General features: G+C 37.3%; 7 protein-coding genes and 1 non-coding gene across 9 annotated transcripts; 2 read left to right on the top strand and 6 right to left on the bottom strand.

Moving 5' to 3' along the window:
- The first annotated feature begins 3525 nt into the window (after positions 1-3525).
- LOC138892124 (uncharacterized) lies at positions 3526-4438 on the top strand. Its single transcript, XM_070175819.1, has 3 exons — positions 3526-3658; positions 3711-3947; positions 4101-4438. The coding sequence occupies exons 1-3, from the start codon at positions 3526-3528 to the stop codon at positions 4436-4438; spliced, it is 708 nt and encodes a 235-aa protein (XP_070031920.1).
- A 12060-nt stretch (positions 4439-16498) lies between these two features.
- LOC117280669 (U1 spliceosomal RNA) lies at positions 16499-16653 on the bottom strand. Its single transcript, XR_004511231.1, has one exon. It is a non-coding gene; the product is annotated as a U1 spliceosomal RNA (small nuclear RNA).
- A 26435-nt stretch (positions 16654-43088) lies between these two features.
- On the bottom strand, positions 43089-50196 carry LOC104112744 (proteasome subunit beta type-6). The gene is made up of 8 exons (XM_009622755.4): positions 49892-50196; positions 49704-49780; positions 47031-47086; positions 46521-46593; positions 46161-46272; positions 44771-44844; positions 44111-44185; positions 43089-43419 (listed from the first exon to the last, which is right to left on the bottom strand). The coding sequence occupies exons 1-8, from the start codon at positions 49995-49997 to the stop codon at positions 43288-43290; spliced, it is 705 nt and encodes a 234-aa protein (XP_009621050.1). The 5' UTR covers positions 49998-50196; the 3' UTR covers positions 43089-43287.
- An 18113-nt stretch (positions 50197-68309) lies between these two features.
- On the bottom strand, positions 68310-69392 carry LOC138892123 (uncharacterized). The gene has a single exon (XM_070175818.1). The coding sequence runs from the start codon at positions 69390-69392 to the stop codon at positions 68310-68312; it is 1083 nt and encodes a 360-aa protein (XP_070031919.1).
- Positions 69393-69413: 21 nt separating this feature from the next.
- Positions 69414-70702, bottom strand: LOC138892122 (uncharacterized). The gene is made up of 3 exons (XM_070175817.1): positions 70267-70702; positions 69948-70191; positions 69414-69717 (listed from the first exon to the last, which is right to left on the bottom strand). Exons 1-3 carry the CDS (start codon positions 70700-70702, stop codon positions 69414-69416), a joined length of 984 nt encoding a protein of 327 aa, XP_070031918.1.
- A 14555-nt stretch (positions 70703-85257) lies between these two features.
- On the top strand, positions 85258-104413 carry LOC104112745 (DExH-box ATP-dependent RNA helicase DExH10-like). Of its 2 annotated transcripts, XM_070174796.1 has the most exons (16): positions 85262-86369; positions 86880-87194; positions 87300-87404; positions 87520-87588; positions 87777-87944; positions 88024-88095; positions 88175-88291; positions 89790-90014; positions 90102-90260; positions 91161-91250; positions 91389-91481; positions 97241-97394; positions 97882-98030; positions 98105-98200; positions 103695-103787; positions 104024-104413. In XM_070174796.1, exons 1-16 carry the CDS (start codon positions 85389-85391, stop codon positions 104132-104134), a joined length of 2997 nt encoding a protein of 998 aa, XP_070030897.1. In that variant the 5' UTR covers positions 85262-85388; the 3' UTR covers positions 104135-104413. The 2 variants fall into 2 exon arrangements, with proteins under 2 accessions (XP_070030898.1, XP_070030897.1); XM_070174797.1 differs by lacking the exons at positions 97882-98030; positions 98105-98200; positions 103695-103787; positions 104024-104413 and adding an exon at positions 92589-92682 and having other exon boundaries at positions 85258-86369; positions 97241-97391.
- A 19-nt stretch (positions 104414-104432) lies between these two features.
- On the bottom strand, positions 104433-106298 carry LOC104110622 (cytochrome P450 CYP73A100-like). The gene is made up of 2 exons (XM_009620147.4): positions 105386-106298; positions 104433-105291 (listed from the first exon to the last, which is right to left on the bottom strand). Exons 1-2 carry the CDS (start codon positions 106249-106251, stop codon positions 104553-104555), a joined length of 1605 nt encoding a protein of 534 aa, XP_009618442.1. The 5' UTR covers positions 106252-106298; the 3' UTR covers positions 104433-104552.
- Positions 106299-123404: 17106 nt separating this feature from the next.
- Positions 123405-124740, bottom strand: LOC138892121 (uncharacterized). Its single transcript, XM_070175816.1, has 3 exons — positions 124616-124740; positions 123915-124008; positions 123405-123647 (listed from the first exon to the last, which is right to left on the bottom strand). The coding sequence occupies exons 1-3, from the start codon at positions 124738-124740 to the stop codon at positions 123405-123407; spliced, it is 462 nt and encodes a 153-aa protein (XP_070031917.1).
- Positions 124741-140008: the final 15268 nt, after the last annotated feature.

Genomic DNA, 140008 nt, shown 5'->3' with positions numbered 1-140008 from the left:
GCTCCCGAAAGAAGAACTAATCATGGCCGAAACAACAGATCGTTGCAAGACAAAGAGGTATCGGGGACCCGGAATTCCACTTATCCCAGGTTGTCAGATTACAATCTCAACATCAGCATTATGGAGCTGGTATCAGCGATGAAGAATATCACAGAGGCACGATTCCCAAGGCCAGTCAAATCCGACCCTAGCTTGAGGGATCCTAACTTATTGTGCGAGTATCATTGGACTCATGGCCACAAAACTGGGGACTGCCGACATCTGCACGAGGAGGTGGCAACGCTTTTGAAGAACGACCATCTCAGGGAGTTCTTGAGCGACCGAGCCAAGAACAATTACGGCCGCAGCCGGGACAACGCAGAACCCTTGAAGATAGGGGAAGACACTCCTCGGTTAACCAACATGATTTTTTGAGGAAATGAAATCAATAGTTTAACCTTCTCGATAGTCAAGAAGACAAAAGTATCGGTTACCCATAGCAAGAGACTCTGGGAAGTTGCCGAAGACGACATCACCTTCACAGAGGAAGACTCTGACGGACTTATTCTGATGCCTAATGACGCCCTGGTAATTTCTCTTAGTTTTCTATCTTTCAAGATTAAACGTGTTTTGATTGACCCAGAAAGCTCAACCAACATTATTCAATGGAGAGTGCTGGAATAAGCCAAATTAACCGGAGGCATCATTCCGGCAAGAAAGCTCCTCGCCGGGTTCAACTTGGAAAGTATGACAACCCGAAGAGAGATCCTGCTGCACACGAATGTCGAATGGATCACGAAGACCACCCTATTTGAAGTAGTGGATGACGACACGGCTATAACATAATTCTTGGCAGACCATGGTTGCATGAGATGAAGATCGTACCATCAACAAATTTTCAACTACTGAAATTCCTGACCCCAGAGGGAATCAAGCAAAAAAGAGGAGATCACCTAGCAGCGAGATAAATGAATGAGTGTTAATTTCCAGCAATAAAGAGAAGGAGACCAGCAAATAACAATTATAAGAATCGACGCCTGCTCATGAGCCGAGTGAAGATGATAAAGGCAAGGAGTCGTCGGAATGCCACCAGGTACCGAGATACTCTCAGGTACCAAAAGAGACAGACACAACCAAGTTCACGACAGAAGAACTCGAACAAGTGGCTTTGTTTGAGGAATTCTTGGAGAGAAAATTTTACTTGGGAACAGGGCTCAATCTCGAACTCAGGTCAAGATTTATTAATTTTCTTAAAGCTAGTTTTGATTGTTTTACATGGTCGCACTCGGATATGACAGGTATCCCGCAAGAGGTGGTTGTGCATAGTTAAGCCTGGACCCAAACATCCCTCCGGTAAGGCAAAAGAAACGCTCGATAGTCAAGGTCAGAAACAAGATTGTTAAGGAAGATGTAACTTAACTACTTGACATCGGTTCGATCCAGGAGGCAAAGTATCTCGAATGATAAGCAAATATAGTTGTAGTTCCGAAAAATATAAAAAGTTTCAAATGTGCGTAGATTATAATGACTTGAATAAGGTGTGCCCTAAAGACTCGTTCCCACTGCCAAACATCGATCAAATAATCGATGCAATGTCATGTGAGAGTTAATGAGTTTCCGCGATGCCTATTCCGGGTACAATCAAATTAAGATAAACCCAAAAGATCAGGAAAAAAACTTCATTCATAACAAACTTTGGTATATATTATTATAATGTGATGCCTTTTGGGTTTAACAACGCGAGAGCCACTTATCAGAGGCTCGTGAACAAGATGTTCGAGAAACAAATAGGTAAAATAATAAAAGTATACAAAGATGAAATGTTTGTCAAGTATTTGAATGCAAGTGATCACTTAAAACACCTCCAAGAAACCTTTGATATCCTGAGGAAGCACAACATGAAGCTTAGCCCGAAAAAATATGCGTTCAAGGTTGGCTCCGGTAAGTTCTTAGGTTTCTTAGTTTCACAAAAGAGGATCGAGGTAAATCCCAATAAGATCAAAGTCATCGACGACATCCCGATAAGATCAAAGCCATCGAGGACATCCCAAACCAGCTGATAAGTGTAAAAGAAGTCCAAAGGCTAACCGAAAAATTGCCGCTCCAAGCATGTTCATCTCTCCATCCTCGAAAAAATGCCATCACTTCTACTCTATTATGAAGAAGAAGAAGAAGAAGAAGAAGAAGAAGAAGAAGAAGAAGAAGAAGAAGAAGAAGAAGAACAGTTTCGAATGGACTCCAGAATGTCAATAGGCCTTAAAAGACCAGGTACGCTATCTATCAATCCCCCTCCCCCCTCCATTAAGGTCAGGTGAAGGTGAACAACTGTTAATATACTTAGTAGTCTCAGAGCTAGCGGTAAGTGTTGTTCTAGTATTGGAGGATGAAAGTATACAATTTCTTGTCTATTATGTTAGCAAAATTTTGTCTGGAGCAGAGACTCATTATTTGCACCTCAAAAAACTAGCCCTAGCTCTCGTAGTCGCCTCTCGAATGCTTATGCCTTATTTTCAATGCCACCCAATAGCCATTTTGAAAACCTTCCCTTTGCAAAATGTTCTTCACAAGCCTGAATTGTCAGGCCGGTTGGATAAATGGGGCGGTCAAAATCAGCGAGTTCGATATTGAATATAAGCTCGGGACTGCAATCAAATCGCAAGTTTTGGTCGACTTTGTGGTCGATTTCAGTCTCGGTTTATTATCCATTGGCTACTTAAGAAGTGGTGATGGTGTCAGAAACAACATCAGTAATTTGGACCTTGTTCACGGATAGAGCCTCCAATGTGAAACGGTCCAATGCTAAAGAAGCGGTGATGGTGGTCCTAATCACGCCTTTGGGGGAGAACTTGAGGCGGGATATGAAAACTATTCCTTTAACTAACAATGAAGCGAGTATGAGGCTTTGATTGTAGGACTCGAACTGGCCTAGAGACTTGGCTCTGAGGTCATAGAGATCAAATGTGATTCCCAGCTGGTAGTGAACCAAGTATATGGGATTTTTGACACAAAGAAAGAACGCATGCAACAATATGTGATTAAATTTCAAACTTTCCTTGCATGATTCAGGGAGTGGTCGATCACACATATCCCGATAGATGAGAACATAGAAGCAGATACATTGGCCAATTTGGGGTCATCCACGGAGATGAAAGGATCTGACTCTGGTACAGTCGTTCAACTTATGCATTCGGTATTGGATGTAGACGACAATTATGAAGTAAATACAACAAACCTAGTCTAGAACTAGAGGAATGAGTTCATCGATTATCTTTGGCATGGTAAGCTGCCCGAAGTCTCGAAGGCATCTCGGGCAATACGCACCAAAGTGGCTCGCTACAGCCTCTTGGGAAGACAATTATACAAGAGATTATTTCAAGGCCCGTTGGCCGGATGTTTAGGAGCCTCGGAGCCAGACTACGTAATGAGAGAGGTCAATGAAGGAATTTGTGGGAACCACTCCGGCGCAAATTCGTTAGTGCTAAAACTGGTTAGGGCAGGATAATACTGGACCCGGATGGAACAAGACGCAAAGGCATTCGTTCAAAAATGCGACAAGAGTCAACGCCATGCACAATTGGTGCACCAACTGGCAGAACTCTTGCATTCAGTAGTATCCCCATGGCCATTCATGAAATGGGGGATGGATATAGTCGGGTCATTGTCGCCAGGTCTCGGAAAGGTAAGATTCCGTTTAATTTTAACCAATTACTTCACTAAATGGTTTGAAGCAGGTCCTAACCAGAAGATAGGTGAGCGCGAAGTGGCCGACTTCCTGTGGGAAAACATAATTTTCCGGTTTGGAATACCAAATGAGATTGTCATAGGCTCCAAAGTCATAAAGTTTCTTGAAGACCTGAAAATCAAAAGGATTACATCTTCGCCATACCATCTGAGCGCTTATGGACAGGCGGAATCGACCAACAATGTGATCATTCAAAAACTCAAAAAGAGGTTAGAAACAGCTAAAGGCAAGTGGCATGAAGAGTTACGTGGCGTGCTATAGGCGTACTGGACGACGACAAAATCAAGTACGGGGGAGACACTCTTCTCTCTCGTATACGGTGCAGAAGCTCTGATCCCGATGGAAGTAGGAGAACCAACCTTACGGTTCTTCTGAACAGACGAAGAAGCAAATAATAAGGCATTGCTGGTAAAGCTGGAATTACTTGATGAACGTAGGCACTTGGCATATATAAGAATGATGGTGCATAAGCAGAGGATAAAAAGGTTCTATAACTGGAGGGACAATCTCCGCTACTTTAAAGTAGGAGACTTGATTTTGAGGAAAGTAACCCATAACACTAGAGAAATCAACATCGGGAAGCTGAGTCCGGCGTGGGAAGGCCCCTATCGGGTTTTGGCTGTAACCGGTAAAGGATCATACGAGATGGAAAATCAAGATGGAGTCAAATTGCCTAGCAACTGGAATGTGACTCACCTCAAAAGGTACTATTGCTGATGGATCCTGTCTATACTGAAAGTATGTGCTGCACTCATTTTCCTTCGACCAGTTTTTGTCCCAAAAGGGTTTTTCTGGTAAGGTTTTTAATGAGGCAGCAACGGAAAGTATACTACAAAGGAAATACCATCAACAAAGTTAAGACCTTTAAATTACAAGGCACTGAAAAAATAAGCCACAATGGGATGGTTAGATAATCTTTGGCTCGATGGAAAAGTTCATAACGAGAAACAAAGCCTGCCATCGAACCAAAGATTATTCAACCCTTCACGAGTGTTTTTCCTCAAAGGAGCAAGACTTCCATTGTTCCAATTCGCATACATCGCATTCGAACACTAGGGGGAATAGTATGAGAATACGACAACATGATTACCATGAAAACCGGGACTGCGAGACCCGGGAATAATAATATCTCATGGGGACCGGGGACTGCACGGCCAACCCTGTAGAAATAAGTTGTATAAGTTAGCCACATGTATTGGCAATTTCTTTTTTCAACAAGCAGATGCTTATGTACTTTCGAAGATAGAAGGAATAAAATGAAGTCCTTTTATTTTTATCTTGTTTCTTGTCCAAATGATGAATTGATTTTATCATTTGAAAGTTAACTAAAAACTTCAAATGCTTGTGCCGGAATGAACATGAGACATCCTCTTCAAGAGCACCGTAAATATAAGAAGGCCCTCTTTTATGAAATAATCATAGTAAAGGGTTGGTTCCAGAAGAATTTATGCCAGAACCCAAAAGTTATTGGAAGAAAATACACCCGAATACTTACCTAATTCGACGCAAAAAGAATGAACTTTGGGCAATACTTAAACAAAAAAAGTCTTCTTTATTTATCAAACATGCAAAACGGCATAAGTTCAAAATACAAAGGGAAGACATCAAAAGAAAAAAGGAAAAAGCTAAACTTCATCGCCACCGGAACTCGAGGGAAGAGAGGAATCTATGCCCTCCCCCTAGAGAAGTAGGTGGATCTGTCGCTGGTGTAGGATCTTGGCCTTCATCATCATTCTCTTCAAGTTCCGCCTTGATTCTTGAATACTTGGAACCATTACTCGAAGAGTTAGTTGTATCAGGCTTAGCCGGGAGATGTTCACGAGCAGTAAAATCCAGCGCTCGGGCTTTGGCGATTTCAGCGTTAATATCAATGACGCCCGCTTTGGCTTCCTCCAAGGTTTTTCTCTCATATGATGCATAGAGTATGTCTTTTGAAAGACGATGGAATCCCCTTGGTGTTGGAGGTTTGCCTTAAGTCTATCAACCTCGGCCAAAAGGCCATCCATCTCAGATCTTGTGGTGCCAATGCTAAGATCAAGATCACGGATTGTAGATATATGAACCCGTTTTTGCTCCATGATCTTCTTATACCTCTTTTCCATCCGGGCGCGCTTTTCCTCGACAGCAACATCCTCTTCGGATTTGGAGTTCAAAGTTGCCTCCAAATTATTCACTCGTTAAATGGAGGCAAACTCGCCCCCAGCATCAGCAAGCAGAGTATCTTGGACCTTAACCTATTTAGCCTTAGCTTTTTGAAACTGTACATTTAGCTGAGAGGCTTCTTGGATAAGGGCCATCACTTCCTTCTCGCTTTGCTGCAACCGACCCTCAAGCTCACTCGCCCCAACAGCCTTTGCCTCCGGCACCGGGAGGCGAGCAGCGATTTGGTCCCTCTCGACCAACAGCTGATCTGGCTCGGACATAAGTCCCTTTTTATAAAGGATCAATCTCTAAAGGCCCTCAGAAGTAAGGAAGTTGGCTTACACAACGTATATCAAAGTCAGAAACCCTATTATAATAGATGAATAAAAAAAAAAGTAGTGAGAGAACAAGTACGGCATCGCTGCCGCATTGTGCATGACATTATTCAGCATACACTCCCCTGAAAAGAAGTGTATTTTCTTCTCATCCTTTTTTCTGAAACCAGCGGCTTTAGATAGTTCGCAAGCTCCACCATCCTAGACAGTAGATGGCACTTCTTTGAAATCGAGAGAGTGACACTTCTCCTCCCTTAGGGATCTGGAGGAGGGGTGAGTAGTTGTCCCCCAAATTCAGGTAGTTAGGGGACTAGGGAAGAGAGACATCCTCTTCTCAGGCATTTACTGCCGGCGGGGTAGGTGCAGTGGATGCGGAAGGAGAAGGTGCATCTAGTGTAGAGGGGCATGAAGTTGTTGGTGTTGTAGGTTGAGAAGCAACTGCAACATAGGGTATGCTAATTATTGGTTGCTCATCAATCAAAGGCAGAAAAGGCTCGGTCTCCGACCTCATAGGACCAGGAGCAACAACTGGGACCGGGAAGTGAGTATCGACATTTTCTACTATCTCCATTTTCCCAAAAGCGCTCGAACCCCGCCTTCGGTTGGGGTTCTAAGCTCTCCAGATTGAGTATTTTGTTGAGTTGATGAAGATCGTTGTCTACGTTGAAGGGAAGCCTATTCATCACTAGCTTCCCATCATCATCAATGACCATAGTGGCTTCAGACGGCTCAGGCGCGTCCTTCTTTATTTTCTTATTTTTATCCCCAGTCGAGGCAGAACGTTGCCTTTAAGATTTCTTGTTCTCTAGCTGGAGACTCTTAGAAAAAGCATCTACACTAGAGGCAGATCCGAGGGCACCGCTCCGAGTGAGAGCCTCATGCAACAACCTCGCAGCCTCCGCGGGATCGACCAAAACCTCGACTTCGGGGTAGGTAACAGAACCCTGTAGGAGTCCTGAGTCAAACAAAAAGGTATGGTTAGCAAGTTTTCTTATGTGCCTACAAAGGCAGAAAGTAGAAAGAATCAGTTTACCATGGTTCTTGGCCTTTCACCCGTATTTGGGGGGCAGCTCCTTCCACTGACGGGTCTCTAGCGTAGTAATATCCAGAATCTTATGAACCCATTGGTCCATGCCTTCAACCCTTGGTGTGTCTACCGAGTAGCTGAAATAACGGAAGCAACATGGTTAGCAATGATAGGGAACAACCTTTTTACAGAGAAAGATATAGATTACAAACATACGTGAACGACTTCATGATTCGGGAAAAGATGGAGTTGTAGCAGGGATGATATCCCCGGTTGCAATGATGACAAATCATTTCACCCACCCACGATCATTGTCATCATCCATGCTGGTAAGAAGATGATTGTGGCCACGCTTGCTGAAGTTTATTATTCCCCTATGGGAGATTTTAGGAGTGTAGAGGTTCATCATATGTGTCAAGGTTAGGGTTTTTTCCGTCTCCATGAACAACCGGTGCAAACAAGCCACAGTTTGCCATATAGAAGAGACTATTTGTGCCAAGCAGACCTGGTACCGATGGCATAGCTCCAAGATCACGGGGTCAAGTCCCCCGCTCAAAGAAAACGGGCCCAAAGTGAAGGGGTACGTATTGACATACGTAAAACTTTTCTTGGTGAAGGTAACTCCCTCCACCAGGTCAGGGGCAATGATGTTTAGGTCATGGCAGTTACAATCTTCCTTTACATGGAAGTCATTAACGGTGTTCAAGTGCTTGGGTATTATGGTGCTTGCCGTAGGGGGATCAACATCAACCTCTTTATCTTTGCTTCTCTTCGGGCCTTCACCGAAGAGAAGACTAGAGTTCTTAAAAGATTTAGTGAAAGAAGCTATAATAGCAAGAAGATGATAGAGTTTTTTGAAGAAAATCGGAGAGAGATGAAAGCGGAAGGAAGTTAAGTGCAAAGAGGATAAAAGAGCTTATGAAAACTTTTAGAAGTGAAGGAGGTAAAATGAGGCATATAAGTAAAGATATAGACGGCTAAAATCGTAGTCATGATTACCTCAAGAACAATCGTGGGGCAACACGTGTTTGGGGTATTAAATGCGAGGAGACATGCATCTTATCAAGCGTCAGAGACTGCTCAGAAAAGTTTTAGAAAATTTTCTGCCAAAAAAGAAAACTTCACCAACCTCCCGATGACACAAAGATGTGCCACCAGAAAGAAAAGGGATTATCTGTATAAGGTAAAATTGGTTTATATTAAATGATCGAATGATTGCGTGACACGTGGAACTGAAGACAAACGGAAGATGAATCGAGTAAGAATCGAGACCGGGGATAACGACTGCAGTTAGTGTCGGATAGATCCCAAATGAAGCATAATCATCGGGAGCAAAATGAATGTTTGTCACCAGATGACATTTAATGAAGAATATTTCCTAGTATTAAATAAGCAGCCGTTGCAAAGAATTTTGGCATTCATGGCCTGCCGTTACACCTTCATCAATGGCCCCCTTTATTGTCATTTAAGAAGGGCTTGATCCTAGGATCTTGTTTCCTAGGTATAGCTATAAATAGTGGCATCAACAATCATTATAAAGGACATGAAATTTTTGAAAAAACTTATGCTACATTCTATTCTCAAGCTAAATAATACAACTTTACTTTTTGCTTTATATTGTATTATTTATGTTCTCGGAGTCATCGCTTCCGGAGTCAGACCTGCCATTTTTTTTGATTTTTATGCTGTCTTATCTTTAATCTTATTTATTTATCATTTTTTGGATCAAATCGGTTCGCTTGTCTATAAACCACGTAACAAATTCAATTATACCGTTTTACGGGTAAACAATAACATATTTTCATAGTAAAAGAAATGTCCAGCATATTGTAAGAATTTAAAAATCCTGTGTTAATTTTTGTTGTATAATTCAACAAACTATACAAACACGCAATTTTCACGACCCAATTATGTATAAACGAAATAGCCTCTCGAAGTCCGCAAAAGTTTCTTGTTGGTACAATAATTATGCACAGTAAACTTTGTCATTGGCACTAAAATTTACTGGCCAAAACATTGTAAAATATAGGTGAATTTCTACTGGGAATAATGCACTTCAAGCTTGAACTTTTGTGGTTGTAGACCATCACCATCACCATCAGTCTATCACTTTCTTTCTGACCTTATTGCCCTCATTAGCAATGACAATGACAAGTAAATTCATAAGAAAAATAAAAGTATTGATTACAGAATAAAATGTCGCAAGAGAATTTGGGGTTTATGTAGTACTCTTGTTATTATGTACATTGAAAGCGAAAACGGCAAATGGCCAAAAATACCTTTTTACTTTCGAAAATGGTCTAAGAATACTTCTCGTTATACTATTGGGTTATTTATATCCCTGAAGTTATACTTTGGGTTCAAATATACCCCTCATTTAAACAGAGGGACACGTGTCATCGTCTTGTTGGTCAATTCTAAATATCTCCTAATTAATTAAAAAGACCCATTATCCATACCCAATTTTTTTTTTTTTTTTTTGTAAAAAACTGGAAAAAAACTAATATTTTTTTTTACTAGAAACTGAAAAAACGAAAATATTTTTTTTTCAGTTTTTACAAAAAAACTGCTTTAGAAAAAACTAAAAAATATTTTCTAAAACAATATTTTTGTAAAAACTGAAAAACAAAAGCTGAAAATTAATTTTCTAAAGCAATTTTTTTTGTAAAAACTGGAAGCATTTTTTTTTTCACTTTTTACAAAAACAACTGCTTTAAAAAAAACTGACAAAATATTTTTTAAAATAATATTTTTGTAAAAACTGAAAAAAAAAAAAAAGCTGAAAATCAATTTTCTAAAGCAATATTTTTGTAAAAACTGAAAAAACAAATATTTTCTTTTTTTTTCAGTTTTTAGTTAAAAATATTTCAGTTTTTTTTTTCAGTTTTTAATTACTTTAGAAAATTGCTTTTCAGTTTTATTTTCAGTTTTTACAGAAATATTATTTTAGAAAATATTTTTCAATTTTTTTAAAGCAGTATTTTTGTAAAAACTGGAAAAAAATATTTTCATTTTTTTTCAGTTTTTAGTATATTTTTTTTTTAGCTTTTTCAGTTTTTACAAAAAAAAATAATTATTTTTCGGGTATGGATAATGAGTCTTTTTAATTAATTAGGAGATATTTAGAATTGACTAACATGACGATGACATATGTCCCTCCGTTTAAATGAGGGGTATAATTGAACCCAAAATATGACTGCAGGAGTATAGATAACCCAATAGTATAACGATGAATATTTTTAGACCATTTTCGAAAGTAGAAAAGTATATTTGGCCCTTTGCCGAAACGAAAAACCTTAAAAGTAACAAATAAGAAAGGAGGACGTATATTATTTTTCATTTATATAATTATCATTTTTCAGCAAAGAAATATATGTCCTCCTCCTCTTCTTCTTCTTTTTTCCGGTCTTTACTGCTTACTGTGATTCTTTCGGTACTAAAAAACAAATTCAAAATTAAATTTTTGAGTTTAAAACTACGCAGTGAAAATTTGGAAGATTCCTTAATAAAAACGTCTTCTATGAATCAATCGAATTAAAAGATATTCCTTTAACATAGATCATCTAAAGAATCTTGAAGACCCACTAAAGTATGAAGAGCAGGGTCTTTCATAAAAGTCCATTCATATCTTGAAAGCATATTTCTTCTATATAGGAAATCTTTTCTTGTCCAATCAAAAATAATTTTATTATTTTGACTCAGAGCGAATAATTTTGGAGAAAAAATTTGGGGAAGTGCACAAATAACCATTTTTAAGACTCCTATTTAAAGAATACTTAAAGTAAAATTTAGCAGCCTCAAAATCAACCGTTAAATTTAAAGTTTCAATTGAAGGTCTGAAGTTTCGGTCTTCAATCCGTCGAATTTGAAATTAATTTATGCCAAAGTCTAACTTCACATCTCATGTCTGAAGTTTGAATGCAAGTCAAATTTAGATCTTCAATCCGAATTTAGGCTCGGGGTCTAATTTAGGCTCGGGGTCTTAAGAAGAAGAAACATCATTAACATAAATGGTCTGATGTTTGATAAAACTAAATAAACTTTAAATGTTTTTTAGTAGCTAGACTTTTTTGTAATAAGGATGTTCAAAGCGGCTACGTGGTGCCATTTTCTATGTAAAAAATTGACTATGATGGATTAGTTTTATTAGGTCCACTTGCATGGCAATATGTTAGGAATATTTGATAAATAAACACTGGCTTCCTCGAACTAGCCATTTGCAAGTATTTAGGATTTCCTTATGTTACAAGTTACAACTCACAGAACCACCTACACATTTCTATATTAATATGTGCTATTTATGATTACTTTTGCTTGATAACCTCTTTTTTTTTTTTTCATAAATAGAATAAAATATTCTCTGTCTTATATCAATCATAGGATTAATAATGATGGTAAAATTTTCCTTAAGAATGAGGTCAATTCTGTGTGACCTCCCATCGTTCATCACATTCCTTGCTTTTCGCAAGAACCGCTCCTCAGAGAAGTCACTCTTGGAGCTATTCCCCGGTGTTATGTCTTCTTTCTCTTTACTCTGGGAATGAATATCAAAATTTATCCACCTTATAATTATTTGTGTGCCACAAATTTAGGATTAATCATGATGGTAAATTTTGCTATAGTTATAAACTGTCTGAGTCATCACAAATATAGTCATAGTAATTAGTTGGACTCCATTCAATAAATATAAGTTATTATATATCAAATACAGAGTCAATTAAGTGAGTAACTATGGTATCTGAAGTTATAATAGGAAATTTGCTTTTATTTTGAAAAAAAGGATTCTAGCAATAATTAATTAATGTATCAAAATTCTCTTTAGTGGGGAACAATTTAGTTGATTTCATATCTAAAATGCACTACATTTTTTTTTTCTTTCAACAAAATCTAAAATGCACCACTCAAGTTTTTAAAAATTTAGACTTAAATATCCCTAAACATGATGTTTCAGTAAAGTTCAAATCACGACAAACATTTGACATGTGCAGAGACATGTTCATTACTTGGCAGGCGCAAAGCAATGAAAGAGTCTCTTAACTATACACTTAAGTATCATTACCCATCTTAAATTCCTTTTTTATCTTCTCTAATTTTGGTGCATTAAGGAAAACACCAAAATCCAAATGTTGGATCCACACCTCGAAGTGATGTTAACAGCTCTAAACTTCTTTTCGTGCATTTTGGACCTCTTTTCTTGTTTATTTTACTACGTATTAATTTTGTAATTTCCTACTTGATTCTCAAGTATATTTTCCGTATCAAAACAACGATTTTCAGGTTTCGTCAACTTCTTGTTTTTTTCTTTTTAACTTTGCTGATAACGTCGCAAGACGTCAAAATATCAATGTAAGCATTTAGATTGGATGTATCAAGGGTGTCAAATGGGCGGGTCAGAGCTGATTTTGGCCGGGTCAAAATGGACTGAGTCAATAAATGGGTTGGTCAATGACTCGCCCAAAAATTAATTGGGCTTAGATGAGTTGGGTCAACATGTGCTAAAATTTGGATTATAGTCCAACCCGCACAATTCTTACCAAGCTTTAATTAGTGTGTGTTATTTTCTTATGAATTATTTAATTATATCAAATAAGATTTATTTTTTCTTTTGTTATGGTCATATATAAACATATCGAACAAAAAAAATATTTTAAAGATATTTTAGCAAAGTTATTCATGGATTAATTTGGGCTAAAAATCAACTTAATTTTAGATAAGTTGAGATGTGCTGGGTCAAGATGAATTGAATTTAATAAATGGGCGGGTCAATAACCAACTGGCGAGTTAAATGAGTTTAGGCTCAAATTGCCACCCCTATATGTTTCATAATGTATTATTGGTTATATGGTTTACTTGTCTAAATTTTATAGTAGAATTTTGAAGAATAATAATTTTATTTAGAGGTAAGAATTTATATTTGAAATTTGCAAAAATAAATAAAAAAATCGAACAACAACAATAACAATAACAAATTCAGTGTATTCTCATAAATGGGGTTTGGGGAGAGTAGTGTGTATGCAGACCTTACTCCTACCTTATAGAGATAGAGAGGTTGTTTTCAATAGACCTTTGGCTCAAGGAACAATGGAGATAAAGCAACAAGTAGCAAACAATAGTAACAACAATGCATTATGGTAACGGGCGCAAATGACACAACATGTAATAATAAAAAACTATAAATAAGGAAATACAAAAATAGTCGTCGTACTACTGATAAGCCTAGGAGGAATACACTACTATCTGTTAACCTACAACCCTAATCCTCGACCTCCACACCTTTCTATCGTGGGTCATATCCTCGGTGAGTTGGAGCAATGACATGTCCCGCCTAACTACCTCTCCCCAATACTTCTTAGGCCTACCCCTTCCCTTCCTCAGACTCGTCATGGACAATCTCTCACACCTCCTGATCGGAGCATCTATGTCTTTCCTCTTCACGTGCCCGAACCATCTCACCCTCGATTCTCGCAACTTGTCCTCCACAGATGCCACTCCTACCTTGTCCCTAATAAGCAATAACTTCATTCCTAATCATGTCCTTCCTGGTATGTCCACACATCCATCTCAACATCCTCATTTTCGCTACTTTCATCTTCTAGACATGGAACTTCTTGACGGGCCAGCACTCAGCCACATACAACATAGCTAGTCTAATCACCATTCTGTAGAACTTGCCCTTTAAGTCCATGTGGCATATTCTTATCACACAAAACCCATGAGGCTAGTCTCCATCTCATCCACCCCGCTCCAATACGATGAGTAACATCCTCGCCAATCTCCCCGTTGCCTTGTATAATAGACCCAAGATACTTGAAACTATCTCTTTTGGGGACGACGTGAGTACCATTCTTCACTTACACTCCTTCTCCATACATCCCATCAATGAAATTGCACTCCAAGTATTCAGTTTTTGACCTACTCAACTTGAAACCCTTAGACACCAGCATCTGTCTCCAAACTTCCAACCTAGCGTTAAATCCGTCTCGCGTCTCGTCAACCAGAACTATGTCATCAGTGGATAGCACACACTATGTCACCTCTCATTATATTTGTCGCGTCAACACCTCTAATGCTAAGGCAAATAAAAACGGGTTAAGAGCCGATCCCTGATGCAACCTCATCTCCACTGAAAAATGATCTGAGTCTCTCGCAGTCCTCACCTGAGTCTTCCTCCCTCGTATATGTCCTTAATCACCTTAATGTACGCCACCGGGATACCACTAGCCTCCATAAAATCTCCATAGGACCTCTCTCGGAATTTTATCGTAGGCCTTCTCTAGGTCTATTAATACCATATGCAAGTCTTTCTTCCTCTCCCTATACTGCTCCACCAATCTTCTCATAAGGTGAATGGCTTCTGTAGTAGACCGTCTCGGCATAAATCCGAACTGGTTCTCGAAAATAGTAACACAACGTCGCACCCTCCTCTCCACCACCTTCTCCCAAATTTTTGTAGTATGATTCAATAGCTTGATACCCTATAGTTATTGCAGTCCTGAATATCACCTTTGTTGTTATACAACGGGATAATCAAACTCCACTGCCATTCTTTGGACATCTTCCTCGTCCTGAAAATGACATTAAAAAAACCAGTAAGCCACTCCAAGCCTATCCGACCCACTTCCTTTTAAAATTCCACTAGGATCTCACCAGGCCCAGTTTTCTTATCCATGCTCATCTTCCGCATTGCCCCCTCAACCTCCTCGCTCATAATACACCTACAAAACCCAAAATTTCTCTGACTCTCTGAGTTTTCCAACTCACCTAGCACGATGTTCATGTCTTATTCCTCATTCAAGAATGTATGTAAGTACTCCTGCCGTCTACACCTGATACACGCATCTTCCACCTGAACCTTAACATCTTCGTCTTTGATGCACTGCACTTGGTTCAGGTCCCGAGCCTTCCTCTCCCTAATCTTGACTAACCTGTACAACTTTTTGTTGCCTATTTTGCCCCAAAGATCCTCAAACAATCGCTCAAAAGCTGCAGTCTTAGCCGCCGTGACTGCCAATTTTGCTTATTTCCTTGCCTTCTTATAACCCTCCCTACATGCCCTCTTCTCCTCCTCATATGTGTTCCTCACTAGCTTCATATATGCCGCTTTCTTAGCTTTCACTTTTTCTTGGACCTCCTAATTCCACCATCACTCCCCTTTGTGGCCTCTCGAATAAACCTTCGTTACCCCTAAAACTTCTCTAGCAGCTTCCCTAATGCACTTCGTTGTCGTGATCTTCATACTACTCGCGTCCCCACTACTTGTCCAGGCCCCCATGGCCAACAACTTCTCCCCCTACTCCTGAGCATTTGACTTAGTCAAGGCTCCCCACTTAATCTTAGGTTGGCCATACACCACTCTCTTCTTTCTTACTTTCTTGACAATCAAGTCCATTACCAAGAACTTATGTTGCGTCGACAGACAATAACCTTGATATCAGAGCTAAGGCCCCTATCACCCCTCCTAAGGAGAAGGTAATAAATCTGAATCCTAGCTACCTTACTCCGGAAAGTGACCAAGTGTTCCTCCCTCTTCTGGAAACATGAATTAGCTAACACCATGTCAAAAGCTTTAGCAAAATCCAACAATGAGGTACCGCCCTCATTCCTAACTCCGAAATCGAACCCGCCATGCACCTCGGCATAACTCCAAACAGCCACCCCAATATGGCCATTAAAATTACCCCCTATGACGAGCTTCTAGGAGTGTGGAATACCATGCACAACCTCATCCAAATCATCCCAGAAGCACATTTTGACCTCCTCGCCCAGGCCTACCTGCGGTGCATAAGCCCTAATCACGTTAAAAGTGACTCCACCAACCACTAGTTTAATAGTCATTACCCTATCATTCACCCTCCTAACATCCACCACAATCTCCCTGAGATCCTTATCAACTAAAATACCTACCTCGTTCTTACCCGTAGCTCCTCCTGAATATCATAGCTTAAACCTGTTAACATCTCGAGCCTTTGTACCCTTCCATCTAGTCTCCCGGACACATGTTATATTAATCTCCCTCTTTTGAAGAATCCTTCCTAATTCTATAGACATACTCATCGGTGTCCCTATGTTCCAGGACCCCACTCTCAGCCTACTAGATTCCTTACCCTCTTGCCATCCTTGCCCCCTGGCCCACCCGAGGACATGACCCTACTCTACCATCATCCCGGCTAGCCACTGAGAAGGGATTTTGCATTTACCAGCTTACTGAAGAGATTATTAATAGTAGTATTCGAATAATTATTATCGAGTTTTGACCAGGCAATATTTTTTTCAATAGGAGTCATGCGAACGCAGGCTTCCACTACCACAAATTATAATGTAGGCACTTGGGTCGACCTTAGGCTGGCATCCCTCCAAAATGCAATGGAAGTCACCAGTCCTAGTCATGGTTTTTATTGATCGCCCATTGACCACGTCCGGGTAAGTATTGACCACTCAATTGAATTAGAAAAAAATAGTTCAAATCAAGGTTCGAGGTGGTTGTTTTCCCCACCTTAACTAATAATTTTTTTAATGCGTTGTTATCATCCATAGAAAAGATATCTCCACTTAATGAGAAAGGAATTTGTTACAGAAAATGGGAACTCAGCTCGAGCTATTAAAGGGAGTTCATGCTGACGTGAAATCATATGCAACCTTGGTTGTTCTTTTCCGGGCCGAAACTATAGCACCCCTCGTTTGGGGAGGCTACGAGGTTATTCTTTGGTCATATTTTTTTAAAATATGTTATAAATATCTTAAATTATAAATTTTTTCGTTTATAATATTTTTATGTAGTTTTTAATTATGTAAATTTTATTTTAAAAATTTAAAGAATTTATTTTTATTTTACGATCAAAATAAAGAACTTTAACACGCGTACTTCAAATCGTGCCACTTAAAGTGGAACGAAGGAATTCAACAACTTTTACTTAAATCTTGTATTTATATTAAAAAATATCAAAATATGTATAGATATTTAAATAAAAATCAAGTAACTAAAACATGAGTTTGATGACAAATTTAAAATTAGGCGAACTTTAAATTCTGACTTTTTTAATAATACATATAATGGAATATGGACGGCGGATGTTGCTTCCCGTAAAGTACCTTGGTCGGTGTGTGAATAGACTAGAAAAAGGGAACTTTGAAAGGAAAAAATGGTTATATACATTACTCGTTGAATAATGTGATTTTCACATTTTGTGCGACTAGTGATTTTTCTATACAACTACTTGGACAATTGGGCTTCTTAAGCAGAGAGCGTAAACTATTATGATAAATGAAATTATAATATGAGGGATCTTACCCTTCGTCCGTGTTAAGTTAAATGCCTCGTTTAACACCCATGATCTTTAAAAAAAAGTGTAAACTACATAAGTGTGCATAATTTAGTAATCACGCAAAAGATGGGACTTACAAGATGAAAAAAATACAAGACGAAAACCAATGGGGTGTTTGATTTAAAATGAAAATAAACCAGAATATGTGTATATGAATGTAACAACTTACCTTAATCCAAAAGCGATGTTGTTGGCTCTCGACTTAAGTCAAATGTGTCACGTCCTTAGTTTTCAACTAAGCGCACGTGCGGCACTTGACAACTTGCTCACGTTCTTGCTATGCCACATTAATCTTACTACACTAAAGATCGCTAAGGGAATGTTAGAACACAGGAGAATTGCCAAAAAAACTTTTGTATTAGAGAAAACTTGATTGTTTTGCTTGATGTTGAGTTACAAATGAACGCCCCTATTTATACTAATCACATAGGGGCTAGTGTGTAAATAATAATTGTTTCACAAGTCCTTCCATATTTACAAATAAGTACACCCTCTATAATTTTCTACATGACTAGAACATTCCAAGGCTTTTCAAAAGAGTCTTCCTACCAAGTCCATAAGTATCTAGAGCTTTCCCAAGGAAATTCTCCATAGTTCTAGAATATTCTACCACGAGCTAGTCCCTAACTTATGTAACCCTTCCATATGGCAAAAATATATGCAATGTGGTACCTACATGGTATGATGATGTAGCGGGTCATGACACTCTCCCCCACCCATTAGCCATGATGCTCTATGGAGCGGTTCACCTTCCCATGTCACAAGGTACTGGTCACCTTTCTTCTTGCCCCGTTTGTACTTTGGACGACTAGCAATGATGACCTCGATCATCTGTTCATCGGATGTCTCTCCTTGCTCTTGGCCTGAATCTCCCCATGACTCAACCAAGTCTAGTGGCTTCTGAAACATCGGGTCCATGCTTCCACTCCCAATTTGGTTGTCCTCCGTGGTCATAGCCTTGTTAGAAAACTTAGCCCCTCTTCTTGGTACATCGTCCAAGTCTGATAGCGTGCCATCACTTTGTAACTCGTCATCCTCTTCAACAATTTCCGTCCAACTTTTCTTGTTGCCACCATGCTCTATTTGCATGGTGCCAAGATAGGCTTTGGAATCCCCCACTTTCGGCTTAGATTCCAAGTGCATCCCCCCAATACAGGCGGTCCCTCCTGCGTTACCCTTGTGTGCTTGAGCAAAGTTCTCGATCATTGTTGCAAGCCTCCCCAGATCGGGCATTCACTTGCCCGATGTGATCCTTTACAAAAGTAGTACCCTCCATTAGGCATGGACTTGCTACCGTCTTCCGGCCCCTTGCCGTTTCTCTTGGACCCCTGTCCATTATGGGATGGCCCCTTGCCATTGCCCTTGTATATCTCGGCTATGCCTTTCCCGTTGTCCTTGTCATGATTTCCCTCATCCCTCACGGCGTTGCCTTCTTTGGACTTGGCAGGCTCCATCTTGAAGTCAACGAGCGACACGGCTACCACTATAGTCTCGTCCACGTTGGCTACTTGATGTCTTCTTAACTCCTGCTTTGCCCAATTTTGCAACCCATCTATGAAGTAGAAGAGGGAATCTCCCTCGGACAATGACGGATTAGCAGTATTTAGGCAGTGAACTCGCGCACATACTCCCGAATTATGGTCGTTTGTGAGAGCTCCCTTAGCTTCCGCCTAGCCTCGTACACCACATTCGTCGGGTAGAATTGCTTCTTCAACTCCTTCTTGAACTGCTCCCACGTCTCAGTCTTGCATATCCCCTTCTCCATGTCAGCGCACTTTCGACGCCACCATAGGCAACCTCGGTCAAGTACATTGAGGCATTGCGTACCTTAACAACTTCGTCATCCTCCTTAACTACCTCAAAGTACTTGTCTATCTAAAGTAAGTCGCCCACCTTGCGTGCGCCCCGTGCACTTCCATACTCATTCTGCTTAAGGACCTTTTTGCTTAGGGACCTTCATATTTGTCCCTTTTGCAAGTACCACGCCCTTGGTAATCCTGACCATGGTTCCCTACAAAGCTTCCTTCTAGCAATCTCTTGTATTCTTTCTAACATTCCTTTAGTCATAACCTTTGCTCTGATACCACGTTGCCACGTCCTTAGTCTTCAACTAATCGCACGTGCAACACTTGACAACTTGCTCACGTTCTTGCTATTCCAAGTCAGTCTTACTACACTAAAGATCGCTAAGGGAATGTTAGAACACAGGAGAATTGCCAAAGAAAACTTTTGTATTAGAGAGAACTTGATCGTTTTGCTTGATGTTGAGTTACAAATGAATGCCCCTATTTATACTAATCACCTAGGGGCTAGTGTATAAATAATAATTGTTCCACAAGTCCTTTCATATTTACAAATAAGTACACCCTCTAGAATTTTCTACATGACTAGAATATTTCAAGGCTTTCCAAAAGAGTCTTCCTACCAAGTCCATAAGTATCTAGAGCGAAAATTCTCCATAGTTCTAGAATATTCCACCATGAGCTAGTCCTTAACTTATGTAACCCTTCCATATGGCAAAAATATATGCCAAGTGACACCTACGTGGTATGATGATATGGCGGACCATGACAAATGGCTATAAAATGCTATCATTTGGGCCTAATGTTTATTTACCCAAGTACCCATCATTTCTCTCTTGTTTTATCAAAATATGAAATTTACCTAGGAAATTCTCTCGTTAGCCGTCGCCTTAAAAAACTTAGCATCCTCGTTAAGGCTTGTTCATCAATATTCAAGTTTGTACACGGAGTAGTTGAAATTTCGTACTGCGCAAAGCTCATGGTTAGTATTGTCTTCTTTATTCAAATAACCTCACATATTTATCCTTTGGGTTACATCACATTTAGCGCAAAGGTTGCATACCACATAAATTTACATACCTAGGGATTTACAATATAATTAACCGCCTACCACCATCTCTAGCAATTAAAAAGGGCGGGACTGGTCGGTTATATATGCGTATAGTTACCGTATAATTTTATCGCATTATGTTGTTTTGCATTTACTTGTTATTTGGATTTTATTTTTTCTGAATTACATAAAAGACTCAGCAATTGGCTGAAATTATTTATCTATATATTATTAATTATTAAAAGGAGAGGGAAAAGCCATTTCCTTAAGCCAAGTGGCAGCCTAGAAAAAAACACATGGCATAAGTAGTTAATAATTAGTTATTGGTTATTATTTTTGAATTTAAATATTTATAAAATAAAATATTTTATAATACAAAACGAAAATTAAAAAAAAATTATCCATGCAAATGTAGTCTGGGGAGGGTAAACGTACATATGATTAGTCCATTTATCCTCTTTAGCCTTTAGCGTCAAACTTGCAACATATCCTCCCCTATTTTATGTAAACTTTTAGTATCTGATATGCTTTTAAGAATTCATCTTTATTGTAACATTTTGGTTGTGTTTTTCGCATCGAGATGACAATTCAGGAAGTGTGAAGTCATACATCAATCGAAAAACAACAACTTTGGTTGAGGAAGACAGAAACTATACAAGTTTATCCAAAGTTTGATCTTTGATCAATACATGAATTCAATTGTTAGATGAAGTTTCTAGCCAAAGAGCCAAGGCAGAGAAAGCACACAATTTCATGAAAGTTGGTGTGAAAAGTGAGACCAATTGCAATTGCTTATATTCATATTCCATAGAAAGGATGGAGTTCAACGAGAATCACAACTAAAAAACTGTCAAAAAGCGTCCAAAAAAACCGACCAAAATCGGTCGGAATCGAACAAACATCGACCGATTACCGACCGATTTCAATTCATCGAAAAAAGAATGATCGCAATAGGGTAGCGACTGCAGTCGGTCGATATTACCGACCGAAATCGATCAGTATTCGTCAACGCACTTTGACTAAATTATCTGACAAAAAATAACCATACCGACCGACTTCGGTTGGTAGTTTTGAAAATAATTTTAAATTATTTTTAAATTAGCGACCGAAGTCGGTCGGAAAATTAATTATTATTATTTTTTAAAATTGTTCAATTCCGACCGATTTCGGTCGGAATGTTTAAAATATTTAAAATGATAAAATTAAAAATTCTGACCGCAGTAGGTCAGAATTGTTAAAATATTTAATATTTAAATTCAACAATTCCGACCGAAGTCGATCGATAACTTTGAATTTCTGGGAATTTCTGCCAATTCAAAATTTCTTTGTTTTTTAAAATAATTTTTATTTTTCTTTTTGAAAATAAAAAGTTTATTTATTCATAAAGTATTATTGAGAATAATAGAATAAAATAAAAAATAAAAAATATATATCTTCTATTATATTATAAAAAGAAAGTAGCATACAAAAATTTAAATAAAGTAATATGCTAATAAAAGTGTCTATTAACAATACAATAATACTAAATATTGGATAATATAATAAATAAAAATACCGAACAAGCCTATTATTAGATGCCTATATAAGTCTCATTAATTTAATAAGATTTTATTCATTAAAATTCAGATAATATTATTGAGAACAATAGGATAAAATTTAAAATAAAAAAAATATTTCAAGAGTAATAAAATATATATCTTCTATTATATTATAAAAAGAAAGTAGTAGACAAAAATATTAAATAAAATAATATACTAATAAAAATTTCTATTAACAATGTAAAAATACTATTGAGAATAATAGAATAAAATATAAAATCAATATATATATATATATATATATATATATATATATATATATCTTCTATTATATTATAGAAAGAAAGTAGCATAGAAAAATTTAAATAAAATAATATGCTAATAAAAGTTTCCACTAAAAAGCAATAATACTAAATATTGGATAATATAATAAAGAAAAATACCGAAAAAGCCTATTATTCGATGCCTATATAAGTCTCATTAATTTAATAAAATATTTATTCATTAAAATTCAGATAATATTATTGAGAACAATAGGATAAAATTTAAAATAAAAAAAATATTTCAAGAGTAATAAAATATATATCTTCTATTATATTATAAAAAGAAAGAAGTAGACAAAAATATTAAACAAAGTAATATGCTAATAAACATTTCTATTAACAATGTAAAAATACTAAATATTGGAAAAGTATAATAAAGAAAAATATAGAATAAAAAACTTATTCAATGACTATACAAGTCTCTTTAATTTAATTGAGATTTTATTCATTAAAATTCAGACAATATTATTGAGAACATTAGAATAAAATTTAAAATAAAAAAATATTTCAATGTTAATTTAAAATATAAAAATAATTTAAAATAATTTCAACATTAATTTAAAACATTAATTTAACATTAATTTAAAACATTAATTTAACATTAATTTAAAACATTAATTTTAAAAAATAATTTAATAATTTCGAGTATTAATTTAAAATAATATAAAAATTTATATCAACATTAAAACATCACACATTGATCTATATTATATTAAAGGATATACATGAATAATGATATTAAAAAAGAAAAAAGTTAATGAAGGCCACATGAAAACGTGAAATACTATGTATTAGGTAACGTAATAACATTAATTAAAACTTCAAAAATATTCAATATTAAAAATGAAAAGGAAAGATGATTTGAACTTGAGATTATATTAAAATTATGGTAAAAATGATCAAACTATGGATAGGACCACAAAATTAAAGTTTTACTAGAAAATAAAAATAACAATTGGATAAAAAATTAAAATTTTAAGAATACAAAATAAATGTCTCATGTAGGTAATTTAGTAACAAAAATAAAAGTTAAATTTGTATCCTGAAATTAAAAGAGAAAGAAAATTTAATTACATGTGATATAAAAATAATTATAAGAAAATACAATAGATTTAAAATATACTAATTAAAAAGCTTATGTATTAATATTTTAGACTAATTAAAAGTTATAACTTAAAATAAAATGTGATACTACATATTTTGATTATATTATAAAATATTAATATAAAAAACTAATTACAATTTCATAATTGGGGTAAAAATATATAAAGAGAAAAATATAGATAGTGTGAGAATATTTAAACTTTGAATTAGTTTAAGGATATGTATATTAATAATTAAATAATTAAATAATACTCAAAAATATTATTAATAGATTTAAATGCTGAAAGAGCTCTGAGTAATAGGATAAAAGTATAAAAATACATTTAATATTAGGAAAAAAAAAATATATATATATATATATATATATATATATATATATATATATATATATATATATATATATATATATATATATATATATATATGTATATATATATGTATATGTATATGTGTGTGTGTTGTGTGTGTGTTGTGTGTGTGTGGTTATCAAAATGGTAATAAGCAAGATATTAAGTCAATTGGTAAGCTAATAAAAGATCACATAAAAATATAACAATATTAAGTAATGAATAATGCAGCAACTATAAACAAAGATTAAATAAATAAAAAAATTAGTGAAAATGTGGAAGGATAAGACTTATTCGACTTCGAGGTAAAATATACCTCTTAATCGAGTCGGGCTGACCCGTTTACAATCCGGTTCAGCCGGGTACTGTAGCGTGGGGGGCGGGCTGGGACGGGTTGGGCGGGGATCGAGTTTCAAACGAAAAGTTTTTTGATACCGGTGCACCGGAACCCGCTACAGCCCGGTTCAGTCTAAATTTTATCGTTTTTTTTTTTTACCATTGCCAACGGTCAAATTCAAATGTGACTGTTGGCCAACGGCCCTTTTTTTGCAGAAATGGCCATTTCGCCCTACCCCTTAAGAAAATAGCCCCCCACCCCTAGTATTTGATAAATTATAATTTTAACCTTTTAAAAACTATAAATAGCCCCCCTTCTTCTTCATTTTTCCTCGCAATTCACTCTCTTACTACTCTAATTCTTTCTTGATATTATTGATTATTGTTCTTAAATACTCAATTACTTATTATTTCAAGTTTCATCAAATATTTAATTTAGCTATTATAAAATTATTATTATCAAATATCAAGTATTCAAGTTAAGTGTGGTATCAACTATCAAGTATCGATCTATCAATTGAAGTTTGGTTTTTGATATCAAATTCAGTGCGGCATCCGGAATCCCGGTACACTCGTTCTATATCTTTCTCTTCTTTGGTGTACATTTATTTTATTATTTACAATTATTAATTTAATTTACATAATGAATATATTTAGTGCAGCCAAAAAAGCGTGCACTAGTAGGGGTGGTAGTAAGAAAACTTCCAAAAGATCAAGAGGCGGTGCTTGTTCTTCTAGTAGCTTTACACATATTTCTGAAAGTTCACGTGAAAATTTAAATGTAGATTATGAGGGACTTCAAGAAAATTATGGTATAAATGATGATTTAGATGATATTCCATTTTCATCACCTGATAATCTTGAAACACCACCAGCTACACCTGGTAATGCTAGTCAAACTCAAAATATTAGGGGTGAAAGTCGTGGTAATACAAGTAGGCCTCCCTTCCCTATTAAGAAGAATCGAAGATTAAGAAGTAAGTGTTGGAATTTTTTTGACAGACTAAAAGAAGATAAAAATTATGTAAGATGTAGAATTTGTAAGGATATTTATAAACATGAGACCGATAAGGGAGGGGGAACGGGTCAACTTCGTAGGCACATGGTAGACAATCACCCTCTTGATTGGGGAGTAGATGAGGAAGATGGGCAACAAAAACTTAACCTGGGTACTGGAGGGTTAATGGGTAAATACGATATTACGAAAGATCAGGAAGAATTAGCTAAAATGATTGTTTTAGGTTGTTTACCTTTTAGTTTTGCTGCTTCACCATATCTTGTTACTTATATTCAAAGAATTTATAACCCTTTGTTTAAAGGTATTCCTAGAAGTACTTGTACAGCTGATATCTTTAGACTTTTTGGACAATATCAGACATATATACGTTATTTGTTCGCTAGTCTTTCTTGTAGAATTTCTCTTACTTCTGATATTGGTCGTGCTGTAAATGGTAATGATTACTTGACTGTTACATGTCATTGGATAGATGGTAATTTTTGTACGCAAAAATATATTATTGCTTTTAAATATGATGAAGATCAAAGTCATACTGGTGCATTTATAAGTAATACTATCCATGAAGTTGCTATATTTTATAATCTTGCAGAAAAAGTTTTGTGTGTGTCATTTGATAATGCTTCTAACAACAATGCTGCTATTACAATATTAAAATTGCATCTACACCCACCACTTCCTGAAATATTTTATGTTAGATGTGCATGTCATATTTATAATTTGATTGTGAAGAGTGGCCTTGAATTATTTAGAGATGATATCACTTTAGTTAGAAGAGTTGTTGGTGTAATTCAAGGAAATAATAGAAGCGCTAGATTGAATGTATTTAAAGAAAAATGTGTACACTATGGACTAAAACCAAGACTCATGCCTGAAGAAATAGTTACTAGGTGGAATTATACTTATTTATTCTTAAAATGTTGTTATAAATATAGAATGCCTATAACTGAAGTTGCTAATTCTCATTGTATCGATCCTAGCCGTTTGTTAACATCTAGAACTTGGGATATCATTGAAGATGTTGTAAAGTTTTTACAAAATTTTTATGTGGCTACACTTGTGTTTTCTGGAGCTTATTATCCTACTATTGCAAATGGTTTAGTTCATATTGCTGAGATTTCTCTTTTACTACAAATTTGAAGAAGAAAGAAGGATATACTTCTGTTGTTGAATCTATGCTAGATAAGTTTAAAAAATATTTTTACCCAATTCCCCATATTTACCTAATTGGTGCTATTTTAAACCCTTCTATCAAAATGACCACTTGTCGCCAACTAATAACTGCTTTATATTCTTATATGGATATTGGACCAACTAAAACACCTGATATTGATACTTGTATTTCTGATCTACACAAATATTTAGAAATATTATATAATTATTATGCTAACATTGTTGATGCTTCTTCTGCTGTAGATGCAAATATTCCTTCAAGTTCAGTTTCAACATCTGGGACCAGTGCTTTGGATGATAATGATGATGTTGAAGATTATTTGATTTGGTCTACAATAGGGGAGCATCAACAAACCAGTAGTAGGAATATTGATGAACTTCAATTCTACTTGCAAAAGTCAGCAGAGCCCCGCATAAAGGAATTTCTATCACTGGGTTGGTGGAGGAGCAACTCAAATCAATTTTTTGTTCTTTCGGCCATGGCTCGAGACGTGCTAAATGTGCTGATTTTACCAGTCGCATCAGAGAGCGCATTTAGCCAAGCAAGGCAGCAACTAGGAGATACCCGTCATTCATTGGGTAGCAACGCTTTGAAAATTCTAGTGTGCTTCAGAGATTGGATAAGATCAGAACGACGAAATCAAGGGCATGACGAGGTAGATGAAGCAGAGGACCAAGAAATTGGAGATATAATGGTTTATGGTTCTGATTCAACCAATGCTGGAAACCAAGAACCTCATGTTGACATAGATGAACTCACAAAAATAATGCAAAGTATGTGATGTACTATTTCATTTTTTTTATAATTGTTGTAAATTTTTAATTTACAAGTTCAAAAATAACAAAATCAAAAAAGAACTTGCAACTTAATTTGAAGTATTATATATTATTCAATAAAAATATCAAATGAAAGTCTTCGGAGCTTGATCCTTACATATTGCCTATTGGTCTTATTAAATAATTTTTTGTAGCCACTTACTTTCAAATTTTAATTTTAAAATTATAAAATTCAAATTTAAAATTTAAAATTTTAAACTTCAAAGTTTAATTCTAAGCCTTAAAAGTTTGCATACACTTAAATATCAATAACATTGAATAAGAAAAAAAAATTATTTTAAAAAAAATAAAAAAAATCCAAGGCCACTAACAACCCGCTAACAGCCCGCTAAGCCCGAACTCGGACGGACAAAAAAAATTCCGAAAAAGTACAGCCCACTAACAGCCCGCAACGCTAAACGGACGGGCTAATTTTTTTTGTGTACAGCCCGTCCCAGCCCGCCCGTTAAACACCCATAGTCTGCGCATCGCGTGGCTACTAATACTAATATTATTAAAAAGAGAGGAAAAAACCCTCTCCTTAAGCAAAGTGGCAGCCTAGAAAAAGTCACATGACATAAGTAGTTAATAATTAGTTATTTAGTTAATAATGAGTTATTAATTATTATTTTTGAATTTAAATATCTATAAAAAATAAAATAAAATATTTTATAATAAAAAATGAAAATTAAAAATTGTCTATTCAAATTGGAGAGTAGTTTCAAGTTGGAGTTTTTAAATTATTTTAAAATAAAAAACTAAAATTATAAAAATAAAAAACTGCCATTTCAAAACTTCTTTGATTTTTAAAATAATTTTTCTTTTTCTTTTTAAAAATAAAAAGCTTATTTATTCAGAAAATATTATTGATAATAATAGAGTAAAATATAAAATAATATATATATATATATATCTCTATTATAATATAAATATAAAGTAGCATACAAAAATTTAAATAAAGTAATATGCTAATAAAAGTTTCTATTAACAATGCAATAATACTAAATATTGGATAATATTAAAGAAAAATACCGAACAAGCCAATTATTCGATGCGTATATAAGTCTCATTAGTTTAATAAAGATTTTATTCATTAAAATTCAGATAATATTATTGAGAACAATAGGATAAAATTTAAAATAAAAACAACATTTCAAGAGTAATAAAATATATATATTCTATTATATTATTAAAATAATTAGTAGACAAAAATATTAAACAAAGTGATATGCTAATAAAAATTTCTATTAACAATGTAAAAATACTAAATATTGGATAAGTATAATAAAGAAAAATATAGAACAAAAAAGTTATTCAATGACTATACAAGTCTGCTTAATTTAATAGCGATTTTATTCACTAAAATTTCCACAATATTATTGAGAATATTAGAATAAAATTTAAAATAAAAAAATATTTCAAGAGTATTAAAATATATATCTTCTATTATATTAAAAAATAGTAATAGACGAAAATATTAAACAAAGTTATATGCTAATAAAAATTTCTATTAACAATGCAATTATATTAAATATAATAAAGAAAAATACATAACAAAAAAGTTATTCGATAACTAGATAAGTCCCTTTTATTTAATAGATATTTTATTCATTAAAATTCAGATAACATTGTTGTCAACAACAGAGTAAAATTTAAAATAAAAAATATTCAAGATTAATAAAAGCATATATATCTTCTCTTACATTACAAAAATAAAGCGAACAAACAAAAATATTAAACAAAGTAATATGCTAATAAAAATTTCTATTAACAAATCTCTAAATACTAAACATTAGATAATAGAATAAAGAAAAATATAGAACAAAAAGTTATTCAATGACTATATAAGTCCTTTTAATTCAATAGAGATTTTATTATTGGATATATCATATTGACAAATAAGATGACAATTGAAATTTATTAAAACAATACGATCTAATATGTTGAAATAAGCCCGATCATAATTTAATTTAATTAATATTTTTTTAATATTGATCGCGCATCAGGGGAGTACGACTACTGGTTAATACTTAAAATGATGACTTCATGCATCCAAATTGTACTTTGTTTGGCGTAAGGTCAAGCTTTTATACATAAGAGAACAAAAAGAAAAAAAATAAAAGCTAGAACTATCGCATTCTCAATTGCCAAGGAGTTTATTAATAATCCTTACCGTTGTGGCCCCACCAAATTGGTATCTTTTTGCTAACTAATTTCAGCTGTCTCCTAATTTGCAGGATCTAAATTATCGTTTAAGTTGTTATCTTTGCCAACTACTTGTCCAGCTTCAACAATTATTCATAGTTTTTAAAATATATATTTGTAAGTTCATAAACTTTAAAGCATTATTGTCACCAATTACATGGTTGTTTGGACAAGATTTGGGGAAAAATATTTTTAAATTATTTATTTTTTAAAGTTTATGGAAGTTGAAAATGTATTTGAATAGTTGTAGCTTCTTCTTCTTCTAAAAGATTTGTGAGTATTTCTGAGTGAAAAAAAAATTATCGGATAAAAAAAGCTCCCCGACAATTTAACATTTCAAAATATTTTCAAACTTGTTGCAAATAATATATATATATATATCAAAATTATTTTAACATTTATAGAGATTTATAACCAAAGGTTGTGTGATGCATAAGATTCATTGACCCTTAATTATAGGTTTTGGGGTCAAACTCTGGTAATGAAAAAAAATCTGATATGGAGCACTTCCCCTTTAATAGGAGTTACGTGATGCAAACACAAATTAGTCACGGCTCTAAAGCAGATATAGGACATCCGGATGGAAAACAAGAAAATCAAACAAATATAAAAAATTTAACGAAAAAAATTCTGGTATAAAGCGCTTCCATTTTAATAAGACTTAAGTAATGCAAACGCAAATTAGTCAGAGCTCTAAAGCAGATATCATACCAAATGAAAAAACAAAAAAATCAAACAAATATAGAAAAAATTTAACCCTTTTACACTAAAATTTTTCCATATATAGTTTATGCTAAGCATTTTGTCGTTCTCTTCATATGATTTTGTAATCAAGTCGACACTTTTAACGGTTGAACTTTTCTCTTATTAGTAATTGTCACTTCACTAACTTACTTTAGTAAGAAAAACACCAAAATGAACGCTATAAGGATGGGATATATAAAACATTACCAATTTACAATACAGAAGGCAACAACTTCATCTAAATGATCTGACGAATACTACTTGTTTCAAGAAAATTACTGAAGCAATTCGAACATTTCAGATTTGGAATAATAGTATCATCCGGTGGCGGGGCAGAATTTTCGGGATCAAAAAAAAAAAAGTTAAAAAATTAAAAGAGACACTAGCTAATAGGAATTGAACTACCGACCTCACAAAAGTTTTGAATCTCCTTAATCATTGATCTATGCTTTTGGGTTGTCTTAAAAAAATTCAAAATATAATATATAGCGGTACAAAACGAAAATTGTTTTATATATATAGTGTAATTTTTCGGCGAAAGGTGTTCGGGTGAACCCCTTCCGCCCCTAAATCTGCCCCTGGTATCATCCAATGTAAATTGATAAAAATATAACAAATTCAAACTATTAGAAACTTTATTAATCTCAAACCAACTCAAAAGTAAACTTTATATCTTTCTTTGATGAGCCTCATTTCATATGCTTGATTGCTGGAAATATATTTGTAGTAAACCAAAAAATAATTAGTACCCCAAACCAGAGTCACATGCAACTGTAGGAAATCGACCTGGCAGTAACATTATTTCACAGAAAAAAATAATTGCTTTATAAAAGAATTATTTGACGAACATGGTTTAGGTACATTTTTTTTATTTTTTTTGAAGAAATAAAGTCAATATAAAGATGCAATCTTTTTTTTCTTTTGGTCCACAAAGATGCAATCTTTAATTAGATTAAAGCATACCTCAACACATCATTAAACAATAAACCTAATGTTATTTATTTAATTATTTGTCGTGGTCATGTAACTGAATTCTCACGGGTTAGCCATATTTGTTCATGATTCTCAGATCATTATGAAATGATTTCTTTATTTTTGTCATGTGCATTTGAATCCGCCAAATTAAACAAAGTTCCTGTAAAAAAAAAACACTAAAAAAAATTGATATTTCATTTTGCTACCTGTTGGTTCTTCCTAGAGGAAACTATCGTATTCCATTTAATAATCATGGTTTTAATTAGGTGTTATTTACTGGCATTATCGTCAATGACTAGAGTTTTTATTAAAAATCAAGTATGAACGAAGGGTAAATTTTCACTTTGTTGTTGGAATTTCCTCAATAAATGACTCATGAAAATTTGAAAATGTATGAGGACAAAAGTGCATATATTAAAAAGAAATATATATTAAATAATTAAAAAGAAAATTAACCTACACAACTCAAGTCACAAATTAAAACAAAAAACAACTATTTTAAAAAAAAAATTAGTTTCTCACCCGGTGTCTAGTATCCACTTTTGGGTCACTCCAATCTGGATTCGAGCCGTGAAGTCTCTCTTTATAGGGTAAATGTTTTCCTACCATAGGCTACTTCATACTCAAGGCTCCCGGGGCTTTTAATTATAAGGATGAATAAATATTTATCATTTACCACAACCCGTAGGAGAAGTACATATCAAAGATTAGATTAAGAATAGCACGTCAAAAGAACTGTTGGACATAGACAATATTCTCATTTTTTTTTAACTAAGCCATTAATTAGGTGACTTGAAATAGGTAATAGTTGTACAATTTATCCCTATCATTTTGTTGGATTGTTAAGCAGCAAAGTGAACAAGCTTGTCCCTAGATTACAATACAAGATTAAAACTTCATTCTATTAATTTATTCTAGCTGCTATTAACACTTAATTCGTTATTTTTACTAGGTTGCTCCATGTCATGCATATGAGCTCGAAAAGTTAATCAATGATATGTTTAATAAATTTAAAATGTGAAAATGCAGTATCTTGTTGTGGTTTCTATATAGATTCTGAAGTCCAATTCAAATGAAATATTGATAATTTTCCAATTTCATTTAATAAATTCGTTACCGTGACACTCAACCAGCAAAGAATAATTAGGCCTACAACCAAGAATTAAGCTCCCGTTTGATCATAGATTTTGGCTTTATTTTCTAAAAAAAAATAAAATTGAAAATATTGTTTGTTTATGAGATATGATCATGTTTTGAAAAAAAAAAATTAAAATCCCCAAAAACTGGTTTACAACTTGTTTGGATGGTTGTTAGATGTCGTTTTATAATGTATCGTATTGTATTGTACTGTAATGTATTGTATCGTTTGATGAATACAATGTTTGGATAGATTGTGTCGTTTACCGCCGTTTCATGATGCCACGCACCAAAAACATGAAGAATAAACTTGCAACATTACTAAGAAAAAATAGGACACGAAGTAAACTTATTATATAAAAAAGTAGGGTAAAGGATAAAATATGATTATTTAATACTCCCTTCGTTCACTTTTACTTGTACACTATGAAGTTTGTACGCCCCTTAAGAAGTAATAGATGAAGTGCATAATTTACCATGATACTCATATTAATTGATGCATATTTTTAATAGATTTGAGAAAATGATTTGAAATGAGTAATTAATACCGTATGTATAATAGAAAAAAAAATTGTCTTCTCTTGATATACTAAAAATGACAAGCAAAAGTGAAAATCTATTTTTAGAATATTGGTCAAGTAAAAGTGAACGGAGGGAGTAATAACGAAGGACAAAATGAGAAAAAAAAGAAGGTAACGACGCCACCACACCAAATTCATCGTTACATAAAGTGATACTTTTCGTCGTTACGTAACGACGGATTTAACGATACAATACAATAAAATTTAAGTAACAATCAAAACAAACATTGTATTGAAAGTAACAATACGATACGATACAATAAGTAACAACCATCCAAACAAGTTGTTAGGGCAATTTTTTGGTAAAATTATTTTTTCCACTCATAAAACTTCAACTTATCTACAAATAAAATGCATGTCCAAACACAACTTTAATTTTATTTTATTTTTTAAATTTCAATCAAATTTATGTCAAAACACTAGCTAAGACTAAGAGTACATGTTCAAATCCTATCAAATATGCAAGTCCAATGTATATATATACTGAAATAAGTTATACACTCGATTTGTTTATAGATTGGATGCATTAACTTCTTATTCCAGTAAAACAGAAAAACTCGGTTTTCAGTGTCACCAAGTGGACACATGATTCAATCACATGAATATCGTATTTTATGTTTTTTTTTAACTAGTTTTATGTGTTTGTCACTTTCTCATTTTTTTAGCTATATTTTTTCTGTTTCAAACAGAAAAGCTCGGTTTCTCACTCTCATTTTTTCTTCTTTTTTTCTTTTAGCGAGTATCGGACATGAGCAAAAAACTAAAAAAAGAAGCTTGTTTAATATTCTAATAATTGCAAGAATTGGTGGAGCGACACCACCAATTGTCGTGATTATTGGCTTTACATTTTAGCATGAATATGCCCTTTAAGAATTGTCCTCAACAAATTTGACATAGCTGGCTGTGAATAAACTTTAAATACTTTCTGATTTTCCGTGGCGATTTCAGAATTTAAACACAGCTATTTTCGAAATGAGATCGTGGTTCCGAAATTATTACATATATTTATATTTATACTTAGTTTTTTCACAAATATATTAACATAGGTTCGACCCCAAAAAATTAAGCTCTCTGTCAAACTCGTCAAATCATTTTGACTCACTGAATGTGATAAAAAGTTATATGGTTAACGCGTGCAAGTCAAATATAATATGAAGGCTTACTAATAGTTTCTGTGGTGTGAAGCATATGGTTATTGCCTGCGCAACTGACCTAATCTAAGATTCATTAGTACGACTGTATATGATATATTTAGAGCCCGTTTGGATATAAGAAATTCTTCCCTTTATAAAAAAAAAAATTACTTTTTTTCAAAATCAGCGTTTGTTCACAAAATTTCCAATTTTCACTTGAAGATGCATTTTGAAATTTTTCGAAATTTTAAAAAACTGCAAAAAACTGTTTTTCAAAATTTTCACTCAGATTACTCACAAAACTTCAAAAACAACCCAAAATTATATTTATGTCCAAACACAACTTTAATTTTTAAATACCATTTTCATTTGAAAAAAATTTCCTTTCTTTTTGAAATTTTACAATTCTTATGTCCAAACGCCCACTTAGCTTCCTTTCTTTCTTTCTTTCTTTCTTTCGGAGGACTAGTCCTTCAAGATTTTCTTTTTTCTTCTTGGTGGTGGGGTGTGGTTATTTGCTTAATAGAAAAATAGCATTGATTAATTATTACTTTCTGTGGTTCACGTTAAGTGATTTTTAGCATTTTTTTGTGATCCATAATATTTGATTTTTCTAAATATTAAGAAAGAATTAACTTTTCTTTTCAAAATTGTCCTTGGAGTAAAGAGCTTAGGAGTAGTTTGTTATATTTCCAATGAGCAAATTAAGATTAATATGATCAATTTTATTGTTAATTAATGTTAAAAGATGAATTCCTTAATATATGTGAAAAGAGCCAAAAAATCACTTAAAATTGACCGAAGACAGTACTAAATATTCCCCGGATTCAAAAAGTGTATTCATTTAGCTTCTTTTTTTCTTGGTTAAAAAAGAGTGTCCACTTACCAAATCAAGAAAAAATTATCCTTATTTTTTTAGATTTTCCCTTATTTAGTGTTAAGTGATCAAATCCTAATATATATTTAATTAGGATAGTTTAGTCAAATTACTTATTTTTATCTAAGAGTTAGTATTTTCTCAAGTAGTGTGTAAATAGTTAAGTGGACATTCTTTTTGAATCGTAGGAAATATAAAACAACTGTTTGAGAGTACAACATACGAAGGTCACCAATAAAGGTTGTGGTGGAGTGGTAAGTACTCCTTCATCCTTAATTAGAGCTCTCGGGTTCGAGCCATAGGTATGAAGTCGCCTTTGTTAGGGAGAACTTTACCCCCTAATATGAGATTTTCCCTCGCGAATTCAAATTTAATCGGGCTCCAATGCAGATATCGGACACCGAATGAAAAACAACAAAACATATGGAAGGTCCAATTTCCTAGTTATACGCATTAAGTAAAGCCAAGAACATAGTAATCTAGTCAATGGCTGTACACAAAGCAGAAATTGGAGAATCAAAATGACATGCCAATATTAACTTGGATCTAAAGATAATCATTGTTTCCTAAAGAACAGCCAAATTTAGGGGGAGATTGACAGAATAGGACAGGGGAAATCGAATTCCCAATTGCAATCATGTTAAACAACTAATATTTGGGAATTTGAAGGTTCCATATATTTCATTTAACATGTCTGCCCCAAGCAAGGTTTGTGTCTCCACAGAAGTTGACTAAAAGTACAGCTAAACCATAGCCACTAAGAAGATTCCATATCTACTACTAGCAATTAGGGGCATGATCACATTATGTGTATTACTTAAATTTAAAAGAAATTAATAAAGTTTGGAAAAATTGATAACAATAGCTTGCATATCTAGGCATATGATTTAGATGCGTCCGTGTGTTTCCTCTTAACGGGTCTAAACCTGAATCATTCAAATCTTAATTCATTACGGCTTTTCAAAAGTTTGACTAAATATGCTATAAGTGTGTTTGTCTCTTTTCTTCTTTTGTTATAATTTATGAAAGCAACTACGAAATTAATCTAGCCTTAACAAAGTAGTTTTTCAATTTTCTTTTTCATGGAATTAGGTTAATAAAAATGTTAGTACTAAATTAGACAATACCTGAATATCTATACTATTTACTAAATTATTAACTTTACTAATTAAATTCATCAAACAAGTTCAAGTTATCAATGTTCTCATACACTTGTTAACTTAAGTTGATAAAAAATTCAAAAATTTGATAAATTTACACTAACCTCCCTTATTGTTTGAAAGATAGAAAAAAGAAAATCAATCACAAAACACAAAGGGATGGAACTTGCTGGCATTTGTTCTAACAGCATTAAATGCAATAACACACACTTCCAAGTCTAATGGTTCTTTTTTCTTGAATGGATCCTACAAGCCAGCTCAATTGATAGAAATAATTCATAATCCAATAATGTATGTGTCATTTTTCTAGCCATCTACAGTTCAACTTCCCCCCCACCTTCCTTTTTGTAGGGTACCCTATATATATTGAAGGTTTTCTGATAGGTTAAGTGTATCCTTGACCTGATTAGGACATAAAATAGATATGTGAAAGGGAAAATAGTGTCTTTAAACCCTACCATCCTCTTACAGAAATTAAATTAGGGTTTCTTTGTCCCTTCAACTAGTAGTTTCCTAAACATGGTGATGGATACTTCCGGTGTTAGAATATCGGGTTCATCTGAACCCAATACTTTCGAGGTGGAGTATTAATTTATGTGTAAAAATTCAATAAAACTGCAATAGTTTTGAACCCATAAATTTAAAGATATATTGGGTTCAATACTATAAATATTAAAAATTAAACTCATAGAATTTAAATCTTGGATCCGACTTTGGATACTACTAAATCTTTCTCTATTCTTTGAACACTGCATTCTAAACCACTTTTAGTCAACAATAACATGTAGCACATAAGGATTAGAGGTGAATTCAAAATTTAAATTTGACGGATTCTAATATTTAGGTGTCGTTTTTGGAAATACCTTATCCCAGCATAAAAAGTCGCATAAGATAATAAAGTGTTTAGTTGAGATGTATGAATAATTAGTCTCAACATAGAAACCGGCATTAGATAATACAGTGTTGCTTGACATGTTAAATAATGCCCTCAATAAATTATGTGAAATTTTATATATAATGTTATGCACGTGATAAAAATATGAAATACGAAATATGTATTAACAATGCAGGATTAAACTACTTAAAGGCAAATTGCCCTTATAGACTAACTAATTCATGTATAACAATCTCTTTATTACTAATTACCGCATAATAATGCATTCATTATTAATAACAGCATAATAATTCCTTCATTATTAGTTATCGCATAAACAATTCTTACATTATTAATCTTAGCATAACCTACTTCTACACCAAACAATCCCTTAGGTTCTTACTACTGAATCAAATGCGCTATTTAAATTATGAGTAAAATTATGTGCTCATAATTAATATTTGTTAAATCTTTAAAAAAAAATTCATATACATATTTATACTCTGTATCTAAAATATTAGATCCAATTCAACATATTAACTATATATCTACTCCATCCGCCACGCCATTGATGTAGATGGTGGTTGATGGATCATATGGAATGTGACAACAAGGTCCACATATTACATATATGGAATAGATTGAGACGGGTGTGGAATATGGTGACGAGGGGCGTAGGCACCTTGCTTGAAGCGGTTCGTCAAATTTTTTTCGTAATATGTATGTATAAATAATTCATAAAATTAAAATATTGGGTATAATATAAGAAATGATACCGCTTGCCGTTACAGCAATTTATTTATTTATTCATTTCTTCAAATATTGGACAAGAGTGGGTTGCTTTAGTAGTGAGCACCCTCCACTTCCAACCAAGAGGTTGTGAGTTAGAGTCACCCCAAGAGCAAGGTGGGAGTTCTTGGAGGGAGGGAGCCGAGGGTCTATCGGAAACAGCCTCTCTACTCCAGGATAGGGGTGAGATCTGCATACACACTACCCTCTCTAGACCCCTATTACGAAAATTTCTGCGTACGCATGCTGATACGATAATATCCCAATCTCATCGAATCGAATTGTCCCTAACAGGGAGGGTGTCAAGTTTGAAAAGAGAAATTCTTGTCCAAAGTGTGTTTTGTGACAGCTTTTCTTGGAAAATACTAGGTCATTGAGGTTCATAATTCAAAAAAGCTATACTTTTCTTTTAAAAGTGACTTTACAGTAAGAAAGAATCTAGTATTTGGAACCACTATTTGGCCCAAACGAATAATAAGCCAAAGTTTCAGGTGATGTCCTTTCAATTCCCTCTCCTCTGATTTTTGGTATTGACCTAAGCTTAAAGGGATTGTAATCCACAGCAAGAAAAATAGCAATTAACGACGGAAAAATGATCCCTAAAAGTTTATATATGGTCCTTAATAATCAATAGGGATCAGAAAAATATGATCGTGTTATAGGCTCCGCCGCTAAAGATCAATATCATTGTCTAATGTCTACCATATATGTTAAGGGTTGACTTGACTAAAACTTCATAAAAAATTTGTCTATTACCGAAGGTAAAATATTTAGGCACAGCAAAATCAATTAGAAACTTAGTAAGTGGCAAATTTGTGCATATAAAAATTTACAATTTTTTTCTTAAAGATAAGAAACAATAATTTGTTTTGGATTAAAAACGAATTTATAAATAGATGTTTTACAGACAACAAATGATACAAAACTCAATATTGAGAATTAAATTATGGAAGATGAGATGGTAAACTGGAGCAGAAATAACATGTTATATTATGTCAGATGATATTATAATCGATTGGCAGATTCTTGGGAAAATGCTATCAAATCAGTTAGGCAGCATCTTGATTGGCACTATATAGTGTTAAATAATTGACACCTACTGGAATTATAAACACTTTAACATAAAATCACTTCACATCACAAGAAACGAGAAGCCATAAATCCACAAAATTGGAATGTATAACATTCTATGAAATCACGTAACGTTTCCATGACTTTGTAAAAAGTTACGACTTGCATGTAATGAAATTTTCTTCTTAAAAAAAAGGGGAGGGATGGGGTGGGGGGTGGGGGGGCTACATGAGCAACTTTTCTTTAAAGGAGCTAAATATGAATTTTATTTATCATTTTATCCTTTACTTGATAAAAATTAAGAAAGTCATTCGCAATGAATGAGTATAAACGTCATATTACATCCTTCCCTTTTACTTCAAAATAAAATGATTTCATTTTTTAACCAACACGATCTGTTCCTATTATTTAGAAAATCAAACAAGAATGGGTATAAATTATCAACATAATTAATAAGATTATCATCTCTAAAACTGTTAAGGACATCAAATAAATTTTTCCTAAGATGCGAGGTACAGTGTAATTCTAAAGAAATCGGAGAACTTTAAATAACTTTTCATGTTCAGCAATTTATTCATGGATTTAAATATAAAAGCGAAAAAAGAAAGTAGGAAAGAAAATCGAAAAAAAGAAACTACAAAAGAAAAACGAAATGATTATTTTTTTTTCCTAATACCAATTTTCTACAGTAATGTGGCTGATACTGTTAGGTGTTGTCCTGATTTTCTTATCATATTTAGTTTTTCTATCTTTTGAAAGAAAGGACAACATATTTACTATAACTGAGCTTTTGTTCTTGTAGAAGAAAATTATAAATCTCTCATATTTGGCTAGTTCCTTTTCTCGTAGAAAAAGTTTGGACTTCTATTAATTGAGGATCCTTCCTTTTCATTCACTAGCATCCACAATGTAATCATAATGGGGTTGAGAGTCTTATTTAGGGGGAGAATTTTTCGGGACAAGTGTTAGTGTGTCACTTGTGTTTGCCTCTTCGTGAGGTTATTCTCTCAATATTTTGTACTCTTTTTTATATAATGGATTGTTCATCTCCGTCGTGGACGTAGGTCAATTGACCGAACCACGTTAAATGTTTGTGTCTCTTTTGGTATATTTCTCTTATGTTGTCTGATTTATTGTCGTTCAAGATTTGCTTTGTTAGCTTCCGCATAAGACTTGATTTTTTCGATCCTAACAAGTGGAATCAAAGCGAGGTTCAAGATAGGTTCATCTTGGCGGGTTTAGTTCTAGCCGCAACCTATTTGACGATAATCATGATTTTTGTTTGAGAAATTTGACCAAAGTGCTATGCACGTTGATACAAACTTTGTGATGGAGATTTGGAGATGCGACATGTTGAAGTTATGTGAAGAAGGTGGATCAAGTTTATTTTGTCAGAAAATTCAGGCCATGGGAGAGAATTATTAGGTGTTGTCCTGATTTTCTTACCATATTTGGTTTTTCTATATCTTGAAGGAAAGGACAACATATTTACCATAATTAGTTTTTTTTTCTTGTAGAAGGAAATTATAAATATCTCATATTTGGCTAGTTCTTTTTCTTGTAGGAAAAATTTTGGACTTCTATAAATTGAGAATCCTTCCTTCTAATTCAGTAGCATCCACAATGTAACCATAAGGGGTTTGAGAGTCTTATTTAGGGGGAGAACTTTTCGGGACAAGTGTTAGTGTGTCGATTGCTCATCTCCGTCGTGGACGTAGGTCAATTGACCAAACCACGTTAAATGTTTGTGTCTCTTTTGGTATATTTCTCTTCTGTTGTCCGATTTATCGTCGTTCAAGATTTGCTTTGTTAGCTTTCGCATGAAACTTGATTTTTCCGGTTCTAACAAGTGGTATCAAAGCGAGGTTCAAGACAAGTTCATCTTGGCGGGTTTAGTTCTAACCGCAACCTATTTGACGATAATCATGATTTTTGTTTGAGAAATTTGACTAAAGTGCTACGCACGCTGAGACAAACTTTGTGATGGAGATTTGGAGATGCGACATATTGAAAGTTATGTGAAGAAGGTGGATCAAGTTTATTTTGTCAGAAAATTCAGGCCAAGGGGGAGAATTGTTAGGTGTTGTCCTGATTTTCTTACCATATTTGGTTTTCCTATCTCTTGAAGGAAAGGAAAACATATTTACCATAATTGGGTTTTTCTTCTTGTAGAAGGAAATTATAAATCTCTCATATTTGGCTAGTTCCTTTTTCTTGTAGGAAAAAGTTTGGACTTTTATAAATTAAGAATCCTTCCTTCTCATTCAGTAGCATCCACAATGTAGCCATAAGGGGTTTGAGAGTCTTGTTTAGGGGGAGAGAACTTTTCGGGACAAATGCTAGTGTGTCACTTGTGTTTGCCTTTTCGTGAGGTTGTTCTCTCGATATTTTGTACTCTCTTTTATATCGTGGATTGCTCATCTCCGTCGTGGACGTAGGTTAATTGACCGAAACACGTTAAATATTTGTGTCTCTTTTGATATATTTCTCATCTGTTGTCTGATTTATCGTCGTTCAAGATTTGTTTTGTTAGCTTTTGCATCAAACCATTTTTTTCGGTCCTAACATATACTTGAATACATGGCACACCTTAAATCTTATTTTGGTTTTGGATTGCTATACAATGGCATGATTAAGGTTATGATGGACTGGGAGTTTTTATAATCTACTTTTTAAATTTACTTAAAATAAAGGTTGAAACAAATCAAGCCGGTGATTAGAATGAATTTATTTTAATTGAGGATTAAGATCCTTACCATCAATTTCCTGCTTTTGGTTTGGCTAATAAGTAATAGTATTAACAATAATAATGATCAAAGCAATTATGCAGTCGCACAGTTATTATTACTCTTATTTTTAAAATTCATCCAACTGAATCATTACGCGTGAAATTCCTATCATGCTTCACTTTTCTATGATCAAAATAGTAATAATGCAAATATTTAACAATAAAAAAGATTAGTGCTCCGAACAAAGGAATGATAAGTACTCCTTCATCTTTAATCAGAGGTTTCGAGTTCTAGTTCTGGATATGAAGTCGTGTTTGTTAGGGAGCACTTTACCGCCATTGGGGGACTTCCGGCACAAATCTGGATTTAGTCGGACCCCAAATGTGGGTATCGAACACCACGTGGGAAACCAAAAAAACAAAAAAAATTAGTGTTCCACGTTCCATCTTGCCTTACCTTACAAAGCTGAAGAGAAGAAAGTCTGAAATTGTAATTCAATAGCTATTTGGTAGAAATATGCAAAAATAACAGCTGAAGACGAAGAACGTATGAACATCTTACATAAATTCAAACTTAACATAAATTAAAGTAATTTTACTAGACATGGTAGTTAACTTTTTGACAAGACAAATTTTGCCTATAGATTAATCGTTTTGGGATTATTTAGAAATTAGAACTGCCATATATAGGTATATATTACTACAAACGTTTGGATCTTTCCCAACCGAGTGACGATCTCAAACAGTGTAACAAAAAGATCAAGTCTATATTTGCTCTCAACGTATCTCTTTTATTTTGTGCAATTACTCTCCGCTTTTCAACAGATAATGTCTGATGTAAGGCAACTCAATGGAATTAGGATTGCTTTTTTATATTATATTTTATTGTTTAACATCACACAGTAGGATAAAATGTCCTCAAACGAATAGTTTTTCACATATTTTATTTTGTACCTACCTAGAAGTTCATTCTCTTGGTTGTTCCACACGTAGTAACAGCAGTTACAAGTCTTTCGTACATTCCTCAATAATTTTGCTTTGATTGGTAAGCAGTTCCACAAAAGAATAAACCTTGCACCCCACTGTAATTTCAAGTTACAGGTTGTGGTTCAAGAAAAACGCAGCTAAGTCTGCTTCAAAAATCCCCCATTTTCCTTTAACTTAAGCAAGAAGGAAGAATCACTATAGTTGCTAACTTGGACCAAACAAGGTACATTCTCAATTGGCATAGATATATTATGCATTTGGACAATATTTGGTTGACGTTAAAAAGAAAAAAGACTATTCAAAGTTGGAAGTTGAAATAAAGCACTTGGAAATTTAAGTTACGTCTTTACACGAATTTCACTTGAAAAAAACCAAAGCTTTGCAAGCGAAAATCTTCATTTGACTTGAAATACTACTCAAACAAGCTTTGTAACTTCTAGTTTCCTATTTCAAGTTAAAACTAAAAAAATTGGACCAAATTATAAAACGAATATTGACTTGTTAATTATATTTGAAGCAGATGCAACGTCCAAACAAGAACCCGGTTAACCAGCTCCATACCGGTCGTTTCTTGACACATTCATTTGTTCGTTTAACTTGGGAGGTAAATCGCATAGAGGAAGAGCATTGTTTCTTTATCCTCCTTTCCATCTAACTTAGCTGATAATCATGGAGCTTATTTTCCAACCACTTCTTTTAAACAAATCAAGCAAATATGAGAAGTTTTAGAGTTTCCACCTTAATCTTCCTTCCCCTAGTACTGAAACATAATGTGTGGACGAAATACCTATTTTAAAGCAAATGGGAAATCACAGGACCAGAAACAGTGTGAACTGTGTCAACATAAATGATTTAAAAAGTTGCAGCAGGACAAAGGGAAGGGAAAAAACAATGATCCAGAACATGCGATGGAGTACTTGTACACCAGCAGCAGTTAATAAAATTCAACATGTCAATCGGGGCATACTCTTGTTTCAACTGACCATTGGAACAGGGCTTGATGCAGACACAACATCCAGCAGCGAGTTCACTGGCTCTAATTCTTCATGCCAAAGTTGGAGGGAATCGCCTGGATAGAACTTTCTTGTGGCTCCATCTTTGTTAATCTGGTTATCAAAATTGTTCAAAAACATGCTTATATAACGAGACAACTGAGAACATGAGGACCTCTTTCGATAAGATGAGGATATTGTTTAAAGTGTTCCAAAGCAAAAACAGTAGCCGGTAAAAGAATTGGTCCGACTCAATCATCCTACAAAAGCTTTATGCTGGAGTGGCGAAAGAGCAATACAGCACAAAAACAACACGTATAGGATAGAACAACATACCCAGTGTAATCCTACAAGTGGAGTCTATGAAAACGTATAGGATAGAAAATACTTAAAAACCTACAGCGCAAGTAATCATATTCATACCATAGCAAAATAAAACACTAGTTTCTTAGACTCTTAGAATTGGTCCAAACTCCAAAATTATAAGGCCTAAATAAACATATTGTGCATAACGAAGGGCTCTTGGACACAGTTGAAATGTGCTAAACATGTAGGTAAATTAAGAAGAAGAGTTTCATGGAGTTGATGCTACAACTACTAATGCCTACAGGTATATCAAGGGTTCCTTTTGACTAAAAGAAAAGGTGGGTAGGCAAGACTTTGGTTTATTCAATTTCTTTATAAACTAAGACGTTGGTTTATTTTAACTTAAATAATTTTCTACTAGAGCCTCAATAGGCAAATAAAATTTCATTGAAGCATATTATAGCATTTGAATAAGCATAAAGCAGATTAATTAACTCACAGTTACAGTCCGGACAACTCCACCACTAGCACCATCTCGTGCAATGGCAAGAGATACTGCAGTGACCACCAGTTTCTACAGAAAAGGTGAAACAAAATTAAATCTTCATCCAACTAAAATCTTCAGAATTATCATTAAAGCAGATCAGTGAATAGTGAGGCAATACCAATACAGATGATTGATCAGAGCATCAACATGTCCACATAGCAATAGTCTATTATGCCCAGTTGAAAAGCTATCCCCTCAAGGAGAATTTCAGAAAACTACTACTCTACCTTACTAAGTAAATAGAGCTCATAGGCAAGATGCAAGTTCAAGCTCTTATTATGCATACAACGGATCATGGTAGTTGGTTTTAGTGTCAATGTATGTGAATCACACTGCTCAGCCTCTTTTACTACCAAAAGTATTTCCCTACCTCTTCCATTGTTTTGAAAGCTTTGTGTCCCAAATTAATAAGAACTTTGCTACTTTCTTTAAAAAGTTTCATCTAGAACTAGCAAAAATACGCTTATTTTTTCAAAAGATATCTCTGCATTATAGACTAAAAGCATGACGGATGAAGATAAACACATAGTTGTGAAGATGATGGCATCTTTGATGGTCCAACACTGTCGTACAAATTAGACAGGTCGTAAATACAAACTGCAGGCAACTAACCTCAGCTTCTTCTTGAGTCATTCCTTCTTTCCATGCTTGGTCAAAGAAACCATACAAATAAGAAGAGCCAGATCCTGAAAGTAACAGTCAATGAACAGAAAATTGCTCAGCCAACTGGTAGCACTTGGAGCATCTTGCACAGGGAAACTAATAAATTAACCCAATTATCAGCGGTTACGTTCAGCTCCCAATATACTTCATTAAGCAACACCAAGGGCAATATTCTAAACATCTTTCAAAAATGACACGGGGGTGTTAAAACATATTTCAAACAAGACACGGGGGTGCTAAATCAGCTTTTTATCTTCCTAGCAGGCGGGTTTTTCTCTTTCGTGGCATTGCATTCGTTCATCCTATCCATTGTTCTAACCATATCGGCTATCACCTGATGCTGTCAGTTCCCCCCCCCCCCCCCCCAACTTTAAAATGTGTGATAAAAAAATTGAACCAATGTCATACATAGCAACCAAAAATTGCCATATGATATCTTAATTCCACGAGCGCACCAAAATGTAAGGATAACATGCCTGTTCTATCATACTTATTAATAAAAAAAAACGATTCCATCACATGTTTAGGCTATCAAAAACCAAATCCGTGAACCTTTTAGTTCATGTCTAGTTCTGGTGAACCCTTTTTTTTTTTTTTGGTTCCAAAGAATTATTTTCCATTTTCATTTGTTATCATTCTCATAGCCATTCCAGAAAAAGAAACAAGGGGGGGGGGGGGGGCATATTTCACGCTTTAAAAAAAGAATTCTAGGAAAATCCTCCATTAACGGAGCCATCTAGAGAAATAACTAACAGTATTCTGCACTCTCATTCAAAGAGATACATGAGTTTCACTGAACCAGACTACCAGGTAATGAGGATGATAAACCAAAACCTGTTGAAAACAAACATATGCTACTATCACCTGTGCTCTGGTATCATTTAATTTTTCCTATTTTTCTTCTATTCAACAATGCAGCTACCCATCTCCCTTGCATAGTGATAGGCGTTCCTCTCAGTCTCCCTCTCCCCCTCTCTCCTTCTGTCTCTCTTTCATACACCCGCGCAGCCATTTATGTGCAGCAACAAAAACAAGGTACTTTATTTGTTTATGTTTCTTAAACTATGCAACGAGATATATGGCATGGAGTATCTAGTTGCCTCTTTCTATTTCAATCATCTAACTTTTGCTGATTCTTGCTGTGCTTTTTAGTTTTCAGCTCTTTGTATTAACGGAGTCTTGGAGAAATCAATTTTTTTTGCCAAATGGGGCTATCTAAAGAGTCTGCTTAAATAGTTACAGAAAAAGGGGAATTTTTCCTGTGAACTGAAAAGAACCTTCAATAGCCAAGTGTTTCTGGAAAGTGTGTATGACAAAGAAGAACAGATTCAGAGCAAACCTCCAATAGCAAAAGGCTGCTCCAAGACTGTGCCTCCAAGAGGGATCCCATATATTTTGCCTCCTTCATATTTGTCCCAACCACCAATAATCATACCCGTTTGAAGCCTATCCTGAATATACAGAGCAATGAATCAAATAAATATAAAAAATAGATCATATATTATAACCCAGGTCATATATTATGTATGATGTATGTGGCTTAGTGGCCAATGAAGTAGGTATAAACTTTGGAGATCATAATTCAAATCCCAACTAAGAAAAAAAAACACTTGGTGATTTCTTCCCATCTACCTAAGCCTTGGCGGGCAAAGTTACCAGTACTTAACAATTTAAAAACCATACTGGTTAGAGAGCAAACCTTGTTGTTATAGGATAATAACCTAGTAAGGTTCGCCGCAACCTTGACAGTAGCCGGCTGGCCTAGCTGTATCCTGCATTCACAAGAAGTCTCAAGACTACAAGTTAGGAAAAATAACTTCACATAGTAAGGGGCAAACAGTGCAACCATACTACAGTATTATATTACCTCCTGCCAAATATATAGATATACAAAGAAGACAGCCAACTCATGGCCCTAGTTATAGAGGATGTGATTCAAACATCAAAGAAATATACACAAAAAGGAGAACCAATTTTACAATAAAGAAGATAGCTATGAAGAAGCTAACAGTTAAAATTGCAGCTTCTTACCAGGCCAAAAGAAAAGAACAAAGCTGATACCATAAAAATAAGTTCCGGGCGGATAGGGGCCCTTGGGGGTGGGGTGGGGTGGGGGGGTGGATTGCAAGTTTTTGGTATAAGGTAGGGATCCACAATGTAAGCACTTGAATCATTAAAAGATGGAATATAGATTAAGGAAGAAGCTTACGTGTGTTGGTGTAGGAAGTAACGAACATAGTCTGAAACAATTTGGGAATCTGCTGCCTACAAAAGCAACATTGTATATAAGTCATAAAGAATTCCACTTTCTAGGATTTATTTTCAACCATCAAGGTACTTTTAGTTCTCAGTACCTTATAACTGTCCAAATTTATCTCTAGACCATCAAGTTCACGTTTTATTTTTACGTGTAAGCTAATGTTGTTGATAACGGAGTTCTATGTCAACCAAATGGTAATCATGGACAAAGGAATAGAAGCTTTGGTCCATAGATGGCCACATATTCTTATGCTTTCTTCATCCTTGATTCAATAGAGTATGTAGATGAGAGGCATGCTAATTAGAGCATCAATTGCTTATCAGAAGACTTGACTTTTTTGTAATCAATTACATCCTCTGGGTGATTGATTTAGTGAAAGCTTACCTTACTTGATGAAAGAAAAGATCATCAACAACACTTCAGGGTGTGGCCAATATAATGGACGGACATAAAATGGATGAATGCTTAGTGCCATACTGAAATTAGAAATGAATAGCAGGTCAAAAGCTTATGTGGACTTAGCTACTGACAGTAGAGAAAGATAAGGGAGGCTAGGGCAGTGGATTATCTAAGACTTGGGAATGGGACGAGGTTGAAGAGTGCCTTTGTGCAATCTACTTAATAGGGGCAGAGAGGGTGACAAGATGATATGAAGGGAATTAAGGCCGAAAATTCTTCTTTTTTTTATTAGGTAAAAGTTAAGGCCGAAAGATACTCTAGGTAAACATTTTTATATGGAGCTATTAGATAGAGGTTGAAGAAGGTAACAAGGCACCAAGAAAATAAAACCTTTCACAATTGGTGGCAGCACGAGATTCAGTTTTAGTGGCAGATAATCTTAGGAAAAGAAACAAATTGTTATGAGTTGCGTATGTAAGAAGCACAGTGAGGACAAACACCACCTCGTGCTTCATTATAGCTTTACCTCACAGATATGGATTGTGGTTTCGCTATGTCCAACATTTCATGTATTTCACCGAGACAGCGGATGAAGCAATCTCAAGTTGGAGACTAGAAAAGATAGGCAAGGAGAGGACAGTAGCCGAGAGAACATCATTACTGTGTCTCTTTTGGCTTATTTGGAATAGAAAAATCTGAGACTATTCTATAATACTGACAACAACTGAAAAGTATTCATGTTGGCACCTAAGGGTGTAGTCTAGTGGTCAATGATGTTGGGTGGAGAACCATGAGATTTTAGGTTCAATAAATCCCAGTGGAGACAAAACCACTAGGCTATTTCTTCTCATCTAAGTCTTGGTGGACTGAGTTACGCGATACTTGTGCTAGTGGGAAGCAGCATATAACCGGTGAAATCGTCGAGGTGTGCGCAAATTGGCCACACACCACCGTAAAAAAAAAAAAAGAAAAAGTATTAAAATCCTTTTGATCATTAGTACTTTTGGTGTAAAGAAAGAATCATCACTTGTATTCACAGATTGGATGATTTGTTAAATGAAGGTGGTTGTTTTTAGCCCCATTCATATATTCTTTTAACACAAATTTGGTGTATTTATAATGAAAATTACTTGACTTACACCCCCCCCCCCCCCCCAAAAAAAAAAAAGAAAACTACACACTAAAGCTGCAAATGAAGCCTTAGTGCAGGATTTAGTCTCATTTCTTAAAGTTCAATACTTGTTTCAGGTTACATTCAACTTTTTTTTAAAACGACATTTATACGCGTCCCCACCTCCTATGCCTCAACCCACCAAGAGAGATAAGAGAGAGCAACATGAAATCATCCTTGTATAGTTGTCAATATTTAAAAAAATTCTTCTTGTCAAATGGAAAGGAGAAATATAAAAAATGGGATTTTCATCAAAACTCCTAAAAGGTACCACGAACTAGAAATGATTTCGCATTAAATCATAAAGACATCCAAGGTCATAGTCGCATAAAACATGATTACACATTAACTTTGTGAATCCGCTGTATCCAGCTTATTCTAAATTAAGTATGATCACATGATAAATAGATTTGATGTTACTATGTACTATTTGTCAATCATCCTATACTAGATAAGCATGCCATGTAGCTGTTATTTAGCAGGGTTTTAATGTCATTATTGCCAAAATTTTAGCCCATAACCACAAATCCCAAATTTTTTAACTTCATAATTTCATCATGTGAGGATTCATCATGATAGCGCACAATGGAAGAAAAGAACTATATAGGCGATACATACTAGTCCAGAGTATGTTTTAAAAGTTAGCACTTTTACTTTAGGCCTTAAACTCTCTCGAAGTCTTATAACCTTTCAAAGATTTATCTGTTTAGAAACTATACAAAACTTCTAGTACTTTTTATCTTTATTTGCATAATATTGGCATCAGATGATTTAAATGGGGCAACGTGGGCAGCGAGGACCCCAACTTATTTGGAGTTGAGGCATAGTTGTTGTTTTTGTACAATTTCATCACGTACAATACCCATATACTGATTTTTAAACCGAATAATAAAACATCAAGATGGCAAAGAAGGAAGGAACCGATAATGCCAGATCAGCTTCAGGATAGTTTCTGTTTTAGAGAAACCCCCCCAAAAAATAAAATGCTAGCATTCTAAGCTCAAATATGGATGAATATAAAATGCATAACGGGAATATGGAAAGCATCATACTGATCCGGAGCGGCAAACGTAGACATTATCAGTCAGCTGAGTAATCTTATCCGAAGCCCTATTCGCCACATACATTCCTGAAATTTTCCAGATATAATTAACAAAAAACAAATGAATCGAAAATTTCTGATAAGATTAAAGTAAAATTAACCCCTGCAAAAGTATAAGGAGTTGATAACTTCAGTTACCGGTGCTGGTGCGAGAATCGGCGCCGAGTACAACGCCGCCGTTGTAAGTAACGCCGATTATAGTGGTGCCCATGGAGTGGGGCTGGTCCACATCGGTATTTTCCATCTTAAGCTATATCCGAAAATGATCAAACTGGAGTTATGAAGAAATAACAACAAAGCCCTAGAAGTAAATCTAAGAAAGCTTTTCGTGAGGAGGAAGATATATATTAGACTCCCAATTCGTAGAGGACTGGAAAAAATAAAAGTAATTGTATGCACCCAAAAGAGCTCGAGGAAACCCCCAAAATTAGCCTCTTGTTTTTGGAACTTCATTCAAAATTGCCCCTAATATATAAGATGTAGCAATAACAGTCTTCCAAGTTTCTCAAATATGACACATGTAGCGAGCGCCTAGGTTTGGGCATAAATTTGGTTAAAACGTGAAAAATGAGTTTTTGAAGATAAAATGATAAATGATTTTTTATAGTTGAAATTGTGTTTGGACATTTATTTTACTTGAAAAAAATTTGAAGTTTTGTGAGTAAAAAATTTTAAAAATTACTCTAGAGCTATTTTTGGGATTTGAACATTTTGTTTTCAAAATCTACCAAAAAATGATTAACATCTATAATCAAATAAATATTTGAAAATAAAATATTTAAAAAATCGCAAATTCTATGACCAAACATGAGCTAGTCCAGCTCAACGAGGCAAATTCAGTACAAATGCTTCCAAGATGTTTTAAATGTGGGATTGTCTTAATATTAACTCAAATTAAACGAAATCTTTCTCGTTTTGCAAGAAGTTACATATGAATTTTCATACGCCTTAAAGTTTATGGGTAAGTTATGTCAAAGCTTGGTAAAAGATAAAAAATAATATTACTAGCTAACAGTTTGTTTGGATAGTTGTTACAGGGTTTAGGGTTTAGGGTTATTGTATCGTATTGTTACTTTAAATACAATGTTTGTTTTGATTGTAACTTAAACGTTATTGTATTGTATCGTTAAATCCGTTGTTATGTAACGGCAATGTCACGGCTCAATTTCCCACTATAGGTCGTGATGGCGTCCAACGTCGTCGTTAGGCAAGCCAACAGTGAACTATCAATTCAATTATTCATTTTATATTTTTAAAAGCATAAGTCTTATTAAGTAAAGGATTCAGTGCGTTTAAAAATCATGAATACTTAACATATTAGTAAGATATAAAATAAAATATAAAATATCAAGCCGAACCATAACCAACCACTAGAGTATCCCAATATCTGGTGTCACAAGTGCATGAGCATTTACTAAGGATTACAATAATAATACAACATCTGTCTAGAATGTAAATAAGACACGATAAAGTAAATAGTACGATGGAGACTGTGTGGGATGCGATACGTAGCCTGAAGTGCAGCTCACCATAAAATCTCCTCAGCAGATGCGCCTACGCGCCAAGATGACCACCAAATTAACTTGTCAGATCCTGCACATTTAGTGCAGAAGTGTAGCATTAGTACGTAAATCAACGCGTACCTAGTAAGTATCTAGCCTAACCTAGGAGAAGTAGTGACGAGTGTGAGTACCTAATTTTTTTACTTATTTGAATTTTTACCACCTTATACTATGTAAATATTTTTAGAAATTTAATATATATTATTTTAGCTTTGTTATATTTTTTTAATATAGGGTACGAATTAAAAATAATTTAAAAGGATAAATTATTATTAGTAGTATTTTTTTTTTTTATCTTTATTTTAAAATAAAATAAACTTTTTTAAAAAAACGAAAAAATAAATATATACTTTTTAATTTTAAGATGGGAATAAAATAATAGAAAAATTAAAAGTATGGAATAAAAAAATAAAAGTAAAAGTAGGTGGAAATTATTTTTTTTTAAAAGTAAAAGAAAGTGAAAAATTAAAAAAATAAAAGTAAAAGAATGTGAAAATTTAAAAAAATAAAAAGTAAAATAAAGATGAAATTAAAAAATAAAAGTAAAGGTAGCTGAATTTTTTTTAAAAAAAGTAAAAAAAGTGGAAATTTTAAAAAATAAAAAGTAAAATAAGTGGAAATTAAAAAAAGAAAAGTAAAAGAATGTGGAAATTTAAAAAAAATGAAAAGTAAAAGAAAAATGAAATTAAAAAATAAAAGTAAAGATAACTGATTTTTTTTTAAAAAAAAGTAAAAGAAAGTGAAAATTTTAAAAAACAAAAAGTAAAATAAGTGGAAATTAAAAAAAAAAGGAAAGTAAAATAAGTGGGAAAAAAAAAAGTAAAGTAAAAAAAGTGAGAAATTAAAAAATAAAAGTAAAGGAAAGTGAGGATTTTTTTTTTTTAAATAAGAAAAATGGGAAGTGGGAATTCTTTTTAATTAAAAAATAATAAAATAAAAAAACAAAAATCTGAAAAAAAATCATAATTTTTTCCCTATAAATAGAAGAGAAATGTGAGGAGAAAAGAGGGGGGAAAAGAGGAAGGAAAAAATAGAGGAGATAATTGAGAAAGAAAAAAAAAAAATTTTTTACGCAAAGTGAATTTCTACTCGTTTCATTATTTCTTTCGAAAATTCAAGCAATTCATCACCCTGTTTAAGACCCAAAAATGCCTCAAATTCAAGCCTAAAAACACCTTGTGAAGCTTCATTGATAGTCACCCTTCTCACGCCAAAAATCAGCAGCCTCACGAGGTACAGTCGAGTTTCGGTCCGGGCTCAAATTTTAGAAAGTTCGTCGTTAGATTTTCTACTCATATGCCGATTTGCCCTTGGTTTAATGTATTTTCTTGGCTCATAATTGTTTTGCATTAATCAAGTTCTGAAGAAATTTTTTTGCTGAAAGGTTCACTGCTTATCCTGTGATAATTTTTTGTGTTTTTTATTTATACACATTATCATGTTGTAGTTTTTTTTTTACATGTTTCAAGCGATTTGTCAACAAATTATTTGAATAGTATTTCATCTTAATGAGATTTGCTATTTAGAATTAAGAATGAAGATCTTGCCATATTAATGGGCCATGAGTTGGAGTTCAAGTAAGTGAACTAGAAATGAGTTACCACATTTAATAGGAAAGAAAGAATTAGACATGGGTTGGATTGACTATAAATCTGCCAGGCCCAATAATTTTGTCACTAGACTAATAATTAGTTCATTCTTTCATAATAGATAATGTCTCATAATTTCAAAGATAGAGTAGTAAATTGTAAATATTTTCAAGTGTGGATGATTTTTCAACACTTTAAATAACTAATATATTTTCCGAATTCCAAATAATTTTCTATCCATAAACTCTTGGCCTTACAATAATTTCAAATTAGTTTAGGAAAATAATACAAGTGCGCGTTCACATGACTTGACCAATCAAATTCGAATAATAATAAATGTGTTATTGATTGTGTATACGTATGTGTGACATGATTCTTGACGCCAAACAAAAATAAGTACACGTACGCGTGACTTATTTCAAGATAATTTTTATAAATCTAATCAAGCAATAAAATCGGACATAGGTAAAATATGAGAACCAATAAAACACAGGTTATCCAAAAATAATATAAGCCAAATGTAGTCAATAAAGCGACCGTGCTAGAACCACAGGACTCGGGAAATGCCTTACACCTTCTCCCCGGTCAACAGAATTTCTTACCCGAACTTTATTTTCGCAGACCAATAATAATAGAGTCAAACCTTCCTTTGACTAGAGATTCAAATAAATGGTGACTTGGAACACCTAAAAAATTAATTTCAAGTGGCGACTCGGTAAATAAAATAATCCCTACTCAAATTTGTCACTTTAATTGAAAAAACTCTTTAACCCACAACAATCCATAACACATATATCTTTTGGGGCAAAAAGAGGTGTGACAGTTCTAGCGACTCTGATGGGGACAAGAACCCAGAACCTCTGGTTCAGGATTCAGAATTTGAGATTGTAATATGATCTATACTTGGCTTTCTTGATTGTTAATATTACTATGTTTGTGGGCCTAATGTGATAATTGTCGATCATTTGCTGCTTTGATATTATTTGAACTATATAAACTGCCTTCTTATGCCTTCCTTATGAGTCTTCTGAATTTATGGGGCACACGTGCGCGTGACCCACTTTTTTGTTAGAGGTCATACCAAATAGAACGAGGTTGGATCAGTAACTAGGTCGGGTAAACTTTCGTGCTCCCGATACGTTGCCCTCACCTTGGCTCGAGCTGTCCGCTTGGGTAAGCCATGTCTAAAATACTCCGCCCAAGATTTTAAACCTACAATAACATATCCCCATGCCGGATCCCTAGAAGGAACGTTTGTTTGCATCATGTGCATTTGACTTTGGGGACTCAACACAGGGGTTGAGTCCGTCTAGGACAGGTGTACCTGAAAATTACAAGACTATCCTAATGCATCTTATGTGCTACATGTGAACAACTGATTTTTTACCACACCCGAATTTTATACTATTTTAGTGTAAATATTTCTTTTAGGTCTAATCTTGAAATTTTAAACTTTTGTCTTTCTTTTAATAGAATCTGTTTAAAAAAGAAATTATTACAAATAAATAAATAAATAAATAAATATATATATATATATATATTCACATACTTATAGAATATAGTTCATTTCTACTTGTAAAGAGAAAATAAAAATTTACAAAGAATACTTGGTTTATTTTAGTTAGTATTTTAATAAGTAAGATATGACATTTTTAATATTATTTAAATTATATATAAATATTTATTTTCTTATATTGTTTCTTGGTGTAAAAATGGTTGATCAATATTATCATTTTCATAATCTACCTTATCTTTCAAAATAAATGACAACAACAATATTAACTATATTAAATAGTGTGCTGATTTATAAATAAAACTTAATGCAAACATTCATCAAATAATACTAATAACAATAATGAAGTTAAAATAGGTCAAAATAGATATAAAGTTTTGTTTAACAAAACTTTCCAACTGACCATCTCACGTCCCATTCCCCTAACTCCCCCTCCCCCCCACCTTTCACGTCTCACTAGCACACACACGATCACACACATTTATTTTAAACTATCTGCGCATCTTTATCCTCACTACTAGACATACTCATATATATAGAGTAAAAGCTTTAATCAAAGAGGGGTGGGGTGGGGGGTCCAATATTTTAAGGAGGACAACGAAACTAAAAAAAAGAGGGAAGGAAACAAAGCGACGCAACAACCATCATTTTATGAAGGCATACTCATCTTCTTCCCCTCTTATTTCCACCATTAACGTGAAGCTTTTTCTTCAAAATCACCCAAACACTATACAAACAACCATCAAAACGAGCCCCACAAATCTAAAACCAGTCCAAAATCCAATCATTGACGAGGTATTGTTGTTCGAGTTTAAGGATCTGTCTAGGTCGAGTTTCCGACGAGTCAAGTTGTAATCTTGTTGTTTGGACGACGAGTCGATGTTGAAAGTCCTGTAACTCAATACCAAAGGAAACGTCAATCACGATAATAAATTAAACGCACCTAAAGCACCTACAATGTCCATGAGTTATTTATTTTCTATATTTTGAGATTATTGTGAGGCCAAGAGTATATGAATATTGAATTATTGTGAAAGAAATGATGTACTCTAGTTTTAGGAGTAGAACTAAGAATTTTAAAGTCATTTTATCAAAATTGCCACTCAAAATTACGGCTAAGGTCTGCTAATGTTTCTATTTTTATTAATAAATAGTGGATACATTTTTTGAACTTAACTCTTTGCATATTGACTTGAATTCGAGATAAACAAACTGTCAAAAATAACCTAAGCAATAACTATTCCATTTAAATAAGAGAACAAATAGCTACCGTGAATAATAATGCATTTCATCAAACAGTGATCATGTAAAATAAAGGAAAATAAAATGTCACATAGCCTACATCATTAGAGTCCATAAGTCAATCTATCCAAACAAAACATTCACGAGCTAAGTTCCAAACAAAGTGAATTTACCAAACTTATTTTGACTAAGTTTGCACACTTCATTCCGGTAATGACTACCTATTTTTCAGAATGTTTGGCTTAGATATACATTTGGCATATTATCTGCTTGCATGGCGTGCCCATTTCCATCATTTCTAACCAAGGCACGCAGTTTGCATCGCAATTTTGGAGGGCGGTGCAACGATAGTTGGGCACACAGGTTGAGTTAAGTACAACATTCCATCCTCAGACGGACGGGCAATCTGAGCATATTATTCAATCTTTGAGGATATGTTACATGCATATGTTATGGATTTCGGAGGTTCATGGGATAAGTTTATTCCATTAGCAGAATTCGCCTACAACAACAACTTCCAGTCGAGTATTTCGATAGCTCCTTGTGAGGCCTTATATGGGAGGAGATGTCGCTCTCTAGTTGGTTGGTTTTATCCCAGGGAGGCTAGGTTATTGGGCACTGATTTGGTCCGTGATGCCTTGGAAAAGGTGAAGTTGATCCAGGAGCGGCTCCGTACCACATAGTCCAGACATAAAAGATATGCTAATAGGATGGTTCGTGATGTTGCATATGTGGTAGGTGAGAAGGTTTTGCTCAGTGTTTCACCCATGAAGGTTATGATGAGGTTCGGAAAGAAGGGCAAGTTGAGCGCTCGGTATATTGAGCCTTTTGAGGTGCTTGAGAGGATTGGAGAGGTGGCCTACAAACTTGTATTGCCACCTAGTGTATCATATGTTCATCCAGTGTTTCATATTTCTATGCTCCGAAAGTATTATGGTGATCCGTCACATATTTTGGACTTCAGCTCGGTGCAGTTGGGTGGGGATTTAACTTATGATATGGAGCCGGTGGTTATTTTGAGCCGGCAGGTTCGGAAGTTAACATCAAAGAATATAGCTTCGGTGAAGGTTCAGTGGAGAGGTCAACCAGTTGAGGAAGCTACTTGGGAGATAGAGCAGGAGATGCAGAGCAGATATCCCCACCTATTTGAGACTACAGGTATGATTCTAGACCCGTTCGAGGACGAACATTGTTTAAGAGGGGGAGAATGTAATGACTCGACCGGTTGTTTTGTGTATTGAGTCCCGTTTTCCCTTTTGATGCTTCACACAAGTGTATTTGTAGTTTTATGACTTGTGGGATTGGTTAGTTTCGTTCCGGGAAGGTTTTGGGTTGATTTGGATCCTTTGGTTCTTGGTTTAGAAGCCTAAGTTGAAAATATTCACTAAAGTTTGACTTTTGTAAAAATGACCCCGAAACGAAATTTTGATGACTCTGATAGACTCATATCGTAATTTTAAACTTGGGCATATGTCCAAAATTGATTTCGGAGCTCCCTAAGTTGATTTGACTTGTTTTGCCGAAAGATGGCAATTTGAGGTTTAGAAATTTTCCTAAGTTTGACCGTAGGTTAACTTTGTGGCTATCGGGTTCGGAATTTAGTTTCGGACTTGGAATAGGTCTATTTTTCTATTTGAAACTAGTTTGCAAAATTTGATGTAATTCGGAGTTAGTTCGATAGGATTCAGACGCTTGGTTGCAATTATAGAGGTTCTTGAGTTTTCTTTTAAAAATTTATGTGTTTTGATATCCGATTCATGGTTCTAGATGTTATTTTGGTATATTGATCATGCGAGCGAGCTCGTATGATATTTGTAGACTTGTGTGGACTTTTGGTTTGGAGCCCCGGGGCCTCAGGTGAGTTTCGGACGTGTTTTGGAATGGTTTGAAATCATTGTTTGGTTGCTGGTGTGCTTGTGCTGCAGTTATCGCAATTGCAAGCACCAGCCTCGCAATTGCGAAGTGAACAGTAGTGAGCAGGTATCGCAATTGCGAGTTGGAGCTCGCGTTCGCGTAGAAGGAATTCTGGGGCAAGTTGGTTTGGCCTTCGCGATCGCGAGGGAATTTTCACGATCGCGAAGAAGAAAGGCACGGACAAACTTTAATTTATTTCGGGTTTTGGATTATTTCTTCTACTTCTCACATGTTTTGGGCGATTTTTGGAGCTCTTTAAGGGGAAAGTTTCATCATCGATGTCAAGGTAAGTACTCCCCACTTGTTGTAAGTTAATTACATTGATTTTATAAGGATTTAAACATGAAAATTGGTAGAAATTGTGAGATTTTTGAAAAAAAACCCTAGAAATAGTAAATTTGGATTTTGACCACGACATTGGACATGGAATTAAGAATAAATTATATATTTGAGTTCGTGGTGTTATGGGTAATGTTTATCTTTAAAAAAAATATCAAAATCCGGGCACGTGTGATAGGGGGTTGACTTTGTTGACTTTTCGAGCAGAGTTGAGAATTGTTATAAATTGTTAAATTATGAATATTGGGCATTTTCTTATTGCTTTGCACATTGTTTGATTAGCTTTTGATCGCTCGGCATCGGTATGAGGGGTTAGAGAGGCGTTGGAGCCGGTTATGGAATTTAAGAGTGAGGTAAGTCTCTTGTCTAATATTGTGAGGGGGAATTTACTTCGTAAGTGTTATGTTTGTTATGTTCTACATGTTGTTGGAGCTACGCACGTATGAGGTGACGAGTGTCCATGTGTATGTTAGAAATCCTGATTATGTCCGGGTAAACTTAGACTCGCGCCATACTTTAATTGTACTATTTGAGTTATTCTTGCCTGTGTAATTGTTTTAATTCAAATTATGGCCTGAGGCTAGACTCGCGTAGAGTAATAGACTTGATAATTTAGATACTTGACGAGCTTCTTGATTTTCCATTGAACTTTTCAATTCTCTTACGGATTCCTCCTGCGTTGTGCGTATTCATCGAAAAGTTTCCTTAAATTTCATGATCCACACGTATATTCGTGAGTGGGGTCAAGGACCGGTAAAAGTTTCATATTCTAATGGGATCGGGCTAAAAGTCTCAGTAGTACTCTTATAGGATCGGGTCGTATACCTCGGCACAGTAACACATTCTAATGGGATCGGGTCGTTCGAGTCGGCAAGATATTGTATCATACTCTTATGGGATCGTTTCGTTAGCCTCGGCGGGATATTGCAACACACTCTTATGGGATCAGGTCGTTCACCTCGGTAGTTCTATGAAACACTCTTATGGGATCGCTCGCCTCGGCAGAATCGTGCATGATATTTTATAAGAAGTCAATGTATCTGGGAGTTTTCCTGATTTGAGACGTGGCATTTTATCTAGTGTTGACCATTGTGTATTCCATTCGTGGTATTATCTGATATTTGAGGACTTCGTGTTTACTGTTCAGTTGAGGATCGTATTGTGTACTTATATCTGTTTCACTGTTCTTACTTGCCATGTTTCGTACCTGTCTACTTTCATTATTATACTTGATTTATTGGACAACTAATAAGTGTCGATGTCGACCCTTCGTCACTACTTCTCCGTGGTTATGCTAGATACTTACTAGGTACGCATTGATTTACGTACACATGCTACACTTCTACACTAATTGTGGAGGTTCTAAGATGTTCAATTAGTGGTCATTTGGGCACATAGGCGTAGCTGCTGAGGGGAATTTATGGTGAGATGTACTCCATGCTATGATTCGCATCATAGAATGTCTTCATCATATTTATTTACTTTATCCTGTCTATCTTATATTCCTGACAAATGTTGTATTATTATCGTACTTTCTAGTAGATACTCATGCACTCGTGACACCGGGTTTTGGGAATATCTAGTAGATGTTTATGATTTTGCCTATTGTTGTCACCTTTTATTTTATGTTTTACGAATATTTTATATATCCATGTTATTCTAATGCGTTAATTTTCTTATTTAATAAAAGCCAAGATATTAAAGGTAATAAAATAAATAATTAAATAGATGGTTCACCGTTGGATTACCTAACATCGACGTTGGGTGTCATCACGACCTACAGTGGGAATTGGGTCGTGACAATTTGATATCATAGCACTAGGTTTACTTAGATCGCACGAGTCATGAGCAAGTCTAATAGAGTCTTGTGGATCGGTACAGATACGTCTGCACTTATCTTCGATAAGCTACAAGGCTATTAGGAGAACTTTTCTTTCTTGATTACTCGTCGTGGGATTTAAGTTCATTGGATCATATGTCTTCATTTCCTTCCTGCTCATTCTTACATGATCTCGAGTATTCGGTCTAAGTTGGGCACATGCGAGTTGTGGAGATGCTACATATATGGTACATGATATTTTTCCTACATATGCAAGCGGATTATTATCGTCATCTTGATGAAGGGTGTTCTGTCATTTCAGCCTAGTGTATTGTGATGTTCATGCGTTGTTATCACGCAATGCTTGTGTAAATGGTAGGGTGTTTATTTATGTGTCGCGATAGTGAATGACTCGAGAGTAAGATTATTCATTTTATGGTTTAGAGAATTCGACATTTAATTCCAGTGCCGAAGAGGCAATTGGACTATGGATGTTCAATCTTTGGTTAACGGAGTAGCGAGATTGGATATTTTCGAAATTGGTGGAATTCTTGTTAGTGATGTGGTGTCTTCGCCCTAGATTGAACACATTAAGGTTCGACAGTATGATGGTCTCCATTTGTTTTCCTTTGGGGCATATTATTGTGAGATGGTACCTAAGAAGCAGTTAACGGAAATGGCAGTGTATTACAACTTCAGGGTCGAATTAGTGTTCCAGCGTTGAGGTTTCGAGAGAGATGACCCCCGAGGTGATTTCTGTACTTAGAGAGTTTGAATACGACAGAAGGACTTTTCATGGAGTGTAGGGGAATGTGAATGCTTGATTATCATCTTGGGATATAACACAGTTTCGCGTTTTGAACGTATTGTTAGACATTCAGCTAATGCTAATATGATGAACGTACTCCTAAAACTAGTTGATGAGCGTGGGCCTTGGATAATCAACTGATTTCATACGAGATATGGTTATGTCTATACCATTAGAGGATATCGGTATGGGGTTGCACATATGGGCTATTTCGTGTGAGCAGGTTAGCGGTTACGTGATTTCTGATGAAGTTCTAATAAAGAGTTCTTCCTTTTATTCAATGGGATGCATGTATAGCGATGTGAGCTTAGATCTCTTGAAGAAGATGGTGCGATTGCCAGAAAGTCGAGTGCGTGATTGTGGCTGATAATTCGGGATGCGTTATGATTAGTGCAACAAGAACTTATGAGAAATTTGGCTGAGTAACGGTGCGAGATCATGGCAACTAAGAGGGATGAGTCATTGTGGGTTTTGGATTTATGGGATTATGGCTTAAAGCTAAGTGGGGGAGCCTACCGTCTATGATTGGGTCACATGGTTATGTGCCTTTAAAATTTTTGGTTATCAGTACGTTAGTGGGTTAGTTATGACTAAGGGAAGAAAACATCAGGGGTAATCCGAGTAAGGGATTTGATGGATGTGTGCTACATGTAACCTTATTGATATGTGAAGGTTGTGGAATGATTCAGAATTTATACTTCTTGTGGATGTGGTATACAAGGGAAAGGATTCATCCGGTTGCTTCTTCGGAGTGTTTGTGTGCTAACGGAGCACTATTTGTTTGGTTATATAACCAGGACTGGATTAGAGTGGGCGACTCTCAATAATAGTTCTAGTGGGCTCGAGATTTAAGGTGTGGTGCTTAAGGCTTTTCGAGTTCGTTATGTGGCCGAGGATTGAATCATGCAGCAAAGTGTGAAGTGTACTTGGAGTGTTTTTATGTTAACAGCGGGTATGCAGTATAGTGTTAGATTGATAGGAGAAACAACTTTGGATTCGCAGAAGATCTAATCAGAACGGGTGTATCAGTAGGAGGTACTATTGAGTGCTTGAGAAGTGGCTTATGGGTATTGAGGCGAGGTAGTCATGAGGTTTGGGGTCACTCGGGATGAGTGTCGAATGAGGTCCATTGTGTGATGGAAATGAGAGGTATTGACTCTGAAGGCAAGTCAAGAGTAAATTGGGAGAAGTTAAGTCAGTAGTAGTGGTTTGGATCAGCATGGTTAAGGAAATGATCGGTTCCTTCAGTGTGGTAAGGTTATACAAGTGTTTTGTGGCTATACTTGCGGGCTTGATAGCCTCTGTAATTTGGTTCTTTGATGGGATTCAATCATGATGGTTTGGTTATGGGCAAATGGGTCCAAAAGGGTTATGACGAACTAGGCCACAACTTGAGTTATGTGTCTTTTATGGTTATGGGAAGTTAGTTGTGTGTTGCGATTCTTCTTCTGAAATGAGTTAAATGAAAGGTTTCTAGTCGATAAAGTTTTTATTCTACCGGTGGTTCAGGAGTTATGATGAAATTCTTGTACCATCACATAATCGCATGATATGTGCAGTGAGCAATGTGGAATCAGGATTAAAAGATCAAAATTGTGGTTTAGTTTGAACGGGATGTCATGAGCTCGGAGGAACTAGGAAAGATTTCAGATGTTCAGACGATGTTGACGCTATTTTAGTGCCGCATGAGAATGGTATTCTGTAAAAAAAGGCATAATGTATTGAATTGCGGATTCTTGATTTTCATTACAGAAATAGTATGGTTGGTAGCCATGGATGTGTAGATTTTTCTACCTGGTGCGGAAGGTCATGGGCGTATCTCCCATGGGATGATCGTATAAGTGTGACATGTCAGTTATTTATGTGGTACAAATTGAAATCGGGTATGAAGATTCTGGTACTGTCGCTAATTTGAGAGTTTATGTCTGATAGATGCTCTGTCCCTTGGTTGCGAACTGTGGAAGTTTGTTCCTGATTTGATGATCGATCATATGTGTCATGGATGGGGTGGGTCTTTAGGAGGTTATAGACCTATTTGGGGATGATCGGAATCAGCTTTGAGGTCCATGGGTAAGCCTAATATAAATGTATATTCTATACCAGATCAGATATGCTTACGGCATAGCATTGCTTATGGATGAGTCTTCGGCATGCTACTCTTTATGCCATGTGGGTTGTGAGACGGCTTGGTTATTCACACGTGTGTTGTGATCTTGTATAGCTTGTGGTGTTATATGAGCGAGATGGATCTCGAGATGCAACTTTGAGATGTTGAGTACGGTTCATTTTACTTATTTTGTATGTCTTGTTCCTTATATCTGAGTTAGGTTCATAGCACTTGTCTGGTTGTTTTATATGTTACGCGGGTTGGATAGTTCTTTACTAGATTTCGTTTTCCTTATTGGTCATATTCGAGTTGTGGTTTATTGGTGCATCGATGGCATCGTATGAGATTTTTAGATGGTTTTGGTATGTCTGTTGACCGAGCAGCTTGTACTGGGTGAGATGAGGTTGTTGGACCTGAAACCAGTGCAATCGGATATATATAATGTATATTGGAAGGAAAATGTCACTTATTAGTTCAAAATGAGGCAATGGTTCTTATCGAGTGGAGAGACTCCATGAGTTATTGATCCGGAAGGTGGTTATGAATTTTTACACATCTCTTTAATCGTTGCAGTATTGTGAGGGTTGGAACATGGCTTGTATATGTTATGACGTGTACTACTGGCACCGGGTTCGTGAATTTACAGCTATCATGGTGTGAGGATGTTACTATGGGCAAATGAATTATGATCATTGTGTGATTACAGCATGTGAGTAAGATCATGTTTTTGGTACAACTTGTCGAGATTGATATGGGGTATGTATGATCGAATCAGACCTTATAGAGAATTCTGGATGTTGGAATTTGGTTCTAAGGCTTGTGGGCTAAGGTAGCAGGAAGGACCTTCAGCCAGAGTAATGCTAAGGTACTCCTATGGATTGTGGTGGCATGGGTAGGTGCACGAGGCATTGTACAATGATTTTGGACAACTCTGGAACGGTTCCTAGCACGTTTAAGGATGAATGCATGTTTAAGTGGGGGAGAATGTAATGACCCGACAAGTCGTTTTGAGTTCTAGAGCATCGTTCAGCGGTTTGCAGCCTTAAGTAGATTCTATTTATGTAATATGACTTGTGCATATAGTCTGATTTGAATTTCGGGAAGTTCAGAGTTGATTCGGAAGAAACGTTCTCAATTCGGAAGCTTTAATCTAGAAGAGTTGACCAAGGTTTGACTTTTGAGTAAACGACCTCAGAATCAGGATTTGAAGGTTCCAATAGATTTGTATGATGATTTTGGACTTGGGCATATGTTAGAATCGAGTTTTCGGTGGACCGAGAGTGTTTTGGCACTTATTGTGGGATGTTGGCATTTTGAAGATTTTATAACTTCCTAAGTTTGATATGAGGTGGACTTTGGTGTTATCAATGTCTGTTTGGAATTTCGAGCCTTGGAATAGGTTCGTATTGTGATTTATGATTTGTACATAAAATTTGGCGTCGTTCCAAAATGTTTATGTGTGATTCGGACGCGTTTGTCGAAGTTTGAGTTTTTGAAAGTTAAAAGAAGGATTTTGATCGTCGAATCGTGATTTTGAGGTTATCCGTGACATTTCAAGCCTTTGGATAAGTTTGGATAAGGTATTGGGACTTGTTGGTGAAATTGGACTGGGCCTCGGGCATGTTTGGGATGGTTTCAGACCATTTCTCTATGTGTTGCAGCAACTGGTTTCTCGTGTATTTGGTATGCATCGCGATCACGGAAGAAGGGTTGTGATCACGAAGAGTTAAGTGGACTGGTGGAGACTGTGTTTGATAGTAGGCTATAACTATGTAGTTTGGCCACTATTTGCACTCTAAATTGGCTGCACTTCACTAATATTTGAGCGCTAAATGATAGTAAATTGCTCTGCGTGGCTTTGACTCCTTCTTTGCTATCAGGTACTTAAGTGTTGCATGGTCAGTATAAACAATCACTTTTGAACCAATCAAATAAGACCTGAATTTGTCGAATGCAAACACCACAACCAACATCTCTTTCTCAATCATAGTATAATTGAGTTGTGCACCGCTTAGCGTTTTGCTTGCATAGTAAATTGGGTGCACCAGTTTGTTACATCTCATACTTTAATATTAGGATAAGTCGTAGTAATCCACATGAGCTTGAAAGGATTAAGACCATTCATGAGATTATAGAGGATTTGTCACTATGTTATTATAAGACCCCATAAGTTTAGCAACCTTGATACCGTTATTAACATTTGATATGGTATTTTGAGTGGAATATTTTTGTAAAACAGTTTAAAAAATATGATTTTATATAATTATTAATATTACTACTTTCAATTATACTCATAATATGAGAAGGTTTATGAGCTTTTCTTTATTGTAAAGATAGAAATTATTTTCTCACGAGAAAAGAAGGATATCTTTTTACCATTTTAAGAATTAATGGTACGAAAATTTGTACTCTTTATATGAGATTATGAAAATTAGAAGTTGAAAATATATATGTATTTTTACATGGATGTTTTAATGAAATAATAGTGTATGTATTAATTTTATATGGTACCACATGACCATGATAGTAAGGTATATATAAAGTGTGTTAAAAGTGGGTAGTATTTTAAGTAATTTGAGATAATTGGTTAATTAATAATTTTTGTGGAATATTAGTTAGTTAATTATAAAATTTTAGATAAGTCTTGAGCCCCCCCCCCCCCAATGTGGCAGCCATATAATAGTCATTAGATGACTCTTAAATGAAAATTTGCAAGATGGCACTTTGAGAGGGTTTGATACCTAAGTCATCACTTTAATAGGAATTCTAACATATTTTACGTCAATATCAAAAATTCTCTTGGAGTTCTTTAACACATGAAAAGAGAAATGTTTAGCAAAGTGTTGATTAAATTAAATTTCACCATTAGAACTCAGGTCATACGCAAAAGTTGTGATAGAAATGCTAGACCACACACGACCATTGTCATTTCTATCCCTCTTTTCAACTTCTTCCTCTTATTTTCTTCCTTTTTGGGTAGGAAATGGCTATAGTAATATTTCAAAACTTCTAATTAGAATGTGTAGGTATTAGAACTAGCCTTTTCTAGTGAATAGTGAGAAAGTATGATAAATATAAAGGCATCTGCCTCAAAAGCCCTACTCCCAGATAACACTTACTAAAATGGCTTGTTCTTTCTCATAAAATGGTAGGCAACTTAGTAACGTGACATTTCTGCTTCAACAAGAATTCGAGCAAGAATATCATACGGAGTTTTCCCTACTCCATGTATGTTAAGGCTATCTCTCCTTTTCTTTTGGCATGATTCAAGTAAAGATACGTAAACTTAATTTTATTCCATAAATGGTTCTACTCTTAGCAGTTAAGGATATCTATGTTATTCATTCCGGTAAAGTTATATTCAAGTATGTCTAAGTACGTTCCTAAGTCTCTATTGAGGTATACGATAGAGATGTTAATATTTTTAATATAGTGATACATGCATCTTCATGCATGTACCACCGGTTAGGTAGTTATGTATCATTATTTACCGCTGGTTGGGCAGACATGCATATTCATTTACCGCTGAGCTACGGCTGGTTGGGCAGTTATACATTTACCATTGAGTTACGACCGGTTGGGCAATCATACATTTACCAACGAGCTAGGGCCGATCGGGTAGTCATGTATTTACCACCGCGCTATGGTCAGTCGGGCAGTTACCACTGATCAGTTGGGCAGTCATGCATCATACGATATGGATAACAGATTCAAAGATAAGTATTATATATATAAGTATGCATATATGGTGGCACTTCAGAGATTCAGGTTGATTCTTATATGTCTTTAATTAATGTTGACTTATTGTTACTTTTCAGTTCTGCCTTACATACTCAGTACATTATTCGTATTGACGTCATTTTGTTGGGGACGCTGCATTCATGCCTGAATGTATAGATAATCAGTTGAACGAGCCCGCATAGTAGACGAGGTTAGCATTCAGTGAAGGATCGGTAAGACTCCACTTCATTCGGAGTGCAGCCGAGTCTATAAGTCATCGTGTCAGAGTTTTGTTATAGATTTATGGGTAGGCCGATACCCTGTCCCATTTGAGGTCAAATAATCTTAGAGGCTTTGTAGACAGAGGTTCATTTTGTACAGTATGTTAGAGGCCTTGACGGCCCATATGTGTTCATGTTTTAAGAAAGATGATTCATTGATACAATATTTTCCTACTTACAGTTGTACATTATGAATTGTGGCCATGTGGGCCCAAGATAGTTACAAAAGGAATGAGTTCAGCTAACTCGACCTATGTATGTTCTAATTTTGGTCGAACAATCCTAAGTTACAGAGTGGTTCGCTCGGGCCAGCATGACATCGGGTGCCAGCCATGCCTTCCCAAGTTTGGGGTGTGACACAGTTTGTCCTTTCGCTGCCCCAGAACTGCTCCTATAGCATAGTCACTTGCATCACACATGAGCTTGAACGGTTGCTCCCAATTGGGTGCAACGATGATTGGTGCAGTCACCAATCTCTTCTTCAGTTCCTCAAATGCTAACGTGCAGTCATCAAAAAACACAAAGGAGTGATCCTTTTCAAGGAGTTTACATAATGGGTTAGCAATTTTAGAGAAATCCTTTATAAATCGCCTGTAGAAACCGGCATGCCCAAGGAAACTTCTTACTGCCTTGACCAAAGTGGGCGATGGAAACTTCTCAATCACGTCAACCTTAGCATGGTCGACCTCAATACCTTTACTTAACACTCGATGTCCCAACACTATACCTTCTTGTACCATAAAATGGCTTCTCCCAATTCAGCACTAAATTTGTCTCCACACACCTTTTCAACACTCTTCTTAAATTGTGAAGACAATCTTCGAATGAATCCTCCACCACTGAGAAATCATCCATAAAGACTTCCATAATATCTTCAACCATATCAGTGAAAATGGCTAACATACATCTTTGAAAGGTGGCCGGTGCATTGCATAGGCCAAACGGCATCCTCCGAAAGGCAAAGATGCCATACGGACAAGTAAATGACGTTTTCTCTCTATCCTCGGGGGATATTGAAATCTGATTGTACCTCGAATATCCATCCAAAAAGCAGAAGTGAGACCACCCTTCCAATCTATCCAACATTTAGTCAATGAATTACAGGGGAAAATGATTTTTCTAGGTGGCCGTGTTCAGTTTTCTGTAATCCATGCAAATTCGCCAACCCGTGACTGTACGAGTTGAGATCAACTCATTATTCTCATTTTGCACTACTGTCATTCCACCCTTCTTTGGCACACACTGAACTGGGCTGACCCAGTTACTATCAGAGATGGGGAAGATGATTCCCACATCTAACCACTTGATCACTTCTTTCTTCACCACTTCATTCATGTTAGGGTTCAGCCTTCTTTGATGTTCTCTGGAAGGTTTGTGCCCATCTTCCAGTAGAATCTTATGCATACAAAATGCCGGACCGATCCCCTTAATATCTGCAATAGTCCATCCAATTGCAGTCTTGCATTCCATTAACACCTATAAAAGTTGTTCTGCCTGCACATCTAACAAACTGTATGAGATAATAACAGGTAAAGTGGATTTAGGTCCCAAGAAGGCATACCTGAGGTAAGACGGTAACTGTTTTAGCTCCAACTGCGGTGGCTCCTCAATTGATGGCTTAACTGGAGGTGTTTTTCTTTCTTCTAAGTGTAAGGACTATAATTAGAGCTCTCTTTTCCAGTACCCTCGCCCTTCAAGGGCCAAAACCCACTCCGCCAATTCATCACCATCCATTTCTTCTAAGTTCATGAGGTAGGCTGCTAGAGGGTCTTTTGTGTTCAGAGTCTCATCTTCCTCCAGCAAAATCACAGCCTCTATTAGAGAGCAGTTAGCAAACTCACTGAGTCGCCGCATAGATTTCTGCACATTGAACGTTATCTCTTCATCGTTCAGTCTCATCTTTAGCTCCCCAGTTTCACAATCAATTAGAGCTCTCCTAGTGGCCAAGAATGGCCTTCCCAAAATTATGGGAATTTCCTCGTCAACCCGGCAGTCCAAAATGACAAAATCTACCCGAAACACGAACTTTCCAACCTGTACCAGCATATCTTCAAGTATACCTGAGGGCCTCGTCACCGTTCGGTCGGCTAGCTGGAGTAACATGGATGTGGGTCTTGTTATTCCAATGCCTAACCTTTTATAAATAGCCAAGGGCATCGGGTTTATGCTCGCCCCCAAATCAAAAAGTGCCTTAGCAAAAGCATAGTTGCCTATTGTGCATGGGATTGTGAAACTCCTTGGGTCATACAACTTCTCATATATGTGTCTCGTCACAATCGCGCTACATGTCTGAGTCAGTGTAACCGTGGCCAAGTCTTGAAAGTCGAACTTACGAGACATCAAGTCCTTCATCATTTTAGCATAACCAGGCATTTCCTTCAAGGCGTCAATCAATAGAATATTCACCTGGATTTGCTTCAACATCTCCATGAATTTCTTATACTGCTCATCTTTCTGATATTTGGCCAATCTCTGGGGGAAGGGTACTGGAGGCCGCTTCCATCCTGTGATTTGAGTTTGAACTTGCTCGGGCTCTATTTCTACTGCCTTCTCTTTCACTAGCTCAGTTTCCTTCGCAACCTCTTTTTCTTTGCTAGATTTAGCTAGTGCATGTTGTACCGTCACCTCTGTTAACCCTGTCGAATCATCTACCTCGATTGGTACTGGCACAAGTGTTTCAGTTGGTCGGCTTTCGCGAGTAATTTCTTGCTCTAGATCAAGATCTCTACCACTTCTTAAACTCATCTCCATAAGCTTCTTCGGGCCCTACTCTTTTGGATTGACATGTGTGTTTGCTGGCAACGTCCCTTGAGGGCGATTATTCAGAGCCATGGACAACTGCCCTAATTGAAGCTCAATGCCTTTTATCGCTGAGTCATGTGCTTCGACCTTCTGTTGCATTTTTCCATTGGACCTAATCAGTTGTTGTAGCATTCCTTTGATTTCGGACAACCCATCATCTTGTCTCACTATCTGTTGTTGTTGAGGCTGTTGATAAGCTAGATGCTGATTTTGCTGATTGTAGCCTTGTTGCCTTTGGTAAGGCACAACTTGACCTTGTGTCTCATAGCTCCAGGATTGTTACCATTATTATACTGATGCTGTGCTGGTCTATACTATTGATTCTGCTGCCCCCAATTATGACCACCTTGTCGTTGTCCTCCATAGTTGGCCACATAGTTCATATTCTTCTGATAGTTCTGGTTGTCACCTTCCGCACTCCACGAGCATACATATGGTTGGTTGATGCATGGTGTACATAAACCCCCATTAGTCGTGTCAACTATGTGTACCTGCTACTTCTGGCCTGATTCATCAATCTTTTTGGTGAGGATACTCATTTGCGTCATCAGAGTGGCCATATTTTCAGCTATGGAGTTGTTTGGATCCAAATCCACTGAGTGAAAAACATGAGTGATCGTAGAGTCTCTTGTCATCCATCCTGTGTTCTGAGCCATTTTATCGAGTAAAATCTTGCATTCTCTAAATGATTTGCTCAAAAATGCTCCTCTTGCTGAAGCATCAACATTGGCCTTCAAGTTGTCTGCCAATCCCATGTAGAATCTTTACCCCAACATCTGATCTGGAATGCCATGATGAGGACACTTAACTAACATACCTTTGAACCTCTCCCACGTTTCTTGTAGTGTCTCTGTTGGTCTCTGCCTGAAGCTCAATATCTCGTCAACTTGTTTGGCAGTTTTATTAGGTGGGTAGAACTTGTTCAAAAATTGCTTGACTAATTCCTCCCAAGTAGTGATGGAATTTATGGGGAGTGAATTGAGCCAAGTCTGAGCCTCTCCCGTCACCGAGAATGGAAACAACAACAACCTTATTGCTTCCGGTGTCACATTTGGTTGCCTTTGCGTGACACATATCGAGAGGAACATTTTCAGATGCTGCTGAGGATCTTCAATGTAAGACCCTGAGAACAGTCCCTTATTCTGCAATAAATGTAGCATGTTGTTCGTGATTTGAAATGACTCAGCTTGTATTTGAGGGACTGCAATTGCGATTGCCAGATTTTCGGCGGTGGGTTGTGCCCAATCATACATGGCTGCTTCTGGTACAAGAGGCACCACACCTTGATTGTTTGGTTCATTCGCATTGTTTCTGTTGTTGTTTGGATTTTCTATTCTGACATCTATTTCTGATTCGATTTGTTCTGTTGAATTCTATTGATGTTTGTCTTTCTTGTTCGCATGATTTAATGCCTTGAAAGCTTTCTCAGGATCTGATAATGCGTCGAACAATTTACCAGTTCTTGAGGAGTTTCTAGGCATGCACCTGTAACACCCGAGACTACAAACGTTAGAAATTCAATGTATTTAGTTTAAGATGAAGAAAATTGACTACACTAAGAATTCTAGCACTTTTTTGCTTCAATTAATAATACCGTTAAATTCTTTGGCAACGACGCCAAAATTTGATCACGTCCAACTATGCCTTATAAAAAGGACTAAGCGGTCGTTGCAAATATAATCCGGTTTACAAGTCCGGAGTCGAATCCCACAGGGAATTAACGTACTAATCACAACTTTTAGTTCAACAAGATTCCAAATAATCAACTTCCAACAAGATTGAATAATGACTTGAGTTTTTACTAACAATTAACAAGGTAATTAAAAGCTGTAAATTTATTACTAACAAAGCAACTGTTGTAAACAAAATTAGGAAGATCTAGAGTTACGATTTCCCCTCTTATCGGAATCCTCCCTGCTATGTCTGCTACAAATTCGCCTAGATACTCTCTACCGATCGTGAGCACTTTAGGTATCGTAATTCTCTTCCGAGTAAATACAATAATTTACTAAATGTATTCTTCCGAATTACGCTAGCTAGCACTAGTTTGCCGCTCACTACAATCACACCAAGGTTTCGTTATTCCTAAACCCACCTTTAAACCCTCTGTATTGATCCCTTATATACGTTAGGAGTGATGTTGTTCAACAACTACCTAAATATGTACCCTTTATCCAAGTAATACACACTAAATAGGTATAGTCGATTGAGGGCCCTTCAATCAACCACAATAATCACGTAGTTGAACACGTAGAGAAAATTCAATGGCAAATTTATATTAAAAGCCACAAAGATTCATCCTCCAAGAGGTTCCATCAAACCCTAGAATAAAGAGTTTAGCATACTCATAATTGTTTTAACAATCACAACATAAGAATTCATCATCAATGATAAAAAAGGGAGAAAGAAAGATAAAAACTCATTTCCGAATCTTCCGTCTAGATCCTTTCCTGTTCTTGCCTTCAAAGTTCTTCAAAAAAACCAAGATACCCTCTTTTTGGGCGAGCTGAGCTTCATATAGGTCAAGGACAGTTGCCTCTGAAATTACAATTTTAGCCTGGAATAGATTTTCTCGGAGGGACATGCGCGACCGCGCACCTGGGCAGGTGACCGCGTATCTGGCCGCGCACTTTGGCCAGTTTCTGCCTGACTTGCGCGGCCCAGTGCACGGTCGGTGCGCGGCCGCACACCCGGGCGATTTTCTGAACTTTTCTTTGTTCTTTTTAAATGCGCTAACTTCCTTCGATCCTCGAACAAACTCCCAATTTACTCCATAAGCCTTTACTTGGCCTTCAACGCTCCATATTATCTCAAAATACTCCTTAACCTCATTGTCACCCGTAATTGCTCCTGCAAAGCATAAAAATACTCATCCGTTGGGTTTTTTTGCTACAAGTATTCGATTTGGAAATCCGCGATAGGAAAGGGGTAGAGAACCAAGTGGCAGACCACCTTACAAGGTTGGAGGGAGCTGAAAAGAAAGTAGAGGTAAAAGATATAACTGAGACATTCCCAGATGAACAATTACTAGCAGTGGCAATGGAGGAGGCGCGATGGTATGCAGACATTGCAAACTACCTGGCGAGCGGTATTGTTCCCTATGACCTTTCCTCTGTCCAAAAGAAAAAGTTCTTTCGTGACTGTCGCATGTATTATTGGGATGAGCCTTATCTGTTCAGGATTTGTGTTTATAACATGATGCGAAGATGTATCCCCGAGATAGACCAATCTTCTATTTTGCAAGCTTGCCACGCATCACCATATGGTGGCCATTTCAGGGGAGCAAGGACAGTTGCGAAAGTGCTGGAGTCAGGCTTCTACTGGCCAACATTGTTCAAAAATGCACACTTATGGGTGAAGGGTTGTGATGAATTCCAACGAACCGGGAATATTTTCCACCGACATGAGATGCCTATGAACCCAATTCAGGAGGTAGAAGTGTTTGACATATGGGGAATCGATTTCATGGGGCCTTTCATCAGCTCATATAGCAACAAGTACATACTCGTAGCGGTGGACTATGTGTCAAAATGGGTGGAGGCTGCAGCGCTCCCTACAAATGATGCAAATGGGGTAATTATTTTTTTGAGAAAGAATATATTCACCCGATTTGGCACCCCAAGGGCAATAATCAGTGATGGAGGCACTCACTTCTGTAATCGCGCCTTCGCCTAAGTTGTTAGAAAAGTATGGTGTACGCCACAAGGTTGCCACCCCATATCATCCACAAATGAGTGGGCAAGTGGAAGTTTCGAACAGAGAGATAAAGAGCGTTTTGACAAAGACTGAATGTTACACGAACAGATTGGGCGAGAAAGTTAGATGATGCACTCTGGGCATATCGTACCGCTTTCAAAACTTCGATTGGCATGTCGCCGTACAAATTGGTGCTTGGGAAGACGTGTCACTTACTAGTGGAGTTGGAGCATATAGCCTTATGGGCATTGAGGTAGTTGAATCTCGACATAGAAGAGGCGGGTACAAGTAGAGTCACTGAGTTGCATGAGCTTGATGAGTTTCGCTACCAGTCTTTTGAGAGCGCAAGACTATATAAGGAAAGAATGAAGATGATGCACGACAAAAATATTATTGAGCAGAACTTTAAAACTGGAGATATGGTATTGCTGTACAATTCAAGATTGAGGTTGTTTTCAAGCAAGTTGAAGTCAAGATGGTCGGGACCATTTTGTGTGGTAGAGATGTATCCAACTGGAGCCATCGATATTACATCGGAAGATATCTCTCGCAAGTTCAAAGTTAATGGACAAAGGCTAAAACATTACTAGGGCATGGTTAAGGAAGACAAAATGATCTCGACTGTGTACTTAAAAGATCCATGATAAGGGATAACCCGAGTCGTGCCGCGATGTTAAATCCGGCGCTTTTGGGGAGGCAACCCATGTGTTTGTTGTAATTCATCGTGCCGCGACGTTAAATCAAGTGCTACTTGGGAGGCAACCCAATATTTTTTGTGTTTTTGCTAATTTTCGTGTTTGATTTTGAATTGTGGAAGTATTGACAGGTTTATCAATGTGTAGGGATGAATGTGTGCGAGCTGGAATTATTCAGGTGAAGAAATGAATTTGAATAGGGGCCAAAAGTGGCATAAGTCGAGAAGTTGATACTTCAAATGTTCACGGCCACACACTGACCGTGCATGTGGCAGCGCATTTCTGGACCTTCACTACCACACATGCGCGGCCGCGCACCGACCGCGCACTGGGCGCCGTGTTGTAGGGTATTTAATTGGTTTATTTTATTTTTCTTTTCTTTCTTCTTTCTTTGTTTTTATTTTAATATACACGACCCCCCCCCCCTCTCCCCTCCTAAATCTGACCCCCCCCCTAGACACAAGAAACAAAATGCCCAACCCTTCCCTTCTCCCCAATTTTAAAATCAAAACCCTATACTTTTCCCCTCATCTCTCATATTCCATCACTTCCCAACCCAAATCCTCATAAGTTCTCTCGGGTAAGTGTCATTTTTTTATTTCCCTTTTAATTTAGTTTGTTTTTTTCTTTTTTTTTCCTTTTTCTTTTCTTTTCTTTTCTTTGTATTGCAGTAGAATTCATTGTTGTTCTTTTCTTTTCTTTGTATTACTAGTATACTTATTTGTATGCGAGGTGATAGTTGAATTTCACCATGTTGGGTTGGATTAGACTTTGGTATATTTTTGGTTGAATTGGGGTTATAATTGGGTGTTTGGGGAGTTTGGGTAAACTTGTATATTAAGTATTTGTATAAATGCCACAGTGAGTTTGAGAATGTAATTTTGTGACCAAGTGTGCTGGTGAAGTCTGAGTAACCGCTCTTGGTTCACACATCGTGCCTTTTATTGATAGTGGCAATTGTTTCAGGTAGTATGACGCCCTCCAAGAAACGAAGAACCACAAGTGCCTCTTCTAGTGGTCACGCAGGCTCATCCCGGTCGCGGGCCTCAACCAATGCGCCCCAGTATGATAGTACCAAGTTCGTATCAAGCGCGGCCCAGGAACGTTTTAGCCATAAGGCTCCCAAGAAACCCATATCGGAGAGGGGAATTGATATGGGGTCCCTCCAAAATGACTGTCCCAATATGTATCGTGAATTGGTTCGGCGCAGGCTGGGTATATTCTTTGAAGAACCTGATGCAGCCAATTTAATGATTGTGCAGGAGTTTTACGCAAACTGTCTAGAACATATGAACCATGTCTGCACGGTACGACAGAAGAGTGTGGATGCATCCATCGAGGCTATTAGGAGGGCTTACTGGTTGCAGTGTTTGGGATAAATCCTGAAGCGGAGGACTACTATGACGCCTATAATAGAGAACCAAGCTCGTGGAATCTGTTCTTTAGAAGAATATATGTGCCCAACAAGGAAGTAGTGTGGATTACGCAAGGGTGGAAGTTTCATTCTACATCACTTACCTTTAAAGGGAAGTGTTGGCTCTATGTCATAAATAGCCACATGCTGCCTTCTTCTAATACCACTGAAGTGAATGGTCCCCGGACTGCACTGATCCGGTGCTTTATCAATGGCCACGATTTTGATGTGGCTAAGGTTATTCACGACAAAATATACATTCGTTGTCTAGTGCAGAGGTATGGGTTCTTCTTTCCTTTCTTAATCACTAGATTATGTCGTGCGACATGTGTACCGGAAAACAAGAACTTGGATGGGAAAGTAAAAAAAGAACAGAAGTTCCGGACTGATAAAGTAGTAATTGGAAAGGATCCTGCTGCACCCGTTGAGGCAAATAGCGATGAGTCTGATGCTCCAAATGAGGCTAATGAAGGGCAAGATGAGGTTATGGCTGCTTCGCCCCCGCACAAGCAGGTTGTTGAGGGAACATCGGTTGTCAAATGGGACACGAGAATGACGGCCTTAAAGCAGGAAATGATAGGGTTGCGTACGTCTGTCATGGACGTGGGAGCTAGAGTGGATGCCCTTGCTACCCAAAATAAAAAATCTGAGAGGAGGGTCATGGCATGGCTATGTGCACTTGGCAGGGCTTACCATCTCGACCCCGACACTGTCTCCGACTAGGACTGACTCTATCAAGGAAGTCCTTTACCTTGCATTTTTTCTTTATGTGACATGTGGACATTCCGCCATTTAAAGTGTGGGGTGGGGGGATATCTTGTATTTATGTTGTATATATATAGTAATGTAGATTAGTGTTAGTTTCTTTGGTTACTTAATTTTTTTTTTTAAATGAGTGAAAATTTCAAAAGTTTCGACTTTTTCCGACGATGGATATCATTCGACGGGTTTCTTGAGGGATTAAAGTTGAGTAAAAAAAAGATAAAAAGATTTTCTTTTGTTGGTAGTGTATCAATTCCCCCTTGATTTTTCTTTGGGCCGCGGTTCTTTTCCAAGGGTTTCGTTTGAACCGGGTGTAGTTAGTTTTATTTTTTTAGAAGTAGAAACCAGTGGGCTATAGGCTGAAATAAAAACAGGGTCTCTCAACTTCGTTATACCTTGAGAATAGCGAGTGCGGTAGTGTGACGATTAGGTTCAGTTGTTGACTCTTGTATATGTGCCTTAAATTGTATGTTCTTAACTTGGCTTAAGTGCTTTGACTAGAGTGTTTTGATGATCCAATCTGGAACGAGTCATGTGCCATGTGTGTGTGAGATTTGTTGTATTATGTGCATTGCATTTGATGTCTAGAACTTTCCCCGTGTGTTTGCAAAGTGAAATAGTAGTTTTGTTCAGTCTTGGAAGTGATATAGACGTTTCTTTGTTGAGTCAGATATGTATATTTTACCCGCCTAATTGTTATGTATCGTAGTTAAACCCTTTGAGTATGTAATCTTGTTTCTTTGGTAACCACATTACAAGCCTTGCCCCTTTGTTTGAATTAACCATATATTTGAACCTTTTAACCTCTTATGAGCACTTGAATTGTTATGAACTTTGTAAAAGTTAAAGTGTGGGGTGGTTGATTTGGCTTTTAAGTGGAACTAATGAAATAAGGAGAAAGGTGCACAGTTTTGAAAAAAAAAAGCAAGAGCCACTTGAATTGAAAAAGAGAGAAAAGAAAACAAAATAGTTGTATTGTTGTGAATTTTAAAAATAAATAAATAAATAAATATTCCCTGATAAGTGGTGACACTTGATGCAATTGTTCTTAAATAATTGGGAGTTAATGTATATTGATTTGAAGGCGGAGTATGGTTTGACATAAGTGTGGGGTTCCGACTGCTAAAGAGTATGTATTAAAGTGCTTAGGGAGGTGTAGTCACTCTTATATCTGAGTGTATCCTACCCGTCCCGCAGCTTACATTACAACCAGTTAAAAGTCCTACTTGATCCTTGACTGAATGAACTCAATTAGTAGAGTAGTATACTATGGGCAAGCCTACGGTGCATTTTTTGTGGCATATGAATGTCGTTTCTGAGAGTGAGTGAATTCTGTCTATCTTGAAGTTCCTAATTGTTCATGAATTTTATTAATTGTGGAACGATTATCTTATGTTGTGGGAGGGCACTTGATTCATGAAGGAAAGGTAATTCTTGACCTATGTGTTGGAGTAAGTGAGTAAGTTGTGAATAACGCGTGATGCTTGTGAGTCAATTCTTGAGGTGAAGATGTTACACTATTGTGCTTAGTCGGTCTATTTGAAATATTCTTGGTATGATGAGTTAGGAAAGTCGCTTAGTGAGGTTATGTCTATGTAAAATGTGGTTTGTTTGCTCGGGGACTAGCAATGGTTTAAGTGTGGGGTATTGATAGTAGGCTATAACTATGTAGTTTGGCCACTATTTGCGCTCTAAATTGGCTACACTTCACTTATGTTTGAGCACTAAATGATAGTAAATTGCTCTGATTGAGTATTTTTATGCTTGCAGGAGCAATTCCGGGCTACAATGAGGTTAAGGAGTATTTTGAGATAATATGGAGCGTTGAAGGCCAAGCAAAGGCTTATGGAGTAAATTGGGAGTTTGTTCGAGGATCGAATGAGGTTAGCACATTTAAAAAGAAGAGCAAAGAAGAGTGCGGAAAATCGCCCAGGTGCGCGGTCGTGCACCTACCGCACACTGGGCCGCGTAAGTCACGCAGAAACTGGCCAAAGTGTACAGCCAGATGCGCGGTCACCTGCCAAAGTGCGCGGCCGCGCACGTCCCTCCGAGAAAAATTATTCCAGGGCTAAAATTATAATTTCAGAGGCGATTGTCCTTGACCTATATGAAGCCCAGCTCGCCCAAAAGAAGGGTATCTTGGTTTTTTTGAAGAATTTTGAAGGCAAGAACAGGCAAGGAGCAAGACGGAAGATTCGGAAACGAGTTTTTATCTTTCTTTCTCCCTTTTTATCATTGATGATGAATTCTTATGTTGTGATTGTTAAAACAATTATGAGTAGCTAAACTCTTTATTCTAGGGTTTGATGGAACCTCTTGGAGGATGAATCTTTGTTACGTTTAATATAAATCTGCCATTAAATTTTCTCTACGTGTTCAACTACGTGATTATTGTGGTTGTTTAATTACCTTGTTAATTGTTAGTAAACACTCAAGTCATTATTCAATCTTGTTGGAAGTTGATTATTTGGAATCTTGCTAAACTAAAAGTTGTGATTAGTACGTTAATTCCCAGTGGGATTCAACTCCGGACTTGTAAACCGGATTATATTTGTAACGATCGCTTAGTCCTTTTTATAAGGAATAGTTGGGCATGATAAGTGTTCTATGCGATCAAGGAAAATATTTCGCGATCGCGGAGCTTGAGCAGGAGGTTTTTCGTGTTCGCATGGGAAGAGTCGCGAACACGAAGGGTTATTAAGGCTGGCCTGTTATGGTAGAGTTGTTCTACACGATCGCAGGGGGAGTGTCGCGATCGCGTATGAGGAAGTACTGAGGCTAGGCATTTATACCTTCGCATTCGCGAAGGCTGGCACGCGATCGTGTAGGTTTGGATGACTGTGAATCGTGATCGCGAGTTGGAGCTCGCGTTCGCATAGAAGGAATTCTGGGGCAAGTTGGTTTGGCCTTCGTGATCACGAGGGAATTCCGCAATCGCGAAGAGGAAAGGCCTTGGTAGACTTCAATTTATTTCGGGTTTTGGCTCATTTCTTCCACTTCTCACATGGTTTGGGTGATTTCTAGAGCTCTTCAAGAAGAGATTTTCATCATCTATGGCAAGGTAAGTAATTTTCACATATTGTAAGTTAATTTCATAGATTCTACAAGGATTTAAACATGGAAATTGGTAGAAATTGTGAGATTTTTTAACAAACCTAGAAATGGTAAATTTGGAATTTGACCACGAAATTGGACGTGGAATTAGGAATAAATTATATATTTGAGTTTGCGGTGCTATGGGTAATGTTTATATTTGAAAAAATTCGGAATCTGGGTACGTGGGTCGGGGGGTTGACTTTTCGATCGGAGTTGGGAGTTGTTAAAAATTATTAAATTATGAATATTGGGGTATATTTTGATTGGTATGTACGTTATTTGATTAGTTTTGGATCGTTCGACATCTGTTTGAGGTGTCAGAGAGGCATTGACCATTTTATATTCCATTCGAGATAGTATATGATATTTGAGGACTTCGTGTTTACTGTTCAGTTGAGGATCATATTATGTATTTATATCTGTTCCAGTGCTCTTACTTGTCATGTTTTGTACATGTGTACTTCCATTATTATACTTTATTTATTGGACCACTAGTAAGTATCGATTTCGACCCTTCGTCATTACTTTTTTGGGGTTAAGCTAGATACTTACTGGGTACGTCTTGATTTACGCACGCATGCTACACTTCTGCACTAATTGTGCAGGTTCTGACATGTTCATTTGGTGGTCATTTGGGCGTATAGGCGCAGCTGCTGAAGGGACTTTATGGTGAGTTGTACTCAATGCTACGATCCGTAGCACACAGAGTTTCTATCATATTTATTTATTTTATCCTGTCTATCTTATATTCCAGACAGATATTGCATTATTATCGTACTTCCTAGTAGATGCCCATGCATGTGTGACATCAGGTTTTGGGAATATCTAGTAAATATTTATAGTTTTGCCTATTGTTGTCACCTTTTATTTTATGTTTTTACGAATATTTTATATACCCATGTTATTCAAATGCGTTAATTTTCTTATTTAATTCAAGCCATGATTTAAAAGCAATTGTTGGCTTGCCTAACGACGACGTTGGGCGCCATCACGGCTTATAGTGAGAATTGGGTCGTGACAAGGCTAGTCCGGGTAGGATCGTATTTGCGACATTTTAGTCGCATTTGCGATGGGAGCAGGCTTCGCAATTTTGAAGCCATTGTCGTATTTGCGACTTCCCCTTAGTCTGTCAGGAGTCGCAATTGCGAGTCTTTCTTCGCAATTGCGAGGGTTTCAATTGCGAAACCAGTGTCGCAATTATGAATCCAGCATCACAATTGCGACATCTGAAACTGAAAAAAGGGTTGGAAAGTCGGGATTTCATCTCATTTCTCTTATTTTAGAATCCTAGACTCGGTAGGAGGCGACTTGGAGAGGAGATTTTCACCTACAATCATTGGGTAAGTAGTTTTAATCATTTTTCAACTATATTTCATGATTACATATGAGATGTGACATGAAATTTATGAGAATCAAAGAGAATTTTTGTCTAAGTTTTGAAAAATAAAAATTTGGGATTTGAGAGTCGAATTGGACTCGGATTTGAAAACAAAACACATATATAGACTCGCGGACTCGGGTTTTGACCGGGTGGGCCTGGGATTAACTTTTGTTGACTTTTGGAAAATTGTGCGAAAATCATAGCTTTATTAATCGTAATTGGTTTCTCTTATATTGTTTGATAATATAAAGTTATTTTTGTTAGATTTGAGCCGCGGATGCGAATTTTAGGGGAAAAGTTATTTTGAGGGTTGATTTGGCTTGCTTGAGGTAAGTAACACATCTAAACTTGGATTTTAGATTATTTAACCATGAGAACTATGTTACATGAAAGATATTGGGGTGACGTGCGTGTGTACGTGCACCAGTGTGTTCATAGTTTGGGAAGGTCTTTAGTCTATTACCGAGCTTGTTTTGTTATCATGCCTTGTTATACCCGCGTTTTCCCTGCTTGTTTGATTACTTGGACTGTGATTCATATTAGACATCATATTTAGGCTAAGTGTTATTTGTTTGAGACTTGATAGGGCTATTCTTGTTGTTTCTGAGCTATACGCCTTATTTATATACATATTCTCAGTCATGATGCTATATCCGTATGATATCTCTGTCTCAGTACTTCTTATTTGATTCCTCACATGTTGTTGATGTCTCGTATATGTAACACTGTTAAACTGAATACTGTGAGATGTGTTGACTGAAACTTGACCGGTAAGTGACTAAGATTGGACCATAAAGACGATTTTGTATTGATTTTGAGGTGACGCGTACGCTATGTCCGTATTGGGCTAAGTGTTATTGTTTTGGGTCGACGCGTACACCAGGCCATACTATTGGGCTAAATAATTATGATTTGTGGTTGGGCATGATCCACCCCTCTGGAGTCTGACATGCCAGTAGTAGGCGCATGCACATTATGTTATCTACGTGCTTGATGATGAGCAAATATGCCAGACACTTGTACAGTGCTAATTGTGAATATTTTGATGGATCTTATGTGATATCATTAATTTGACATGTATACTTGACATGTAGGCATAAAGACATACTTTCCTCACGCTAGCTGGTAATTGAAATACTTTATCGGTGTTAGCTTTAACTGTTATACTAGAAAGCATGCCTAAATTCCTGAAATATGAATAAGTTGAACATAATATCATCGAGCTACTTTCTATTGTTTTCCCTTTATATTCTAAACTGTTACTCCTCCTGTTTCAATTTAGATGACACACTTTCCTTATTAGTCCGTTCCAAAAAGAATGACACATTTCTACAATTGGAAATAATTCAACATTAAACTCTTCATTTTACCCATCTTACCCTTAATGAGAATCTTTTATAACCACACAAATGTCATCATCCCATAAAACTTTTACCCTTTAAGCTTTTAAGACCACACCTTTCAAAAGTCTTATTTTTGTTCTTAAACTCCGTGCCGAGTCAAACTACCTCATCAAAATTAAAACGGAGGGAGTACTAGTTATTGATGTTGGCATCTGTCTATTGATTCTGAGCTCGTCACTACGTTCAACCCAAGGTTAGTGTTGTTACTTATTGAGTACATGGGTCGGTTGTACTCATACTACACTCTACACTTCGTGTGTAGATCCATGTACATTCGGTCGAGGCGATTTCCATTGTTGAGTTTCTATTAGCTTTTGGGAGACTACAAAGTAGCTGCTATATCGTCCGCAGTCCTTGAAGTTCTCTTTTAGTTATTTCTATCTTTATTGTTCTATTGTTCAGACAGTTGTATTAGAGGATTTTGCTTGTATCTTGTTATACAATAGTGTTCGTGTACTCGTTGACACCAAATTTTGGGGATGGTTGTAGTAGTATTATGGTTATATTCTCATGTATTTCATGATATTTGTCCTCTGATGAGTTATTAAACCATGTTTATTGATTTCATTATTATTTTGAGGATGTTGGCTTATCTAGCGAGTTGGGTTAAGTGACATCACGACTAGTGAATTTTGGGTCGTGACAAAAGCATTGATATAACAAGGAAGCATTTATATCAATTTATAAGTTAAAGTGCAAGGAGATGAACCAATAATGTAAAACATATTTCAAAATCATCTCCTTTAGCATTTAAGTTCAACCAAAATCATGTGAGGTTTTACCTTCGGAAGCACTATACAGATATCAGCATAATAGAAATAACACTAGGTGATCAACCTAGCCACAATTATTTGATCCTACTTGCCCGGGTGCCTTCCCGTAGTACTGTGCGAGTCGACTTGACCTCATTACATTTAATAATGATCATTTTCCTACAAATTAGGAGACTTTATCCTACAAACCTCGACTTAACCTTGGAATGTGTCACTACACCGGTACATGTAGTTCCATGGTAATGAATTCAAAATTCGAATCAATCTTGGTGGTCTCCACTAGTAACTCCCAAAATATTTGACTTTTCTAAAATAAAATGATAGCTTATAAGCCTAAAAGAAATCTACTTCAAATCAAATTATAGTGTTCATAACTGATCTATCCATTTGAACAAAAATCAAATGAAAACCTTCTTCAATTTCATGTTAAAAGAAATTAACAAAATGAGAATTTATCTTTTAGTTCAACAAGTGTCACTCCAACATGTAAAGAAATTAACAAAATAGTGTAATCCCAACCTGCTCGTCCCCACAAGTTAGGATCTACAACTACCCACTTTTAGAATTAGATATGAAAAATATAATTTTTTTTGTTAGTTAAACATATGTAAAGGAGGGGGATAATCAATCTGTTTTTTTGTCCATAAACCCCCTCCTCATCCATATATATTATGTTTACAGTATGTATTGTAATTGGAGGTTACAAGCCCCCCTCCAAACTTGATTTTACTGGAAGTGAAATATATCCCAACCCAGATATTGATGGACAGTTTATAAAAAAAAAGTATCCAATGTCTTTAACCAATCACAATCTATACAATTATATCCAACATGAGTCAAGATTTGCTCAACAATACCTAACAATACCAATTTAAGCCTTTACTCTTGATCCATTCTTAACAGTCTCATTTATAGTACTTAATAGTGTAGTTAGGATTATAAATAATCTATATTTAATGCCCAAGTTACTATTCATGTCTTCCCCAATCACCAACCATTAAAATCCAACTAGGGTTTCATAATTTCTCACATTCAACTACTTCTTAATATCATGAATATCACATATACACTTATTTATATCTCATAAATTAGAGTGGAGTAGAAGAATTTACTTTTTGAAGGAAACCTTAGAAAATCCCTTCTTTGGTGTTCTTGGTGATTCTTCAAGATTCAAGTGAATTCATATGGATTAGATCCATAAATGTTTTAGTTCTAATATACAATGGTATTATAACATCATAGATGTATCAAAAAATCATACCTTGAAGTGTATTAGATACGGGCTTGTCCCTTTCTCTCTCTGAAATATCAAAGCTTCAAAAACCTTGCTCAAATTCTCTCTTTGTGTCTCCTTCTATTTATATAAAATGGGGTATGTAGGAGCTGTGCGTAGCTACGCACCTGAAGTTCCTCTCTTTTTTCATCTGGTTTCAGCTACGCATGCCAGCGTAGCTGCCCACCCTAGCTACGCACATCTAAAGCTTCTCCTTTTCCTTTTCTTTTCTTCTTGGTTTTAGTTACGCATGCCAGCATAGCTACACATTCTAGTTACCCCTCGCTACAAGAATTCTCTTCCTCCTTTATTTGCTAAACCCTCCAAGTCATGCATTTAGCCACTCAACTAGGGATCTCCAACACTTATGACCTTATGCTCAAGTATCCCAATGGCCCCACTACCCTCGCATGGGTCTGTTTGTACATCGAGGTCTTACTAATTATTCTCTTAAGCTTGAATTAGGCTTAATCGTACTAGAAAACTTCTAGGCTTTATACTCTGCTACCTTGAGAGTAAGATATGCTAGATTATATGTTGAGTTGCCACTTGACTACCCAGTGATACCCTTTATCTTTAGTGGCCAACACAAATTAAAATTTGTATGAAGGATTTTTTTTTTTATGAGTTTCTTCTAAATCAAACTACCCATGATAAATCAAAACATAATGATTGCAATCCCAATCAAGTAATTTATAAGTGGGCCCAAAATATATATACACAATGTAAATTGCACATTTAAGTAAACAATCAAAATGCAACGGTGGGACTCCAATATAGAGAGAAAATGACAAAATAAATAACTATAAGCCAACCATCTAAAATTTTAAGGTAAAAGAGTTCCTGACCCAATGATCCCTTATATTTGGTGGAAGATTTAAAATGATCACTTAAATATAATTTTGAGTAGTTTTAATTCTTTAAGTTTGACAAACGTAATATTTTTGGTCTACATCAAATATTTAAAATGTTCTGATTGCTATATTTAACGAAAATTGTGAGAAAGAAAGAGATTTAATATGAATTCACATTTCAAGGTGTAACTTTTTCAGTTTTTGATAAATTTGATTTATTTTTGTAGTTTGGTGCAATTTTTTCGAGGTATAATTTTTGATATTTTAAAATTATTTTTGATGCTTGGTGAAATTCTTGATGTTGCTATTTTTCAGATTCGACGGAATTTATTAGTGTTTCGGTTAATTTCTTTTTTCCACAGTTCCCGTTAAATCTAAATGCTATACTTGATCAAGACCAAATGTACATACTTTAAAACTTATTAGAGAATCAAATAGGAGTATATTTTAAACTTTATCTCAAACCTAAGGACCATTACTGTCGTTTTCTCCCAAATAAACATCAGCTGTTTTCTTTCAGGGAGGGCGGGCTGCCAGAATTGATTTTATACTTCAGAGAGGGGTTTAAGCCTAAACCCTAAAACAAGCTGAGATGGAATCTTCTTCTCCGACTGCAGGGAAAAGAAAGCAACCGGAGGAGAACTCCGACGTGAACTCAGTCCAGAAGCTAAATTCATCATCCTCAAAGAGAGTCACTTTAGCTCGAACCTGCGTCCACGAGGTAGCAGTTCCAACTAATTACACTTCAGCCAACGACGAAACAATCCATGGAACCCTCTCAAATCCTTCGTATAATGGAGAAATGGCAAAAACCTACCCGTTTAAGCTCGACCCATTTCAGGAAGTATCCGTCGCGTGCTTGGAACGTAAAGAATCAGTCCTCGTATCCGCTCATACCTCCGCTGGGAAAACAGCTGTCGCCGAGTACGCAATCGCAATGGCATTTAGGGATAAGCAAAGGGTTATTTACACTTCACCTTTAAAAGCTTTGAGCAATCAGAAGTACAGGGAGTTAAGCCACGAGTTTTCTGATGTTGGTTTAATGACGGGTGACGTCACGCTTTCGCCAAATGCAAGTTGTTTGGTGATGACAACGGAGATTTTAAGGGGTATGCTTTATAGAGGTTCTGAGGTAATAAAGGAAGTAGCTTGGGTTATATTTGATGAGATACATTATATGAAAGATCGCGAAAGAGGGGTAGTTTGGGAAGAGAGTATTATATTCTTGCCACCGGCTATTAAGATGGTGTTCCTTTCGGCTACCATGTCGAATGCTACTCAGTTTGCTGAATGGATTTGTAATATTCATAAGCAGCCTTGTCATGTGGTGTATACTGATTTTCGGCCTACCCCTTTGCAGCATTATATGTTCCCTGTGGGTGGTTCTGGATTGTATCTTGTGGTTGATGAGAATGAGCAGTTTAGGGAGGAAAATTTTGTTAAGATGCAGGATAGTCTTGCAAAACAGAAATCGGGGGAAAATAAGAGTACTGCAAATGCTGCTAAGGTTAGAGGTAGAATTGCTAGAGGTGGCTCTTCTTCTGGTGTATCGGATATCTGCAAAATTGTCAAGGTGTGTGTAGTCTGGTCTTTAGATCTTATGATATTCTCTTGTTTTTTGCTTTTATTTCTTTCTTTGTTCTATCAATTTTTTTTGATGATTTGTAGATTTCCCCACCATAACGGTGTTATTACAAAATTAAGCTTGTTTCATGAGTGAAGCTATGCTCTTCAGAGAAATTTGTGCTTCTAATGATGACATGCAAAATGGTCCAAATTCTTTTTATGTTAATTTCAAGGAGTTAGATTAATAATATCAGTATTATTGTATATTAGATGTTAAAATTAGTTATTTTAGTTGCAATTTGATTATCATAGTACTAAATTCATACATATGATATTTTTAAATTTTCTTTAGTGTGCTCCACTTCTCGCTTTTCCCTTCAAGCCTCATGGACCTTGTTGCTCTTTTGCGCTTATTGCACTGTGTCGTAATGCATTTCCCTTTATAGTTGCTTTAATCATTTACTATAACAATGTTGATGCCTCGTATCACTGAAGCAATTGATTCTTTCTCTGTTAGATGACCATGGAAAAGAAGTTTCAGCCAGTCATTGTGTTCAGTTTTAGTAGAAGAGAATGTGAACAACATGCAATGTCTATGCTCAAGCTTGATTTTAATACCGAAGAGGAGAAGGAAGTAGTGAATGAGGTTTTCCGTAATGCAATGGCTTGCTTGAGCGAGGAAGATAGAAACTTACCAGCTATTGAATTGATGTTGCCCCTACTTCAGCGTGGAATTGCTGTTCACCATTCTGGCCTGCTTCCTGTTATCAAGGAACTCGTGGAACTTCTCTTCCAAGAAGGACTCATAAAGGCTCTTTTTGCAACAGAGACAGTAATGACTTTTCTTTTAATATTTTGTGGCTCTTTTTATCTTGTGCAGTTAACACCCCTAATGATTTTTTCTTCTTTGTTGTTTTTCCTTCTAATGTTCTGATAGTTTGCAATGGGGCTAAACATGCCTGCAAAAACTGTTGTCTTTACCAATGTAAAGAAATGGGATGGTGATAGTCATCGTTACATTGGATCTGGTGAGTATATACAGGTGAGTCAGAATTGCCCATATAACATGACGTCATGACATAAGAGCCCATATAACATGCCTTAAAATCATTTTCATTCCGGTTCTTGATTCTTCATATTCTCCTCTCTTTATGTAGATGAGTGGAAGAGCAGGACGTCGTGGCAAAGATGACCGTGGTATTTGTATTATCATGATTGAAGAGCAGGTAAGTTGGTAGTAATATTCTCACTTGAAGAGTATCTTGTATATGACTTTTGTTGCCTTCTTGAAATGTATGTTTCTTGTTTGCCACTTAAGCATATGCAAACTATGTAGTTAAGTATGTCTAAGGTATCTTATGTATTCTTCTTAGCTGTTTAGATCGATGGCTTATGTAGTGTTTGATGATTTCAGATGGAGATGAATAGCCTCAAGGACATGGTATTGGGTAAACCAGCTCCATTAGTCAGCACATTTAGGCTGAGTTATTACACAATTTTGAATTTAATGAGTCATGCCCAAGGCCAATTTACTGCTGAGCATGTTATCAAAAACTCATTTCACCAGTTTCAGTATGAAAAGGTTGTCTCTTTGTCTAAGTCCATTTTCTCTTTGACTACGTTATATGTAATGACTGACAGTGAGGTTGTCTTTTTGTTAGGCGTTACCTGACATTGGAAAGAAGGTCTCTAAGCTGGAAGAAGAAGCTGAGATGCTTGATGCATCTGGGGAGGTCATAAAGTCGTTATCTTGGTATTTTACATATATATTCTTATGCCATATATCCTGAACTTGCTTCGCTGTACATGTAGGCTGAGGTTGCAGAATATCATAAACTAAAACTTGAGATAGCACAACGTGAAAAAAAACTTATGGCTGAAATAACACGGCCTGAAAGGGTTCTCCATTTTCTTCTTCCTGGTAGGCTGGTAAGTGGCGAGAGAAGCATCTCTATTCTCTGCTGCATTTTTGTGAGTGTATTGAGCTCTGATTAGTCTGTACATATGTTACATTACTCTGTTTTTGACCTCTTATATGATTTTGTTGCCATGTACCCAGAAATTTTCTTTTGACATTGCTCTGTGCCTCACCTCTATTTGTGAGTGCACATTAATCTATCTGTCACATCTTTGAAAGCTCACAACGATATAACTTTTAACTAATTACTGTTAATACCTAAACCTCGTTGTGAAGGTACTCTTATTCAATTTGAGATGAGTTGTAATCCTCTTCTATTACCTTCTGCAACTTAAACTTTAGATATTTCTTTTAGTTTCTTGCCCTCCTTTTTTTTTGGGTCAGTAATTTTTTGCTTTCTTTCTAACTTTACTATTGTGATTTTTTCTGATTGGGTCAGTTGCTATTGCTCCTTACCTATCAAAATAGATGGAGGATTCTATTTTCTCAAGATGCCATGTGATTGTTGAGTCTCCCACTTAGCCATTGCACTCATCATGGATCCCATGCGATGGGTGCTTGTTTGTGCTATAGATTGCTTTTGCAGTTTTTTTTTTTAGTATTTCCGCGCGAATACGATGTTACTCACCGTATTGGCGCGGGGTTGATGAAATGGAGGCTTGCATTTGGGTTTTTGTGTGATAAAAATGTGTCACCAAGACTTAAAGGTAAATTCTACAGAGTGGTGGTTAGGCTGACTATGTTGTATGGGGCTGAGTGTTGGCCCGTCAAGAAGTTCCATGTCCTGAAGATGAAAGTAGTTGAAATAAGGATGTTGAGATAGATGTGTGGACATGCCAGGAAAGACAAGATTAGGAACAAAGTTATTAGGGACATGATGGGAGTGACCCCATTTGTGAGAATCGAGGCTGAGATGGTTCAGGCATGTGAGGAGGCGAGACATAGCTGCCTCGGTTAAAAGGTGTGAGAAGTTGACCATGGCGGGTCTGAGGAAGGGTAGGGGTAGGCCTAAGAAGTATTGGGGTGAGGTGATTAGGCAGGACATGTCACTGCTTCAGCTTACCGAGGACATGACCCTCGATAGGAAGGCGTGGAAACGAGTATTAGGGTTGAGGGTTGACAGATAGTCGCGAGTCTATCCTAGGCGGCTAGGCTTGTCGGTAAAACTAGTCCTATTGTTGTATTTGCTTATTCCTGGTTCGTTATTAGTACCTGTTATGTTATTCGCTTCCATTATCCTATTACCTTGTTGTTGCTATTGTTTGTTGATTTCGTTCACTGTTCCTTGAGCCGAGGGTCTACCGGACACAACCTCTCTATCTTCATAAGGTAGGGGTAAGGTCTGCGTACACACTACCCTCCCCAGACCCCACTTGTGGGATTACACTGAGTTTTTTGTTGTTGTTGTTGTCGTCTATTTGTATTATCTGGAAATTCATTCACTTAATAACTTTTTGACTTTCCCCACTACGGCTCATCTTAGTGTGTAGATCGCATTGGTGATTGCAGGTGAAGGTATGGGAAGGTGGAAAAGATTGGGGTTGGGGTGTTGTAGTCAATGTGGTGAAGAAGCCTCCAGCACCGTCAGGTTCTTTGCCTGCTGCACTCTCTGCTTCACGTGGCACTGGCTATATTGTTGATACCCTACTTCATTGCTCTCTTGCTTCTGGTGACAATGGTTCTCAACCCAAACCATGTCCTCCTCGTCCAGGGGAGAAGGGAGAAATGCATGTGGTGAGTACATAATTTTGTAATAATCATTCGTTTATTACAACTTAATTAGAATATAACTTTATTCCTGAGTATGTTTCCAAATTTTAGGTTCCCGTTCAATTACCCCTGATTTCTTCCCTCAGTAAGCTTAGAATATCTGTTCCTGCGGATCTTCGGCCACTGGAAGCAAGGCAAAGCATCCTGCTTGCTGTACAGGAGCTTCAGAAACGATTTCCTCATGGCCTCCCAAAGCTTAACCCTGTAAAGGTAGGAATTATATTACTGCCGGTTCCACATTGGATTGGAAATTTGCCATTTTTTATATGGAACTAGGCCATTTTTATTACGAAGCATATGTTAGTAAAAGCCAAAACTTAACACCTAATGTTGAGAGAAGATTGGAATCTTAATGGATGGTGTTCTTTTTGGTTCGTTGTTCTGATATATTTATCCGGTTGCGTGAAAATTCTGTCATGGGATATTGTCGGTCATGTTATCAGCCAGGGCTATTGGTCAAAAATAAAAAAAACAGTCACTTATAGGAAACTGGAGCCATGTGTAGTCCAGCAGTATTTTACTTGTTCCTTAACAAACAAAGGGAGCTATATGCATGTCGTGGTTGATGTGTACCCTATATGATTGTAGTCTAGGCTACCTTCTTAGGGACTTTTTTTTAATAGCTGATACACATTTCTCTAAAGTTAAAAAACGGAAAAAATAGAGGAAGAAAGAGCAGGAATGGTGATGTATCTTTAGTCAGCTGATTGTACTATTATTATCATGTTATCGTCATCCATTCTGTATTATAGCTCCATTTGTTGCCTAGTACCATTCTAGTGTTGACCCCCACTTATGGGATTACACTGGGTTGCTGTTGGTGTACCATTCTAGTGTCCTTCTAATTTCTATAGCTTGTTGAGAATAACCATTCGTACTTTCTTCGGCATTCATCTTATGCTGGTCAGGATTCTGAATTTATTATTCTTGTAATCTCACATGAGTTTAGTGTCATATCCAGCTATAATATTTTCTTCTGTTTGGGTCAAGTATAACGAAGGTTTGCTGGTTGTGAAATGAACATTACAAAATGGAGTAGTATACTTCTTCAACTTCAACTACTGATCAAGATAAATTTGTTGCTACTTTTCCTGATTTCTACCATCGTAGGACATGGGTTTTGAAGATCCCGAATTCGTTGATATAGTGAACCGGATTGAAGAACTAGAGAAAAAATTGTTTGCTCACCCACTGCACAAGGTACATGAAGAAGTTTATTTTGAATAATCTGTTTAGTCTTGAGGATGCATGAAAAATTGAAACATTTGCTTTTATGCTTTTGATGATGGTTTAATTATTGCCGCTACTTCTACACATGATGTTGCACACATGGAGCAGTCACAAGATGAACATCAACTTAAGAGTTTCCAGAGAAAGGCAGAAGTGAACCATGAAATTCAACAACTCAAGTCAAAAATGCGTGATTCACAGGTAAATTTCTGTTGTGTCATGAATCATTCAATCAACTACTCCATCCCAAACTAGTTAGTGTTTGCTTCAAGAGTCTTCTATATCTATCCCACTCTATTCGGTTTTTTCTTTCTTTACTTTTGTTTGTTTCTTTTTTCTTATATTAATTTGTTAGGTCACTTTCTGATCTAACTTTTCTATTCAAGATTGGCTTTCTCTTTTCATCTAAAAGGTTTAGGATGTTATCTTCTGAACATTTTATATCTTGTCGCACATTTTTGCTCTCACTCTTCTCAAGTTTTCTTTTATACTATTATGATACTCTTTTTAGTTTCAAGATGGTATTTATATATCAAACCTCACTTACAGTGATCCTTGGAGTTTGCTGTTATCTTTTAGCACTTCACTGGATTTTGTCAATGTAATATGGCCAAATTTTTATGACATTTGCCATGACATAATATCCATTATAACAAATTTGTGGTTATGACATTTGCCATGATATAATATCCATTATAACAAATTTGTGGATCATGACATTTGCCATGACATAATATCCATTATTAGGCCAAGGATTTCTTGCTATAAATAGAGGAGTTTCTCATTTGTAAACACACCAATTTAAGAGCTTTTCACTCTTCTTTCTTTCTCCTCCTTTATTTCATTATAGAGTATTTTGTAAGAGAGTGAGTGTTGAGAAACACTTGTGTGAACCCTTTCTTTGGAGTGATCTTGTGAGGTTATTTTCTTGGGGTATTTGGGATTAATTAGAGTATTTACTCTAATTTTGTACTCTCTTTTGTACTCTTATTGGTATAGTGAAATTGCTCCTCTCCGCTTGTGGACGTAGGTCACCTTGACCGAACCACGTTAAATTTGTGTCTTATTTATATTCTTTAATTGCCGTATTATCAACTTCCATTGTCTTTGTTATAGTCATTATACCATTGTTCGGCTAAATTACGCACTATCCGGGTTCCCGATCCTAACAAATTGATATCAGAGCCAGGTCTAACCGGGTTTGTTTCAGTAGCCAATATGACTCTAACAAAGTCTTATGTTGAGAAATTTGATCGAAGTGCAAACTTCGGAATGTGGCAATTAAAGATGGAAGCCATCCTAATTCAGGATGGCTTAGACTTGGCGTTGCAAGGAAAGGAGAAGATGCCGGATAAAATGACGGACGAGGAGTTTGCCGTCATAGACAAAAAGGCAAAAGCAGGTATTATTTTAAATCTTTCAAATGAGGTTTTGCGTGAAGTTGCAGCAGAAAGCTCAGCCAAAGGCATATGGGAAAAGCTTAAAACCTTATATATGAAAAGAACAGTAGAAAACAGGCTTTACCTAAAGCAAAAACTCTACACTTTTCGTATGGCTGAAGGTACCTCTATACATACTAATCTTGATACTTTTGATTCTCTTCTTATGGATTTAAGTAACATAGATGCTGAAATCAAAGATGAGGATCAAGCTGTGTTATTGCTTGTTTCCTTACCCCAGTCGTTTAAACATATAAGAGATACTATGCTTTATGGAAAGGATAATATCTCTTATAAAGATATCAAATCTATTTTGAAATCAAAAGAACAAATAGATAGAGATATTACTGGGAAAACTAGTGGGAACCAATGGGAAGGCTTATTCATAAGAGGTAGGTCCAATAAGAAAGATTCAAGTAGTGAGAAACCTAAATCAAGGTCAAAATCCAGATACAGAAATGTCATGTGCAAATATTGTCATAAGAAATGTCATATTATTTCTGAATGCTTTAAATTGAAAAACAAAGAAAAGCATACAGAAAAGAAAAATGAGCACAAAAATAGTGACACTGCCGAAGCAAGTGTAGCTGTTGATGAGACTGAGGGAACTATTTTTTTAGCAACTAATAATAGTTTCAAATCTAACAATGAGTGGATTTTAGATTCGGGTTCTTATCATATGTGTCCCAGTCAGGATTTATTTACCACATATGAATCTATTGGAGGTGGAGTTGTCTTGATGGGCAACAATGCTGCCTGCAAAGTTATTGGAAAAGGTACAGTCCGAATCAAAATGCACGATGGTGTGGTGAGAACTCTCACCGATGTTAGACATGTTCCTGACTTGAAGAAAAATCTCATCTCTTTGGGCACTCTAGAATCTCTTGGGTGCAAGTACACAGGTGAAGGTGGAGTTCTGAAAATTTCTCATGGTGCTCTTGTGATCATGAAAGCACGCAGATCTGGTACGTTGTATACTCTTTTGGGATCTACTGTTACAGGTGCTGCTGCAGTTTCAATATCAGGTAAATCAGATTCTGACATCACCAAATTGTGGCATATGCGATTGGGGCATATGAGTGAAAAAGGTCTTTCCATCCTCAGTAAAAGAGGTCTCTTATGTGGCCAAAGTACCGGAAATATGGAGTTCTGTGAACATTGTGTGTTCGGGAAGCAGAAAAGAGTCAGCTTCAAATCTCCAACGATTCATAGAACAAAATGTACTTTGGATTACATTTATTCAGATCTTTGGGGTCCTTCACGTACCCCATCAAAAGGTGGTGCCAGGTATATGTTAACTTTCATTGATGATTATTCAAGGAAAGTTTGGGTTTATTTCCTGAAAAATAAAAGTGATGTTTTCTTAAATTTCAAACAATGGAAAGTTTTGATTGAGAAGCAAACAGGAAAACAGGTTAAGCGGCTTAGAACAGATAATGGCTTGGAATTTTGTAATGATGAATTCAACGAATTTTGCAAGAATGAAGGAATTGCTCGACATCGTACTGTGAGAATGACACCTCAGCAAAATGGTGTGGTAGAAAGGATGAATAGAACTCTTTTGGAAAGGGCTCGTTGCATGATTTCAAATGCTGGGTTGACAAACGCCTTTTGGGCAGAAGCTATCTCTACAGCTTGTTATATTGTCAACCGAGCTCCTTCTGCACCTTTGAACTTTAAGACTCCAGAGGAAGTGTGGTCAGGTACTCCTGCTAATTATTCTGATTTAAAGATATTTGGTTGCCCTGCATACATGCATGTAAATGATGAAAAATTAGAGTCAAGGGCTAAAAAGTGCATTTTCCTTGGGTATGCATCTGGGGTGAAAGGATTCCGACTATGGTATCCTGATCCCATGGCACCAAAATTTATAATTAGCAGAGATGTAACCTTTGATGAATCCTCTATGTTACATTCTAGAAAAAAGTCTTCTAGTTCTTGTGATATAGATAAAGAAAAGTGTACACAGAACCAGGTGGAGATTGAGATTGGCATTCCTTCTGAGCCAAGCTCATCAACTTTGGAGCAAAATAAAGTTGAAACTCCTGAAGTTGAGACAGAAGCTGAAATTCCTGAAGTTGAGACTCTTGAAGTTGAACCAGAAGAAGAGGAGTATTCTATAGCCAAACATAGACCAAGAAGAGAAGGTAAACAACCATTAAGGTTTGAAGATTATGTTGCATTTGCTTTTTCAGTTGCACAGGAAACTGAAGAAATTGGAGAACCATCAAAATATTCGGAAGCAGTTTCTGGTGCTGACTCAACCAAGTGGCTGATTGCAATGAATGAAGAAATTGAGTCTCTCCACAAGAATGGTACTTGGTCTCTTGTGAAGCCGCCATCAGGAAAAAGAATTGTTGGTTGCAAATGGGTCTTCAAGAAAAAGGATGGCATTCCAGGGGTTGAAGATGCGAGGTATAAGGCACGATTAGTTGCAAAGGGCTATAGTCAGGTACAAGGAGTTGATTTTAATGATATTTTCTCACATGTTGTTAAACATAGCTCTATTCGTGTCTTGCTTGCCTTCGTTGCCATGTATGATTTGGAATTAGAACAACTTGATGTTAAGACAGCTTTCTTATATGGCGAACTTGAGGAACAAATATACATGCATCAACCCGAAGGATTTGAAATTGAAGGAAAAGAAGATCATGTTTGCTTGTTGAAGAAATCCTTGTACGGATTAAAGCAGTCTCCAAGACAATGGTATAAAAGGTTTGATTCCTTTATGTTGGGTCATGGTTATTCGAGGAACATGTATGATAGTTGTGTTTACTTCCGGAAGTTAAATGATGGTTCATTTGTGTATCTATTATTATATGTTGATGACATGCTCATTGCTGCTAAGGATTTAACAGAAATTCACAATTTGAAAAGTCAGCTGAAAAGTGAATTCGAGATGAAAGATTTGGGAGCAGCTAAGAAAATCCTTGGCATGGAAATCAAAAGAGATCGAAAAGCCAACAGGCTATTTTTGATCCAGAAGAAGTACTTGGAGAAAGTCTTGGAGAGGTTTGGCATAAAAGATGCTAAACCAGTTAGTACCCCTATTGCTGCTCATTTTAAGTTGTCAGCTGCTCAGTCCCCGCAGTCAGTGGAAGAAGAGAGGTACATGGCACAGGTTCCTTATTCCAGTGCAGTCGGCAGTATTATGTATGCAATGGTTTGTACACGTCCAGACATTTCACAAGCAGTGAGCGTGGTAAGCCGGTATATCGCTTGCCATGGTAAAACACATTGGCATGCTGTGAAATGGATTCTCAGATACTTGCGAGGTACTTCAAATACATGTTTGGAGTTTGGGAGAAATACTAACACTTTGGTTGGTTTTGTAGACTCAGATTATGCAGGTGATCTTGACAAAAGAAGATCACTGACAGGTTATGTATTTTGCATCGGTGGTTGTGCTATTAGTTGGAAAGCTACATTACAACATGTAGTAGCTTTATCAACTACCGAAGCAGAATATATGGCAGTGACCGAGGCGATCAAAGAAGCTTTATGGTTGAAGGGTCTATTTGCGGAACTCAGTTTACACCAAGGTGGTATTACCATTTTCTGTGATAGTCAAAGTGCCATTCACTTGACTAAAGATCAAATGTATCATGAGAGGACGAAGCACATTGATATAAAGTATCATTTCATCCGAGAAACCATTGCTGAAAGAAAAGTCTTTGTTCAGAAGATCAACACTAGAGACAATTCTGCTGACATGTTCACAAAACCTCTTCCAGTATCCAAGTTCAAGCTTTGCCTGAACTTGATTGGCATTTATGAAGAATGATTTTGCCCATTGGGGTTTTTGCGGATAAGGTGGAGCAAATTTACTATATATACGCCGAAATTAGGCCAAGGTGGAGATTTGTAATATGGCTAAATTTTCATGACATTTGCCATGACATAATATCCATTATAACAAATTTGTGGTTCATGACATTTGCCATGACATAATATCCATTATAATAAATTTGTGGTTCATGACATTTGCCATGACATAATATCCATTATAACAAATTTGTGGATCATGACATTTGCCATGACATAATATCCATTATTAGGCCAAGGATTTCTTGCTATAAATAGAGGAGTTTCTCCTCATTTGTAAACACACAAATTCAAGAGCTTTTCACTCTTGTCTTTCTTTCTCCTCCTTTATTTCATTATAGAGTATTTTGTAAGAGAGTGAGTGTTGAGAAACACTTGTGTGAACCTTTTCTTTGGAGTGATCTTGTGAGGCTATTCTCTTGGGGTATTTGGGATTAATTAGAGTATTTACTCTAATTTTGTACTCTTGTTGGTATAATGAAATTGCTCCTCGCCGCTTGTGGACGTAAGTCACCTTGACTTGACCGAACCACGTTAAATTTGTGTCTTCTTTATATTCTTTAATTGCCGTTATTATCAACTTCCATTGTCTTTGTTATAGTCATTATACCGTTGTTTGGCTAAATTCCGCACTATCTGGGTTCCCGATCCTAACAGTCAATTTATTTATTTAATACGAAATTGATGATTTTTCAGCTTCAAAAATTTCGGGATGAACTTAGAAACCGTTCCCAAGTCCTAAAGAAGCTGGGTCACATAGATGCTGATGGTGTTGTGCAGTTGAAGGGACGAGCAGCCTGCTTGATAGACACTGGGGATGAACTTCTTGTGACTGAACTGATGTGTAATGGTAATGTGACTACTCCCATATGAGCATGCAATTTAACTACTTGGGACTTGATTTAGGGTGGGATCAATGTGTATGGTTTGGAAAAGCATAAAGACGATGCAGTTTTCACTCTTAAACTAAAAAAGCGAATAAGTTCAAATTAAACCGAGGTATGGGCTGCCTGGGTTAGTCTTTTTGCGATCTAAAGATCTATATACAACCACGATGGCTGCACTGGAAGTAAAACTAAAAAGAACTAATCCTTTTTTTCTTTTTAATTGTCCAGTAGTCTCTTGTATGTCTATAGGTTCTCCTTGAATGCTTTTGCGAGCTGGATTCAGTAATCACTCTGGGTGCTTTAGCTTTCCTTGGCCATCTGGCCCTTTATAAGCTGCTTATCTTCTGTTTGACACTTCCACGCATTGGATACATAGTACTCCTGCAGTGGTGCTAAACGTAGCTACAAATCACTGATATATGATATTCTGAATAATCTTGGTTTTGCTAGGTATGTTCAATAATCTTGATCATCATCAAACTGCAGCTCTGGCAAGTTGCTTTATCCCAGGGGACAAATCAAATGAACAAATAAATTTAAGAGCTGAGCTTACTGGACCATTGCAACAACTACAAGATAATGCAAGAAGAATAGCAGAGGTCAGTCTAGCAAGGGTTTTGGTCTTCAATCTTTGTGTGTCGGAAGCACAACTAAAAACTCTCTGTGTTTGCAGATTCAACGTGAATGCAAGTTGGAGATAAACGTTGAAGAATATGTTGAAGCATCAGTACGACCATTCTTGATGGATGTCATCTATTGTTGGTCAAAGGTGACTAAAGCTTCAATTGTCATGTGTTGCTCAATTCCATGCTTGAAATAGAGATCAATACTAGAAGTTCATCTTTATGTCCCTACTTTACTATCATATATTTGTATTCTTGTTTTTCTAATTTTTTTTTCCTGCAAGTCAACTCTAAAGGTGCTTATATTGAAACTAGGTTTCCATGCTTCAAGCCAGAGAAACTACCATGTAATGGGCATCATCTTCCTGCAACCATTGCCTTCCAAGCTCCTGTATTTTTTGTTTTCTGTAACTGATGGGTGAAAAGTGATTTTGTTAAAAATCATACCTTCTTTTTTTTTGGGGGGGGGGGGAGGGGGAGCCATTACAACAGATTATACATGAGCTAATCAGAGAAACTAACCAAAAACCAAAGTCTGTCCTTTCAACCATTAACTTCCAAGCTCTTTATTACTCCCTCTGTCCCGTTCTATATGACACCCTTTCCTTTGTAGTTTGTGCTAGAATAACACATTTCTATGTTTAGAAACAATTTAGTTTAAATTTCCATTTTACCCTTAGTGAATGATTTAATCCACAAAATTATCTATAGCATGTTTAGACTTTAGACCTCAAGTTTTAATAGTCTTTCCTTCTTTCTTCATATCTGGTCAACACTATCACATAAATTAGGATGGAAGGAATACTTGCAAATCTATTGGAAGTCCTCTGCCTTCAGTGTTGACCAAACCCTGTTCTCATGTTCATCTTTTTGGTTAAGCTCCAGGATCGTGATTTACTGTCACGACCAAACTCCCACCTGAGCCGCGATGGCGCCTAACACTACTTGCTAGGCAAGCCAACAGCTTCACAATAACAATGAATTCAATAAAACAGTATTTAATAAACTCAACAACGGAAATATCATGAAATAACTACGAAACAACAGTAATACCACTACAACCATCCCAATAATCTGGTGTTAATGAGTACATGAGCAATACTGGATATAAAAAAATACAAGGCCAAATCCTCAATACAACTGTCTGAACAATAGAACAGTAATAACGGAAGTAAATGAAAGAGAACTTCAAGGTCTGCAGGCGATATAACAGCTACCTCGTAGTCTCCCAAAAGTTGGAACCAACACAACTCTAGCAATCACCGCGTCCGGAAGTATCTGGATCTACACATGAAGTGCAGAGTGTAGTATGAGTGCAACCGACCCCATGTACTCAATAAGTAATAAAACTAACCTTGGGTTGAAAACAGTGACCAATATCAATAATCAGTAACAATTCAGGATATAAAGAAAACAATATAAGTAAATAACTCAATGATATCATGTTCAACTCGTTCACATTACAAAAATTTAGACATGCTTTCTAAGTATAATAGTTAAAGTCCAACACAGATAAAACATTTCATTTACCAGCTAGCATGAGGAAAGTACATCTCTATGCCTACATGTCAAATACACATGTCAATTCAATAGCATCTCAGTGAAACCATCAAGAATAACCACACTCACGGTGCTTGGCACAAGGCCCCTCACTATCACGGGGGATTTTGATTTTTAAGACACTTCAAAACTATATCAATTTTTAAGACAAAAGTGTTAAGAATGGGGTAGAAGGGACACTTTTGTGATTAGTGTTAATGACATAATTTTTAAAACCCCCAAAGTTTTCTTATTTACAAATAAGTCCCCCACCTCCTCCACCCCTATTCCTCCTCCCCTCATTCTCCTCATCCACCTCCTCCTCCTCCCCTTGTTCCTCTCGCAACGTTCCTCTCTATCCTCCCCTTGCTCCTCCATCTCGCAACGCTCCTCTCTATCCCCCGACACTCCTAATCCTCAAACATTTAGGAACATGTTTCAAATATCTAGAGAAATGTTTCAAACATCTACTGAGATGTTTCAAAACATCTGCATAAATGTTTCGAACATCTGTGGAGATGTTTGAAATATCTGTGGAAAAAAGATCAAACATCAAAAAGAAAGAAGCGGAAGAAATATCTTGAGGGATGTTTCGAACATCCCCGAGATGTTTCGAACATTCCGAGAGATGTTTGAAACATCCCGGGAGATGTTTGGGGGGATATTTGAAACATCCCGGGGATGTTTTGCATAATACTCATTTATGGGAATGTCTCAAAATATCTCGATAGTATTTTGCAGAATACTCACTTTGTAAAATTTCATATTTTGCTCTTTCTCTCGTATATTTTAAACAACTAGAAGAAAATAAAAGATAAAAAAAGAAGAAGAAGATGAAAATGAGATGAAGAGGGAAAGAAGAAAAAGACAAGGAAGAAAATGAAGAAGAAGAAGATGACATGAACGAACCAACAGCAGCAACAATGAAAGTTGAAGAGAAAGAAGAAAGTAGGGAAGAATGAGAGAACGAGGAAGAGAAAGAAGGAGAAGAAGTAAAGAGGAGAAAGAAGAGGGAAATGAAAATTCGAAATAATTTGAATGGGTATGGGTTTTTAATTTATTTGAAAATTTTAATATTTACCCACAACTTTTGTTAGTTTTAATCTGACCCCCGAACCTCTTTAATTGCATATGTTTTGTTAACAAAAAAATGTGTCCTAAATTGTTACACAATACTTCAAAAAGTCTTTTTTACCTAATTCTTCCCACTATCACACTCAACTACACTCAGCACTGTACGGGTGCCTGGCATAAATGCCCTTCACCAAAGCATGTGTATATATCACTGCAACTACACTCAGCACTGTACGGGTGCCTGACATAAATGCCCCTCACCAAAGCACGTGTATATATCACTGTGCCTGCGCTCACCGTAAATATCAGACTTCGGAGGGGCGGATCCTGGCCCAAGCGCTAATCAAAAGCCAATATGGTCTTTTGCGGCGTGCAACCCGATCCAAATATAACTCATAACACGGCTCTATGGCCCACATCAATCAACAACCTCTCAAGTCTCAAGGGCTCACAATCTCATAGAACTCAGCTCAAACAGTATCACATATGGAAAACAACAACATGTGATGTAATAAACAAGTAATATACAGAGACTGAGATATGATATGCAAATGAGTAATCATGACTGAAACCCTCAGGGGTTGGCCTGGTGGCAATTGACTTGAGCCTTGGGGTTTGCTCCCTTTCAAGATCTCAAGTTCGAAACCCACTGGGTGCAAACAATTTCTGAGGGCCATCGGACTGGGTAAAACCTGAATTAACCGTGGTGCACTTGCGGGAAACTCCTTGTCGAGGGCCTGTGCACCCCCGGGATTAGTCGGGGTTCAAAGAGACTCGGACACCCGGTGCAAAATCAAAAAATGAGGAATCATGACTGAATATAAAAATACAATTAAGGCAAACAACATAAATAGCCCTATTATGTCTCAGCCCAATAAGCACACAACCTAACATGATTTCTAACATGAATCCTAGCGCTCCAATAATCATAAGAATAGAGAAAACACGGATATAACAAGGCATGATATCAAAACAAAGTCCGGTAATAGTCTAAAGTCCACTCGGATCATGAATACTCCAGTGCACGCACACACGCTCGTCACCTAGCATGTGCGTCACCCCAACACATCTCATATAACATAGTTGTCAGGGTTAATTACCCTCAAATCCAAGTTTAGATATGTTACTTACCTCAAACACGGAAATCAATACTCCAAAAAGCCCTTCCCACGCGAATCGGTCTTTGAGCGACTCAAATCTAGTCAAAACAACTTAATATTAACAATAGAAGCCATAGGAAACAATCCCAAACAATAAATCTAAAGTCTTTATCCAATTATGCAAAGTCAACCCCGAGCTCGCATCCCAGAACCCGACGAAACTTATAAATTTCGAACACTCATTCCGATACGAGTCCAAATATATGTATTTCATCCATTTCCAACTACAAATTTCACCCTCAAATCATCAAATCTCACTCTCCAATAACATAGTCTAAAATCCCCAAGTTTCACCTTAAATTCACATAAACTAGATGTAATAATCCATTGGTAATCAATATCTATCATCAAAATTTAATAAACTTCACTTATCTCTTCAATTGTGGTGAAAAGCCTCCCAAAAATTACCTCCAACCGAGCTCCACAATTCCAAATAGTGAAAAATGACCAAACACTTCGAAAATATAAAGTCTGCAAGTGATTCCGCATCTGCGGTCACTTGACCGCATTTGCTGCTCCGCTTTTGCAGAGATGATACCGCATTTGCGATCCAGCCCAATCCTCAGGACTTCTGCGCTTGCGCATCTGCGGTCACGCATTCGCAGATGCGGCCCCGCACCAGCGCCAGGGCCTCCGACCTGCGATCTTCCCCAACTCCAGCCTAGCTCGCTTTTGTGACCGGTCCTCAGGTGCGAATACACCAGATCAACAACACTTTAGCCATGCAACACAAATCCAAAGAAGCCGAAACCAATCTGGGTGGGGACCCCGTCCAATCATTTTAACCAATCCCAAAACATAACACGAATCTACTCGAAGCCTTAAATCACATAAGACAACTTCAAAATCACGAATCACACCACTTTCAAGCCTAAGGAACTAAAGAACTTCCAACTTCCAAAACTCATGTCGAATCACATCAAACCAACCCGGAATGATCTCAAATTTTGCATGCAAGTCCCAAATAACACAACAGACCTATTCCAACTCCCGGAACCAAAATCTGGATCCGATATCAACAAAGTCAACTCCCGGTCAAACATATCAACCTTCCAAACCTTCAACTTTCCAAATTTCGCCAAAAAGCACTAAACCAACCTACGGACCTCCAAATCCACATCCAGACATACGCCTAAGTCTAAAATCACCATACAAAGCTATTGGAATCATCAAAATAACATTCCGGAGTCGTGTACACAAAAGTCAAACTCTGGTCAACTCTTATAAACTTAAGCTTCCAACCCTGGGACTAAGTGTCCCAATTCACTCCAAAACCTCCCCGAAACCAAACCAACAACCCCGGCAAGTCACGTAACGACAAATACACATATTTAAAGCATCAAATAGGGAAAATGGGGGCTAAAGTACTCAAAACGACCGGCCGGGTCATTACATTTACCTACAAGAGACATATTCAGGAATATTAATCTGCTATAGGGCAATTATTTTTTATTCTGGAACCATAATTTTCTAGTTGGAACTGCTGATTACTTTTGCCTACCTTTTTTATGACTAATACCAGTTGGAGGAAACTCGATTGTTATCAAACTAGTTTTTCATTTTTTTCATGGAAGAGTATTTTTCAGTTCATTTCTAGCTCAGTCTTTTTTTTTTTTGATGACTGAGAAATCCGTCTGGGGCCATTTCTAGCTCAGTCTTCAAGGAATCGTTTTAGTTTTGCAAGATTCTTTGAATAAAAATGAATACTTCCCTAAATAACCTGAAATACAGTTTACTGAAATGAAGGTTAAAAGGATTTTTCTTTCCACATTGAGTTGACCCATGGTCTTTCCTTGCCCCCATTAAAAGTCAGAAAAACTCGGAGGCTTTAATTTTTTCTCTTATTTGTATTTATGCTTTCTCTTAGGGAGCGTCTTTCGCGGAGGTTATACAAATGACCGATATCTTTGAAGGTAGCATCATTCGGCTGGTACGACGGCTTGATGAATTTTTGAACCAGGTAATTCAAGGATACTTTTGTATTGTGTTTATGTGGAAAAATGTACCAGACCTTAAAAATCGTGGATTCGACCAGCTAGTTTGGTGCATCAAGGAGTACTTTCTCTAAATAAGTTTATCTTTTTTCATCAACACTTTTGACATGAGCATGTCAACATTATATAATACTTCTAGATATGAGTTCCCCCCATATATATTTGGAATCAAACAGTGGAAATTTTTCTCGTGGATTTACAGTTGAAAGCTGCTGCACATGCTGTGGGAGATGTGGCTTTGGAGAACAAGTTTGGTGCAGCCAGTGAAAGCCTCCGACGAGGAATAATGTTTGCAAATTCTCTGTACCTCTAGGAGCGTGTACTTGGGAGCTTCATTAGCATTAGATTAAGTGCTGTGTAAATTTTTCCCAATTGACATGGAGATTAGCTAGCAAATTCTTCATTTTGTTGGGTTTTTTCCCTTTTAGATAAATTGACGGAGCTTCTTACTGTTTGAGGAGAGCAAATGTGTAGCGGAAGTGGGGTTTACTAGTCGTAGCTTTTTGTAGTTAAGTGGCATGAATTTGCTGTCATATTTTCGTAATACACATGAAAATTTTGATGCTGGAAGGCAAAATATTTAACCTGAAAATGTCTTAGCTATTGTAGGATAGGCACAGAATGTGAAGACTTCCATTAATTTGAACTAACTAATGATATTGGGGATACAAAGAGGTAACAAAAACTGTAATATTCATTGAAATCTTTATAGAGTAACAAAAACTGTAATATTATGCAGCAATAGGCTTGAAGACAACCGTGGAATGTTTTGCAATGTGCAAGCTAAACTGCCCTCCTTTCTCACTTGTATCAACTTTTCCTACACCTGGAGGAGCCTGCATTTCAAAATTTGACACCAGTTTGGCTATGACAAGCCCCAGAATTGGCAGTGCAAGGATGATTCCGGGGCAGCTCCGCCTCCCCATACCGAAGGGCAAGTACCTGAAATCAACCTTGCCACCAGCAACAGCTGCCTCTGTGCTACTATCCTCCTCGAGAAACCGCTCGGGCCGGAATTCGTTCTGGTTTTTCCACCAGGCAGGGTTGTTAGCCAGCCACCATGCATTCACAACCACCTTAGTTTCTTTAGGAATAGTGTAACCACCTAGCTTTGCTTCTTCAAGGTTCATATGTGGTACAAGTAAAGGTATTGGTGTGTGGAGTCTTAATGTTTCATTTACTGTTGCTAGCAAGTAAGGCAGCTCATGTAGGTTTGATTCTTTGACTGACTTTCCTTTGAGGACTGTTGAGATTTCATCCCTAATCTTCTGTTGAACAATGGGATGATTTACAAGCTCAGCTATGGCCCATTCCATGGACCATAGAGTTGTTTCAATTGCTGCAACATTGATATTCTCCACAATATAGAGTACATTTTGCTCACTTATTTCTCCTTTCATTTCAGCATCTATAATGTGATCAATAGCACAACATATCTTGTGTTTTTCTCCATTTTCACCCATTATTTTCCTGTTCTCAAAAATATTTGAAGAAATTGTTAACATGAATAGTCACTATTGCACTAAAAAAAAATTAACATAGTTAGTAGGGAAAAATGAGTTACCTTCTTTTCCCTACAAAATAATTGTTGAAGAATGCAAGTCTCCTTGTTTGTAAGTCTTTGCACTTGTTAAGGTACCCTTTCAAGAATGGTCTAAGCAAAGGGATAAAATCACCATAATTGTAGTCAAAGCTCTGAGCTAATCTGCTTCTCTCTGAATTAAACTTTGTTGCCTCAATGAACAAAGGATCATCTTGGGACTCAAACTTGGCATCAAACATCATTCGATACATAATGTTATATAGCATCAGCTGCAATCGTTTCCTAATCACAATTCCGTCATATTTCACTTTTTCATTCTTCTTCAAGTCATCAACAACTAGGTCCATCTCATTCTCCCACATATCACTATATTGGTGCACCACTTTGTTAGTGAAAAATGGAAGCGTCATAATACGCCTCATTTTTCGCCAATGGTCACCATAAATGGTGAACACCATGTCTTGTCCATTACCAGTAAATATATCAAAGACAACGTTACGTGGACGGGACCCAAACTCGACCCCTTGCGTGTGTAGAACTTGGTTAGCTAGCTCAGGGTTCGATACCACAGCTAGGTTTTTTGAACCAAGTTTGAGTAAAAATATAGGACCATAGGTTTGTGACATGGTGGCAAGGAGTTGATGGTTCAAGTCATTGCCAACTTGAAGCCAATTACCAAAAATTGGGACTGCTGTTGGACCAGGTGGGAGGTTGTTTTGGGGCTTAACACAGAGGAAGTTGATTATTAGGGGAAGTAAAAGGACAATAAGTGAAATGTACTCAAGAGGGAAAGGTATAGAGAGGTAGGAGGATAGTAATTTGGCAAATGAAAGAAATACAATTGAAAAGAGAATGCAAAAGATGGTGTTGTTGAGAAGTTTGGCCATGTTTTTAATTAGCTCGAGGTGAATTATGAGAAAAATGGACACAAGGGATTGGAATGAGAAGGGACGTATATATGAGTAATATCATGGTGGGGGTAGAAAAGTTGGTGTCCAATGGTTTTGGGTACAATCCATGGGCACGTCGAAAATCTAGGTAGGAGAACGTAAGTTTATCTATAAGGTCAAAGATGGTGGTTGGTAAAGCAAATTTACCTACATTTAAACATTCTTTCTATGCAATAAAAAGTGAAAGAATCCAATTTGTCTTAAATTAATTTCATTTTACGGTTTTCCGCATTTCAAGACGGTTGCCACCAATATAACAAGAAGAGTCTAATTAAATTTTATGTATTGATAGGTGAAACTATATTTATATAATCAAGTCATTTTAAACTAATTACAAGTATATCTTTATAATAAAACGTTAAATAGATAACATGTTAAAATGACAACTAACATGCAATCACAAGTTAAAATTAGTTGATAGTATAAAATATGTTTTCACTGTTAGTATCACAGGTCATACTAAGTAGTGGCAATTTCAAGTACCTTGATCGGTTATTCAGAGAGGAGGGAAGATTAACGAGGATGTAATACTATATTGGGGTGGGGTGGATGAAGTGAAGGTTGGCATGTCTTGTGTGATAAGAGAGTGCAACCGATACTCAAAGGTAAGTTTTACAAAGCGGTGGTTAGACCGGCCATGATGTATGGGGTTGAGTGTTGGCATGTTAAGAACTCACATATCCAGAAAATAAAAGTAGCAGAAACGAGGATGTTGAGGTGGATGTGCGGTCACACTAGGATGGATAAGATTAGGAATGAAGATATTCGGGAGAAGGTGGACGTGACTCCATTGATGACAAGATGCGGCTTCCGGTAAGGAGGTGTGAGCGACTGGCTTTGGAGGGCACGAGAAGAGGTAGAAGACGGCCTAAGAAGTATTGGGGAAAGGTAATCAGGCAGGACATGGCGATGCTTCAGATTTCCGAGGATATGGCTCTTGATAGGAAGTTGTGGAGGTCGAGTATTAGGGTTGTAGGTTAGGAGATAGTTGAGTCTTCCTTACTTCGTACCTTTGTGAGGCTAGTCTTGTAAGGTTTTTGTCGATGTCAGCTAGTGAAAATGTTGTGTCTTACTACTCCTTTGTTTACTATAGTGCCGGGTCTATGTACTGTCTATCGCGCTTGCTTTGTATCTACTTTCTCATTTTCATGATGTTATTTTCCTATGGTTTCTATTGGTGATACTAATATTGTCTCTTTTCGTCTTCTTGAGTCGAGGGTCTTTTGGAAACAACCTCTCTACTCCCTCGGGGTAGGGATAAGGTCTCCATACACACTACCCTCCCCATACCCCACTAGTGGAATTTCACTGGGTCGTTGTTGTTGTTGTTGTTGTTATTGTTGTTGTTGTCAGTGTATATAACTAGGGGTGTATATAGGCCGGGTTAGTTCGGATTTTGCAATTACCAAACCAAATCAATTGTATCGGGTTTTTAAATCTATAGACCAAACCAAACCAACAAAAGTCGGGTTTTTCAATCTCAGTTTTTCTCGGGTTTCTTGAATTTTTTGGATTTTTTTCCGATAAACTTGTGCTCAATATTTCTTTAGTCCTAAATACGATTTTACCAATAATAACCATGTTTTTATTTTTTATTTTTATTTTTTAGCATTGACCTAAAATATGTTAGTCAATAGGTTGTATGGTTCCAATTTCAGTTCTAGAAAACTGATGGAAACTTTAATCAACCATCACTCCTCAATTCTCCTTACTTTCTCATGTTTAGTAGTGTCCATTGCAATCGCATCCGGAGACAGTGAAATAGTCATAATTTACACAACCATGTAACTATAGTAATTGAACTTTTCAAATAGTATTTCTTCTGCCAACGCAAAAATACCAAAAAGATAAAATGCATATCATATTGTACTTTGCATAAGAATTATCACCAACTTTTTAAGAGTAGACATTACAACCAAGAGTCCTAACAAATAAACAAAAAATATATATATTAAACTCTAAGAAGTTGATAGTGTTTGAGCTAATTGAGGGTTTTGGTCTAATGGAACGTAGGGTTTCTTGCCTTTGGAGAAGAGGCAAAATGGTTTCGATTGTTTTAGTCTTTTAGAACTAGTTTAGTACTAGTCTAGTTCTGCTTTAGAACTAGTTTTTGGTTTGGGCTCAAAAATACTTTTATGGGCCAGACAAAAAACAAAAAACACTTATATGGGCTATAAAACCAACTCAAAATATTATGCTAAATATAGAAACTATAAAAAAATTAAGAAATATTTATAACTTACATTCTAATAAATATTTTTATCTATCTAATATTTTAAAATATGCATACATGTAATGTCGGTTGGTTTGGTTCGGTTTGACTTTTTTTTGTTTAATACCAAACCAAACCTATTATGGTCGGGTTTCTTTTCAATATCAAACCAAGTCAAACCAAATTACTAGTCGGGTTTTATTTTCGATTTGACTCGAATTATCGGATTGGTACGAGTTATCAGTTTGGTTAGTACACCCCTATATACAACTTAAATCGTGATAAGAGAATTAACCTTTCTTTTCTTTGGTCAAGTTCCATGATTATTAAAAACCATCCTTTTGATTATCAGTTGAATATTAAAACCTCTTTCTAAGTATTACAACTTATCAACTTGCCTAATTCGGTTCATCTATATTATATTCACAAACATATGTGAGATTGATATTAACTCTTTGTAGTACTGTATACGGTCAAAATCGGTTTCGACCTTCGTATGAATAGTCAAGATTGGAACATAATGGACCGAAGGTAGTCTTCATAATATCGAGATGAGATCTGAAGCCAGGATACCGAGGTCAAAGTCACTATCGAGCTCGGGTCCAAATCGAACTATGATGTGAAGTGGTGTTATCGAGTTCAAGAGCTAGAGACCGACCAATACCGAGACTGAATCAATACCGGGCCCCGAGTCAATATCGAGCTCTAAATCTGGAGATCGACCAATACCAAGTCCGATCAAGATCTAGCTAAGAAGACAAGAACCGTTATAGCCGCACTAAGGGAGAGAATCTCGGCGGGAATTAAGAAAAAACTAATTAACTAATCTATCATGGGATCCCCACTATGTATTTTTTATTCTAAAGTAGGGTTTTCTCCATTATAAGAAGAACGACTATCATTTCTGTAAAGGGCATCAAGGCATCTACATACTTCCATATTGAAAAGATTATTGATATTCATATAGAGATTATCCTTTTTTGGGCTTTGTATATTGATTCGTCTTGCTTGTTCATAAATCATTTTTCACTCAATTTGGTTTGTATTTCATTATTTTTACATTCAATAATCGATATATTTCTACTCACTTCTCCGGTTTGTGCCAAGTTATACTACGTATGCTTAGAACTATATATAAATTCAACTCTATCCGTTTTTCGAGTAAACAGTTTGGCGCCCACCGTTGGGCTAATAATATTAGTGGTTATTTGGTACAAATCTCTATGAAACACACTATTTCACACTTGCTCTTGGAAGTGTCTTTGAATTTCAGGTTGAAAACGATGAATTCTCAATTAATGTCCCTACCTATCGACAACGAAGTTGGCCTTCAAGATGAGAACAACAACTTAACCCCCGAGGGTGGAAGGCCACTCGTCGATCCCGTTGGAGCTCGGGTCGAAGAGCCAATAGACGTTAATTCACATGCTGCCATCGAGGCAAACCAACGTTCCGACCCTGAAAATAGCATTCATGGTGGAACTCGATCTGCAGCTCGAAATACCCAAAACGCTGAGGAAAACGGAATCAACTTGCATATGATTTTCGAAATGTTGCAAGCTCAACAAGTAGCAATAGCCCAATTGTAGAGCCAACTCAAGCACCGACCAGACTCGAGCCTAATCCACCCCAAGAAGTCACCCACAAAACGGGGCCGGCTGTAGTAAGGTCAAATGAGCAGGAATCGGGGACTAATCCCGAAATTGTTAAGATACTTGATGAACTGACAAAACGAATAGAGTCAGGAGAAAGGAGGATCGAAGAAAATAACAAAAAAGTAGAAACATATAACTCCAGGGTTGATCAGATCCCGGGGGCACCACCGATATTGAAAGGCTTGGATTACAAAAGATTCGTACAAAATCCCTTCCCCCCGAGCGCAACTCCGAAACCGATTCCCAAGAAGTTCCGCATGACCAAAATTTCTTAATATAATGGAACAACCGACTGCAACGAACACGTCACCTCTTACACATGTGCCATTAAAGGGAAGGATCTAGAAGACGATGAGATCGAATCTGTATTATTGAAAAATTTCGGTGAAACCCTGTCAAAGGGAGCGATGATATGGTATCATAATTTACCGTCTAACTCTATCGATTCTTTTGCTATGCTTGCAGATTCTTTTGTAAAAGCACACGCTGGGGCTATAAAGGTCGAAACCAGGAAGTCCGATCTTTTCAAGTTAAGACAAAAAGATAACGAGATGCTAAGGGAATTCGTATCTCGTTTCCAAATGGAACGAATGGATCTACCGCCGGTCACAGACGATTGGCTATTCAAGATTTCATTCAAGGTCTAAACGAACGAAGATCGATGGCTTCACGATGGTTGAAGTAGAACCTGATCGAGTACCCAGCTGTTACCTGGGCCGATGTACACAATCAGTATCAATCGAAGATCAAAGTTGAAGATGACCAGTTGGGTTCTGGGCCCGTTATTAAAAGGGACATCAACCGAGAACCAAGGCCCATCAGGGACCGATACCGGCAGTATAGTGGAGATCATAGGGGTAATGAACCAAGACGTAACCTCGTACAAGGCGATAAAAGAGGTGATCGAGCCCAAGGGTCTCGGGGGCTGATGAACAGGAATGGGTTTGACAGGCATATTGGACCTAAGGAAGCACCACAGTTATCAGAATATAACTTTAACATAAATGCAACCGCCATCGTGTCGGCTATCGGACGCATTAAAGATGCTAAATGGACCCGACCTCTGCAGATCGATCCTTCCCAGAGGAATCCTAATCAAATGTGCGAGTATCATGGTACTCATGGCCATAGAACAGAAGATTGCAGGCAACTGAGAGAGGAGGTAGCCCGTTTATTCAATAAAGGGCACCTTCGAGAATTTTTAAGTGAACGGGCCAAAAACCATTTCAAAAACAGGGATTTCAGAAGACAAAATGAATAAGAAGAGATACAACACATCATCCACATGATCATCGATGGGATAGATACCTCCCAAGGGTCGGTGCTTAAGCGCACTAAGATGTCGATTGAAAGAGAGAAGCGATCTCTCAGGATTACGCACCTAAAGAAACCCTGTCCCTTAATGATAAAGACGCAGAAGGAATCATACAACCCTACAACGATGCACTGGTAATATCTGTACTCATGAATAAAACTCAAGTTAAGCGTGTGTTAATTGATCGAGGTAGTTTGACAAACATTATTAGATCGAAGGTCGTAGAGCAGCTCGGTCTACGGGACCAGATCGAGCTCGCAACCCTGATTCTAAACGGGTTCAGTATGGCATGTGAAACTACTAAGGGCGAGATAGTCCTGCCAATAAATGTGGCCGGGACCATCCAAGAAACGAAGTTCCATGTAATCGACGGCGACATAAGGTATAACGCTCTTTTTGGAAGGCCGTGGATCCACAATATGAGAGATGTACCCTCGACCCCCCACTAGGTTCTGAAATTCCCAACATCGGAGGGAGTCAAAACGATTTACGGAGAGCAACCAGCCGCAAGAGAAATATTTGTCATCGATGAGGTAATTCCGATATCTACACTATCATCGACCAAGGGATCAGATTCGAAGGGTGAACAAGATACCAAATAGCAATCACAAACGTCAGCTTCGACCCAACTAGGAAATCAGGAGACTAACGAAGACGATGACTATGGGATCCCTAGATCCTTTGTGGTCCCCGACGATACCGATGCTTCCCAGTCAACGGTCGAAGAACTGGAGCAAATCATGCTAGTCGAACATCTGCCCGAGCGAAAGGTATACCTGGGCACGGGGTTAGACCCCGAGCTCAGGAAAAAGCTTATTCAATTTATTATAGCTAACATGAACTGTTTCGCTTGGTTCCATCTCGACATAACAGGGATCCCACCGGAGATAGCCACTCATAGACTGAGCTTGGATCTAAACTTCCGTCCGATAAAGCAAAAAAGAAGGCCCCATTCCGAGGTCAAACATGCCTTCATCAAGAACGAGGTAACCAAACTTCTTAAAATAGGATCCATTCGAGAAGTTAAATACCCTGAATGGCTAGCAAATGTGGTGGTGGTCCCTAATAAAGGAAATACACTCAGAATGCGTATAGATTATAAAGACTTGAACAAAGCATGCCCTAAGGATTCCTTTCCTTTACCTAGCATCGATCTTGTGATCGACGCCACGACCGACCACGAGATTCTCAATTTTCTCGATGCCTACTCTGGGTACAACCAGATACAAATGAGCCCGGAGGATCAAGAAAAGACCTCGTTTGTCACCAAGTACGGCACCTATTGTTATAACGTAATGCCATTCGGTCTAAAAAATACCGGTGCAACTTATCAGCGCCTAGTAAATCGAATGATCGAAAAACAAATAGGGAAATCAATGGAAGTTTATATTGATGATATGTTAGTTAATTCCCCGCGAGCAGAGGACCATTTAAAATATTTGCATGAAACTTGCGACGTATGAAAGAAGTACAATATGAAGCTCAACCCCAAAAATGTGCATTCGAGCTTGGCTCGGGCAAATTTCTTAGTTTCATGGTATCCAATCGAGGAATCGAAATCAATACCGATAAAATCAAAGCTATCGAGGACATCATGGTAGTAGATAATGTGAAGTCCGTGCAAAGGTTAACGGGGAGAATAGCTGTCCTTGGGATGATTCATTTCGAGATCCTCAAATAGGAGCCACCAATTTTTCTCACTGCTTAAGAAGAAAAGCAACTTTGCATGGACTCCTGAATGCCAACACGCTTTGGAAGAACTAAAGCGGTATTTATCGAGCCCGCCTCTGCTTCATACCCCGAAAGTGGACGAACAACTTTACTTGTACTTAGCTGTCTCGGAGATAGCGGTAAGTGGAGTCCTAGTTCGGGAAGAACGAGGTACGCAATTCCCTACTTAGTATGTCAGTCGGACCTTAGGCGAGTCCGAAACTAGATATCCACACTTAGAAAAATTAGCGCTTGCTTTAATAAGCACCTCTAGAAAATTAAAACCATATTTCCAATCTCACTCAATACATGTTGTAACAACTTATCCTCTTCGAAACATTTTGTGCAAACCCGAGCTTTTGGGTCGATTGGCCAAATGGGCCATAGAAATCGGTGGGTACGATATCGAATATCGACCCCGAATCGTTATCAAGTCTCAAATCTTGTTAGACTTCGTGGCTGACTTTTCGCCAACCTTCGTGCCCGAGATTGAAAGAGAGCTACTTATAAAATCGGGTACCTCTTCGGGAGTCTGGACCCTTTTCACGGACGGTGCCTCGAACGCGAAGGGGTCCGGATTAGGCATTGTACTAAAATCACACATAGGTAATGTAATTAGACAATCTATTAGAACTATAAAATTGACTAACAATGAGGCCGAGTATGAGGTCGTGATTGCAGGTCTCGAACTAGCTAGAAGCTTGGGAGCCGAGGTCATAGAGGCTAAATGTGATTCCCTCATCGTGGTAAATCAAGCCAACGGGACTTTTGAAGTCCGAGAAGATCGAATGCAGAGGTACTTGGATAAATTACAAGTGACTCTACATCAGTTTAAGGAATGGACTTTGCAGCATGTACCCCGAGAACAGAACAGCGAGGCCGACACTCTTGCAAACTTAGGTTCGTCGGTCGAAGATGACGAAATCAACTCGGGGACTGTCGTACAACTTATAAGATCGGTGGTCAAAGAAGGACACGCCGAAATAAACTCCACAATTTTAACCTGGGATCGGAGAAACAATTACATAGAATACTTCAAGAACGGGAAACTTCTGTCAGATCCAAAAGAGTCGAGGGCTCTGTGCACGAAGGCCGCTTTCACCTTGTCCGAAGACAGAACGCTATTTAGGATGATGTTCGATGGTCCACTGGCAATATGTTTGGGACCAGGATACACCGATTGCATCTTACGTGAAATTCACGAAGGTACTTGTGGGAATCATTCCGGTGCCAATTCGTCGGTCCATAAAATAATCAAAGCAGGATATTCTTGGACAGATATGAACAAAGATGTAAGGGAGTTCGTTCGAAAATGAGACAAATATCAAAGACATGCGCCCATGATTCTTCAAATCGGGCCTCGACGTGTAACAACTCTTTTAAGGAGGTACTAAAATAGGAGAGTCGCCACCTAACGGTTTAAGGTGCGTTAGGGCACCTATTTGCATATGATTCGGGTTTGACTAGTTTGCATCACCAAAGATCGGGTAAGGGTTCGAAATTACCTCGAAGAGAAGGTGTGAGGCACTCTTCGAGGTCCACAATTGCGGGTCCTAACCGAACTTGAATTATATGAATTAGTCAGATAAACAAAGACAAAGAAAATAAGAAGTTTGGGAAGTATGATTATCAAAGACTTTGTGTAAATACAAATACTTGATTTAAAGATAAATGAGGGGTCCAAAGTTTTTTAGCCTAAAGGATCACCCCGTGCAACATAAATAATACTTCGTAACTCCCTCGAGATGGGGTGTTACTCGTATTATTCAGCGAGCACAGACTATCATCTCCTGCTACCTGATTACTATCTTTAAGTTATTACCTAAAGCGCACTAGTTGATTCTAAATCGTGCCTTATGAGTGAACTACTCGTCCCATGCCTATGGTCCAGGAGGCATTTGGACCTCTATTTTTTGGGTGGTTCTAGACTTGACTTAGGCTGCTCAAAAATATTAAAACTAGGCAACAATTCAAAACAAATAGGACTACAATTAAATCCAATTAAAGGCTCACATTAGCCTCCGCAATTAGGCAGACAAATGCACGCAAACAGATTTTACATATAGGTAGTTTTCAGAATTGAAGGGATTGCAATTATTAAACTCTATAGGCACGGTTTCTAGATGATCTGATTCAGATGCGCAAGCCACTTTAGACCTAGGATTTCTAAATTACCAGTTGGTAAGTGCCAATTGCTGTTAAGTGGCTATTACAGATTATCAATGGACAAATCTATAGGCATGATTTCTAGGTGATTTATACAATAAGGTACAGTGAAACTCATTAGAAGTGCTCAAAATTATTATGCTTCCTAATAATCGCGTGGATGAACAATAAAACAACGTTTGAAAAGCGAGTAGTGATGTCCTATAGGCATGATTTTTAAAGCTTGGCGATTGGAACTGATTCTCATACAATTAGCTCCCATAGGCATGCTTTCTAGATGGACGATGAGATTGCAATAGCGAATTAATTAGTTAAAACCCTATGGGCATGATATCTATTGAACAGAGTAAGGAGCAGTCATTAGCAATTATTTCCTATAGGCATGATATCTAGCAAAACATAGTAGTAAACACAAGAATAGATATAATACTCATGCATTGACAACATACTAATTATGTGAGCCTGTGATTCCCTAATGACATGATTTCTAATAGTACACAAAGAGATTCACATATAACAGGTCGGATAGCAAATAGATCACACAAATCCTATAAACAAGCTTTCTACCCTTTTTCATGCAAGTATTAGGAGATACCCATTTCCCAATTCCACTATCACCCCAATTGTTATTACAGAATTATTACAGGCCCAATAATGAATAAATTATAAAGTAGTACAAGCAATAATAGTAGGCTCAAGACATGCCCAAAAGATACCCAGCACTGACAAGCCTTCAACTAAGCTCTTTCTCCACACAGATCTCAACATAGCCCAAAAACCATAAGAGAACTCGAACCAAACCCAACAACCATGGTTTTATAATAGGATCCAGGAAACAATAACTTACACAAGTCAATTTGCACATTCAACAAGCAGAAAGAAGGACAGAACAGAGTAGTAAGGAAAATGGCCAAAGAACCTGAGGCCCTAGAGTGTGTCAGAGTTCACAAGGGTCTCAAAATGGACCCCGAGCAGTGCTCACACTAGGGAGGTTAATAGAGAAAAGCTTTAGTATCCTTGGCCTTCAGCCGGCCAATAATAAGAGGTTAGAGATAGCATAGATAACAAATTGGGGAGAGTGGACAATGGTTGAGGGACAGGAATTGAGGGAATACACTTATAACTTAAAGTAGACATAGCAAGGATGAGAACACAAAGCAACTAATCAAACATGTCACACAAATTAAACGTAGGTTCAGCAGGGAATTAGAAGCAGGTTCAACACTTAGTAAAATAACACATAGACGACCACATATTGAAAGTGTTAGGGAAAAAATAAGTTTGCAAGATTGACAAAGATTATCATGCAGAAGTACATAATACTAACAAATTGAAACCTAAAAGGTCCAAATTATGCTAAGTATACATCCTAGTGTCATAAGACAGACATGTTAACTCTTATCAGGGAACAAGACAATATTTAGACATGATAGGGGAACACACATTATGACAAGTCAAGTAATTACTGAAGGAACAAGGAATTAAGTGAGCCAAAGACATGCTGGGGGACATATTAGCAGGGAAGTAAGGTCATAGTTGATGGAAAAAATCTTAACACAGATTAGAACACATTACATATGCAAGATAAGTATTGCAGAGGTTCAGAACAGAATGAAAATAAACTCATGTCAAATGGCAAACGTAGGCATTCAAGTATTGACCAGTAGACTAATTAACAAGGGAAAATCTAAGCTATGCCAGGGATTCATCTTAAAACAATTCAAACATAGTAGGAAAAACAAGTTGAGATAACTGTTCTATAATTTAAAACCATCATTAAAGGGGTATGAGATCAAGTAAGCATGCTGAGTGACACAATAGCAGAGAAACAAGTCATAGTTAACAGTGTAGGCCTTAACACATGTTTTTACAGATGTGAGGCATTCATTACAGAGATTCAGGACAAAGCATGTAGGCATATTCATGAACATTCAGACACCAATACACTAGCTAAACGAGCTTAAGAAAGTTCAGATTATCCAAGGTAGACATAGAAAATCTCAGAACTAGCAGCATTAGGAGGAGTTAAATGCTAGAGAGATTTAAAAAGAGTGTAAAGCTAACAGAGTTATACATAAAAGTAGCCCAGAAACACATTAAGCCATAGATTTCAGAAGCGAGAGCACATGCAAATCAGAGACACATAAAAATGAAATTGCAAAAGATCAAGCAACTTACCAGTTAAACAGACAACAACAAAGAACAAAAATTCCACAAGAACCCATAATCTTAATGCGTCAAAGTTCCCAAAAGATTCAAAAGAACTCCGGGTAATGCTCGCACCAAGGGAAAGTTCGAATAACAGAATCTCAGTGGCATTAGCTTTCAGACGGCCAAAAATGTGGTACAGAACAAGAGAATGAGGGAATCACAGAACAAAGCTCCAACTTTTAGTGAAAGTATATCGATTCCACCTCTGCTTCAAAGGGGGATGGGGAGGGGTTTATATAGTGACAGAAATCGAACCAGTCCACAAGGAAAACTGTAAAATCGAACATAAATAAGAAAGTATTAACATGCTGAATCAATAAAAATCGGATTAGAAAAAAAAAAAGGTAAATCCTAATTGACAGAAATTAAAGATTGGCCGAAAATCTCGGCTAATCGGACTCATATAGCCATGGTCATGATGTACATGGACTAAATACTGTCCAGATTCAAGCGATTGAAGTCGAATGGCCGGATTCTGAGAGATAGTACTTGCCATGTTTAGGCAAGTACTAGGTGATACCATAGTTTTGTAGAAAATAATGATATAACACACAGAAGGTAAGTAAATCATGGAGAGAATCCATGGTTGAGACGGATTTGGAGAGATTTGAAGGGACGGCTAGGGTTTCTGTGGAGAGAGGAGAAGGTTCGAGAGGATTTGGGGGCGGCGGACGGGCGAAATAATGGTTAGGGTTTGGGTGAGGTTGATTTAAAATGAGAGGATGAATGAGGGCCGTTGATCTTGAAAGATCAACGGCCATGATTAAAAATTTGAACGGGGCAGATCGATTAACGGGTACCGATCGGGTTTTAGACATGGGTCATTTGTCTTTGGGCCGGGGTAATTGGGCTAGGTATTTGAGTGTTTGGGCTATTCATTTGGTCCGAAATTGGTTTAAAAATTGGGTTGTTTTTTAAATACCCAAAAATTATCAAACATAATTTATAAAAGTAATTAATAAATAACAAAAATATTTTTTGTGCACTAAAATAATTGAAAATATTAACTTAACATTATAAAAATATGAAAAGCTATTTTGGCGCAAATAATATAATTATACATGAATATAGGCTATTATTGCAAAAATATGCAATTAGCCTAAAAGTACAAATGCAATTATAAAACAAATGAAGTAAAATATTATAAAACATACATGTTAGTATAGATAATAAGTTTGGATGATTATGGCATCACAAAATAATTTAAAGGATAATTATTAGATATTTATATAATAAAAATATAGAAAGAAATTGATTTAGAGCTTTAAAAATTATGAAAAATTATAGAAAATACTTGTATAGGTTTTAAAACTAAATGATGATGCAAATATGCCATTTTGAAAGTATATATGCATTTTTAGAAAATATGAGGGAAATATTGGGTATCAACAACTATCCCTCTTTACCCGGGAATGATAAAAGAATTGTCGGGTAAAGAAACGATGACCGATTTTGACCGAATGGGATGATTTGAAAAATGGAGGCCGAACTCTGGTTTCTGAGTTGCCTACATGTCCCTGGTGTTACGGGAATCAGGCCGTGTGTAGTTCTGGATCCAACGGTAAACTGAACCGATGAAGTTGTTATAGGGATAGTCGTATGCTTCGGAGGCTCTTTTAGATAGGACAATATCAAATGAGTTTATACGAAATCATGAACGGATGTATCTTAGAACGGATATCTGAACAGTTATCAAGTAAAAGTGGGTAACTGATGGTGGTTGGTTGCATTTGAAATAATTGCAGGATGTGAACGTTGAACGAAAACTGGAGCGAAGATTTCTCCCGTTAGGAGAACGGTTACTTCCTGGAAAAACTTAAAACACGATGCACGCAAGTATGTATGGTTTATTGCGAGAATTTAAACATGATGCAAATTCCCTTTGGACCATGAAAGTTGTCTTTGGACGGTGAGGATGATGTCCTTAGACCATGACGTCCTGGGCCATGAATCATGTGATAAGGGATTTGCAGGCCATGAAATGATGTCCTCGGGCCATGAAAATGGTGTCTCTGAACCATGACGCCTTTGAATAATGATGTGTAATACTGAAGATCCTCAGGCCATGGAATGGTGTCTTCCGGCTATGAGGATGATGCCTTCGGACTATGACGCTTTTGGACAAAGATGGCAATGTTTCAGCCCATGAGATGCAACGATATGATGCTAGGTCACATGCGAAGATGAGACAAGACAAGGCTTAGTCTTGTGTAAGATGAGGGCAGTTCTTAGCCCTAGGTGAACAGAGGATAGTGCTAGGTCATAGATGGCGTAGTGGAGATAGTATTTAATCTTGAGGAAAAGGCAATGCTTAGTCTTATACAGGAGGGGGAGGCAAGGCTTAACCTCATGCAAAAACAGGAGATAATTCTTAGTCTCATGCAAAGAAGGGGAAGCGGTGCTTAGCTTCATGCAAAATAGGAGACAATGTTTAGTCTCATGCAAAGAAGGCAGTGCTTAGCCTTATGCAGTTAAGGAGGCAATGCTTAGCCTTATGCAGTTAAGGAGGCGATGCTTAGACTTATGCAGTTAATGAGGCGATTCTTAGCCTCATGCAAATGGGAGACAATGCTTAGTCTCGATGCAAAGAAAGGAGACAATGCTTAGTCTCATACAAGGAAAGGCAGTGCTTAGCCTTGTGCAGTCAGGGAGGCAGGGCTTAGCCTCATGCAAAATGGGAGACAATGCTTAATCTTGATGCAAAGAAAGGAGACAATGCTTAGTATCATGCAAGGAAAGGCAATGCTTAGCCTTATGTAATTAGGGAGGCAGGGATTAGCCTTATGCAAAATGGGAGACAATGCTTAGCCTCATGCAAATGGGAGACAATGCTTAGTCTCGATGCAAATAAAGGAGACAATGCTTAGTCTCATGCAAGAAAAGGCAGTGCTTAGCCTTATGTAATTAGGGAGGCAGGGCTTAACCTTATGCAAAATGGGAGACAATGCTTAGCCTCATGCAAAGAAAGGAGACAATGCTTAGTCTCATGCACGGAAAGGCAGTGCTAAGCCTTATGCAATTAGGGAGGCAAGGCTTAGCCTTATGCAAAATGGGAGACACTGCTTAGCCTCATGCAAAGAAAGGAGACAATGATTAATCTCATGCAAGGAAAGGCAATGCTTAGCCTTATGCAAAGAAAACAATGAGTGATAGTAGAGTGTTTCTTAACTAGAGATGCTTGGGATAGATAATCTGCTATCTTGAAGGTAGTGACCTGATGTGTCTGTAGATATTATTGTCTTACTGTGCCTGCATCCAAAGAAATATTGTGAGTTTTGTAGGGGAAGGTTGGTTCGCGCTTTTGTCTTTTGCTTTGCTTGTGCTCCAGTTTGAGTCACCCTGGGTAACATCTGGTTGTTTATAGAAATACAGTTTTTCGAAAGAAATGCGTGAATTTGATGAATGTAGTTATTTAAAATATAGTAGTATGCAATATCGACTAAGTTAGATGAACCAATGACTGTGACATATTTTAGAGACATTGCGGCTTCCTTGCTCTAGAATTTTGAGGGTCCTCCTAAAAAATCTGCCCCAGTTTAAAAGCAATTCTTTGACTGTTCTGTGCATGACGAAGTTGGTTGGACTTGCTCCAGAATTTTGAGGGTCCTCCTCAAAATTCTTCCCCAGTTTCTGACCATGGCAAAAGTGAAGATTTTATTGAGATGTGACCGAACCCACAGGGATGCCTACGTATCCTCTCTTAAACAAGAATCAGGTCAAGCATAGTTCACTTACATCAAATGAAGAAATGTAAACAAGTAAAAGTGAGTAACTGATGGTGGTTGGTTGCGTTTGAAATAATTGCAGGATGTGAACATTGAACGAAAACTGGAGCGAAGATTTCTCCCGTTAGGAGAACGGTTACTTCCTGGAAAAACTTAAAACACGATGCACGCAAGTATGTATAGTTTATTGCGAGAATTTAAACATGATGCAAATTCCCTTTGGACCATGAAAGTTGTCTTTGGACGGTGAGGATGATGTCCTTAGACCATGACATCCTGGGCCATGAATCATGTGATAAGGGATTTGCAGGCCATGAAATGATGTCCTCGGGCCATGAAAATGGTGTCTCTGAACCATGACGCCTTTGAATAATGATGTGTAATACTGAAGATCCTCAGGCCACGGAATGGTGTCTTCCGGCTATGAGGATGATGCCTTCGGACTATGACGCCTTTGGACAAAGATGGCAATGTTTCAGCCCATGAGATGCAACGATATGATGCTAGGTCACATGCGAAGATGAGACAAGACAAGGCTTAGTCTTGTGTAAGATGAGGGCAGTTCTTAGCCCTAGGTGAACAGAGGATAGTGCTAGGTCATAGATGGCGTAGTGGAGATAGTATTTAATCTTGAGGAAAAGGCAGTGCTTAGCATTATACAGGAGGGGGAGGCAAGGCTTAACCTCATGCAAAAATAGGAGATAATTCTTAGTCTCATGCAAAGAAGGGGAAGCGGTGCTTAGCTTCATGCAAAATAGGAGACAATGTTTAGTCTCATGCAAAGAAGGCAGTGCTTAGCCTTGTGCAGTTAAGGAGGCAATGCTTAGCCTTATGCAGTTAAGGAGGCGATGCTTAGACTTATGCAGTTAAGGAGGCGATTCTTAGCCTCATGCAAATGGGAGACAATGCTTAGTCTCAATGCAAAGAAAGGAGACAATGCTTAGTCTCATGCAAGGAAAGGCAGTGCTTAGCCTTGTGCAGTCAGGGAGGCAGGGCTTAGCCTCATGCAATATGGGAGACAATGCTTAATCTTGATGCAAAGAAAGGAGACAATGCTTAGTATCATGCAAGGAAAGGCAATGCTTAGCCTTATGTAATTAGGGAGGCAGGGATTAGCCTTATGCAAAATGGGAGACAATGCTTAGCCTCATGCAAATGGGAGACAATGCTTAGTCTCGATGCAAATAAAGGAGACAATGCTTAGTCTCATGCAAGAAAAGGCAGTGCTTAGCCTTATGTAATTAGGGAGGCAGGGCTTAACCTTATGCAAAATGGGAGACAATGCTTAGCCTCATGCAAAGAAAGGAGACAATGCTTAGTCTCATGCACGGAAAGGCAGTGCTAAGCCTTATGCAATTAGGGAGGCAAGGCTTAGCCTTATGCAAAATGGGAGACAATGCTTTGCCTCATGCAAAGAAAGGAGACAATGATTAGTCTCATGCAAGGAAAGGCAATGCTTAGCCTTATGCAAAGAAAACAATGAGTGATAGTAGAGTGTTTCTTAACTAGAGATGCTTGGGATAGATAATCTGCTATCTTGAAGGTAGTGACCTGATGTGTCTGCAGATATTATTGTCTTACTGTGCCTGCATCCAAAGAAATATTGTGAGTTTTGTAGGGGAAGGTTGGTTCGCGCTTTTGTCTTTTGCTTTGCTTGTGCTCCTGTTTGAGTCACCCTGGGTAACATCTGGTTGTTTATAGAAATACAGTTTTTCGAAAGAAATGCGTGAATTTGATGAATGTAGTTATTTAAAATATAGTAGTATGCAATATCGACTAAGTTAGATGAACCAATGACTGTGACATATTTTAGAGACATTGCGGCTTCCTTGCTCTAGAATTTTGAGGGTCCTCCTAAAAAATCTGCCCCAGTTTAAAAGCAATTCTTTGATTGTTCTGTGCACGACGAAGTTGGTTGGACTTGCTCCAGAATTTTGAGGGTCCTCCTCAAAATTCTTCCCCAGTTTCTGACCATGGCAAAAATGAAGATTTTATTGAGATGTGACCGAACCCACAGGGATGCCTACGTATCCCCTCTTAAACAAGAATCAGGTCAAGCATAGTTCACTTATATCAAATGAAGAAATGTAAACAATCTAAACAAAGTATCTCTTGACTGCGTCTGAGTTGATAGGTTTTGGCCAAACTTCTCCGTCCATCTCTGTGAGTATGAGCGCTCCTCCTGCTAGTACTCTATGAACCATGTAGGGTCCTTTCCAATTGGGTGAAAAATTCCCTTTGGCTTCATCTTGATGCAGGAAGATCTGCTTCAACACCAGCTGCCCCAGTGTGAATTGTCTAGGCCTGACCCTTTTGTTAAAAGCTCTAGACATTCTGTTCTGGTAAAGTTGACCGTAATATACTGCGTTCATTCTTTTTTTGTCAATGAGAGCCAGTTGCTCATAACGACTTCGTATCCATTCTTCATCACTGAGTTCAGCCTTTTGTATGATTCTTAAATAAGGAATTTCTACTTCAGCGGGAATGACGGCTTCAATGCCATAGACCAGCAAATAAGGAGTTGCCCCAGTTGATGTGCGAACCGTGGTACGATATCCAAGTAGGGCAAATGGTAACTTCTCGTGCCATTGTTTGTGATTATCTACCATCTTCCTTAATATCTTCTTGATGTTCTTATTAGCGGCTTCCACAGCTCTATTCATTTGTGGCATGTATGCTGTGGAATTCTTATGCTTGATCCTGAAGGTTTCACACACGGATTTCATCAAATCATTGTTAAGGTTGGCGGCATTGTCGGTGATGATTGATTCCGGTGCCCCGAATCGACAGACAATACAATCCCTAACAAAATCTGCAATGACCTTTTTAGTTACAGCCTTGTAAGATGCGGCTTCAACCTATTTTGTGAAATAATCTATGGCCACTAGAATGAACCTATGCCCATTTGAAGTGGCGAGTTCGATTGGACTGATGACATCCATCCCCCCAGGAGGAGAAAGGCTAAGGTGCACTTATTGCATTGAGTTAATTGGGTGGCACTCGTATCATATCTGCATGTATTTGGCACTGATGACACCTTTGAACATACCTGATACAGTCCGTTTCCATAGGTATCCAAAAATATCCTGCTCTTAATATCTTCTTGGCTAAAACAAAACCGTTCATGTGTGGTCCGCAAGTTCCGGCATGTATCTCTTCGAGTAGTTTGGAAGCTTCCTTGGCGTCAACACACCGTAATAATCCTAGGTCTGGAGTCCTTCTGTACAGAATTCCTCCACTTTGGAAGAAATGGTTGGACAATCTTTGGAGTGTGCATTTCTGAGTATGATTTGCGTGCTCCGGGTACTCTCCTTTTGCCAAGTATTCTTTGATGTCATGAAACCACGGATTCCCATCAGTTTCTTCTTCAACATGAGCACAATAAGCTGGCTGATTGTGCATCCCTACTGGAATAGGATCGATGAAATTCATGTCTGGGTGTTGTATCATGGAAGATAGAGTGGCCAACGCATCTGCGAACTCATTCTGGATTCTCGGAACATGTTTGAACTCTATTTTTGTGAACATCTTCATCAACTCTTGTACATAGTACAAATATGGCAATATTTTGGTATTCATTGTAGCCCATTCTCCTAGAACCTGATGTACCAAAAGGTCTGAATCTCCAATTACCAGCAATTACCGAACGTTCATGTCAATGGACAACTTGAGCCCCAAGATGCAGGCCTCATATTTTGCCATATTGTTGGTACATGGAACCTGAGCTTTGCGGATACTGGATAGTGTTGACCAGTTTATGACACTAAAACTGCTCCAATTCCTACTTCTTTGAAGTTTGCAGCTCCATCGAAGAACATTCTCCAACCATCATAGGTTTCAGTGATATCTTCTCTTACAAATGATACCTCTTCATCGAAAAAATACGTTTTCAGCGGTTCGTATTCTCCACCCTCAGGATTTTCTGCCAGATGATCCGCGAACGCTTTCCCCTTAACCACTTTCTGAGTTACATAGATGATGTCGAACTCACTCAGTACTATATGCCATTTTGCCAACTTTTTCGTAGGCATGGGTTTCTGGAAGATGTATTTTAACGGATCTATTTTTGATATGAGCTATGTGGTGTAGGCACAGAAGTAGTGCCTCAACTTCTGAGCTATCCATGTCAAAGCGCAACAAGTGTGCTCCAGCAAAGAATATCGTGCTTCGTAGGGTGTGAACTTCTTACTTAGGTAGTATATGGCCTGTTCCTTTCTTCTCATCTCATCGTATTATCCCAAGACACAGCTGAAAGCCCCATCCATTACAGACAAATAGAGTAGCAGAGGTCTCCCAGGTTCTGGTGGGACCAAAATAGGTGGTTTGGATAAATATTCTTTGATCTTGTTAAAGGCTTTCTAGCATTCTTCAGTCCAACTTGTCGCAACGTCTTTCTTTAACATTTTGAAAATTGGTTCACAAATCACAGTTGATTGTGCTATGAAACGGCTGATGTAATTGAGACGCCCCAAGAAACTCATCACATCTTTCTTGTTCTTCAGAGGTGGAAAATCTTGGATAGCCTTTACCTTTGACGGGTCTAGCTCAATTTCTCGATGGCTGATGACAAACCCTAACAACTTTCCGGCAGGGACTCCAAAGGCACATTTTGCGAGATTTAGTTTTAGGTTGTATCTTCGAAGTCGATCGAAGAATTTCCTCAAATCTTCTATATGATCTGTGCTTTTCTTGGATTTGATGATGACGTCATCCACGTACACCTATATCTCTTTGTGTATCATGTCATGAAAAATGGTTCTCATGGCCCTCATATAGGTGGCTCCAGCATTCTTTAGGCCAAATGACATCATTTTGTAACAATATACTCTCCATGGTGTAATAAAGGCTGTCTTTTCGGAATCCTCTTCATCCATCCAGATCCGATGATATCCTGCGAAGTAATCCACAAAGGATTGAAATTCATGCTTGGCACAATTATCAATCAGTATGTATATATTGGGCAACGGGAAATCATCTTTGGGACTTGCTCTGTTTAAGTACCGATAGTCGACACACACTCTGACTTTCCCATCTTTCTTTGAAACTGGCACAATGTTAGCCAACCAGGTGGAATATTCAACCACTCTAAGAACCTTGGCTTTGATCTGCTTGGTGACTTCCTCCTTTATTTTCAGACTCATATCTGGTTTGAATTTTCTGAGCTTCTACTTTACAGGCGGACACATAGGGTTGGTAGGTAGTTTATGAGTGACTATGGACGTGCTCAAACTAGTCAAATCATCATAGGACCATGCAAAATATCCTCATACTCCTTCAAGAACCGGACGTACTCTTCCTTCTATGACGGTGATAGGTGAATGCTCACACGCATTTCCTTGACTGTTTCGGAGTCTCCCAAATTAACTGTTTGGGTCTCATCCAAATTGGACTTAGGCTTGTTTTCAAAGTTTTCCACTTCTCTGACAATTTCCTCGGGGTATTATATCCTCTTCTAGATCCTCTGAATCATTATCCTTATGTTGCGTTGTCTCATTACATGGCACAGTCGTAAGTTCATCGGGATAGGTAATAATAATGCTGTAGAGAAAAAATGTAAAGAATAATAATAAATACTAAAATAACAATGCATTAGATAAATCTTGAAAATGTCAAACAAGTACGACTCGGTGACTCGAGCAATTATTTCAAAACAAAATATGCTTAAAACAAAATACTGAAAATGTCTTAGATGCTCATAAAATTGCTTTCAAAATAAATGATGCTAATTGCCAGGCTACCCAGGAACTCGACCGGCCCTTGATGGTGCAGCAGTCCAATTTTTGAGAACAGCTCCCTCCTCCACGGTCTGAATAATGAGGCCTTCCTCCTACACCTCCTCAACTATCGCACCGCAATCCATGTTTTCATCATCCATAAATAGATTCCTTATGCCAGTTAGAACTTCATCTTCTTCGAACTCCCACATCATGTAAGCTTGATGAAATGACTGGCTCAAATGTGGTACTCGTCGCTCTAGAGGGTAATAAGGACCACGCCATGGTGGCGACCAATTCTGATACTCATGCCAGGTGTATTCATACCCAAGCCCAAAAGTTATGCCGTGACGCTTTAGCTGTATCGGTTCGGTGATCCCCTGGAGATTCTTAGCGAGACCCTTGCCAGGCTCATACCCTGTCCATGCCAATATGCCTTCTATCCTACTCCTCCACCATTTGTCATTTTCAGTTGCGTTGACGTGCTCGATGCGATGGTATGTTTCTCCACCCAACTTCCTTCTATTCTCGATGACCGGAACAATTTGACTGGTGTAAATGGGATTACTTTCGTCCCCATGGATGATCACTTCCTGATGGTTCCACTCAAACTTCATGACCTGATGTAGAGTAGAAGCTACGGCCCCAGAGACATGTATCCAAGGTCGTCCCAACAATAGGTTGTAGGTAGCAGATATGTCCAATACTTGAAACTCAACATCAAACCAGGTTGGGCCCATCTGTAGGCTGAGGTTGGTTTCCCCAATTGTGGCCCTTTGAGACCCATCAAATGCTTTCACATTCATACTTCCTGCTCGTATCTCGTGTAGGCCTTTACCCAATCTTTTTAGAGTAGTTAGTGGACATATGTTGAGACTCGAACCCCCATCTATCAAGACTCTGGCAATGAACTTGTCTTCAAACTGCATTGTGATATGCAGTGCCCTGTTGTGACTTAGTCCTTCTGGTGGCAGCTCGTCTTCATGAAAAGTAATCTTGTGTCTTTCCAACACTTGCCCTACCATGTTGGCTATCTCTCCACTGGTGATGTTGTTGGGTACATAGGCTTTATTCAACACCTTCATCAGGGCATTCCTATGTGCCTCAGAGTTTTGTAGCAGTGATAAAATGGATATTTGAGCAGGGGTTTTGTTCAGATGATCAACCACAGAATACTCTTTTGCCTGCACCTTTCTCCAAAGATCATCTGGGCCAGTCTTAATGACAGGCGGTTTAGAGGCGGCTTCTTTGCTTGTTCCTCCCAAATACTCGGGTGTATAAATCCTACCAGTTCTGGTCATGCCTTGTGCTGAACCTGTTTCTTCCATTTTTGCCTTTCCTTTCCTTCTTGCTTCCGCAACATAATCCCATGGTATAGCATTGGAATTATAAGACGGCGTAGGTGCCACCATCACGGTGAAGGGCGTTGTTACTTCAACCTCAAACGGAGTTGGTGTAGCTACCTCAACTTCAATTGGTGCCTGAGTCTGTACCATAATAGGCGTCAGAGTGACTTGAGATGTTTCAGAATTATCCCCTTCTAGAATGAGCCCAATTGATCCCTCTGAGTCTCATTCTTCATCGGTCTCTATCACGTTCACTCCTCCACCTCAGTGATCTGGGAGAGGATTGTTATGGACAATTGGTGCAGCCTCCTTTGCCTGTATGACTTTGGTGTCAATTAGTGTCTGAATCTTATCGTTCAAAGTACGACACTCATAAATAGTATGACCTTTCATGCCTGAGTGATAGACACATGGCTTATTTGGGCTAATTCACTAGGAACAGTGTTAGGTTACAACTACCTTGATTTATGTTTTGATGATCTAACAAACTTACTGCCAAGAACCAGATAAGGAACCAGTTACATATCCTCAAGACCTTAAGATCGAAAGGTTCCAGCTTGGAATATGCTTCAACTCTTCAGAGTCAGAGGAACAACAGAGGGAACAGATAACTATCGTTTCCCGAGGAAACAGTACAAGTCAACTGCTCCAGCTGTAAAGTTGCTTCCTGTACACTCTACAATGCAGAAACAGTGCACCAGTTAACTTTATGGGGAGTGTATTTTACCTACCTTGCTTACATCATCCTAGTAATGTCACAAATGCATTATTAACATCAAGGAAGGTAAAACAAATCACTTGTTCACTTAGAGAAATCATTCAAGCTCTCACACGATCATCAAGCAATCAATATTCAAGTGCATCAAGAACAAAGAACAACACTACTACGGACCAGTTTCCCACAACAAGTCATTATATGTCCTTAGTTAAGTTGTGACTTTGTAATAGTTCTTAAATTGTATTTCCTACTTAGCTTGTTTAGAAGTACTATGTAGGAAACTCTTTGTAAACCTTAAACCTTTGTGTTTGAGTCTTGGCTAGAGCTAGTCGAGTTGTAAAGTCTTTGTAATAGATTTATAACAAAGTGGCTTGTAATAGAGTATTACAAGTTAGTGAGGGATTAAGAGGTTAATTCCTAGGTTGCATAGATTGTAATCTAAAAGTTGCTCAGTAGTGAAGTTGAAATCCTACAAGGGTAGGTCGTGGTTTTTAATCCCGTTGAGCTGGGAATTTTCCACGTAAAATTCCTCTTGTCAGCTACTTACTGCAGTGTGCGTGTGTTCTATTGGAACTGATAGAGAACCTGGTTCTCTATAGAGTTTGGTGGACCCTTATATTCTATCAAAGAGTTTTCCATAGCAACAACGGGAATAAGAGTGATATAACCGACAACCTTTAATCTCGCGTACAGCTGGTCTATAGGTTCAACAATTGGGGTGTATTGTCTAGGTGGTTTGCGGTCGAAATTTGGTCTAGGTTTTTGGTAGTTTTGGATGGCTGGTGGTGAGTGGTAGTAAGCTGGTTGGGTGTTATAAGTATGGTAAGTGGCGGTAGGTTGTTGGTATCTGGGAGGTGAAGGCTGATATGTAAGAGGAGACTTTGGACCTTGAGCTACCATCACCGCACCTACTTCTTTCTTTTTAGAGATACCTCCTGACTGTAAGGCTTTATTTGTGGCTTGGAGTGCTTTAAAATTTGTCACCATTTCGCTTTTGATCCCTTCTTATATTCTCTCTCCCAATTTGATGATGTTAGAAAATTTATGGTTTTCAATAACCATTAGTCTTTCGTAGTATTGCGGATACTGAGCTGTGATGAAGAACTTATTCATTTGTTCTTTTTCCAGTGCTGGCCTTATCTTTGCAACTTTAGACCTCCACCGGGTAGCATACTCGTGAAAAGTTTTCGTTGGCTTCTTCTTGAGATTCTGAATGTAGAAAACGTTTGGTGCATTTTCTATGTTAAACCTGAACCGATCCATGAAATCTGATGCCATGCTCACCCAATTAATCCATTTCTTTGGGTTCTGACTGATGTACCAAAACAGGGCATCTCCGGTGAGGCTTCTCATGAACAGCTTCATGCAGATTCTTTCATCCCTGCCAACTCCTACAAGCTTGTCACAATATGTTCTCAAGTGCACCTTCGGATCACCAGTTCCGTCGAACATTTCGAACTTAGGAGGTTTGTAACCCTCTGGCAGTTCTACATCTGCTTGAATACACAAATCTTTATAATTCAAACCCTCAATGCCTTTGCCCCCTTCAACACTTTGAACTCTGCCAGTAAGTTTCTTGAGTTCCTCCACTATGTTCTTGATGAGCAGGTTCTTCTCGGCGGATTCGGGTATGTATAGGGTATGTTATGGAGTGTGGGGTAAGGTTTCCACATATATGGGATTGCCTTGGTGGACTCCGGGAATCTGGGCGTAATGGTGGTCATTGGTTGATTTTTTCGGGTCAGGAGTAGGTTGTGGTGCATTCTGAGGGGTGTGGTATGTGATTGTTTGTGGGTATTGAGTTGGGTAGTGATAATGTTGTTGAGGAGTAGGTATCGGTGGAGGGTTGTGGTTCTGAGGAGGTGTGGCATATTGATGTGGTGCGGGAGGATTTGGCAGATTTTGTATGTTTTGGGGAGGTACTGGGTTTTGGGCGTTTGTGTTTTATTGGTTAAGGTCAGGGACGTTTAGGGTGAGGGAAAGGTTTGCCAAGTTCCAGACCTGCTCAAGTTCCCCTTGTAGCTCCAATATTTTCTGTTTCAGACGTAGGACCAATTTGTTCTGTGCTGGAGTATTCCGACCGTCCGAGGTTTCAACGTTCTTTGCATTGTCCTTTCTGATACCACTTAAATTGTCTATTTTTTCTTTCACTTTGCTTTTCACTTTAGGATCACTTGGTGGGGGAGGAGGTGGAGGACCTCTGGATCTAGTATAATATGCGGATGATGCCAGTATGCACCAACCAACCTTTGGGGAATGAGAATAAACAAAGGAAAAACAAAAAAGGTAACCAAGTCAGTAAGGGTTATTAAGAGGATATTTGCAGTATTATAAATTCGTGTCCTAATTTTGGGGACCTCACTGTGCCTGAGGTAGGACTAAGTGACATATAGGTTTGGAGAAAACTGATGCCAATAATTGCGTCATTTCATTAATGTGATAAATGAACCAAACCTCTACTAAAACGACAATAATTATCAAGAGTTACTAATGACATTTTCCTTATTACAATCAAAATCTAAAACGAGTCTAGAAGGCAGATAAAACATTATTCCTAATCTATTTGGTCCCAGAGGGACCTTCTCCATGCTTGGCCTTCTTAGCTCCATCAATCAGGTTCCCCAGGTCGCGCATGTCCAATAGCAGATAAGCCCTTGCTAGATGCCCTCCTTCGTTGCTCTCTGTATTCTGACAGTCTGAGATCCTTTTCCTCATCTTTCCCTCAAGCTCCATCAACCCCTGCTCCAAAATATTCCAACCTCTCTGTTGATTTAGTAGCAATTCCTTTCCACTCGTTGATTGCTTCTATGTCCACTTTATGTTGTTCCAAATGCCTGGCTTTAGACTCGAAAACCATTTTGCGCAACATCCTGTATTTGACTTGTGCTTCAGCAGCGTCGTCTATGACCCTATTCTTCAGATTAATCCCTGGCTTGACATCTCCCGCTATATCATCTACCAACCATGATGGATAGAAGTACACATGGCCGACGTGATACCGATCTGGCTCGATGGTATCTTTCTCCAGAATGATCTTTTGATGCCACATATGCTATGCCTCAAACTTGAATGGAATGGTGTTCCCCTTGAAGACCGCTTTGTACTGGACCATGTTGGAAACCCGAGGTATAACCTGCTTTCTCCCAGCTTGCCTCATAACCCTTATAGGAGCATAAGAATAGATTCCTCTCAACCCGATTAGCACTAGATGAGGAGTCTCTCTTGACCTGATGATGAACTCATTGCTAGGGAACCATTCGAACATCCAATGCACTCTTTCATCAGTCAAATTGCTGAAGAAACGTACCCAGCTCACAACATTTCCCTGTTGTGCAACACTATTTGGGATAAAAGTCATTCTCTTCGGATGATGATAGGCTATGTGGTCATTCCACGGTCGTCGCAGAAGTGTTCTAACAACCATACCAGCAACAACAGATTGCAACCCTCGAAGTGCCCATACCCTTTTTTGCAACGGTCTAAAGCCCGGTATATCTCCGCCAAGATCATAGGGACAATGGTTAAGTTTTTCCCTCAATTCCCTCCATTAAAGTCCTAACGACCATAGCTAGGCGAGTGTGGATCCTTTCTCCCTTCATCGAAAATATCAGCATTCCCAGAAAACAGACAATGAATACGAAAACCTGGTGGTGTGTCCAACCCAAAGAAGTAATGGCAAGTTCATCATGGTAAAGGCGATATGACTTGCTGTGCCCATAACGCTCATAAAGGAACTCAAATGGTATATAAGACTTCTTTAGACAGAGTAACTCATTATATTTCTTGGAACCCATCATTTTCAAGAAACCTCGGGAAGTACGATTTTTCGGTACCAACAAACCAGGGCTATCCCATGGGAGTCCAGCGAAGCCTCCTATTTCCTCTAAAAGAGGAGTCAATTCTATGTCGCCAAAATGGAAGACGGCTCTCTTCTCATCCCAAAACATGGTGGCGGCCTCTATTAATGCATTGTTTAGCTGATCGTCTAATAAAGAGGGTAAATTCCCGATGACTCTTTTTACATGATTTTTGTCACTTGGTGAGAGGTTTTTCCACCAATCCAGCAGCAAAGGTGGGATATTTTGAACCATGCTAAACCTGGGGACTTCGTGCCTCATTTATGCAAAACAAATAAAGTTAGCCCTTTCCCCCTCCGAATTTGACTATTTACACATTAATAATCGGCATACGAGCATGTTTTCTCCAAATAGTGCACACATCGTGATGGTATCCATTGGGATTACGGAAATCCCGGTGGACTTTGGACAAGGCTTGCCTTAGCGGGTTATCACACGTACAACGTTCTAACCCATACTAGGTTTGGACATGATGCATGCACAATTAATATTAGACTGGGGTTTCTAGAAGAGTCTAGACCGGTACCCTCAAGCGGACAACTTGAGAGGGAAAGGCACGAAACCATCGATTGTAACGCTGATCAACTAGTTTTATCGCAAATAAGCCTTTCCAAATTTAAAGGGTGATTTCGAAAGAGCGCGGACACTCATCAAGCGCCGCTATGGTATTAATTGGGCATGAGTAGAATATGATGTGGAGCATGCTTTATGCAAAGATAAACAACACGTTGTCAAATATTTTGCATGATGAAAACAGTAAATGCAGTATTAGAATGAAACGTAAAAGACATGAAAAGAAAGGAAAACTAGAAGAAGTTAGTTCGTGCAATGTGGAAATCATAAAAAGTAAGCGAGGGAGTAAGGGTGGGGAGAAACATAGTGTAGTAATTTAGAAGGCAACTTGGAGCAAATAAGTACGACTAAAAGAGGAAGACGCATGTTAGAGCCAATTTGAGCAAAAGAAGGAAAAATAAGGGAAGGGATTTGCATATTAATACGAATTCAAATAGAGGGAGAATAAGGGAAAGGGTGTGCATGCAACAATAAAAAGGGAAACAGGAGCGGGATATTCATGTAGCAACAAAATAATAAAAGAACAAGGAAACACGTCTATCATAGAAGACTAATTCATATAAATCAAGTTTGCTATGGTAAGAGCCTAAATTTTTCCAGCAGAGTCGACATGCTGTCGCGCCCCGTTTTCTCTCAAAATCGGGCCTCGACATGTGACAACTCTTTTAAGGAGGTATTAAAAGAGGAGAGTCGCCACCTAACAGTTTAAGGTACGTTAGGGCACCTATTTGCATATGACTCGGGTTTGACTAGTTTGCATTACCAAAGATCGGGTAAGGGCTCGAAATTACCTCGAAGAGAAGGTGTTAGACACTCTTCGAGGTTCACAAATGTGGGTCCCGACCGAACTTGAATTATATTAATTAGTTAGATAAACAAAGACAGAGAAAATAAGAAGTTTGGGAAGTTTGATTATCAAATACTTTGAGTAAATACAAACACTTGATTTAAAGATAAATGGGGGGTCCTAAGTTTTTTAGCCTAAAGGATCATCCCGTGCAACATAAATAATACTTCGTAACTCTCTCGAGATGGGGTGTTACTCGTATTATTCAGCGGGCACAGACTATCATCTCCTGCTACCCGATTACTATCCTTAAATTATTACCTAAAGTGCACTAGTTGATTCTAAATCGTGGCTTATGCATGCACTACCCGTCCCATGCCTATGGTCCAGGAGGCATTTGGACCTCTATTTTTTAGGTGGTTCTAGACTTGACTAAGGCTGCTCAAAAATGTTAAAACTAGGCGACAATTCAAAACAAATAGGACTGCGATTAAATCCAATTAAAGGCTCACATTAGCATCCGCAATTAGGCGGACAAATGCACGCAAACAGATTTTACATATTAGGAAGTTTTCAGAATTGAAGGGATTGCAGTTGTTAAACTCTATAGGCATGGTTTCTAGATGATCTGATTCAGATGCGCAAGCCACTATAAACCTAGGATTTCTAAATTACCAGTTGGTAAGTGCCAGATGTTGTTAAGTGGCTATTACAGATTATCAGTGGACAAATTTATAGGCATGATTTCTAGGTGATTTATACAATAAGGAACAGTGAAACTAATTAGAAGTGCTCAAAACTATTATGCTTCCTAATAATCGCGTGGATGAACAATAAAACAGCATTTGGAAAGCGAGTAGTGATGTCCTATAGGCATGATTTCTAAAGCTTGGCGATTGGAACTAATTCTCATACAATTAGCTCCTATAGGCATGCTTTCTAGATGGACGATGAGATTGCAATAGCGAATTAATTAGTTAAAACCCTATGGGCATGATATCTATTGAACAGATTAAGGAGCAGTCATTAGCAATTATTTCGTATAGGCATGCTATCCAGCAACACATAGCAGTAAACACAAGAATAGATATAATACTCATGCATTGACAACATACTAATTATGTGAGTGTGTGATTCCCTAAAGACATAATTTCTAATAGTGCACAAAGAGATTCACATATAACAGGTCGGATAGCAAATAGATCACACAAATCCTATAAACATGCTTTCTACCCCTTTTCATGCAAGTAAAAGGAGATACCCATTTCCTAATTCCACTATCACCCCAATTGTTATTACATAATTATTACATGCCCAATAATAAATAAATTATAAAGTAGTACAAGCAATAACAGTAGGCTCAAGACAGGCCCAAAAGATACCCATCACTGACAAGCCTTCAACTAAGCTCTTTCTCCACACAGATCTCAACATAGCCCAAAAACCATAAGAGAACTCGAACCAAACCCAACAGCCATGGTTTGATCATAGGATCTAGGAAACAATCACTTACACAAGTCAATTTGCACATTCAACAGGCAGAAATAAGGACATAACTGAGTAGTAATGAAATTTGCCAATAAACCTGAGGCCCTAGTGTGTCAGAGTTCACAAGGGTCTCAAAATGGACCCCGAGTAGTGCTCACACTAAGGAAGTTAATAGAGAAAAGCTTTAGTGTCCTTGGCTTTCAGCCGGCCAATAATGAGAGGTTAGAGATAGCATAGATAACAAATGGGGGAGAGTGGACAATGGTTGAGGGACAGGAATTGAGGGAATACACTTATAACTTAAAGTAGACATAGCAAGGATGAGAACACAAAGCAACTAATCAAACAGGTCACAAAAATTAAATATAGGTTCAGCATTAGAAGCAGGTTCAACACTTAGTAAAATAACACATAGACGGCCACATATTGAAAGAGTTAGGGAAAAAATAAGTTTGCAAGATTGACAAATATTATCATGCACAAGTGCATAATACCAACAAATTGAAACCTAAAAGGTCCAAATTATGCTAAGTATACATCCTAGTGTCATAAGACAGACATGTTAACTCTCATTAGGGAATAAGATAACATTTAGACATGATAGGGGAACACACATTGTGACAAGTCAAGTAATTACTGAAGGAACAAGGAATTGAGTGAGCCAAAGACATGCTGGGGGACATATTAGCAGGGAAGCAAGGTCATAGTTGATGGAAAAAAATCTTAACACAGATTAGAACACATTACATATGCAAGATAAGTATTGCAGAGGTTCAGAACAGAATGAAAATAAACTCATGTCAAATGGCAAACGTAGGCATTCAAGTATTGACCAGTAGACTAATTAACTAGGGAAAATCTAAGCTATGCCAGATATTCATCTTAAAACAGTTCAAACATAGTAGGGAAAACAAGTTGAGATAACTATTCTATAATTTAAAACCATCATTAAAGGGGTATGAGATCAAGTGAGCATGCTGAGTGACACAATAGCAGGGAAACAAGTCATAGTTAACAGTGAAGGCCTTAACACATGTTATTACAGATGTGAGGCATTCATTACAGAGATTTAGGACAAAGCAGGTAAGCATATTCACGAACATTCAGACACCAATACACTAGCTAAACGAGCTTAGGAAAGTTCAGATTATCCAAGTTAGACATAGACAATCTCAGAACTAGCAGCATTAGGAGGAGTTAAATGCTAGAGAGATTTAAAACGAGTGTAAAGCTAACAGAGTTATACATAAAAGTAGCCCAGAAACACATTAAGCCATAGATTTCAGAAGCGAGAGCACATGCAAATCAGAGACACATAAAAATGAAATTGCAAAAGATCAAGCAACTTACCAGATAAATAGACAACAAAAAAGAACAAAAATTCCACAAGAACCTAGAATCTTAATGCGTCAAAGTTCCCAAGAGATTCAAAAGAACTCCGGGCAATGCTCGCACCAAGGGAAAGTTCGAATAATAGAATCTCAGTGGCATTGGCTTTCAGCCGGCCAAAAATGAGGCACATAACAAGAGAATGAGGGAATCACAAAACAAATCTCCAACTTTTAGTGAAAGTATATCGATTCCACCTCTGCTTCAAAGGGGGATGGGGAGGAGTTTATATAGTGACAGAAATCGAACCAGTCCACAAGGAAAACTGTAAAATCGAACATAAATAAGGAAGTATTAACATGAAGAATCAATAAAAATCGGATTAGGAAAAAAAATAGGTAAACCCTCATTGACAGAAATTAAAGATTGGCCGAAAATCTCGGCTAATCGGACCCATATAGCCATGGTCATGATGTATATGGTCTAAATACTGTCCAGATTCAAGAGATTGAAGTCGAATGGCCGGATTCTGAGAGATAGTACTTGCCATGTTTAGGCAAGTACTAGGTGATACCATAGTTTTGTAGAAAATAACGAGATAACACACAGAAGGTAAGGAAATCATGGAGAGAATCCATGGTTGAGACGGATTTGGAGAGATTTGAGGGGACGACTAGGGTTTCTGTGGAGAGAGGAGAAGGTTCGAGAGGATTTGGGGGCGGCGGATGGGCGAAATAATGGTTAGGGTTTGGGTGAGGTTGATTTAAAAGGAGAGGTTGAATGAGGGCCGTTGATCTTGAAAGATCAACGGCCAGGATTAAAAATTTGAACGGGGTGGGTCGATTAACGGGTACCGATCGGGTTTTAGAAATGGGTCGTTTGTCTTTGGGCTGGGGTAATTGGGCTAGGTATTTGAGTGTTTGGGCCATTCATTTGGTCCGAAATTGGTTTAAAAATTGGGCTGTTGTTTAAATACTCAAAAATTATAAAACATAATTTATAAAAGTAATTAATAAATAACAAAAAATATTATTTGTGCACTAAATTTTTTGAAAATAATAACTTAACATTATAAAAATATAAAAAGCTATTTTGGCGCAAATAATGTAATTATACATGAATATAGGCTATTATTGCAAAAATATGCAATTAGCCTAAAAATACAAATGCAATTATTAAAAAAATGAAGTAAAATGTTATAAAATATACATGTTGGTGTAGATAATAAGTTTGGATGAATAAGGCATCACGAAATAATTTAAAGGATAATTATTAGATATTTATATAATAAAAATGTAGAAAGAAATTGATTTAGAGCTTTAAAAATTATAAAAAATTATAGAAAATGCTTGTATAAGTTTTTAAACTAAATGTTGATACAAATATGCCATTTTGAAAGTATATATATGCATTTTTAGCAAATATGAGGGAAAAATTGGGTATCAACACTATCTCCATGGCCTTTCATGAAATGGGGGATGGACATCGTCGGCCCCCTCCCATCGGCCCTAGGTAAAGCTCAGTTTATTTTGTTTATAACTGATTATTTTTCTAAATGGGTTGAAGCATAGGCTTTCGAGAAAGTCACAGAAAAAGAACTGATAGACTTCATTTGGGACCACATCGTATGTCGATTCGGGTTGCCAACCGAGATTGTATGTGATAATAGAAAATAATTTATCGGCAACGAAGTAACTAAATTTCTCGAGGATCACATAATCAAAAGGATCATATCAACACCTTATCATCCCAGTGGAAACGGATAGGCCGAATCGACAAACAAAACCATCATCCAAAATTTTAAGAAAAGATTAACCGTCGCTAAAGGAAAATGGAGAGAAATACTGCCCGAAGTCCTACGGGCATACCACACAACATCTAAATCCAGTACCGGGGCAACACCATTTTCGTTGATTTATGGCACCGAAGCTCTTATCCCGGTTGAGTTTGTAGAACCTAGCATCAGGTTTCGATACGCAACAATGGATTCGAATAACGAGACCGTGAGCACGAGCCTAGAATTATTGGACGAAAGACGAGAGGCCACTCTCGTCCGATTGGCCACCCAAAATCAGCGGATCAAAAGATACTACAATAGAAGAACCAATCTTCGATATTTTAAAATCGGGGACTTGGTACTAAGGAAAGTCACTCTCAACACACGAAATCCGAATGAAGGAAAACTGGGAAGGACCATATCAGGTCCTCGAAATCGTCAGAAAAGGGTCCTACAAGCTCGGCGTGATAAAAGGCAAACAACTACCGAGCAATTGGAATGTTTCGCACATAAAACGATATTACTACTAAGGTATGACCCTCCCATGTTCGTTTATATTTTGAAATTAACCCTTGCAGGTACTCGACCAGAAACATGGATGGATTATTCAACCCGAAGACTTTAGGTCTGAAAGCACGCGTTGCACTCTTTTTCCCTTAGACCGGTTTTATCCCAAACAGGTTTTTCGGCAAGGTTTTTAATGAGGCAACCATTGATCGTGCTAACTTAGAACAGTTCAACAATATATGAGGCCTCTTTTCAATCAACCTCGAATACTGGGGGGTGAGGCATTACCCTCGAATATATTAAGTTCGATGCAAGAAAGTTACTTCATGGCAACAGGATTTCGATAGGAAAATTGTAAGGGCCAAATGGTCAAAACGAACCATGCCCGTATAGTTTGCTCAAGCCCTGGCACAAAACATGAACGTTTATAATGACTTATAAAGAGAAATTTTGTCTTTACCGATATCTCATATCTCGAAAAGATTCTTCTATTTCATGATCTATTATGCAAACAGGCTCAAGGGCCGACCATGACCGGAGTTTGAAAAATTACCCAATAAATCGGGGACTGTCAACCGAAAAATCAACACGATCAAGCTCCACG

Source organism: Nicotiana tomentosiformis, chromosome 5, assembly GCF_000390325.3.
Source record: "Nicotiana tomentosiformis chromosome 5, ASM39032v3, whole genome shotgun sequence".
Classification (NCBI taxonomy): domain Eukaryota; kingdom Viridiplantae; phylum Streptophyta; class Magnoliopsida; order Solanales; family Solanaceae; genus Nicotiana; species Nicotiana tomentosiformis.
Note: the sequence above shows the minus strand (reverse complement) of the source record. Positions and strands in the feature narration are given on the sequence as shown.

What these genes read in the sequence shown, in the direction of transcription:
- LOC138892124 (XM_070175819.1), top strand. Translation starts at nt 3,526, where the DNA reads ATGCGACAAGAGTCAACGCCATGCACAATTGGTGCACCAACTGGCAGA. An exon ending in TGTCGCCAGGTCTCGGAAAG is followed by an intron (nt 3,659 to 3,710) that starts GTAAGATTCCGT and finishes GGTTTGAAGCAG; the next exon opens with GTCCTAACCAGAAGATAGGT. An exon ending in GAGGTTAGAAACAGCTAAAG is followed by an intron (nt 3,948 to 4,100) that starts GCAAGTGGCATG and finishes TCTTCTGAACAG; the next exon opens with ACGAAGAAGCAAATAATAAG.
- LOC104112744 (XM_009622755.4), bottom strand. Translation starts at nt 49,997, where the DNA reads ATGGAAAATACCGATGTGGACCAGCCCCACTCCATGGGCACCACTATA. An exon ending in CGATTCTCGCACCAGCACCG is followed by an intron (nt 49,781 to 49,891) that starts GTAACTGAAGTT and finishes GGAAAATTTCAG; the next exon opens with GAATGTATGTGGCGAATAGG. An exon ending in TATTATCCTATAACAACAAG is followed by an intron (nt 46,273 to 46,520) that starts GTTTGCTCTCTA and finishes CTGTATATTCAG; the next exon opens with GATAGGCTTCAAACGGGTAT.
- LOC138892123 (XM_070175818.1), bottom strand. Translation starts at nt 69,392, where the DNA reads ATGAGTTTAAGAAGTGGTAGAGATCTTGATCTAGAGCAAGAAATTACT.
- LOC138892122 (XM_070175817.1), bottom strand. Translation starts at nt 70,702, where the DNA reads ATGTATGATTGGGCACAACCCACCGCCGAAAATCTGGCAATCGCAATT. An exon ending in AACGTGGGAGAGGTTCAAAG is followed by an intron (nt 70,192 to 70,266) that starts GTATGTTAGTTA and finishes TGGGATTGGCAG; the next exon opens with ACAACTTGAAGGCCAATGTT. An exon ending in ATTGATGAATCAGGCCAGAA is followed by an intron (nt 69,718 to 69,947) that starts GTAGCAGGTACA and finishes ACAATCCTGGAG; the next exon opens with CTATGAGACACAAGGTCAAG.
- LOC104112745 (XM_070174796.1), top strand. Translation starts at nt 85,389, where the DNA reads ATGGAATCTTCTTCTCCGACTGCAGGGAAAAGAAAGCAACCGGAGGAG. An exon ending in GATCTGGTGAGTATATACAG is followed by an intron (nt 87,405 to 87,519) that starts GTGAGTCAGAAT and finishes CTCTTTATGTAG; the next exon opens with ATGAGTGGAAGAGCAGGACG. An exon ending in TTGATGAATTTTTGAACCAG is followed by an intron (nt 103,788 to 104,023) that starts GTAATTCAAGGA and finishes GTGGATTTACAG; the next exon opens with TTGAAAGCTGCTGCACATGC.
- LOC104110622 (XM_009620147.4), bottom strand. Translation starts at nt 106,251, where the DNA reads ATGGCCAAACTTCTCAACAACACCATCTTTTGCATTCTCTTTTCAATT. An exon ending in TATTTTGTAGGGAAAAGAAG is followed by an intron (nt 105,292 to 105,385) that starts GTAACTCATTTT and finishes TTTTGAGAACAG; the next exon opens with GAAAATAATGGGTGAAAATG.
- LOC138892121 (XM_070175816.1), bottom strand. Translation starts at nt 124,740, where the DNA reads ATGAATTTCATCGATCCTATTCCAGTAGGGATGCACAATCAGCCAGCT. An exon ending in GAATACTTGGCAAAAGGAGA is followed by an intron (nt 124,009 to 124,615) that starts GTACCCGGAGCA and finishes TGAAACCTTCAG; the next exon opens with GATCAAGCATAAGAATTCCA. An exon ending in AGAAGATATTAAGGAAGATG is followed by an intron (nt 123,648 to 123,914) that starts GTAGATAATCAC and finishes CAACTTTACCAG; the next exon opens with AACAGAATGTCTAGAGCTTT.